Raw genomic sequence first — 139,354 nt, forward strand, 5'->3', positions numbered from 1 at the left:
GCGGTCTTCATCATGCAAACTCAAGTCTTATCTCCGATAAAAATACACAAAAGTCAAACAATCTAGCTTGCGAGAGCAAGGATCGAGCGAGGAAGCCATTTTTAATAAATAAGCAGGAGAAACACGCAGATTTCTACATACATTTGTACAAACATACACGGCGAGCAGTTATCGTGAATGGGAAATTGCCGCCGTGCGAGATAAATATGGAAAATTGCCGCGGTGAAATAAATAACGTGTTCGGGGTTTGGGGCCGCGCGCGCGTTAGTTTTTTTTTCGGTCAGAATCGGCTTGGCGCTCAATTTGCATAGTAATTTGCCGCTGAAAAGCTTTTGTACGAAACACGCCTGATGGCGACCCCGACATAACGTGTGTATATTCGGAATATTTATTGCGCCGACCATTATGAGCATTTCACTTCAGAGTATCCATCGCCGCGAGTCCATTTTTTGTTTCTGGACGGGACGATCGCACCGCGGCGTGTATAGAAAAAATCATCCCGCAGTCGTTTGAGCCCAAAGGATTAGTTTTGTTAATGAACTAGCGCTAATTGCATTTGACAGGCCGCATGTATATTCGGTGTTTAGTAAGAAACATTAATTATAGCGGATGAATTTGCCGCAGTAAACAGCTTTCATTTTCCCAGAACCTATATAGAACGTATGGAGAGCGAGAAGATACTTTAACCTGGGTCGCTTTAAACGAAAGCATCGTAGATTTTCAATCCTATCTCCACTGATTTGATTTTTTTTATTTGGTAAATCGAAGAAAATAATGTATGAAGAATATTGTAAGTACATGCCAGAATTTCAAGTTTTTGTCACCTGCTGTTTGATGATTTTACTCTCCGCGTAACCTGCAATCAAATCTTATCCTAGCCATTCAAATTATACGACATTAAAATAGAATCATTTTGTAAAATGAAAAATCCGATAAAATGTTCAAACACAATTTAACTAGAAAGGATTTTGTAAATCTGAACTTATCTCTTTGAAATAGCTTACAATTTAAGAAGGAATTTCTGGCTTGCAACTTTTCGCAAAGAAGGAGTTGTTGTTTATCGAAGAGGGGTTAAGTGGTGCGGTTCACGAGTTCTCGTCACTTATACTTAGGATATAATTATTTATTATAATGTATTTGATCGTTTTCAATGACCAGTGGTTTGAACTGTCTTGCAGCTAAACCCTGCTGCGTAAATTTTTTATTTTAGGTAATAAGTATACTGCTGATTAGGTCGGAGGGGTCATATTAGTCAGTGGCTCTTCGTTATGAGAACGTAACGTGAGATAATTTTTTTCCTAATAAAGTTCCATGCATAGCAACCTATCCTGATAATCTCTTTTTTACAAAAAAAAAAAAATAAATATACACGCGCGCGCAGGCATATATTAGCTATCCATCCTGAATTAATCTGCGCAGAGCTGAGAGCCATTCCATAATTTTCAATCACTTTTTCACGTAATTTTTATTTCACTTGCGAACATTCAAATGCGCATTAAATTTCATTGAATCTTGAGAGATACAAATGCAAAAGTATGATTAGACAAAGCAGCAAATATTGTTATAACTCATATTAATAAGACAAATTAATTGCATAAATTGCATTTAAGTGAGTATTTTATAAATAAAGGCCTCATGCGAGCAAGTTAACGCTCATGTGCGCTCTTGATTCTTTGAGTTTCAGAATTGATTTTCTTGTTACATAAATTATGTGTGGATAATTCAATTTTAATCTGCTGTTATATGAAATGCTATATAACTATAAATAATTTAAATTTAATATAAAGAAATATTAAAAGTTGTGGAGTTATCTTTGGGGTTAGGAGGTGAAAATGAAACCCGCGGAATCTTCAACAATTCTTCTCTTGTTGAAACAGCTAGTCTCTTGGCGACTTAGTCTAACAGTTTACAAGGACCTTTAAACAAAATTGATAAACGACTTAGAATTGACAATTTTAAGAGATTTGTCTTGAAGAACAATTTAAAATTAGAAAAGAATTTACCCGATTGAGCCGGGTCCTTCACAATTAAACGCTCGGAACTCTTAAGATGCGACTTGTTGGCTCGTGTGTCCGGCGAAAACTAATTTAAATTAAAAATCTCTCTCTCTCTCTCTGTTGCATTAACGAATTTCTAACAATCATGAATAACAATACCCTAGACTAAAAATGAAAACAAAAGAGTGGGAGCTCGGCTCCGCAACCACTACATATACAATGCCATATAAATTTATTGTTAAAATGATGTATTACACAATTGTTAAAGTGATACATTTTTAAAATGTCTTACTAATTCACCATGTTATATTTTGTCATTGCACAAATGTGCCATTCCGGCAAATTTTTCGATGACGGCGATACGCATCAAAATTCCGGAGGAGTCGACGGCAAAAGCAAACAAACGAGGATGGTTTTTCTGGGAGGCTATAGTGTGGACAGCGCGTGATTTCCAGGAATAAGTGTGTCGGCTAATAAAAGGAGCAACCTACCGCTTTTTGCCCCGGCACACCATAAATGCCTCTCGACGGCCATAAATCCTGCACGTTCCTAATATAGACGGCTGTCAGTCAAAGGTGCGCTTTATTTCGTGCCCTGAGGACTCGCCACCCTGACAGGGTACACGCGCCTTGTGGCAGCCCGCGGTCGCGGCCGCCCAGCCGTCGGCCGCGTCGGCTTGATTGGCCGCCAATCTGACCTGCCGGGGCCTCGGAGAGTCGGTTCGCGCCGCGCGACGTCTTTTCATCGCCGCGGCTGAATTAATTCGCTGCCGTGATTTACAGCCCCTTGTTTATTGCCGGGCAATTTGAATTTAATGATGGTGATTTTGGTGCATTATGATAATGCCAAGCAAAAAAGGTGTCTGCGGCAGCTCCCTTTGTGTAACGTGCAGAGCTGTAATTTTATATATCAACATCGTAAAACAACTTGTAACAAGACAATTTCATCTGACGGGCCCTTAAATTTCGATTTCAGCCGCTCAAAGAACTCTGTTTTTTTAATGGTATAACAATATATTTTGTATGTCTTTGCTGCCGTTTTTATGTCCTGACAAATAAGTGGCATTATGTCTTGCTGGCAAAAGAATGTTTAAAAAACGAGTATTGATGAAACGAAATATGAGGCTGCAACAAATAGCCGTAAAGCGTCGTACTTTTTTAAGATGAAAGAATCATTTGCGCATTTGAAACACATTTTCATAAGTCACGAATACATTAATATAATTTTCAATCAGTTAACAACATCCAATATCACGTGTGGGAAGCTGACTGAGAATAAACAAAATAAAACGAACGCTGATTGTGTGTGGTGGGTTTCAAATTTCTGGCTCAGCTTGGTGTTCGCAGAATGCCGAGAGTCAAAGTTAGTTATTGGCCTGAAACGCGAACCTTTTTGCAGTGACGAGGCCAAAATAGAATATTTAAATTCGTTGCGTAAGAGATCTGGTAGAAAGGAGGCGTAATCAAACTGTCAGCCGGGAAATTTGTGAATAGAACGCGCGCTCGCGCAAATACAAAAGCAATTGAAGACAGCTCATCATAAAGAAAGAGTCTGAGCGAGCAAAACAGCATTTTTCACTCGATTCTTGCCCTTATCAGCCGGCAATTTATGTACGCGACGTGAATATTTCGTAACCAAAAAGTTGCCTTTTCAGAGCCGGCCAAGACACATGAGAGAAAAAGAGCAGACCGTGCGACAATGTGTGTTTGTCTCGATGTAATAAAGCGAGATTGCTATCGCCCTGATGATTTAACTTGTTGAAAAACATTTTTCCTGCGCCAACAAACAAGTTGCAGCGAAATAGATCTCCTCTCTTATTTCCACTGGAATAGCCCTATATACTGCTTTCATACATATTGCATTTTTTCTGCGTTGGTCTTCAGCTAAACTGCAGACTCCCAGTCGCCCTTTAATTATATGGACCCTAATAAAACTGGAGCTTTTTTGCCTCGAATGAAAATGAGATTGCTCCACTATACCACTATTTAGAGCACAGTTTTATTGGCGAATAGATTCAATTGCTAACTAAAAGGCGTAAATTATTTCTGGAGTTGCAGTAAAACTTTAATTAAATTATCAGAAAGTTTAATTCGGTCTGGAAGAAGTATTAGTATTGTTTTTATTTCAGTTCTCTACTGTAACCAATAAGACTTTTAAATAAATTAAACCCAAATTTTCTCAACGCGTTAAATTTTTCCAAGCTAAAGAATTTTGTATCTACGTTTGATTTTATAATTTAGCTTCAAATAATTAAATCGCGAAGTTGGTGTGTTGCTCTCACCATATAGCTATGCACGTTGACCCAGTGTGCTTCACTAGGCAATCAAGTTAACAAATTTATTGACGCATAAAAATGTAATAGGGGAGATAAACGGCGTAGCTCCTAGAAGAGGCCACACGGTTTCCGTGAACTGCTGCGAAGTATCCCTCATCGCGAGCCTTTTCTACTATTCTCTGGGTCGTTTTCAACTTTTGACACGTCCAACCGTTTTGAAAATAACATGTTATTATAAAAATATTAAATTTGTAAGCTGTTGCAACTCGTGCGCTAATTACACAGCGCGAGCCAAAAGAACACATCTGCCCAGGGCGCAATATTTCCCCAAATGCCACGAATTCCGGCTCGTCCCTAAACGCTGGCTGAGAACAAAAACTTTAACGCCTGCGAATGAATTGGACTGCTGAAAAATTGCCAGGGATTTGATGGATTTGACGAGTAAATATCATAAACACGCAAAACGCTCTGCCTGATGAACTAGGTAGATTCTACAATCTTTTGATTTCAAGGCTTTCTTTTAATGTGATTATTTTTTTTTCCGCTTATACTTATTTTAATATCATACAAAAATAACGGTTTAATTATTATTACTGTTAAAAATAGGCAAACGTAATAAGCCGGCGTGTAGTCCCCAGCACAACAGAATCGATTTGTATTCTAGACTTTACGATTTAACATTTATTTTAATGATGGGTCAAAGTGAGATATTCGTATTTGAATGCAAGCTTTGAGTTGCAGCGTTTCATTAGATCAAAAATATGAGCAATTTTTCGCCAAACGTTTCAGACCTCCTTCGATTTGTGTGAATTTTTTCTGAATTCTTAATTATTTTAAGGCAGATTCCAATGAAGGGAGAGAATCTCAGGAGCATTTCATAATTTTTCAATAATTAAATTTAAATGCAGCTTCCTGGGTGTGTTTGTGAGCTGTTTATTTTTCCGTTGCAGTCACCGACAGAGCGCAAAGAGCTATTCAAGGGAACCACTACACTGTATTCATACAGAAATTTCCTGCTCTACTAGTTATTCCTTTTCAATTATTATAATATATTCACGAAAAATCATTTAATTTTACAAATATTCAAGAATTACGGTTGAAATAATTTTCTGCGAAAAAAACCAATTTCCCTGGCCAAGTGAAGTAAACATAAAGAGATCGAATTAATTCACTCGGAGAAAATTCATTTTGAATATTTAAAAGGCAGCTGCGGTTCACATGGCGAAACTACACATTAAGTGTTTGCTTTTTGAAATGGTGGCACAACAAGCAGGCCGATAATGAGCGGCGGCACAAATGAAATTGTGCGCGCAGGTTGTTGGCCAACATCATCATCAGTGCCTAGTTCGTTTTGAAAAATTATCTTGCCCGCTCGTCGCGGCGGCCGACATCGTGTGCCGGGTGTGCTGGCTGCATAATGCACAGTCATGGGTGTTTTGAAAATGCCTGCCGCTGTCAGTCAGCCAGGCTGTATTGACAGCTCTTTTTCTCGCAATAACTGATTCCCACTATCGATAACTGTCCGCGCTCATAATTTTCAGCCTCCTTTATCGCATCTCGCACTCACAATCAGCGGCTGACAACAATGCAAACGCGACACGCCACTTTTCCCCTGATGCGTCTTCTTCTTGTATTATATAAAAAGAAAAAGCACCATGCCAGACATGAGAAAATTTTAACCAATGTCCTAAGCAGAGTTGAACGACTTGGAATGAGAAATGATGTTTAATATTTTGGAAAAAATGCCCGTTGGTTTATTGCAGGTGGTGCTTACTTAGTTATATTTTCAAGAGACAGTTCAGAATTATTGCATTGATGGTTCTCGGTCGCACACACGCCAGCTTGCTTGGAAATTATTTCTTAACGCCTTTATCCTCCAATGAGTAGCTGCGGTAAATTATTGGCACTATCATTGTACTCGCCGCACCTGCCAATGCTGTTGGGCGCTCCAATGACAGTGTAAGACTCAACGATGATGTTTTTAGCAGTTAGGGTTGTGCACCTTGCTGCCGAAAATACTTGCTGAACAATACATTCAATGGAATAACTTTACCAACAGCAGGGAAGCTTTGGCATCCTCAATAAAAGTGAATTTCAAAGGTGCAATTGGCAGAGCGGATATCCGGTTAAAACGTGCAATGTATCATTTTACTGTGATTCAAATACATGAATAAAATTCGATAGGACATTATTAGAATTGCCTGAATTAGACCCAATAACTCTTTTTACGTATATTGTGGCATCATCTAAAACGTGGGTCGAAAATTAAATAGATGCCATGAGTATACAACTGGTCAGACATTGCCGTTTCACCGGTTGCATACCCTTTGATATTTACATGTCGCAACGATGAGAAAACTTAGCGCTGATTATTTCTCATTGTTAATTTCGTAATTGCCACGAATTTTTAAACTTTCGAACTTAAAATTCAACAAGATTTTTTTCAATTTTGAATTCTGGAATTAATTTGAGTTAAACTAGTAATTGATAATTTTAATTTTCAATTTAAAGTAGATGCAAATTTTAGAAACTGTCTGAGTGTACATGTTGTGCAAAAAGAAGGTAATCATTTTAAAAATTAAATGTTTTCAATTGAAATAAAGTACTTTTTTAAAATTTGCAACACATTTTAATGATTATTTAATGTAATTCTTGTATAATGGTCCAGACATTAAATCTTTTGATAGTTAAATGTTCAAAATATAAATAAATAAATAAATAATATTGCAACAATAAGGAAATGTTAAAACGATGCGCTATAAATATTAAAAAATTATTGATCCAAAAAAGCTAACAATTTAAGTAGAAAAAAACAGATAATGATACCGCACAAAAATCTCCCTGGCAGACTAACCTGGTTTTGCGTTAAATGCAAGCGTGAATTCGAAGATGCAGATAATGTCAGAATTGGACGTAAAATGCGTGTTTTCTGTAAAACTACACGCATTTTCCACATCATAAAACCTTGGTATCTACAATCACACTCTGCATTCCTTTGCGGTCGCAGTCGTAAAACGAAATTAGGCGATATGCACTCGGAACAAAAGGAGAATGCTAAATAAAAAGAGCGCCTCGCTTTCCTTGTCGTATCTCTTGTAGCTAATCAAAAGGTGTTTTGCGTTGTTAACTCATTTGCTGGTCATCTTGAAGCAAATGCCTTAGATGGCAGCTCGAAAATGCCTTTTATTAATTCGAGTGATAAGGAGGCAGGGTGAAGGTGGAGCCAGGGCCCATTAAGGTCTTATCGCTGACACGGATCGCACAATGGCACGGTGTCAAGACCATTTTTTTGTCAATGCCCATTTACACTTCTCATTTGAGACTCGACAGGTGCGTTTTTATTACATACACAAAGGATAGGGTTTTCTTAATGAGGGTTCCGTTGTAAGCGGTGAGATTCAGGTTGATTGAAAAATATATGGTTGTTTTTAAGTATATAAAGTAATAACAAAAGTAGAGCTTGTAGTGGAAAATATTCATTGCTTCATAAATTAGTGAATTGATGCAATAGGACATAGAGGATGCCGCTTTTTAATTACTTTAGTAAAAAAATATAATCATTTTCTATGTTAATCCCGATGTGTATGTACCACAATATAATTTTTTCTTAAGCTCTCGTTTCGTTTCAAATCAAAGTTGTCAATCAGAAATATCAATTTTGTTCTTAACGCATGCCATAAACTACTCCAAAATATACCATGTGAAAGGAAAGAAGTAACAATCTCAACCCCTGCAGGCACACTTTTTTAAGGAAGGTCTTCTGCAGACATTTACACTAACAAACTCGCAACCAGCAATTAATACCTTCAGTTCTTGATTCCGCTTAAAAGCGCTTAGGGATGGGTGACCGATATCCTTGGAAAGGTGGCTTACTGGTCATGATTTCCTCATCAAAACTATAGTACTGGTTATTATGTGTAAGAAACTTCTTCATGGCCATCTTATATAATTTATTTTGAACTGTCCTTTTCAAATTTTTGTAGTGATTCATAAACAATTAAAATACAGTAACAATAAAATTCAGGTAATCACAGCTTTGATATCCAGAATAAAATGTGTTTTCAGTGAGATTTTTAAAATAACACAACAAGACAGTCTTATGTCATTATTTGTCTATCCATAAAATAAGCATCTTGAATAAGCACAGCACTGAGATTCACATTTAGAATTTTTTTAAGAACAAGTTGATTTGTGGTTTGGCACGCTGCAATCACATTGCAAATATTTTAAGTGTTTATTCTTAATAAAAATTATTACCTTGCGTTTTGGAAGTTTGTCCAGGTTGAAAACAGAAACAATTGAGTTGCGTCCATGGGCACACTGGAAGGGCAACTGACACAACGAAAGCTCCTTTACCAGGTCTGCACATGCGTTTCGGGACAGACATGTATTGAATTTGGTGGCACCTGCAAATTAAAAGAATTTATTGTGATTTAAGTATTTTTCAATGAAAGGTTTGCAAACCTGAGCAAGCTTCACTGTTAAGCACGTCTCTAATTTCCTGTGGAATTGATATGCAGGCACCACGGGTTTCGATCAGAGATTGAGCTAGCTCTTGGACTAATCTCTCAACAGCATCAACTAGATTCCATCCAGGAAACGTCTGCACAATGACAATATTAATAAGATCATTCATAAATTTAGTAAATGTTAACCTGTCGCTCTTGCTTTTTGGAGAAGCATAGTGGAACGGAGAAGATCCGGATTTCAGTTTCGCTCATTGCTTCGCATTCTAAACCATATTTGGCAAAAGAGCACTGGAATTCTTGGACAGCAAGAGTTTCCCTTTTGCCAAGGGCTAAGTTTAGAGGTGGATGCAAAGGACTTGTTAGGAAAAAGCCATCACTTTGGTAATCTGTGAATTACAATTTTGAAATTGACAAATCACAACTTATGAACTGATTTAACCTTTGGTGAGCATTTCCAGCCGAACTCTCTCATGTGCAGCATGTTGATCAATCAGTACAACCATATTTTGAACGTTATCTTTATTTTTGTCAATCAAAGCAACCAGAAACTTTCTGTCAAACTGGCCGAATATCTAGATGTAACATTTTCAACAGATCACAATTAAAAGGACAGTTTAAAATAAAAAAAAACACTATTATGAAAAATTAATAAATAAAAACAGACTTAAGTGACAATGCATAAGTGGTTGTGTTTTATATGCTTAAATTTCAATTCAAATGACTTGAACTATAATATTGAGCAAGGTACCTTGCTTGACTGCAATGAGCCAGGCTGGAAACCATACTGGTCAATCGAGCGCCTCAATTTCGCAAAGTTTTCATCGTTGAACAGATCATTAGGTTCCAATTCTGGCATTGGCCGTGCTCCTGCATCAAATATGTGTGTCTGAATGAGACTGTCCAACCCTAGTGATACATTGAGAAAATATAGTTGTTAATCAGGTTTAAACAGCGTTAGAACATACTGTTTTTCTCCTCACTCCATTCCTCTCTACTATTCCATTTGGAGACCACAGCAGCTTCATCAGCTTCACAAAGGCTTTCACCCACGCGACTCAAAAGTCGCTGCTGATTTTCTGGGTCAAGGGTCAGATCACATTGAGGAGCAACATTTAATATGGGCAACAATTCAAGAGGAATAAATGGATGTCGTTCTTTGATAACGAATCGCTCGTCCTCCTTGGAGGAACCTTGAATGATGCAGCCATTGCTGTTCACAAAGACAGGATGTACAATTTTGCCTTCAAATGTATCCATTTCTAGATCAACTCTCTGCTTCTTTGGTACAGCGTTGGGAACTGGCGACTCTTTTTTGCGTTTCGTGCTGCTTTGAACGATGTCGTCTACAAAGAAAGATTTGCGAGCGTCCTCTGGATCTGCAAACAGGGCCAATGCATTGACACTCTCAAGTGGAGCATCCAGAATAGTCAAATCTTCGGCATTAATCTCCATGCCTACTGGATCTGTGTTCTCTCTGGAATTGATTGAGTAGCGCGGTGGTGGGTATTGAGGAGTGGGAAACGGTTCCATGTCTTCTTCGGCCTCTTCAAATGGCTGTGGATAGCCTTCCATAGTCGGAGTTGGGTATCTGTAGCCCACATCTACAACTCTTTTGGAACTGAAGGTTTCTTTCAGGTAGGCTTCACTGGTTGGAGATAAGTGCTTTAATATTTGCAATTGGTCCTCCTCTTCAGTGGCCCATTCCGTAGAAACCTGACTTGCAACTTTGACATGTGGTCGAGGGTGTTCTTCCACTGAATAACTGTGATTTATCATTCCAGACCTGTAAATAATACGACTAATATATTAGTGAGTTCAAATTTTCAGGCAAAACTCTCGAAAGTGTAATTCAACTACCGCGAAAAATAATTTTATACCCTGAAATTAAAAATTTCAAATGGCTCAGCTCTGTGTGGATTTAGAATGGTTAGCAATTAGTGAAATTTGGAGTAAAATTTAAATAAGGTATATAAGTAATTCAAAGCTGTTTCAGCCCCGTAGGTCTCATCAGCAGGACTTTACCCCCAAACTAAAATTCATAACAAAAAATTAGCTGCATAGAATTCTGAATCATCGATCGTTGAAAATTTCCAACTGTTATCATTGCTGATTTTGAGCAACAATCAGAGGAAACCAGTGACGAAATCTTATCAGCCTCGTCGCTTGCCCTACATGCGATTTAATCCTCCCTCACCAAAAAATTCACAAACTCAAAATACTATCCTTTGTAATAAATTAGCTATTTCAAAGAATGAAATTCTGCTTGCTATGCGAAACTAATGTTATATTTTCAAGATTAGACTGCAGGCTTAAGTGTTTTAGGGCCGCATGTTTACCTAAAATTTGATTAACAAAATGATAGCAACCTTTCGTGTTCGTGGCAGTCAGGAAAATCCGATGGACTTAATTCCCAATCAAGGATTTTAGATTGTGCTTGGTAGTAGGCTTCATCCTCATCTGTGTCATCAACTACACCAAAAGCTACTGCATCAGGTCCTTCCGAGATGACTGGTACAAATGTAAAGTCATTGTTTGGCCTGTGAAGTTGTTCAACTTCAACATCCAAACTCTTCAGTTGCTGAGTCAAACCAGTGTTTTGCGTCTTCTTTGCTTCCACTAGAGGAACTTCCTCGAGTTTTGCCAGCAACAGTTTGAGAGACTGTTCAACCATATCAGTGAATTTGTTGGAAATATATTCGATTTCTCTGTCATTAAACCAGTTTTCCGTGCTACCAAAAACCTGCGACTGACCTTGCCAAAATAATTTAAATTTACTTGGTCTCTAAGTTTTATGATATCTCACCTCTGATGTCTTGTTCCCTAATTCAAGATAAGACGTGGAAAACGTTTCTTGGCAAGAGGTACTTTCATTCTTCTCTTTGGCTTTGCTTCTTTGGGGAATGGGTCCGAATTTTTTTGGCATTGCAACATCCCACACAGCACTGAGAAGATTTTCAGAGCTGTAGAGCAAAAAATATTTTACTTGCCAACAGAAAATTCATGAAGATTGCGCTTCATTTATTACTTCAAATAGTTTTTAAAATATTGGATGTTAGAATAAGCAAATGTTAACCTTAAGTCATCTTCTTCCTCGTCATGGTATTGGGGCTTATTCAAAACTTGCTCAACAATTTCCCTAGTTGAAACCACCCTCCTGGATACTGCCCCCTTAGTTACTCTTCTCATCTTCAAATGACAGTCTATAATCTTGGAAGTCGGTTCTGCTACAGCCCTCTCAACTCTTTGCTCTTTTAGCTTGAACAAATCTTCGGGCAGATGGATATCTTGCTGCTGGACAAACAACATTACAGCACCTTGGAAGGTTTTCTCGACTGTCTCCCAGTCATCGAATTGGATGAGCGTTTTGCTTGGATCGAGAGTGATGTCATAAGAGGAGTAAGGACATGAGAAATTCAGCATGAAAATTGGTTGCTTAGGCTTCTTCTCCTGCTTCAGAAGTCCAGAGAGCCAATTGATCATGATTCTGTGCATTGGCGTCTTCAAAACAAGCCTATTGCAAACTATTAATAAAATTGAAGGTAATTTTAGTTTCAACCAACCTTTTATTGACATAGATGAACTGAAATGACTTGTTATGGTGACCATCCAGGCTGATGAGACCGTCAACTGATAGGTTGCTCCCATTTGAAAATTTCACTTCACGCAAGTGGTCAGCCAAAACAGGACCATGAATCTGCCTAAAAACTTCTCTCATGCTGCTGCACCTTCGACTTTCCATCAATACTTTTCCAGTGACATCATTCTTGAGAGAAAAGGAGATGTTGCAATGCACAATCGCAAGGTGCTCCATTTGGATTCGCATCTCCTCAGAATCAAAGCGCTCGTCCACTCTTTTCCTGCGCACTGGAATGTTGAACAGAAAGTCTGACACAGTGACTGTTGTGCCAGCAGAAGGTCTCTGCTCATCAGAAGGATTGATGGAAGAGGCTGCATCCTGCTCAAAGATTTTAGAGTATGTTGAACCACTGGCCAAAGCTTTGGAGACAATATCCAAACGTTTGCTGCATTTTATAATGCTGGCCAAAGCTTCTCCTCGAAAACCATACTTGTCCAATTTGTGCTTGAGGTCATTAAGGGAGTGGCATTTGCTCGTCATATACCTGGAAGGATTTGGCAATTAGATCATCTCAAAACATCACTTCAAAATTTGAAATAACTTGCCTCTCTCCCACAAATCGCAGGTTATTTTTGTCAATTCCATGGCCATTGTCAATAACTTGGATTTTGTACAAGCTAAAGTCAACCCTCACTGCAATACATGTTGCCCCAGCATCAATAGAGTTGCAAACCTGTAATAAAGCAACAGGTAATATTTGGTGCAAGAAACAGTGATAAAATAATGCAGATATGATAATTAATTTATTTAAGTGTACATATCTACATGTTGTACATTAATTTAGTAAAATAGTATCGATAAAAATTATGGATTTTAACTATCTATGTACGCCTTACAAGTTCAGAAACGCATGAAGCGAAGCTATTGACTGTTACGCTGGACCTGATCAGCGAAGTGACAGACTCAGAGAGCTTCCTAATCTCGCCAGAACACTTTCCATCAGCTCTGGATGAGGACGTCATCGTAACAACTTTACAGACTCCGTCATTGAAATCTCCGGTGTCATTCTGCAGAAATTGTGAAAGTATGTGATACATTATATACATTATTTAAATTATATTTTGTACAAAGCGTTCGAAGTAAGAAGTGAATGTGAATCGGAAATAAAAAAAACTATCTCCTACAAGCAAAAACGATTGAACGGCAGGAAATCGTGTATGAATATTCTAATTAATTCTTCTCGTCAGCAGGTCGAAGAATTCTTTAATCTTACCTACAGGAAGCGAGGGAAATCGAGCGTATCGGATGCAATTTAAGTTTTATGGAGGCTAGAGAGTTTGAAGAGAGCGAATGTTGTCCCTTTGATTGGCATTCGAGCTGATATGTTTACATTTTACTCTACCCCCACTCATGTGTCTCGAGTTCAGCTGACCAATGGGTGGTGGTTGCAACACTTGCCCGCCAAACACGATGCGCGCGAAAGGAAAGGAGAGCAAAAAATAATTCGCATCCGAGTGAGAGGTAAAATAAAAATGATCTAATGGTTCGTGTCCGCTGCACTCGCTGCAGTATCAAGTTGAAGGTCGTAATTGCAGCCTGTGTTCCGAGACACGATTATTATGTGCATTCGTAGCGTAAAAGCTCTACTTCTCTGATATCAAATAATACACACACCGTTTAACTGCTTTCAATTGAGTAAAAATAGCAGAGCTGCACTAGGCTCATTAGCAGTGTGTGAATGGCATATATGCGAGAGAAGAGAGAAAGTTAATATTAAATTCCTGTCTGCGCTCGTTGAGAATTTAGCTAGTGAAAATGGGAAATAACGATGTTGCATTCACAAAGCATAACTTACGATTAACCAGCCGAATACAATGAAACGACATAAAATTAACGAAGCTCTCTGCTTTCCTTTGAGTCTGATATGCACACAATCTAAACTTTAAATTGAAAGCTCCATGTATAGCTCCTGTGCTTCGCTCTGCATGAGCTGCACAAAAGTTAAATTGAGCATTTAAAAGGGTGCGAAATATTATATGCGATTTATAAGCTTATTATCTGAATGAGGATCACTGAATAATAAAATAATATATTCATAGCAATGTAGTGTACAATAAAATAATATTAATATCGTTATGCAGTAAGGGGTGCCTGCCGTTGTGTAGAGCTTTTAAATAAAAGAAACCAATAATGTAAATAAGCCGACTGTGCAAAAATACATATATTATATTGATATGGTAGAGTAAAACATAGCGTGTTAATGCATGAAATCCTTTTTCATGTCAGCAAAAATATTGTATGAAGAGCAATGATGTAGTTTTGTTGGTACAATTCTCAACGACAACCTACTGTTATTTAGAAATCGCTATCAATAAATGGAACAAATTACGAAAAAATACTTTATCAAATTATAATTTACAATAGTTTATTAAACACAGAATTTGTATACAACTAATTTGAAAATATAAAATAAATTATAATTCAACAAATTATTTTTTCTACACTTTACAAATTGCACAAAAAGTGCAATTGAATCAAAATTAAAAAGGTACAATTTTCCCTCTATTGGTCCCACCAGCGGCGTATCATAAATATAAATTCCAGAATTAGTCGATTAATTACAGTGAGTAATTTTAATGGATTCTGGTTCAATGGATCTTGTATTTTAGTTTAAGAACCACTTACGTAGTTCGTTTGGGTATTTGTTGCATCTTGCTGCGGTTGTTTATTAGTTTAATTACATTCATGTTCCCAAACGACATTTTTGCATAATTTGCTTTACTGATGGCAGAGCATTGCCCTTACCGTGACACCCGTAAGCATTGATATGTGTGTTTTAAGATGATTTCTGGTTGCGCAATTAAAGTTAAGTGCTGTAAACGAGGCAATAGTTTATAAAATTACCATAAAATGTTTTCGAATAAAAAGTAAAAATGTAACAGGTTGGGGTAAAAGGCGAGTAAAAGTTGAATTTCGCCAAGAGGAGGAAATAGAAACTGTAAAAACTGGTTCGAGTATTTTAACCACAAAAAGCGCTCTTGTTCCAAAGAGAGACCAGCCCGTTGAAATATAAAACTAAATAATCAAATTAATCTCGGCGCGCGCTAGACAAAATCGTCAAAAGAAAAAGCGCAGATTAGAACGAGACTGACAGCCCTGGAGGGCCTAAGCATAAAATCGTCTCACGCACTCGAATCGCCTTTTACGAGGCTCGTTGAACTGAACAAACGCGAGAATCTGCTCGCACACGTCCCTAACAAATTTCTCTTTCTACGAGCTATATCAGTAATTAAGCGATCAATCTCTCATCGGGTGCTATTAGCCGCTTGACTCCTTTTTTACCTGCGATGACTCGATCGCTCTTGGTCATATAATAAAATTGGTCTGGTCTTCTGGAAAAAAACTGGATATTTGTATAAGAAGCCGTCTAAATGAACGGGTTTTCACTCTGGACATAATTTGACGGTGCTCCCAAAGGTCCTCTCTTGTCACTATACATACCTACTGTATCTCTTGAGCTAGAGCGTTGCTCTTGGAGGGAATGTGACCCAGATCAAGCGCAGGAAGGAAGGAAGCTCGCGTCGCTCTGCTCCATCCCCGGTATAAAAAGAGCCGGGCCCTCCCGGTTGTCGTTCACTCTCGCTATGACTTCGCTTAAAGTACGTACTCGCTCTCATTGCGGTTCTTTCGCCTCAGAGCTCTATACGCTCTGAAAAAAGCTTCCAGTCTTTAAGAAGTGTAAATCCCAACTAATTTTTCGAAATCTTCGCAGATATCAGCCGCAGTCCTGTTGCTGGCAACAGCAGCCTGTGCTCAGTTAGGAGGCGGCAAAGGCGGTGTCGGAGAACAACAAGGATATGGACATGGAGGATACTATCATGTAAGTAAAAAATATTTTAGTTTAAGAGAAGTTTGTTTTCAAATAATTTTTAAACTATCATAATTTTTAAACTATAGTTTTCATACTGAATCCATGGTTTTTATTATGACGAAAAATCCAAAAATGATTTAAATCTCTATTTAAATAAAATTTAACTTTGGCTCAACCTGTTCTTCATACACAAAGAGGAAAGCCGTTGCATTATTTTCCTATTTTAATTAAACAGCCTGTGAGTAATTTTTTATTTAAAAAAATATATTTTATGTTGAAACTCTTGACCAAATAGAAAATATTGATTTAGCTAAATCGCACTCAATTAATTATGTAATTTTTCCATTTTACGACTTCCCCATAGTAATTATTATGAAGTGGTGGACCGATATTTTATTTTGCCTCGCAGCAATCACTTTTGATGGAAACAAAAACTGGTTTATCTGCTCTTCCACTAATTATCTTGTATGCTTCTGGGAAATTTCACCTTCGTTCTTTTACGAGACCACATTTTTATACAAAGGTCTCTCTGTGTATCGAAAAATATCAAGCCACTTTCGTCAACTTTCCAATCCAGAATATTTTCACCTCTTCATCTGATCTCCTCTAAATAAATATCTGAAATTTACAGACTCCTCACTACAACTACGAGTACGGTGTTACTGATACTAAGACCGGTGACAGCAAGAGGCATAAGGAGACTCGTGAGGGTGACAGCACCCACGGCGAGTACAGCTTCACTGAGTCCGACGGCACTGTGCGCACTGTGAAGTACCAAGTGAACGGCAAGAGCGGCTTCGTCGCAACTGTCTCGCACTCTGGTCACAGCAAGCACCCTGCCCAGTACACCCAATACTATAACGCGCCAGCCGTGAAACAGGAGGAGCAGCCCGCTAAGCCCATTGTCCTCCAGGACAATGAGGACAATGTTGTCCCTGTGGCCGTAGCACCCGCTCCAGCCCATTTCACTCAGGCTTGGGCCGCGCAGCAGCAGCAAGAGCATGTCCCGCAGCAACAACATGTCCCGCAGCAACCACAAATCCCTCTGCAGCAGTACGTCCCTCAGTACCAATACGTTCCTCAGCAACAGCAGCAGCATTACGTCCCTGAGGTCGCCGCGCCTGCCCCTGCTAACGCTGGCAACCGAGAGATTTACGGAGTCCCGCTGAGGTACCTTCCTCCTCCATCTGCTGCCCCCGCTCCTGTCCATGACGGAAGCAGCCAGCAGGTCCCGAGTGGAGTGCCCGCCCAGCAACATGGACAGTATGCCCTGCAGGGTGCTGGATACTACAATGTCGGCGATAACAAGAATAACGGTCAGCTTTCCTTGAACGGCCCTGATGTCGCTTCTCTTTTTGCTGCTTATGAACAGGCTGGGTTTGGATATGGAAAGGGTGTCGTAGCTCAGGGTGGTTTGGGAGGCGCTCAGGGTGGTTTGGCTGGTGTTCAGGGTGGTCTCCATAACAGTTACGGGTTGGGAGGTAGCTCTTACGAAATCGCTGAAAATGACGCTTCCGGGGAGAAGGACAAGGAGGAGACCCCAGTGAGAGCTCCTGTCAAGGGGCAAACCGTTCAGGGAGGCCAAGAAGTTGCTCAGGGTCTGGGAGCTTTGAATGGATACGGAAAAGGAGGATTGACCCTAGCGACCTTTGGCAACGCTCAGAAGGAGTTTGGGCAGGGCGCTATTGCTGCGCAAAGCGCAGATTTTGGAAATATCAAGGGAGCGGGGTTGGAAGGATTTGGAGGAAATTATGGAGGCTATCAATTTTCGCAGGCAGAACTTGCTAAGGCTCTAGAGGGATACGAAGGACTCAAGGGAGCAGGACAGTTTTCATTTGACGGTGCTAAAGATGGGTATGCGGGCTTCAGCAAGAGCCTCAATGGTTTCAGACCTATTTTGAATGGCAAGGGTTCCTATGGTGGTTTGGACGAATACGCAGGGTTCCAAGCTGACGCCCCCAAGGCTGAAGTGGTCAAGAGTAGACCCGTCCCTATTGTTAAAAGTGTGAGGTATATACCTGCAGTCAAAATACCAAAGGTTCTTAGACCAGTCACTCTCATCCACCATTAAATCATTATTTTCCATCACTCCCAATTCCTCTTCGCGAATTCACAAAATTTGCATAGCTGCAGATGTCTTCCAACACTTGAATCCTGTGGATTTCCTTCCTGTCGTTCACTTGTTAATGCAAGGGATTCCAGGGTGCGTTAACTTAGAGAGCTCATCAGGGTCTGGTAGAAACGATCGGTGGGTTAATTTTTCTTGAAAAAATTTAGCTGCACCAGAACTGTCATAAGCGCGCCAGTTGTGAAATTTCCAGCCTGTAAAAAGCTCAACCAGTTTTCATCTTTTGTAAATAGTTTCATCATCAATAAAAATCATTTTTTATGAATTATGATTTTAATTCCCTTCACCATTTTTGTGGGATCATTTATGATAATGATATACATATTCATTTAAAGAAAGTCATTCGCAGTAGATTTTGTTTCTAAATATTTTTCTGATAGAAATTCCTAATCTTTATATCAGTATTAGAATAATTATTATAATTTGAATTCAAATGATTTTTATTCATTTAAATTTAGTATTTTTATCATTATTTGCTTTTAGTACTTAAAATAGAGATATTTTCAATTTAACAAATTAAAATAGAATCATCAAATGCCATATCGTAGAGCAGCGAGCAGCAACGCTTCTTTTTCGTTTTTATCTTAAACTGTCCCTTTAATTACCTTCGTGATCACTGTCATTAATTTTCACATCGATTAACAAGTGCGATTAACAAATACACATTGGAAAATATTGTTTGCCAAACCATACAAATCCCGTATATGCATGTGTTTCCTTGGGAACAGTGTTATGTCCAGTATGAGGACGTGCGAAATTATTGTTCTCTTCAAAATTCACTTATAGCAACCCATCTCCTAATTTTGAGGCTCTCATGATTTATTAATATTGTAATTCAAAAACGCTAGGACCCAAAATTAAAATTAAAAATAGGAAATTTGAAAATATTACGGATATAAAACATAATAACCTATCTCAATACCTAAACACATTAACAAATGCCTAAAAACAACTATCATGTTTCTATTTTGCTGCCGTTAAAAATTTACCTTCAAAATTTATTTTTTTAAGATTTAAGAGTATGGGATTATATTCCTGTAATATTATTGGAACATAATTGCTTTTATATTCGATCATTTAGACTAGCAATGGTCCATTCCAAGAAGTCTGAGAAAACAATAAATTTTGATTTGAATTTTTAACATTAATCTTATGCATACTTTTAAATAAATTTAGAGTAAAGCAACTTTTTGTTCAACGATTCAGTGAAAGATATTTTGTTTAGTGAAAAGTGGTCATTTATTGAGGTAAAAAGGTTTAAGCTCTAACAGTCTCAAAGGGGTGCTAACAACAAGTGATCAACGAGAATTTAGTAGGCACCAGCACCGTAGCCTCCAGTATAACCATTGTCTTGGTGTCCAGAGTGGTGGTGGGTCTGGGGGTGAGTGGCGTGTCCCGAGTGGTGCACAGTGGCGATGAAGCCGCTCTTGCCCTTGACGTAGTACTTGACGGTACGGGTAGTTCCGTCAGCCTCCTTGAACGAGTATTCGCCCTCGGTGTGGTCGCCGTCGCGCTTCTCTGTGTGCTTCTTGATGTCGTGCGTGTGGTCATCGTGGACGCCGTAATTGTAGACGTACTTGGGATGCTGAAATAGTGGTACATTCGTTAATTAAGAACAGAGAGGACGCCTGCAGATTGGAAAGTATGCAACCTGCGTTGCACCATTAAATTTTCTTGTCTCATACATGATCCCATCAACAATAATTTCAACGCGCGTGTTTTTACTACTGAATTCCGGTGACTTGTTATAACGGAGTTAAATAGCGGTGAGAGGTTCGTTTTGAATCGGAAACAAGATTTTTTAGAGTAATGCCGCGGTGCAAGCGCGAGGTAAAAGTTTTGTGATAGTGCGCGGCATCAAAATACACACGGAGAAAGTAAAATGCCTCAATTTGACAAGAGAATGTAGTGCAAACACTTACGTGAAGATAGAGAAATCTAATTATGATTTGACTCACGTGGTAGTATTCAGGGTAGTGATGGTCACCACCACCATGTCCAGCAGCCTCCTGTCCTCCGTAGCCGTAACCGTTGGAGTCGAACTGTGCAGAAACAGCAACGACCACCAGGGCCAAGCAAACGATGACCTAAAATAATTTTGAATTCAGTTTGCTATGGTCAACTAATTCAGTAGCTTTCAGAATTAAACATTTTTGTATATACTTTCAAGTTCATATTTAAAAAGGATCTAGTTATAAAAAGAAATTAATCCTGAAAGATGGAATTACAGTAAAATTTGGTTTTAAATTTACTCCAATTGATAATATTAGAGCGCAAAATTATTTTCAGTTGCAAAATACTGGTGAAATTATTTTCACCAATCTTACCAGACGAGATGAAGCCATGGTAAATGTAATTGGATCACAGGTGTACTGAGACTGACTTGATTGAGTCGTACGGCTCTTTTTATACGAAAAAGTGGAAGCGTAAAAGTGGAAGTAGAGCTGCTGGTCCACAGTCCCCACACTCGGTGATCGGTGCCCAATGATGCATTTTTTTCTTCCGTTCGGACGCGCTCGCACGTTCACACGCGCGCGCCGAAAATGAGTTATTAATTCCCTCCATGCAATCCACTTATTCACTTCGTTACTCGCTCTGCTGGATACCCACAGATAATGCACACTGCACTTAATCGAGCCAATCGATATGCACGCGCACTGCTGAGTAAGAAAATCGGCCGAGCGAGTGAGTTTCTAAATTTGCGTCCAATAATCATGATAATCACATTAACGAATCGGTTTGTGCACCTGTCACTTTTTCACCAGCGAGTGCGTTTCTACTATAACAGCCGCTCGTATTATGAAAAATGAGATGCAGAAAAGTGCGGAGGATTAATAGCGAGAGAGTTTTTATTACCTCGCAATTATGATTAAATTTACTAACGAAGCGTTAAACTATTTGGATTTCACCTGATATAAGCTGCAGCTGAAATTCGCACAATTCTGTGTACCGAACATGTGAGGCGCGAGTTTAATCGGCCGGTGCAAAAATGAAAGTTTGCTTTCAGAAAAATGAAATGCTAAATTATCTGGTGTGATACGATATCTGGGTGATTTCCCTCCTTCTTCTCTCTCACACTTATCAGCAAGTCATCAATTTTTCTGTCGTGCCGGGTGGCCGAAAAGGGAAGTCCAAGTTTCTCACTCAGCAGGTGTTGAATATTACGCATTCGGTCTGTTCACTTCCTGTTTGATTTTGATTCAAAGGAGAGCAAGTTCTCGTGCCGTGCACAGTTTTTGTCATTCATGACGAATTGCGTAACTGGTTTGCAATTACGAGTTTGCGTCTTAATTTTAGCACTGCTGCGACAAATTCTGCAACATCCGTAACAGGTAACAGGTTCTTGGAGAAGTGGGACTGGATTAATTGAAACTACAGGTCAGATATTTTTCTTTTAAATTTTATTATTACATCCTGTTAGTTCATAAATACATATTATAGTAAAGAGTAAATGAATGTCAAATGAAAGCACTCTTAGGTTTTACAAACAATAATCCTCCGAAAGGGTTAATAATTTAATATTAGGAACTCAATAGTTGAAGATAATCCAAACTTATCCTTCTTCAAAGTGGCGTGGCTGTTTGATAAGGAGAATAAATTTAAAAAACACCTTTTTTGAAATTGTGTCATAAATGAAGTGTTTATAATTGACAGTAAACAGCTTGAATAGTGTGAAGACACAAAAATCTTTTGAATACACTATTAAGAAAGTGCCAAATGCCTGAACCACCTGCATTTGGTATTTAAATTGCAATCAGAAATGTCTTTGTAATAGTAATTGTCAAGATAATTGAGAGATTATGGTGTAAAAATGAGTGAATGGTTTCGATCAGTGTTGAAATTCGACCAAAAACATAAAGACACAGAAACAAAAAATCCTTAGTAGTTGTTTCTTAAATTTATCTAGAAAATTTTCTAAATCGTGAAAATAAATCATCTTTGTATGTTTATGCTAAATTTTCAAATCATTCTTAACTTTAGAGAGCGCAAAGGGTATTATTAAATGATCAAATAGTATAAGCCTACAGTCAGTCATATACCACATACCAACTAAAAGATTTTTTTAAAAAAAAAGTTATGTTTGGAATTTCCGTTACTTCACTTTTTGTCTTAAACATTGAATTTTTTTAAAATGCTGTATTTCATTGGAAATGATCATTTATATTAGTTCGCTTTAGTTATCCCTCATTAAATTATGGTTTTTAAAATTTCATTGCTCTTGCACTCTGAATGAATCAGAAATCACATTGGAAATATGTTAGTAAAAATACTTTCTATTCTTGTTAGAAGCTCCATTCCATTGTTAAAAAGACTCATAATTTATTTTACATTTTGCTCCCAATCAATGAAATAAAGTAATTAAATTTTGTTTTAAGATCAAGAAACTATTTTAATCTACCAATGCGTAAACCTTCATATCAGTTTCATCAATGATTTTCTCGGCATTTCTCTCATCAGTATAAAAATATTGGAATCTTAAGACGGCAGCCACAGGGGGGACAAGAGCAGCTTATTTGCGGCCTTTGGGAGCCTGCTTGTTGGACTTGATGTTGGCGCAACGGGGAATGTGGCGTTCGGCGGCGCCTTCGCTGAAACGGCGCGAACAGTGCGGACACTGGATGTAGTCTGAGGTGTCCATCGGCTTGGGCGGAGGCAGATCAGACAGTTTGCCACCAGCATCCATGATTTGCTTAACCATGCGCGCTTGACGAATAGTCTCAATGAACTCCTCATGCTTCTTACGCCAGTTACCCTTGCTAGTGCTCTGCTGTTGTTTCTGCTGCTGCTGCTGCTGCTGCTGCTATTGATGGTGAGAAATAGAATCTACTTTAGTATGATTTTTATGATATGCATCAAAATTAATTGAAGAAAAAAAAATACTTATTGCCTTTGAATTATAAAATTTGTTTTAGTTGAAATTCATTTACTTTTGCGTGTAATATTTAATTTTTAATGCATAAAAATTGCTTAACAAGCACGATGTTAATAAACAAAATCTGCCATAATATTTGGAATAGATGAATCGCTATCATGCAAAAATACATAATATATAAAACATTCGTCATGTACAGTGAAAGCAATGCAGAACAAATCTGCTGAAAAATCCAAGTAATTTATGTTTTTTACGGATCACACTGTGAACAGAACTAACCACATAAAAATAAAGAATGTGGCATTTATTTTTTTAAAGCGTAATTTGCATGCTGTGGAAAAGCTTAATAATTTCAGTGTTGAATAGAGAGCAGTTTGCTTTGATATTTTATTAATTATTTTTAATAAATTTCTTTGTTTCTCACCCTTTTCACTGGCTCTGCTCCCCTTCTGCCAGCACTTTTGACAAAGGATTCGGCCTCTGTGCCCTGGGTCCGCATCTTGACCGGGTCAAAGGCCTTGCGCTTCTTCTGCTTGGTTTTACGGCAGACGTCCTCGTGCTTTCCAATCCTATCTTCAGCAAAGCGCCGGCCGCACATACCGCACTCGGCCATGCCAGGAGGACATGGCTCTGTGTGCTTCACGGGGGGTGCGGCGGAACCAGCTCCCGAAGACGGCGAAGACTTTGGCTTTGGTGCCTAAGAATTTCACAATTATTTAATTAATTCATCTCATAGTGAATTGAAAAGTGTTACCTTGTAATCTGTAGAGTAAGGAGGACTGACTGACTTTGTTGGAGAGGTCACTGGCGACACGGCAGCGGGCGCAGGGCGCGGCCTTGGAGCAACCTGCCGAGAGAAAAAATTCGCTGACCTTCTCATGACTTTTTCAAACAACACACAACATGCACTTAAAAGCAACAATGGTCCATTCCGTTTAAATTTGTGATCCAAAAGCAAGACCAATAATTGTTTTACAACAAAATATCAAAATAGATTTGATATTTTCAGTTAAAGAGTGTATTTATTTTTAAGAACAAAAGGGTAATTGTTGCAAGCTGATTAATTAAAATAAAATGTGGAATATTTTTTTAATTTTGGCAAAATTAAATTTTATTATTGATGATTTTACTAATACTGCAAACTTGAAAAATCTTCAAAATTATAATTAGTGCAGCAATATTTAAGGAATCTAGTTTCTGAATAATTGATTATTGTTTAGCCCAAAGATGGAAGTAATTAATTAAGAAGATTCAAAACTGCGCTTGATTTATACTAACCGGCTCTCGTTTCAAAGGAGCCACTTTAATTTTCGGCTCAGCCAGGGCTTTAACCAAAGGCTTCTTCGACACAACAGGCTGACTAAGACTGTTTTCCGCATCGTTTGCAAGTCCGTTCCGAGCACCCACGTTGGACAGTCTTCCAAAAGGTGACGAACCATTGCTCGAGTCCTGCAAGGGACCCCGATTGGTCCTGGTGGTGGGTCTCATGGAGACGGGTGCTTGCAGAGTTGACGAGCGTTGGGTAGTAGGCTTGACGGGAGCCCTGGTGGTGTTAGTTTTGGGCTTCAGGGGGTCAAGGGGGTAGCTACGGTCCCAGCCGGTGGGCATCGACTTAGACTCGGACAACTGCGAACGTGAGCTGCTCATGGAGGACACTGATGAGGACAATGATTGCATAGACCGCCGCTCCTCAAGTAACTGCCTAACTCTGCCTGGAAAAAATAAACACATCTTTTCAAATTTCGCATCAAAACAATGTTGATAAAGTCTTATTTTTTTACGAAATGTTATTTAAAAAATCAATTTGTTGTTGATTTAAATATATTGCTATTTGCTATAATAGCGATTAATAGGTGAGAAATGATTTACCTGTAGAATTAGTGGAAGACCCTGAGCCTGAAGAAGTGTTTGAACCCGCACTTCCACGGCCACTTACTCTCTGTATGGTTCGCTGTTGTTGATCCTCTAGCATCTGAAGCAACTTCTGCTCTTTTTCTATCAACTGCCTTTGCTGGAACCTAGCCTGGAAATGTTAAGAAAATACAATGTAATCAATAGGAAGCAAAATACATACAAGGATTAATATAACATGAGCATTATGAAAACTGTAAAAGTTATTAACACTGCCAAGAACAATTTTCTCATAATATAAAATTCAGTGTCTTTTCAAATAATAAAATGTATAGTTTTACAATGAACAGTTAAAGCAATTTAAGAGAAAACCTGTGGTTTAGCAGCTAATTGGCATGATTTCGATGTGTGCACTATAATAAACGAGCAAACGATCTGCGTGCGTCAGCAATAAACAAAGTTACACGCCGCGTTGTCATGGTGACAAGTGCGATTGAAATCTGTCTCTTTTCTTTAAGCTTTTTGGTCTTCAAAATATATAGAAATATAATAAAAAGTAAGAACAAGATAATCAAGCTAATATTTTGCTCTATGCTAATAGTTTCTTTCCACCTTATATGAAATTTTACATAACATAAAGAAATGAAAAGATCAAACAGCTTGATAGAAAAATTCATTTTATCACATTTATGCTCTTTGATTATTCTTTCTTTTTAAAGGTCGAAAATATTACCTAATGTTCTATGCCAAATTGGTGCGATCAATGGGCTATTTCAGCTTTTGATAATTTAGTCAGAAAAGCTAGAGAATAAACCAAACACGCATATAGATTTTGTGCATTGCTGTTGGATATGCAATGACAATAATTTCCCCTTACATAATTGTATGTATAAGTGAGAGTAAATTCAAATTCATTTTTATTTGAAAAATAGCATTCCTATTTTACAAATTTATGGATCTTCGTTTAACTAAGATCCCTGATATTAAAAAAAAAGAATTACATAGATGATTAATATCCTTATATTAAAGTCTTATTATTTATCCTACTTCTTTCCTTAAAATCTGTGGTCGAATTTATTTAATTATAAGTTATATGGAAAAATGTTTTGCAGTTGCACATTTTGAAAAATATATTGATGCGTGAAATAAAACAACTCACTGTTGCTTCTGGGAAATTGTAAAAATACAGACAGAAACCAATTTCCTCATTTAGTAGGCCTTAACTATTAAGCCTTAATATACTAATTTAAATTGACTTGTTCTCCCAAAAAAGTTGTTGAAAAATACTATTGTTAGTAAAACTAACTTTAGGGTGATCCACCATGTGTGGAGACGGTGAGCAGGGTAAGGATATAGACGCCCTTCTCGCATATTCAGGCTGAAAGGAAACCACTTCTGGAGTGTACCCGAGAGCGCCGTCACTGGACGACAAGTCCCACGAACTGTTGAAGAAGGTGGGACGGTCCACCGCCTCCACTGGGCCACTTGGCGTTATCACAATTTCCGTTCCTCGCATTGTTGCGCCTCGATTTCTGTTTAGCAGCGTTCGTCTTAAACTAGGGCGCTTCCGGAGGCGAGCTTTTCGCATGCACCGCCAATTCCAATTCGCCAGTCAAGCACATCTTATCACGGATAAGTGAAAATTTGCGAGAAATTAGAATCGCGCCCTGCACTACTCAACATCCTGCATTGAACACTCTTGTTTGCACAGAGGATTGTCACAAACTGACAACACATCCGTTTCGAAAATACGCTGTGGGTTACCATCATATTGGGTAGTTAAATCTACATGCGCCACGCATTATTTCCACTACAATAACAGCATTTTTAATGGCGATCTGAGCAAAGATAAAGTGCGAAGTGCTACCACTTTGTGTCTGTCAATGTCATGGGAGTTGTTAATTTCCCACCCCGCGGATCGATAACAGGAAACACGCACCGTGTCTAGGGTGCAGCGAGAGAGACAATTTCATAATAATAATTATCGTCCATTGCGTGCATGACTGGACATGCTATTTTCAACGGCTCTCGCGCGCTGCAGCAGCATTTCCACAAAAAACATAACCGCACCTAGTTCGTAATGCACGCAACCCTCTAAATTATCATGTTATCGAGATTATGACAAAAGCTGTGCAAATATGTTCGACTTTATTTTGTGAAAGGTCATTACTCTTCCTTTCCTAAGAGGAATTTAAAATCTTATACAAAATATGTACCTTTTTTCATTTGACTTTATAAGGTCATGTTATTTTTTTCACTTTTTGGACTTTTTGCTTAAAGACTTAGTCTAACTTAACCCGATTCTTGCACGCTTGAATGGACAATTCTGTAACTAATCTATTATGTGGGGTCCAAAGTGTATGCACTTTCGGAAGTTCAAACCGACCACTTTGTTAACCGCTTGCAGTATATATACGCGTTTACCAGCGCTGCCTCGCTGCTTGATTGGTTTTTTTGAGAGTTGTTTTAACTCACCTCGTTTCGGGGTTGTCCCAGGGCAGGACTCCCACACAGTAAATCCTAAATACAATATTTTCTTAAAGTGAATTTATATCCAATAGCTAAAATGTGTTTAAATCTAATAGGAGAGTTTTGAAATTGATAAAAAATGTGTGTGGAGTTTAAGAAAGATATTGTTCAAAATGAAGATTGGAGGACTCAAACGAATTAAAATTACTGCATTCTAAAAAAATTTAAATCCATCATAATACAATTTATATGGCACTATAATAATTTAAATCTTGAAACAATGAATATCACGTCATCCATTCTACTTAATGGTTATATAGATCGATCCTTGCAACGCAGTTCACAGAAACCAATAGAGTCTGATTTGAAGGACAAACAAAGTGGCGACACGACGGAAAACTGACGGAAAATCAATCAACACAACACACAACACGGTGCTGTGCAAAGTAAGGAAGGAAATATCGCACCAAATGAACGTAGTTTCTGCTGCTGGCCTCGTCCCAGCTCTTCGCCGCCCAGGACATCCCGAGGGCCATGGATACGACCTCGGCCATGCCAGGGTCCGAGCGGCGGCCGCCATGCTCGGACAGGCTGTCCAAGACGCGTTTCCAGCCGGCCATTCAACCACTGACCACGACTGGAAGAACGCCACGTGTGGCGTCACGAAAATCGAGAAAGCGGCACAGAGGCGAATGGGGTGGTCAAAAGTGACGTCACAGTGGTCACGCCAACCCTTCCACAATATTGACCGACCACCGGCCAGATTGAGAGTGATAAGACCGGCTTATGACTCAAGATCGAGGCCACGCCGGCAAAAAGAGCTTGCGAAGTTCTGGCGCACATGCAAATTTCAAATTGCGTGTGTTGTTGAGCCACATTCAGTAATTATTCTCGCTAGGGTTTAATCGATGGATTTGTCTTCATTTGTGCTCGTTCTTGCTTTAGATCGGAAGAGCATTAACTTTTGAGAATAACTGTTATTTTACAATCTCTTACTCCTTGTCAGATCAGTACCGCTGCTCTGATGAAAGCAAAGGTGCTCTTATCTGCAATAAAATGTATTATACTTTATAACAATACTTAAATTGCGTGGGTAATTATTTATAATCCTCCAATGTATTTATTTGACTTCCAACTGGGATTGAAGCTGAAAGTATTTTTGCAGTACACATACCACTCAAAAAGGATATTAAAAATACCATAACAGCTAATTAAATCTAACACGACAACACATCCTGCGTTATTTGATATTTGGATGTATTTTGAGAAGAGCTTGATTTTTGGGACACGCGACACATCAAAGGATGAACAGCGTGAATGCCACTGCGTCAAAATTGTGGGAAAAATATTAAGGAAAACATCCGTCCTCTTGTAAAAATTTCGATGAAAAATGGCACCTGTCTCGTCCTATTATGAATCGAGCATTTCCTCCAGAAACATCTCGAGCGCGGCGAAATCAAGGCCCCGCCGTTCGTTTCAAAGGTGAATGTTGTCTTTTTCAATATCACGGTCCTCGCACTCTCTCCAGCAATAAAGTCATCAAAATGCAGGCCTGTTTGGATAGCTTTCGTTCTCTTAATACCACAGAAACCGACGCGCATCACTGACGACGAAATTTTCACTAATATTATGACGCATCTCGCTGTAAAAATGACCACAGCAAAAACACCTCCGACATGAGTTAGTCCTATTTTTTGTCGATTTAAATTACTGATGATTTGAATAGTTTGAATCAATTTTACCAAACTTACTTAATCTTATTTGAGAGCTTAAAGTAAATTAGTAATTCTAATCTAGAAATTCAAACATACCAAAGCCTTTCTTCCCTACAAAATAACGTGATCAGGACGAAATAGATTAAAAATATAAGCAAATACTGTATAAGAAATTTATACTAAAAACCGCAGTTATGTCTGTTAATTTAATTTAGTTTTAAATAGTCAATGACCCGTTTTCCCTTGTCGCCTGATCATTGTGGTTCCGAGAATTATGAATTCGTTTTCCTTCTTCGTCTTTTCAAAGGCCCGGAGTTCCCAGCCGTTAAAACGATGCTGGCGACGTGAAACGCATTGTGCTCGAAATTGAATCGATCCTCGGGCTAAATTATAACGGCGCGTCGAGAAATGCAAACTGCTGACGAGAGCTAATAAATGGTTGCCGATCCTTTGTGGCGCGCGCTACCATTTCCCACTTGGTACCTTTATGTGCAAAAATTTATTCCAAAAAGGGCATTAATATCCAAGCCAGGGTGAAGAACCGAGTGGTGTCAAGAACCGAGATGCGTCATAATATTAGTGCAATGAAACGAGCTCAAAGTAAGAGGGAAACTGATCTAGCCAAAGGCTAAGCCTCTCGAGCCACGCTGGTCGCCCAGGTCGCATGCCCTTATATGTGCAAACCCTGAGTGACTCATTCCCCTGACGGTGTGGAAGGTGAAAACTCTGTAGCAGCAGCGGCACCACCAAGGCCGTGACTCGTAGAGTGGGACCAAAGACGACGTTGGAGATAATCCACGCGTTCAGTACACACTCACTGACTCACATCGATTTCGCGAATAAAAGTCACTTGCGAGCCAAAGTTGTGTCGGCTGCTAATTTCTTCTGCTTTATTTCTTGGTATCTATTTGGTATCTATTATTATTTAATTGAAGAGGCCCTCGATATTTTCGTGTAAATTGTATATTTTATAATCAGTGTAAACAAAATATATTTATGCTCTTTAGTCAGTCTTCAAAATAATGATAATAATACTTATTTGTATAACTATACTCAAGTTTCATTAATCATTAACATAAATTTTAGATAATAGCAACTTACTTGTAATGATTGAACATAATAATTTTCTTGTTAAATGGCGACGAGCTTGAGGATTTTAGAACATATATTTTTATAAAATTAAAGAATATATCATATTTGCTTTATTTATTTTTATTTTTAGGTGAATTCGAGCACAATTTCTACTGCTCCTAATGAGCGCTCATTGATAATTATAACGCAAAGTGCGAAAGCAAGAAAAGAGTGACCGCACACAAAGGTGGTTTCAAACGACCTGAAGAAGCACCTCACCTAGTTTAGCCGCGTTTCGCGCTCCGCGGCTCACCCACTTTTACGCTATTAATTTAATTAAGACCATTGTTCATCATCTCTCTACAGCGGCGGCCAATTAAGAATGCCATACGCTGTTTGTTCGTGATAAAAAATAGTTATGGCTCGAGTCAATTGAAGGAGAGATTAATAGTGCAGAAATTGAGAGCCTCGCGGCTCAGCAAAAGTAAATAATACGCCACTTGACTTGACAAAAACAGAGAAGCAAACTGCTAGAAGGCACACTGCAAATATGGCAGTGATGACCGTGTAGGCTACTAGGGATTTTGCTTTATGCAAATAAATAATTAACGCCGAGAGTAATAACAGCACTAATAAACTTGTTGCACGTTACGACATAACAGTGAAGCAATTTTATCTAAATTAAAAGAAGATGCTTTTTACATAAGATAGGGGCAAGGAAAATAAACAAGAAATCTTGTATGAAAAGAGCGATTAGCCATTAATTATATAACCTTCAGCTCTAGAGTGCTTAACAGGGCGTTTATTGCACAGCACGAAATCGAAAATAACCTAGGCGATTCGCTGCACTGGCTTTGTTACCCAATGCGTGCATCTCATGCACTCTGCCATAATGGAATATCACATTGCGAGGAAAGGCGTTTCCTGTTGTTTTATGCTTGATGCTCATCCGCTACCCGCATCGCAACAAATCCGAAATTGTTTGTACTATTGATGCATATAAACAAGAATTTTAGGTAGCGAAGGTATACCATCCATTTAATCCATAACATTTCAAATAATGAAAACAAATACAAAATTTTGTTGAATAAACAAATTATTTTTAAAAATACGAAGGAAAAGGTAAAATATAATAAAATTGTGCGTATTATGCTTTTCAGAGCATTTTATTTTTATTCACTACTGAAGTGCAATTTGATTGCTTTCCCACAAAATAGACGTAATTTAAGAGTTAAAGTTGTAGTTGTATTATTTTTTGACTGACCTGCATTTGGGCGAGGCGCGAGACTGGCGGGTGTGTCGGCGGCGAGGGTTCCATGAGGACGGTGAAGGGAGGCGGATGATGCATAAGTGAGGCCATCGCTGCTGCCTGAAAACAAGCCGCATTAAAAAATGAGCCAGACGTCATGCAAATCCGGCTAATTTGGCCCGCACACATGGTGTACAATTACAAAGAGAGGATGCGCAACAGGCCGCCCAGCCCTCCAAGTGTAGGAAAAATAAGATCGCTCGAATTCCATTACGATGAAACACCGGCAGCGTCGGTGAATTCATGGTTGCATTTTGCGCTGAACTGCTCGCGGTAATTTGTTTACGAAAGGGCGTGGCGCCAAATATCTGATGGATCGTGAAAAATCGCCGCTTTTAGTAGCTCACAGGCGACAAATACGGTGGTTAATTGGTGCCGGCATGATTTTCACCAGACCGCTATAGCAGGCGAAGTCGACCACACACAAGTCGACTATTCAATTAATTAGCCAATTTATAGGCGCTGCCACTTCAGACAGTGAATTGATAATTATGCATGCCAAAAAGTCATTATGTCACTGAGTAGCGGAAATAAACCACAGTAATGTTGCATTTTTCACAAAGATAGGTTTGATATTTTTATTGTGGATATATTTCAAGTAAATTGATTTATTTTCAACTCTGGGCTATGAATAAGATGCACACTAGAGATTAATAATAACCTGTTTTTCATATTATTTTAGAAAATTTTAATTTCTAAAATAGCTGTCGCACGGTAAAGCAAGAAAAAATGCTGCACAGAAAGAAGATATATCCACTAAAGGAATTTTGTGTTTGTGTTGGATCTTCTGTAAAGCTAACTAGCCGTCTAAAATAAACGCCCTAGATAAGCTAGACATGAAGTTGCGCAGCGCGTTTGTTTTCAAAACGAAAATTGCACACCGTATTATATTTCCTGTACTTATATAATTTGATTCACACTGAACTGCACAGCACAAAATTGTCCATTGGTTATATTCTCAGCTTTGCTGACCGCAGCAGAAAACGAAATAAAGCCGAATCGCCGGCACTGTGGCGCTGATAGCCCGTCTGGTTGAGTTTCCTGAATGATATTAACCTACATCAGATAAATATAAAAAGCCGCGGCACCAACTAAGAGTGTAGAAACCCCTGTGCTGCTTTTCCCTTTTTTCTTTTTTGAAACATCAAAGGCCGTGCTAAATGTTTGTGTCACGTTAATTCCAAATGTAAATTGATTTCTGCTTCCTGTTTTTGAGGTAAAAGGTGACTCCTCAAAAACACTATGTAGTCCAATATGCTGTGTGTTGACCAAATTCTGAAGAACAACGATTATTACGACAATCAGCGGCACGCAAGGTGGGCTGTTTGATTTGCATATGCATCAACACCCTCTTAACATACATTCTGATAAATAATGGCGAACTAAATCGCTGTTTGCCGTTTCGTACGCAAAAATACAAACACAATTTTCGACCCGAATATAACGCGCTGTTCTAATATCTGGGTCACTTCTGCGCATTTCCCGATCTCAGAAAGCCGATACGAAATAAACACAGATCGTTCCCTGATAAATCCGATTGAACTTGAACCGATATTTGATACAATTACGTGGGAATATTATTATATAGGTGCCACCGAGTCGTAAAAAGTCAGGTTTTTGTTTACCTTGAACTGCAAAAGAAAATTGCACACCTAGTTGATTGGCGTGTGTAGGTTTTGTATAAGCTGCAAATAATCGGAACCCGTATCATTTTTTCTAGACTCTAATTTATCAGTCAACCTGAAAATTTATTGGGTGCGCCTCATTGTCAGTGTGGTACATGGCAGCAAATACGCGTAAAATGATGTCAGTGTGTAGAAGCGGAGTGACGCATCCTCTAGAGGAAGTAATGTAATTTCGCGGCACTTGCAATGCCTGTCATAATTTGATTTAACACCTCTTTCAAGCACATCCTCTCTGTGTTTAATTGTTTCGGATACCGTAAATGACTTCCATGCCAGTGATGGTTAAAAGAATACCTATAGACGCGACAAATTGTGCAGCAAAATATTTATATTTTTAAATTTTATTTTAAAGTGCAGCACTTTTTTCTTTTGTTTAAAATATTCAAAAATTGGTGAAAAGTGTCCAAAGCAATTTCATTATCTACTAATTTGATATGGCATTCATTTCATAAAAAAGATAAGCAGTGTCTTCTGAACTGCCAAAAGGATACAGACCAACAAGACATCATCTAGGTCCTAGGTCTGACCAAAATATTAAAATTTGATAACGTTAAAATTAAATTTTTTCATAAAGTCACTGAAAGAATTAAATTATTTCAGTGTTGCTGTGAAGTGATTTAAAAATGCACGAATAATATATATTATAGTTCCAGCTTATAAATGGCTTGAAGTAAAATCTTGAATTCATGAATAACGACCAATTTTCTTTAGGATATTTAAAACCAGATTTTCAACGTACCTGTTTGAGTGGGCCCGCAGACAGACAGAACGGCAGACGAGTCGATCTGCTCGTGAGGCGTCTGTGTGATCTTCTTTGCTAGCCGGGATGCGTCTGGCAGTCAGTCACTGTTACTTTTATGCACTGGTGCACACGCGAGAGGGCCGTGTGTGCTTCTGGCGAACAGCACGCCAAGCAAACGCCAGCAATAGTGCAGCGAGCAGGAAGGAGGCCGAGGAAGAATAAAATAAACGACGACGACGCGACGCTCGGCAGGCGCACACGTTCAAAGTGTTTTCGCTTGCGCCGCGCCCCGCCTACGCAAGGCGCGATCACACCGCATTTTCATATGAATACAGCGCAGACACTTGCATTACGAATTACCAAAATTGGTTTGTGTGTCAGTCACACTCCCCTATGTAGGCCTTTCATTCCTATCAAATCGATACCTAGTGTTTGCGCGTCAGGCGCCAGCTTGCAGTGTCCTGCGAGTTTTTTTATTAGGACAAATTGCGATTCAATTCAAATACATCAACACCAACGCAACACAAAACACAATGTTGTGTGTGCTGAGTGAATTTAATAGAGCAATGTCTATTTTCAACCCTTTTCACTTAATTAAATTAATTTTTTGACTTCATTGCCAATTCTAAGCTAATGTAAATTGTTTGACGTTTATATAAAACAATTAAATTTGTGTTCCTGCTTTTTTCAAATATATTTTTTAGGCTGAATATTGTTTTAACAAGCGCTCCTTACCTTCTCTGCTTACGTTTGTTTGTGACACGTTTAGTGCTGAAATATCAATCCCCATCACAAATAAGATAACAGCTTAATATTATTAGAATTTAATTTGCAAAACACGTCTATTTATTATGGCGGAAAAGTAATAGCTAATATAGCTAAAATATAATATAAATCTTTTAAAATGTTATCCTTTTTTATTTTTGGAAGAATAATTATGATTTATTCCAATAATAAAATCTTTGTTTTGTTTTCTACGTTGGGCTTCTTTTAGCCCAAACCTCTCGCAGGGGCCTATGAAATTAAATCATCAATAAAGCTTCTTCAAACACCATTATCTCCTTACTGGTGCGAAGGCCACGAAATTGAAAGGAAGGAAAATCAATTTCTAGTCGATTTCAGACCTATTTTATTTTAATTCAGCCGGAAAGCAGGTCACCCGATTCTTACCATATTAGGAGGTGCGAGTTTTGCGATAAAGCGTGTAAGGAACGCGCGCGAAGAGAGTCATTAGCGATCAGGTTGATTATACTTTGTACATAAGTATTTATTTGCAGTGAAGTGGTCTTTGCGTTCTCCAACTTTTGAACAATAGCTTATTGAGTCGCAAATGACGCAATGGCTTACCTATTGCATGACTGGAATTATTTAATTACCCTTTACTTACCTGCATTTGCTTTTCCACCTAAAGTTTATACAGACTATTCAACAAAGCGAACCAGGTCGCTGTGGTATAATATTGGTGACACCGATTTCCTCTCAGCTTAATAAATTACAACGTCTATTGATCTGTCTACAAGACGCCCCAAAAATCTGTATTCTAGTTTGGCTCATCTTTAAATGACGAGTCTATTTTTAACAATTTTAAACGTCGATTTAGCATTACAAATTTTCACCTCAAAATATAAGTAATTTGCGTAATTTGCTTATATATTGTTAGCAGATAACTTCTCTCTAATAACTATTCAGCATGTTATACGCAGCGCATTTGTCTTGCTATCAATATAAATTGATTCTTGGCAGTTAGTTCAATATAAACGAGTCGACGATTAAATTATTATTTGCGCAACAACAGTACCGCAGTGTTGTATTTTCCAATGAATTGATAGTGGTCTAGATCTACATTAATATATTTATAAAATACTCAGGACGGTACCGTAAAAGAGACCAAAATAACAATCTAAAAGCAACCATATATATAGCGTCTTTTAATTATATGATTATATTTAGCGCTGTTATACCTGAAATCCGCGATCGCTGTGTGCAAGAAATGGCTAGTGATGGCTGTGCCGCTGAAAGTGAACTGCCGTGTTGTGGAACTCAAAGACAGACACCGAGGTAGTTTGCCCACGCACCGACGTCCCACATTGAACCACCTTGCAGCAACCCATTTACCGCCCTTTCTTTCCATTGTGACCAGACTAATATGGCAATAATCAAAACGTCAGCTGCAATAACGTGCATTATAGCCAACTGACTGAAAATTTGTTTCCAATTAATAGGATGAACTGATAACTTTTAATTCCGTCTCATAATTTTAAAGGGGCGGTTAATAGCCCGCGTGAGATTTTATGTGTGAGCCCGTTTTCCCAAGTCAACAAGCTAGGTGTAATTTTAATTTATCCTAATGTTTAATCTCCATAGTTTTTTATCAGTTCATCTTTTTCGAGATCGGCGACCCCTAAATATATTAAGCAACTCGATCGAGTCCCAATAACATCGCGTACGAGTGACATATGGGCTTGTGAGCCTTATTACAATAAACCCAGTCCAGAAAAAAGACCACCTTCCAAGAGCTATTATCAGACTTAAATATTTTAACGTTATAGCTCATATCCATCGGGTTATTTTTTTGTCCCGAGTTTACCTTTTCCCGAAAATGATTTCCTGAGTTTGGCCCAGTCCCGGGAAAATGTTCTAGTTATTTTCGGGAAAACCCGATACCTGAACACAACTTCCTGGGAAATCCCGGCTTGCTCGTCAATCCATGCAAAAATGTCGCCAAATTTTTGATTTGGTGTCAAATTTTAATTTTAAAATTATCATCTTTTTCTTCTTCCCTGGTGCATTTGATCAAATTTTATTATCAAAGCAGATTTAGGCGCATTTTGATATTTGGAGTACGATTGGACATTAGACGGGATTTTTGACGTTGAAATTTTGCATAATTAGAAGTGTTTTCACCCATCCTTCTTTTAAATTTAATTCGTGTTATTTGAAGGTACTTTGCTAATTTTATATAATGATGTTTTAATGAAAATGCTTCATCCTCTTAGAATAATTTATTTGTTATTTGTTTCTTTGGAATGAATAACCACGTCTTATTGGTACATTATTATTATTGCACCTAAAATACTTTTATATTTTCTTGGAGAAAATTCTTTCTGCGATTGGTAATGAAGCTTGAAAAAGGCAAATTTCACTACACACCCCTGCAGTTTATTGTGATGTGAAAAATTTAGACCTTAACTTTTGTGGCAGAAGGTGATTTAAAATAATTTAAAACCACAAACACTACTTATATCACTATCAAGTTAAAAATAAAGAGACTCACGAGACTTGTTACACTTAATAAAAGAATTCTTCTACCAGTTCCAAAATTTACGTAAAACGCAATGTCACATTGAATGAGTAACTTCAAAAGGCCTTGGTATTATGACAATTAAGAAAGCAGTTTATATTGATTAAAAAAATAGAATTTGCTTATATAGCTGTCTCTAAAAGCTCCTGTGCTAAAGCACAGATTGTCAGACAAATTATGTTTACATTTGGATTACACCCACAATTTCTCTATGGGCTTATCTGTGACTTCATTTACAGTTTTGACCGCTTCTTCCAGCAATATCTGGTGAAGATCATCCACGGTTTTATCAGCATTGATTTCCTACAGCAAAATAATTGTATTAAGATTCCATGAAGTGCATTGCAATAAAATGAATTACCTTAAATGTTTGGTCTTTCAGTGCTTGGTAGTTTTCCCACACTTTGCTCAAGAAAGCGTGGTTCTCATATCTTTCTTCCCCAAACCCTGGTCTTTGGTTCAAGCTGTCGCGGCCCATGTGGAGTAAAAAGACAACGTCTGGCTTCGGCAAACCAACGTCAGCTTGTCGGCACCAGTCTAAACTCATTCCCTAGATGAGAAATATGTTATCTTACATTTAGGTTATTTGTATTTATAGCTATTAATATTACATCTTTGGCAGCAGAGTAAGCTACTCCCGAGAAGGCGTATCTGTCTACAATGAGCGTGGTACCATAGTTCAGCAATTTTCGCATCCTCGACCTGAGAAATCATCAAAATGAATTAGTTCAATTAGAAATTCCTGGAGGTGTGTTGGTTTCATACTCGAGTTCCCATCGATTTCCAGAAAAGAGCAGGTGAACGGCTTTGTCATTTACATCTTCCTTGTTGGCAAGATAGTCGTTTAACACGCTGCCGATTCTTGTGCTCCTCTCTAGAAAATGATACAAACATTATTAATTACCCTCACAACTGATATCAAGACAATATGGCAATAATAAAAACCTGGAAAAGGTAAGTGCTGGGCTGGGATGTTGAGTTCAGTCAATGCTTTGACCAGCAATTTGCTTTGCGTCGTTTTGCCAACGCGATCGCATCCTTCAAACACGATTAGAGCACCTCTTTTGATCGAATTCACTTGCATTTTAGAGCAAATTTTATGAAATTCGAAAGATATCTAACAAAATTGGATCAGGTGACGTCAGGTCGAAGCAGATTCAATACGACTTTGCTGCTGTTTTTAAGCCACGACGATTTGACTGCAATTAATGTGCCTTTGCCTTTGACGACTTGCTGTTGCCGCGCGATGAAAATCATCAGCTGACTGGTGACTGCGGCAAGGGGCTGGGCTAGTGAAAGTGGGCTGGACCAGGCTGGACTGCGTCTTGCTTTAAAATAACATCTCTGGTCCCCTGCCATCTGCCTTGCTATCAGAGTATCAGAGTCACAGAGTCAGCGTCAGCGTGGCCGGACTGCTTGACAGGTGCCTATAATAATTGCCCTTCTTGACATCATATTTTGCAAATTTAAAACACTTAACATAGCTGTGTTAGTCTTTCGTTTAAAGGTATAATGTCAATCGTTTAGATTGTGAAGGGAAGGTCTGAAAGCACAACATTGTCAAGGTTGGTATGAATGGAAAGCGCCACAGGTTGCTTCTGTTGGTGAAGTACCAGTTTTTGGTATACATACCATACATAACACTTCTTTTAATAATAATAAATACATATTTTCCCCCGTCAAACTAGCAAGCGAAGAGATGCGACGCTAAGAAAAATAATTAATTTAAAGATTCTGGGTCACTTATTTATGCCTATATTATGCGAGAGTTAGATTTTTTTCTTTTGGAATTATCCTAGGCCTAAATTATCTAATCGGTTTTGGCTGTATGTACATAACTGACATCAAAGAATATTGTAATATAATATGTATTTTTGTTATTTATAAGAATAATTATTATTACACAACTTTGCAAGGTATCTACATATTGAGGCTTTTGTTCTAATGAAAGCTTTGTACATTTTCGCCAAGTATAAAAATCAAGAAGTACATATACAATATATCATACAATACAACATATTAAAGTACTCTCCCAAGTTAGCTTGTGATAAAAGTATTATATAAAGTCTTTCGTTATTTTTTGGCTTTTTGAATTCAGATATTAATGAGAAGCGGGAAAATTTTAGCTGTTCAATTAAGAGTTAATTTAACGTTGAGCGTTAAAAGGGATATATTATTGAGAGATGAAATACTTTGAATGTTCTTGATAAATATAAATATGTACATAAATGGTTGCCATTGGCAATTATCTTATTTTGCTTTTATTTCTTTGACGTGTCATTAATACATAAATAACTGTTGCAATCTTCTGAGCCGTAACAGATAAAAATCAATCACACTTTAGTTTTTGCCAATAGCTGATAACTTTCGTCGTGCTTTTGCAAACGAGCTAATTTTCCCGAAAGTTTGTGTCCATGTCTGGCAGCTTTATGGGCCGTTCGACCTCCGCAGGCTGCAAAAAGCTGTTCATCTGTTAGGGGAGTTTTCAGTACGTCATCTTTGCTTTCTTCGACAGGATTATTAATCCTCTTATCTGTTGACTCGACTTCTTTGTTGTCTTCCAAGACTGCAGATTTCACAAAATTGCCATACACCTTTTTCGTTGACTTCACAGGCTCCACCTTTTTCTCCTTTTTCTTCTTCTTCTTTATTGTCTTTACCTGTGGATTGGAGGGATGTAATTTTTTGTTTGGCTTCATAAATTAGTGTACTGACCACAACTGTATCCTCCTTAACACTGATTTTAACCTTTTTAGCTGCTTCATCGAAGGCCTGGTTCCACCACGTATTTGTAAACTCTTTTCCCGGGTCTGCTCCCAAACCCATCCGATCGCGTTTCAGCGACGGCTTTATAGCTTGCGAAATTCCAGTCTTCTGCGCGCCTAAACCTTCACCTTCCTTCCAGCCATATTTTTCCAATTGTGCTCTCGCAAAGTCCATCTTCGCTTGTCTGTTACAAGAAAATAAATTAATAAATGAAACTCCGTTAACAGATTAGAAGTCGTGCAGCGAACCTGCTCTTAATTTTGGAGGCCGCATGTGGTGTGTGGGTGTGTTTGTTGATTTGACGAGATATGTACAATGTTGCCAACAAAACTCTCCGTTAGATTAAATTATCATACTACTGCTTTCAGTCAAACACACCTGAAGTTCAAAGCTCTCGCACGAAAAAATAATTTAAAATTACGTTAGTTAAAATTTGTACAAATTTTAAAATCCATATTGGTACAAGTAAAGCAGTCCTGTTTTTAAATTTAATTTTCAATAATTGTTGGTTATTATTTTAATGGCAAAACATTTAACTTTATCTATATATTGCATTATATGAGACATTCAAACACCATTTTAATTATTATGTATTTTATTTATCTATAATCTATAAGGAGATGTACATTACACCTTCCCACATTTTTAAAACGTGGAAATAAATACATTTTCAAGGCGGACCCTACGATATTACAATTTGAAGTTCCGTGAGCGGGAGCTCAAGTAGAAGAATACTATAACATCAACTAACCTCAATATTCGATTTTAAAACTACCCGCTTTTTAATCATTTTGATGCTTTGGAGCGAGGATATGGGAAAATAGTGTACAATGATTCAAGAGCACTTTACAATCACAACAATCTTAAAAAATCATTGGAGATCTTTTATAAATTTTATTTAATTATTGAGATTTAGAATTTAATCACATGATGTTGTTAATTCAATGCAAAAAAATGGTATTTCGCCAAAGAGCGGGAGTCGACAAAAGTTATTTTTAATACAAGTATGTAAGGTAATAGTGTAATCATATATCGACAATGTGATTACTGGCGTTGTTGTTGTTGCAAAATACTTAATGATACATAAATATTTACATAAATTTTAATCTAAAACTTACTTAAAACTTTCACAAAATTTTAAGTTATTTTCGGAGGTTTACAGAGTAAATTTAGTTTTTTTTTCATATTATGACGGGATTAGATTTAATAGATCCTCTGTGCTTTCTGAATGATTTGTTCTCTTAGAACGAACGTTAATTTCACTGAAAAGATTAGCCAACTCTCGTGCTTGCTCCTGGTTCCTTGCATCCACAACTAATGCAGGGTTAGTTGATGCCTTTACTCCTTGAATCTCTTCATTCCTGGAAACCGTATAAAGGGGAAGTTAAAAAATTTGGCCGCTGCAGTAAAAGTGTCTTAAATTTCAATGCAAGCTACGAGATTATATACCTTTTTTCCTTGCCATCAGCGACAAACATATCTATCAATATCAGATTTGCAGTCTCACGCGGAGGCTCATTTCTCTCAGGGTGGAGTAATTTTGATAGCAAATTTAATTCCTGGTAACCGACGCTCTTTTCTACATTTCCGCTTGCTATCAGGTTTTCTGGAGTTTTGCTCATCAAAAGGGATTCTGGATTAAATATTTGGTTATCGTCTTGTACAAAAGCAGTGGCTTCCTCCCCTTGTCTTTCAGCGTGGTAACTAATTAATTACTTATTAAATGAATATCTATCTCATATTGTTATGAAATACTAATACGTACATATTCAAACCCAATTTGGTTATGTGTGGTTTAAAAAGTCCTAGGGAACCAGACTCCTGACAGGGTACAAACTGGTAGGGTGTGTTTACGACTTTTTGTCCTTCTAATGTGCCATCCTCTGAGTATGTTCTAATTATTATTGGAACTTCACAACCTTTGACCAATAGAAACTTAAATTATTTTTCAAAAACACCTTCCGCTCAAAATACGAGGAATTATGGTTAAAAAACATGTGGTACCTGTTGCCACTGGACCACTTGTCGGAATGAAAAATCGCCCGTCAGGGTTCTGAGACTTATCCCTGAGCAAAACAGACACCCTTACTGTGTCGTCCTGAAGATAGTTTAGGATGAAGTTCCTTAATAGCTGTAATTCTCCGCTTTGCATCGTGGCGTACGTCTTGAAAGAAAAAATTAATTTCACAAAAATTGTCCAATATAATTTTCAGTTCGATACTTGAATGAACTTGGTATGGTAGTTTGCTATTAATTTTGTAATAAGATTAGTAGGTTCTTTCCCTGCTAAAGCCTCCAGGTGGTTCATGGTCACCAATAGAAGATCTTGAGGCCTCGAAATAGTGTAAATCTGGTACTTAACAACGCTGACCATCAAATCATAGAGCTGCTCAAATTTTTTCAAATCAATCCATAATTCAAAGTTAAAAAATGAACAGTTACCTTGTCCATACTCGTTCTATTGAGCCGCATTATTGATACATGGGCTAGATTGTCGAAAAGAGTCCTGAGGGCATGTCTGTTTGATAGTTTTTGCGGTTTAAATAGCTCTTCCACAAATCGCTCATTTAGCATCGTAGCCACAATATCGTGAAGAACTGAAATCAAAGTAAATATGAAGTCGCCATTTAAATCCCTAATCAAAATAAGCTCTGCTAGTTTCGTAATCAAATTGCAATATTGATAGTTTCAGCAGAATAAATAATCCATAAATATCATGCAACCCGCTGCACAAACGTGTGCAGCGAAATGCCTATTTTTCTATTTAAGGGTTTAAAGAGAGCGAGAAGCCTCGAATAATATCATTCCTAATACAGCTACTAAATTGGCACTTAACCCTGTGGAAAAGGTAAATGCATTATCGTGGAATTGCTTAACACACTTGTATTTATCTAGTTACGTTTTGCTGGGTTTTGAATTGGCCAATCTTTAACGTTACCTTTTTTCGTTTTATCCTCCGTGATTTGCTGTGTTGTAAGTCTATCCTCAATTATGTACAACATTTCTCCTCCAAGGTTAATAAAAAGTATTGGTAAAGTTCTGTCAGTCATTTCTGAACTTCGTTTGGATTGCCAGATTTAGTGTTAACTGATTGTCGTATTAGAGCAACGACGGCAAAATTATTTAGTCTGCGACACTCTACTGCTCACATTCCCCGTTCAAATACTTGGCGCTAATTCCTTGTTACTCTAAAAACACATTCAGCGGTTTGCGTGACGAGGGTGCTCCACGATGGGGAGAGCGGACAGAGTGCGTCGACCTTTGAGCTCTGGAAACCTAAATATTATAGCAAATTGGTTCCATTTTGTAATATTTATATCTTCTTTTTATCATACTGTAACACGGATCGTCTTTATTTAACGCATTAGTAATTAGAAAAATACAAATAATTCCTTTTGAGTGACTAAAAATCTTTGGTGCATGTAAATGACGCACGTGTTTAATCATGAGTGGAGGGTCTGAGAGCCTTATTGAAACGTACCATTTCTAATGGTTATCGCCAATCTCTATGTATGAATTTTTGCAATAAATAGTGAGGGGTAAGGGACTTCTACTTGATGAACAAAAGTGTCAGATAAAAATGCACCAGACACCTCAGCCAACCGCGTTGCGCCAGCGCTAATTGTGAGGTATGTGGTCAGTCGCCGTGAATTTTGTGCCAATCTGCTCCAGCCACGCCAGCCGCTGGTTTAAGAAGAAGTCAAAAAATCTAAATGATATTAGCCAAAAAAATAGCCTCCGAGCCTTTGGGCCGATAAGCACTTTTAAAATTTCGTCCGCCGCGCCAACCACCGGCTAAAATGCTCAGCCGCCGCTGCCTGCCAAAAATTCGGCTGCAGCCAGTTCAGCCAGCCGCCGAATAAATTACGCGGCTAAGATCTTTAAAAATGCATCATTTATCAACAATAAATGAAATGACGAATGAATAAATTTTTGTTGCAGGTTGAGACTTAACATAGAGATGGGGTTTTTGTCCAAGTTAGCTGGTGGAATCGCTGCTGGAGCAGGTATTTTGTGTTAAATGGATTGAAAGCAACGATATTAAATTTCGATTTTCTTTTTAGTGGGCTTCTACTTGAACGGTTACCTGAACGACGACTGGTAAGTATAAAAATGATTGAAAACTAAACTAAATTTTCAGCTGTCCTGAAAAGGTAAAATATTGTGTTTAAAATGTTTAATCATGTTTTCCAGGCAAAACCTAGCTATTGTGCCTGTCGGGATTCTCATCGGTGAGTTTGCTTCTAGAATCACCCTTTTTGTGAAATCAAAATCTGGCAACTCTTCTTTGAAGGAAAATCATGCCTTCCTGGAATTCTTCACACAAATTGAAAAGCATGCTTCTCTGACTGCTTTTGCTTATTTAGTGGTGAGTAATTTCAATAGAATCAATACATTTTATAAATGATTCGTATGTAATCAATCTAAAGGCGACCTGGAGCCAATCTGGACCCCAAGTACTGGTTGTTGCACTCTCTTCTTTCTTGGTCAGAAGAGCTCTTCTTGTAACATCGAAATTTTACTTTATTTTCTTCGGAACACAAATATACTTATATTTCTAGAAACCACCTCCAATTGCAGTGAAGCAATTGTACGGAAGGGAATTGAATGGGATTTACTATGGCCCAGGCATGGCTTACAGCTACTTCTATGGGTATCTGAACATTCTCTTGCCACCATCAGATGGAAAAAGTTAGTAGTGCTGGTTAATCATCGATGCTAAAACTATTAAAAACTTGTTTCTTTCTGTAGCTTACTTGAACAGGATTGATGCATACATTGATAAAAATGTAAGCTCCTCTGGAAACAGGATCCGTTTTCCTGATAGACGATTGCAAATTTTGATCCCCTTGTCAGGCGACTTGACTGGTAACACTAATTTAGTGGACCACTCCTACGATTGGCTCAATAAATCCAAGGTTTGTCATGAAAAATGCTTAACTTTGACATACAATCTTTTTCTTATTTTTACAGGAACCATTCTCTGTGGAAATTGACCGTGGTGGTATCACAAATCGAAAGTATCACAACTCCGTGTGCTACATCAAAGATCCAGAGACTGCAGGGAAGCCTGTATACACAGTTGCAGAGTTCGCTACTCCCATTATTACTTATATGGAAGCATGCAGGCTGTCTGGTGAAACAGGTGCGGCTTATTTAACAGTCCTGATTTGCATTTATCTTATACCATTGACGTGTTGACAGATTTGTTCAGCTATAAGAGAGAGACAGTCCTAAATTTCTATGATACACTGAAGCGACTCATTTCCAACGACAGCTCAATCAACGAGTGCGTGAACCTGATTCTTTATGGTAGGATTTTCATATCATGATATATAGTCACGTTGCTGAACTCACCAATTTTATTTCAGATGGCTTGGATGAGAAGGGAGAGCCAGTTAATGTAGCAAAAGTATTGCTTGAGAATGTTATGAAAGGCAGCAATTAACAGCATGGTTTACAAAACCATCTCCAGCTTGATGTATTTCTAAGTAACGTATAATGCATTGCATAAATAAATATTCTTGTACATGAGGAGCATTTTTGATTGCGGTTATCACGTAAAATGAAGCATCTTTATTTTTATTTTTTGCTAAATCCATTGTTATTTTGTTAAAACTATAAAACAAGCCTTTCAGCACAACAGACAACAACAGTTTGCCAACCCCAATGCAAAATGTGTGAAAATTAAAATGAAAACGAACCGATTTTTGGAATCATTAGGCTCAGCCTAGCACAAATCACTTTAAGAGTATCACATTCTGTGCTAACTGTGATCTCGTACTAGAAAACATTTCAAATGTTATATTTACGACCCAATCAAAACCACAATAACCACCAATTCAGGGGAATAGACTATACGAGCGGAGACTCGCTAACAATAACCTGTATGACAAGTGCAACTAACAATTGTGTACTAGAAAATTATTCTCAAGCTATTAACTTATGAAATCGACTGAAGAAAACGCTTAAAAATCTGTATGACTGAAAGTGTTCAAATAGCAAAACCCATGGTACAATTTTTGGCTGTAATAACCTCCATGGCGTGTGTTCATTGTGATGTGTTAAGACTTGAGTCAGACCATTCAACTTCTTGAATAGAGAGCAGTTCTGCATTTTCTTATAAGCTGCTCTTTCCGCTGAAGTCCCCTAGCACCATTTCCTTGTACAATGTGTTCATCTGCTCAAGAATGATGAAGGTGAGCACTGTGTGGGGGCCCAACCTGGCGTAGTATGGAGTGAAGCCCTTCCACAGTGCGAAGAAACCTTCGTTTCGCACAACCTTCATTAAAACGTCTCCAGCTCCTCGGTACTCTGGCTTGCCGTCAATCATTTTCATGTTTTGAATTCTTTACAGAATTATTAGTTAATTGGCATTAATATCAAGATTTAAAATAAAACCAACCTGGTTTTGGCAATGTCCACGGGCATGGATGCTGCTGTGGTGACCAGACCAGAAATCATGCTGCTCACAAAGTGGCATAAAATGTTGTCATGGAAGTAACCTGTCGATGAGTAAACAAATCAGGATTAAAGTGCCTTCTAATTTAATATATAAAGTCTTATATTGCTACTGAGAACCAAACAAGAATATAGAATATAACCTATTGTGATACTAAGCAATAATAATCTCTATCTCACCTGTGTCCAGAAGGATTTGTTTTGCTTGAGAGTATGATGCAAGCTGTGCAGCATTCACAACCATAGCCCTGCCCATGGTTGGAATGGCACCCCTCCAAAGAGTGAGGACACCTTCTTCTTTGGTTATCCTGAAGAGAGCATCAAACACACTCTTGTAATTTCTCCTCTCAGCCAGTGGGAGGCGACCATCGGCAGTCATGCGGATCAAAGCGACTTCGGCAGGAGTGCCGACGAAGGCTCCAGCAACGCCAGCTGCCATGCCCAAGCCAGCTTTGACAAAGAATCCAGGTGGTTTTCCATCAGCCCTGTCGTTGATAAAAAATTGATATATCTCAACTTTTCTATTTTAATAATTTCAAGTGTTACCAATAACAGAAGCACTATTTTAATTTTAAAATTTAGGAGAGCTAAAATGTTAAAATAGTGACCTTGTTAAGACTGGTAATACAAATAAAAGTGCTCAAGTTGTCTTAGCCAAATTACCTCATGATGTCATTGCTACATAAAGACTTGGAAAACTTCCATAGATCTGACATATTTATATAGCTATGGCCCATCATTGATAAATATTTTCTTAAGTAATATTTATTGGTGTCCAATTTTGAAATAACTCAAATCTACGTACCCTGAGAACTTTTCGAAAAGCCAGGTGTAAATACCCAGCCTAGTGGTGGTGTAAGTGGCTTGTCGAAGAAGGCCTGCTGACAGTCCCGAGTACATGCCTACGATTCCCTCATTTTTCAATATGCCTCGGAATGCGTGAAAACTTGTCTTGTACTCTTTGGCTTTTCCTCCAGCCCCGCTGAGTTGCATCCTGTTTTTGACCAAGTCCAAGGGCTGCACAAAACACGTAGCCCCCATGCTGCAATTAATACATAAAAATAAAACAATGTATATGGGATGACATTGCGCGGTGAAGTGTCACTTTGACAGGACTCTTTTGACAGTGAAAGTATCGAATTAAACTTACCCGGCCAAGCCTCCAAAAGCAAATTTTACGTATTTAGGCATCACTTTACGTGGTTCTTCTTGGGCTGCCATGATGAAGCACCGAGGCTGGAGCTGGAGGCTGGTCAGCGAAAGAGAGAACCGATATCACTGCTTCTCCGGCAAAGTGAGGTTGGAGTAAGGTCACGGGGGCGTGGTCCTGCTGGCCGACCTTGGTTGTACGACGTGATTCATATTCAGTAGTTCGGATACTCTGACACCCCTCAAATTTGAGATGGAAAATAATTTTTCGATTTTTACAATTGTCTGTATAAATCAACAATTGCCTCCTAAACTTAAATTCAAATTTGGGGTTGCTCCAGGCAGCTACCAATTTGACTCGCGAACTTTTCGATCCCGATCATCTTTGGGTTGACCTTCACCAAGGTGAGAATTGAAGTATTTTCCTCTCTTGATATAATGTTTATTTTTCTGCAAATGCTGAACCCCGTGATCTTAAATGCTGACTAGACACATCTTTTGACTTCTGCGCGTCGAATAATGTCAAAATCTCAGTCATTGATTAATTTTTTGTCTCACAATTCACGCTCAAATTTTAGCAACCATAGGGGGTACCGCGTACAAGCCGGCCGCATAATTGCACTAGACATCGACAATAGCACTAATTCGTGTGGGACACACGGTGACGCTAGAAAATGCTTGACAAGTTTCTTTTTAACTTTTATTTTGTCAGACTATTCGTCCTGATCCCGGTAAAATTGCGAAACCAAGAACAACCTAACGCGAATTTCCTTGTTATTGCTTATTGCAAGAAAAGGGCAACAATCAATTATTGACAACAATTTTACCGGGACAAGGATATTATTTACTAAAACTATGTATTTAAGTGACAGAAAGACTGACGTATGCACGTTTTTATTATGAGTTAAATTTTTAGGTCAATTATTGAGAAGTAATACCATAATGTAATTTTTTTTTCGTGCCAACAAGGAAAATTAATAATATAATGTTTCGTCATCGGCGTTTTAATATTTTTGGCTCTGTCAAGTCAAAGCATAATTAGTATTAATTTCATTGGAGAGTAAAATGGCCTCTACTGGTTGTTTCCGTTGTTTCGATTCTTTCATTTAATAATGGTTATCCCAATTCAGCGCCTTTTAGTTCTTTGAAACACAGGCATCTCTTGCATCAGGTACAATATGTGCAAAATCATGGATCTACAGTCAATAGGTCTCTTTAAATTTCGTCACTACTTTTTTTTGTCTCCTTTCCCCTTGGATTGAACTTTATCGTTTGACCTTGGCATGACCTAAGGGGGTGTGTAGCTGCGCGCCAGCACACTGCTCACCGGGGTCCCATTCGAGAACATCAGTTCTCCACAGACTTTGCTTGTCTTCGCACCGACTTTTGCCATTCCAATTAGAAGCTTACCCACCTATTATCAGTGTTTGGTGAGCTTTCCAGTCTCGTGATCAGCCAAGCGAAACCCGCTAATCACTCTCAATTCGTATATTTCATTCACACATTATTTTTTTTCGTTTACATATTTTAACTGCAGCAAGTTAAAGTTAACTCATCTCGACCAATATCACTAGAATCTTTATCTTATTCGTATCAGCTACAGTTACACAAACACTTAAACAAAAGGAATATTTAACGTGGGCAAGTTATCATTTCGTAGTTTTTGAAAACGTGGGAAACCACCCCATGGCCGGCGATTCGTGACCTTTATTTGACATTGTGTCATAAGTTAGTCTCGCTAGCGGCCACTTTATTACACTGCAGTTATTTTAAGGTTTCCTAATTATCAATATTTTTTCCATGAGCAAGCAAAAAGTAAGCTGGCCCTTGTAGAATTTATTTTTACAGTTCATACAAATAATACATTATATATAAGCATTCTCTTATTGGTTTGTTTGAACTCGTTGCAGCTCTCAATCACAAGCACCTAACTCACCATGTCTAAGATTGGAATCAATGGATTCGGCCGTATTGGCCGCCTGGTGCTGCGCGCCGCCCTGAACGCTGGCGCCCAGGTCGTTGCCGTCAACGACCCCTTCATCCCTCTGGACTACATGGTCTACATGTTCAAGTACGACTCCACTCACGGTCGTTTCAAGGGAGAGGTCGCCGCTGTTGATGGACAGCTTGTCATCAACGGACAGAAGATTACCGTTTTCCAGGTAACGTACCTGTTTAGATGTAAAAAAAATTGCAGCTTAAAACACTGCTTCAGATTTTGGTTCAATGTTAAAGTTAATAAAAAAATTGAATTTCCCTACTTGTAAGTAGAAATTTTCATACAAATATAAAACTTCTAACTTAAAGAAACTTTCATCAGTTTGTTTTAACGTCAATATTAATCAGTCCAAGCATAATTACAATTATTATCGCTTAAATGCGAAAAATTGGAATAATTATCTTCAATATAACGTCATAAAATAATGAAATATTAAAGAATCCATATTATTTGACCCAATTTTAGGAGCGTGACCCCAAGAACATCCCCTGGAGCAAGGCTGGTGCTGAGTATATTGTTGAGTCCACTGGTGTTTTCACCACCATCGAAAAGGCCTCTGCTCACTTTGAGGGTGGTGCCAAGAAGGTCATCATCTCCGCTCCCAGCGCTGATGCCCCCATGTTTGTGGTCGGCGTCAACTTGGATGCCTATGACCCCAGCATGAAGGTTGTCTCCAACGCCTCCTGCACCACCAACTGCCTCGCTCCTATTGCCAAGGTTATCAATGACAACTTCGAGATCGTTGAGGGTCTGATGACCACTGTCCACGCCATCACCGCTACCCAGAAGACCGTCGATGGACCTTCTGGAAAGGTGTGCATTTTTTCTACTCACTTTTCACAACATAATCATTCTCTTTGCACGTACTAATATTTATTGTGAAATTGCAGCTGTGGCGTGATGGCCGTGGTGCTGCCCAGAACATCATTCCCGCCTCCACCGGCGCCGCCAAGGCTGTTGGAAAAGTCATCCCCGCTCTGAATGGAAAGCTTACCGGCATGGCCTTCCGTGTGCCCACCCACGATGTGTCTGTTGTTGACTTGACTGTCAGGCTCGGCAAGGATGCTTCCTATGATGACATCAAGAAAGTTGTCAAGGCCGCTGCTGATGGCCCCATGAAGGGAATTCTCGAGTACACTGAGGATCAGGTTGTGTCTACCGATTTCATCAGCTCCACCTCATCATCTATCTTTGATGCTGAGGCTGGCATCCAGCTGAACCCCAAATTCGTCAAGCTCATTGCCTGGTAATTACTCTTTGGCTTTTTTTCCGTAAATGCACAGAAGGACCATCATATAAGAAAAAGCATGTATCTATTCTATTGGGATAGTCTATTTTTGGTGCCTGATAAATATTTTTGGAAATGTTCCAAAATATCAAGCAATTTAGATTTAGACCCCCTTGGTTCTATTAGGCTAAGCTGGTTTTTTCCTGATTGAACATATATATATATATATATATGAAATTCATATAATATGCATTTTTATTAAATTTGCATTTCTTGCTTTTCACAGGTACGACAACGAGTATGGCTACTCCAACCGCGTAGTTGACCTCATTAAGTTCATGCAGACCAAGGATGCATAAGTCACTCGCCCCTCATCATAACAACTATGATGTTAAAAGCAATTTTGTTGGCAAAATAACAACTACTATCATAGCTTCAAGCATTTATAGGGTGCGAAAAGAAGATACCCTCTTAAAAGTATTGGCGCTATTTTCAAGTCAACTATTATTTTAAAAAATTATCAGGAAAGTCCAGTGTTTTGATGTAGATGCAAAACAATAAAGAACCCGTTTGATTGAGATTTCTGGTGGAAGTAAATATTGCTGTTTCATTATCCTCTGGCGCATACTCGGAAAGAATGCATAAATCATAGTTTAAATGGTTCCAAAAATGTTAGATAGATATCCGGCAGCTCTATATATATGAGCAGTGAAACCAGCTCCAGTTGACAAACATTCAGTGTGTGCTAGCTGTATTGCCCGCAGTGCGCGGCGCTGAGACTGGATCAATACAGGCCCGCTTTTATTGCTGCTCAATGTGCAGCTGGATCTCAAGTCGGCAGCTTTATCTTGGCAAGCTCGTCGTGGAGCATGTTTATCTAAATTTTGGCTCGCGCCTCATTTCGAGAAGTCACTAGATACACGTTGTAAATAAGGTAATACTCTCTTGATTGATTGTCTTTGTTTTTGAAGCTAAAGAATGTGCTTTTAAGTTACAATTTTTAGTGCATAAATTTAGTAAAAACTTAAAAATTCACAAAACAAAAAACGAAAAATGAAAGGCTATTAATTCGTTTAATTGTAATAGTATTAATACCGCCCGAACATATTTTTTCTTTGATGCGGAAAAATTGAATTTAAATAGATGCCCCAGAAAATTTTCCACAATATCGACTAACAAACGGGCTCTCCAGTGGAAAGGATTTCTAGCTATGCCGGTCGCGTGCTTAATATTACTTTGACCTCCAAATGACTATGCCATGCCGCATGACATTATTTAATTTCATATATGCAACAACGGTGAGATTTTTAATCTCATAATTTTAAGTTAAAAATAAAATAAACACATACTAACACAATTCTTTCTGCAAGCTGGTTAAGTACTTAAATAAGGAAAAAGGATTTTATGAAAAATGGGAAATGTCTCAGAAGTATTGTAATTGTGTGCTTAACCTTAAATATTTTTTAATTTTGTCGACAGAAAATGCTCGCTCCTGTGAATAATACAAATAATATCTCCATGGAACCTGAACATGAACACCCATCCCACCACCCTGAGGATTTGTGGGTTTTTCAAGCGTCTGCCATCCTCCTAGCTATTCTATGCGTTGTAGGCAATGGTTTAATGGTGACTGCTTCCACAACTGCGCGGCGGTTGTCTAGACTGACGTCGAAAAACTGTCTCTTTTTCAGGCAACTTGCAATTCATACTTTATTTTATGAATGGCCTTGAATAATATTTAATATAATTTAGCCAATCTTGCGGGCTGCTACTCTTTTCGCCTCTGTCTCTGATCTACCCCACACGGCTGGCCGCCTTGAGGTACTCTTCAAGTCCAACTGCGGACACAGTCGACGCGCTGACGGGGCCAACGTTTTGCTTGGGAGCTGGTTCTCTGCCTGTGGTTGTAACCACAACTGCTCCAACTGTACACACACTTCTTCTATCCCTCGACCTCTACCTGCCGCTGGTCGATTGCCTCCTAGAATGGCAGCACTTGGCCACCGTGGCCGCTTTTTCTTGGTTTCTCATCTTCCTGGTAGCTTTATTGCCGTTAATGGGGTACAAAAATTAACGCGATTTTTATTGAACAAGCAAATAGCCATTATAAATTGTTTCAGTTGGAACTCTTGGAGCGGACTGTGCTATCTGCCGATGGTGTGGACAACAAAATATTCGGGCTTCCTTTCCATGTTGCACATACTGATGGCTATGGCTTGTGCGTACCTTTTGTTGGGAATGTTTATTCACAGCCGTTTGGGAAAGGAGTCAACGCCTCAAGATGAGAAACCGACCAAGGTGAGAAAAACCAAACCTGCTATACAGTCAACAATGAAATGCGATTGTCTTCCAGGATGCGACGATTCACGTTCTGCCACCTTGGGAATCAAAAGCCCGCCTCATGAGCATCCTACTGCTTGTTATTTGCACATTTCCCTTCTTGTTAACCGTCCTTGTGCACTCGAACGTAGTGCCAGAGCACCAACCAATTTTACTGCAAATTGCTTGGTTGGCAAGGCATGACTCTGTTTTGCCTTGGTCCCTACTCCTTGCGATTCTACCAGCTGCCCTACTGCCATTGTTTTGTATTGCTGCAGAGCCATACCTCTGTGCAGCCCTTAGAAGTTTAGGCCGCAGGTTCAGTTGCTACGGATTACCCTACGTTCGGCCTAGACGACATCCTCGCAGACAGAGAAATGTTGTCACCCCTGCATCTGAAGAGGACTAAATTTGCCTCCTTCTTCTGTCCAGACTGATTTTACCCCATCCCAAATTGAAATTTGATTTTTTGTAAATTAGAATAATTTTTTTTTGCGAAATAAACAATTTATTGAAAAATACAACTTTCATTGCTTAATTTATTGTCAGAGAAGCTAAAGAAAATTCGGTAAAAATTGCTTCCAAAAAATGTGTCTGATTATCTCTATCATCTCACTAAGAGTCATTGATTGAAAAGTAGTACGCAATTAGAAATTGATTCAATTTCTGAACAATGATAATCAATCTTGAATGATTATAAAACACAAACAAGGAGCCAGAATTCTGCTAAAATTTAAGTCAGTTCATCTTAACATATTTTCAGAAATAACAAAGCTATTGCTGAGATGACTTAAATTGAATACAAAACATACCTTGGCGCACTATGGCTTGTGGGTCTTACTGTTAGTCTCATCCTTGATAGGTTTGATGGCCGTAAGTTGCTTTTTGTAAGAGTTTGGCACAAGGACCCTGAGCATGATGTGTGTGATGAATGCGGTGAGGCCCCAAACAATCGGTTGTCCAGGAGCATGATAAACTGGCCAAGCTATAGGTCTGCTCCTGAACTGAGTGTGTCGGCAAACTTCTGGATCACAAAGCTGCCTCAAGGGCAAGGAAAACACAGTCTCGACTTCTTGGTCGTTCACCTTCAATTTTTGCAAATCCACAGAACCAGCATATCCTAGCACAGGCATTACCGCCACTTTTCCTGTTAAGTTAAAATTACAATGGTTAATTTTAGCTAAATTTCAATACGATTCAATAGAATTAAGGATTTTGAAGGATGGGTCCCAAAAGTGCGATACAAATTTTGCACCGAAATTAAGTGGAGGTCACGGCACGCATCTAAATTTGGGGATTTTCATAGAGCAATTTTGAATAACTTTCTTTTTAGTCTTCAGACCATAATCGTATCAGGTGCAAATATAGTTATTTCTTTAAATAGATAAATTGCCAAGATAATACCAATTACCCAAAAACTAATATGCCTAATCTACACTTATCTCTAGATCTGATATTGGTGACTTAACTTCATTGAGAATGAGAATATTAAAAGTAATACTTGCCTGAGTAAGTGGGGACAAAGTTTGCTGCAGACCAAATATCAATTGAGGAAGATTTTATGCCCAGCTCTTCTTCAGTTTCTCGCAGAGCGGTTTCAACCAGACTAGAATCAATGGAGTCTTGCATTCCACCAGGAAATGACACTTCTCCTCTGTAGAGAGAAAAAGGGAATGATCAACAAAATTATTAGTAAGTATGGCAGACTCACCATTTTCGCCCAACTCACACTTCTCGCTAGGATAGGGATTAACATTGAATCTTCCCATCAGAGCGAGAAGTGTGAGTGAGCGTAAAGTGTGAGTCCCCCATTATATACTTATACACGGTTAAGTCAGTTTGTGTTTTTTAACTAAATTGAAAACTAAAATTAATTTGATCATTTATGCGTGCATATAGGATTTAAATTATATAGGGCGTTGTGTAATTTGTACTTCAATTATGTGAAAATGTCAACATTGAAGTTATGAATTAAGTTCTCTTTGAATTTTTTCGTTTGTGAAAATCGTCGGACTTCTTGTAAATTGTGAGGTTGCTTCGAGGAAAATATCCAGCATTTCAAGATTTCAACTCAACAAGAATCAAAGGACTTCGTTTGGATTTCTGTATCAAATTCATCAAATTAAGATAAAATTATGTATGTACGTACAATCTATAATATCATACATTATCTACATAATTATATGTATGTAATGTATTATGTATTATAGCCTCACCTGTTGGTCCTAAGGTTAGCGGATCTAACAGTGTAGAGAAGGGAAAGGTTTCCATCAACGAGACAGAGTGGAACAAGTACTGCAGCCTTTTTCTCGGGCTCAACATCCTTCAGCAGTCTAAAAGGTTTCATCTGCCTCAGGGCCTGGACACATCGTTGCTTGTTGTCCTGGCCGAGGACAGAGGTTACGTCCAGATGCACAGAACGCACAGGGACAGCTCCCGCGAAGCGACCGAAAAGCAGAAGCTTCATCGCTTATGAACTAATTTTGTTTCATGCAAATTCGTTGGCCAACATCTTGAACACAACCATTGACGCAATGATCATCAGTGACAGGCGCGAAAAATAGCTTGCATGCTTGAACTTATTTTTGTTTTGAATGATCTGATCTTTCTACGGTCGTACTGTCGTACTGGATGTCTGTTTACGTTAATTCAGGTTTGGTAGTTTGGTACAGTTTGGTATGGCTCGCCTAGATGTCAGCTGTTAGCGATAATCATGCATATAGGATTGAACCGGTTTTGTAAAAAAACCAATAGGAATAATTTTTGCTTTCGCCGCAAACTTTAAAACCAAAATTTGTTCGGATTCTGATATTTTCCAAAACTATATAATATTTGTATCTTCTGCGTCTATTTCTGCTTAGAAAGGAAAATTTCTCCGTGTTTTCATTGGGTTTCTGTACACTTCAAATTAATACCGGCAAATTTGCACCGAACACTGGTCCAAAAATCGATTATTCACCGGGAGTGAAGTTAAAACGAAGCCCTGTGTCGAAGCAGTGATCCACTTCAATTTCCGCGCAGATTTTGCAAGAATTTCTCTCTTTCAGGACATCTTTACTACACTTTGCGTCGGAATAGCACTTTCCCAACTCAACTAAAACTGGATATGAAAATTTGGTGAGTTCTGTTTTCGATTTCGCCTGTAAATTATGAATTTAACGCAGGCCCATGTCGTTTTCATTTTTCTCTTATTGTGACACTCGGCTCCTCGCCATGTTGAACAGAAATTCAACTTGCATTATAATATCAGCGGATGTTTTGTCATTATTCTCGTTCGATTAATACATAATTGACACTTAAAATTTATGTATTAGCCTTTTATTCGTTCAATCCCTTTCAGCTCTACGATTCTTCCTCCAAAGATTGTTAATATTTACGTATCTCAACTACCGGTAACAGCTGTATCTACAACATGATGTTAAACTGTGTATTGAGTTTCGCAGGTTTTGCATTGCTAAGCGATGATAAACAGGTAGCGAATTTGGGCTTTCCAGGGTAGTTCATTAAATCATATTATATTACTACATAATTATGAATATTATGTGTATGTATGGAAAAGTCAGTTTTCGCCGCCGAGTTACAGTTTTCGCCACCCCTACTTTAACATGGGATTCTCATAAGAACTGGCAAGATGTGTAACCCGGCAGAAACTAACTTTAACATTACGTTAAATCTGCCCTTAACGTCGTTTGGAAATTTTATTGCACAAATAGGCTCGGTTATGTTTGTCTGAATATGAAGAGTGACAAAAATACGATCTTAAAATGTTCTTAATGCAAATTAAGACAAATATCTCTGCCTCAAGGTAAAAAATGTGCGAAATATGCACTTTTTACCTGGACCCTTTTAGCTGGCATCAACTACCGTAATGTAGCAAATAACAATGCTCCACTGATTTACTCTCAACGTAATTAAGTGATGATGTTAGAACCGGTTAGAACGGGGTCAGTACAAATACAAGTTATTAATTAGTGGAATCAACAAACAGCTTTAACGTAACACGTAACTTCAGTTTATTGTACATTAATTGTGGATTGACAGTGTAGGGTCTGTATTAATAATCCGAAGCAATTTGTTATGATAATTAAAACCATGAAGTTCCCTCAGGTAATCAATCGTTTGCGGTATGTATATTTATATAATTATTGCATTATTTACAAGTGAGAACAAGCTAATGAGACTTTTTATTATGTATTAAAATTTATTGATGACTTATACAAATGTGTTTTTATTCTTCGCTACGGTCTATTTTCAAATCATCGGTGTTAGTGTTCAAATGAAAAAAACGTGTACATTATATCTTTTGTAATGTCAAGTTTAGTGCTTTTAACAAGAATAAAATAACCCCATCTCAAATTATCGGATTTGGAAATAGCAGAATCTGATGCATTTTGCCCGCGGTTGAAGTGTCATTACACCTGTCATATACGGTCACCATAAAGTACGAGCCAAAATGCGCAGCACTGCTTAATTGGTGTCACATTGATGCTTCTAATAATCGATGACATCAAGTGAATTTTGACGTTCGATTGAATCGCTTTTCACGCGCAATACCCGATTGTGTTTTCGCTCATTATTCAATAAAATCTTCTGGAGGGTCAGCTTATGAAAAGTATTGGTAAGTAAGGGAAACCTTCAAAATTAAATGTTTTTGCAGGCTCAAAGATTGTGAAGTACACAGCTTGTACCTTGAGTGGTGCAAAAATCCTCTCTTACTCCAGGTGTTTTGCAGGTGAAGATGGAGGCGTACGCAGGAGGTCGGCAAAAGACCAGCAGTGACAATTTTGATGACTTGGACCTTGAGAGGCCAAGTACTAAACCCATAGACCCTGAAGAGCTGGACGACAATGACTTGAGGCACAAGCTTATCACACCTCTTGGGCAGCAGAAGAAGACGACAGCTATCAAGATCAATTTACACACAGACAGCAGGAAATTGGCTGAGACCAAGCCACCGATTCCGCCGCCACTGCCCAAATTACCCCCACACACTCCAAATTTCATACCGCTGGGGTTTTCACCCCTAGGGCATCCCCCACCTCCTCCCCTTAGATTGCCTCACATGAATCCTCTCGGAGGACACATGGGCAGCTCCTTAGGCCTTCCTTTTGGTGCTCCCATTGGCTTAAACCTAGCTCCGCCACTTGGTTTTTCATTGAATCCTTTGCCTCCACGTGGAGTCCTGCCAGGTTCGCACATCATTGCTCCTACCCCAGTGGAGATTGTGGAACAGCCTAAAAAGGAAGACAAGGTAATTTAACTTTCTCTAAGCAGACAAGTTCATGCCTCAATGCCCTCTTGATATTTATTTTGTGAATGATAAAGGCCTGTAATTTTCATAGCTACAGCCGGGAGCAGGGGAGAGGCAGCATTATTTGTGGGAGGGAGCATTCGATGGTCGATTTAATATCAATATCGTTCGTGCCGCGGAAATACGGCCCATCTCTTATCGTCGCATTTGTAAAGAATGGCCCAGGGCCATTTTTCCAACGGTAAAATTGGCCTACGGTGATTTCTGACAATTTTTTTCTTGTTGATACTCTTGCTCCTGACACCCATCTACCGATATCAATAAAAATAATTGTTGGAAATCCCCGACAGGCCAATTTCACCGTTGTCAAAAATGGCCCTAGTCCATTCTTCACAAATTAATGCGACAATATTCTGTTGTTTTTTCCTTTCCAATTCTTCATATCAGTCTTTCCTGCATTGTTGAATTTAAATTCTTATAAATGGAAGACATACATAAATGAAACATTAAATCATCTTTAGCTTACTGGCCAACTTGGCGATGAATGGATTCATTAGCCCTCCTGCGCAATGTCTTATCAGCCAAATAGCAAAGTATTACGCTCTCCAGCGGTTGAATGAACAGCTTTGACTGAATATTGCTATTTTTATCGGCATCAATCTGTGTAAATGCCTGATTCCAGAGTACACAATAAAATAAATCAAGCATAGCCTTTTTTGGTGTGGATGCTTTTCTAGCAGCGATAATCTTAAATAATAATTTGTAATGAACGAACCTTGTTCATTCACTATTAATTAATATTATGAAACGTGGATAATAGACTCAGCCACCGCTTAATTAATAATTTCAATGTTGAATCTTAATTAAATGATTATTTTTTACCATTTTCTATGCATTATAGTAAATATTTGACTGACAGTTGAATTTGAATTGAATTTGCTAGCTGCTATTATTAGAGTGCTAAACCTGAATCTAGATCACTCCTTCATTTCAAATCATTAATGCCAAATATTGTTTCAATTTTAGCCAAAATTGCCGGCAGCGGCCGTGGACAAGCAAGAGAAGCTTAAAGAATTGCGCCAAACGCTTGCAATTACTATTTACCAAGCCGCCGAGCTCGACAAACATTCATACAGAGGCCCGTTGTTCAAAAGAACCACCTCTAATCCAAACCTTTTCCTTTGCCACATTTGTAACATCAAGGTCCTCAACAATGATGTGGTGAACCACCATAAAGGCAAAAAGCATACTTCAAATTTGGCTTCAGTAGAAATCGTGAATCTTAAATCTGATAAAGGTTTGTTTACTTTAAATTGAATTTGCGTAAATAATTACTCATTTTACATAGAAGTGGACCCCAAAGAGCCTGAAATACCTGGTGTTGAATCAGTTATTCGTGAGGTGCCCTTGTGCCAAGCCATGTTGGACGCATTCATTGATTCACCATTGATAGGTATGATGGATGTTAATTATGTAAACTCTATGTCAGACCAAAGTTATTATGGTCGCTCATTTAGACTTACAATGATGTAAGAATTCATTAAAAAATCATCTAAATAAAACAAGCGCTATCAAATTTTGTTTAATTGTTGTTACGAATTTGGTGTGTTGCCTCCCAGGACTGGAGTATTTGGTTGAGTTGTTAGATAAAGAGGATGAAAATTGTCATGTGGTTTGCTTCTTATGTGACAAAAGAGGAGAAAGCCTCATGCAGAATGTTCGACAGAACATCATTTCGCATATGATTGGCACCACTCATCGCATGAACTATTTAGTAAGTGCAACCGAAACACAAGTCTTCTATTATTAAAGTATTTTATTTTTCAGAAACGGCATTTTCCAAGGGCACATGAAGCATTGATTGGCGTGCAAAACAGCAAGGACCTAAAATTAGAAACAGGTCGCTTTGTCCGGTTGGTTATTGAGGCGATTGAAAAGGAATATGGTCGCCTGAAACCAATACTGGCTGACAGTCGCACCTTTCGAGTCAGGTGCAATGAATATAAGGAATTGACTGAAAATGCCAAACACTTCAGGTAAAGTTTTGAAATTTATCACTTCTCTTAAAATTGTTAAAAAATTTAACTTTCTTGCAGAAAATCTTTAATTGTTTATTGGAAAGTAATACATATTTCCCGTTAGTGGTTTGCTAAATTATTATTTTGCTGATAAATTATTACATAATATTTCCTCAATGTTAGAAAGTTAATGTTAATATTTATTTTTTCTCGTCATGTTTAGGCTCTTAACTGACGCAATTTTGACAAAACTAAAATTGACCCATTGAAATATTGTTGGTTTTTATTATTTCAATATCTACTACTAACTTATAAACTCTTATTGTTCAGAGCTTCCAACAGATGGCGCCACCGTATACTACAAATATTAAAAAATTTAGTTTTAAGGCACTGATAAAAAAAATAGTTTTTCACGATTCTATGGCGATTGGCTGAAATGATTTCGGTTTTCAGCACGTCAAAAGAAAACATTTTAATTGAAGAACCCACCTAAAAAGGCTATACCTGACGTATTTTAAGAGCCACCCCTATAAATATTTGGCTTAACAAAATAAAAAGAGTATCTGAATCTGAAGTGGCAGGATTGAGTCTGAAACCACAGCGGAAGGGCCTTAAAACTAAATTTTTTGAGTATACGGTGGCGCCATCTGTCGGCGGCTTCAAACACTAAGGTTTTATACAACTGGTTAAATAATTGCAACTGAAAAGCTTGATATGGAAAATACAGAAATGGCAAAAGATAGTTAACTAAGAGACTTGAAAAGCTCAAATTGGCTCGGAGTAAAAATGCAATCTCAGGATTCTCGGAAGAGTAGAAACTATTCAAACAATAACATACATTGCTGACGGGGGTAATATGAAAAAAGAGTGTAGGAAGGTAAATGCTCAGTTAATTACCTGAAAGCCTATGTGACAAGAGTGATTAGGTAAGATCATTTTTCTTGTGCGTGTCTGGGACAATTCCTATTTGTAGTAAATATACTGTACTCTTTTATTAGAAGAAGGGATAATTTTAATATTATATGAAAATTGTTTAACAAGAAGATTCATAATTTAATAAAATATAGTGTCAGTTGGAACCAAAAACATTTTGAGAAAAACTCAACTTTCAAAATCCAAGGAAAAATAAATTATTTAATCAGCTCACCTCAAGTAAAATAGCGCCTTCAAGATTGTAATAATAATTGTTTCCGCAAAAGTTGAATTGCGTTTCTCTGTGAATTATTAAGTAGCTGACTTGTTTTTTTTTCAATTTAGTGAAACGCCGACCAAAACTTTCACGGAGTTGATTGGTCCAATTAAAAGATCGCCATCTGTGGAGTGTGTGGAACTCAGTCCAGTCCGAAGAGTAAGGAGGAGCAGAAGCCCAAACAGGAGAGCGCGAAGCCGCAGTCCAAGCATTCGATGGAATTCTAGCCCAGGTAGAAGTACAAGCCCTGGCAGATCTCGCAGTTCAGAGCAAAGAAGAAGCCCTGTACGTCGAAGGGGGCAATCATATAGATCTAACGTGCGCCGTGAGAAGAGTATTTCGCTATCTCCAGAGGGTATAACAATTTCAACTTGTGGACAGGATATATACTTAAGTTAATTTTTTCGTTTCAAAGGTGGCTCAAGCAGAATGTCTCCGTTTGATGAAAGGTTAGTTCTTGTCTGTTTGTCACAAATGAGATAAATTCCTAAAGAGGTGAATTAGGCGTAATAAAATTTTGCCATAGCCAATCTGAGGAAGGGTCATTTTGATTTTTAATCAATTATTGTAATATGCATAAAAATTCAAGTTTTTATGGTGTTTTAATGGTCTATTGCAGAATTCAATGTAGAAAAGAATCGGCAACATTTGATGAAGAGTCTGGCCAAGAAGTTGTTGAAATTCATCCAAATGGTAAATATATAATATGATATATTTATAATTAATGCCCTAAACTATTTAATCATAAGTGTTATATAGTTAAAATTACTGACTGTCGAGTATCTAATTTTAATATTATAATTTCACAAGCGATAATTATTTTGGCCATTTTTTAAAATCATTTTGGTACCTAGTAATTTTTGAATTATATATATATATATATATATATATATATATATATATATATATATATATATTCTGCTGCTATATTTTTTAAGGTGAAGGCGGAAGCGTTAAATATCAATAGGTTTTCTTGGTATTTACTTAAGTAACTTGCGTTATAAATATTCAAAATAAAATTTAATCTTAAAACAATCGTTTCCCCTGTTACAGGCATATTGATGCTTTTATTACCTGCATGGCTTATATGTCGATAATATTAGTCCAGAACGCACAATTGCATGATTTTACTTGAGATAAAAATAGATCTCGACCAGCCGCGCCAGCTGGTTAATTTTTTCTCAGCCGCAGTAGCATTTGCTGAGCTGTGCCAGCCATGCCAACCGAGGGTCAATAAGCCGTGAGGTTTAAAAAGCGGGAAAAATATTAGCTGCTCGCCCTTCTGGTGGGCATGCACTGCCGTGGCATACATAACTTATAAAACTTTGTCAGCCGCACGTCTGCCGGTTAAAAAGCCCAGCCGCCAGACTAAGCCTCTGCAGCCAGCCGTCGACTCAAAATTCCACGGTAGAGATAAAAAATGACCGTACTTAAGAATTTATAGCGCTAGAATGTTTTTGTATAAAGTAAATTTTTAGTAAATGGGGTACATGGTTATCAACATTACGATTGACATGAGTAACTGAATTTGCAATACTTGTTATCTCAAGCTAATGGTAGAGGTCTCAAGCCAGCCGCGCAATGCCAGCAGGCAAATTTTGGGTCTCATAGTTGGCCGCCACCTGTAATAAATTTAAGTAGCCACACCATCCGTTTGTCAAAAAGTCTGAACAATCAATAAAAGTGTCGAGGAAAAATTTTGCATCCGTGAAGCATTCTCAAACTTTGGTTAGCCGCGCCAGCCTCCGATAAAAATACTCAGCCGTCGCTGGGTCAAAATTCGGCCAAGCCAGTCGCCGCCTCAAATGTTCACAGTTTAGAGCTCCAGCTAAATGGCCATTAAAATAGCGTGCAAATATCCCATTTATACTAAATTTGATATTTTGTGTGCAACTGTATTTTATGACTTTTATTGTTTTTTAGGTAAAAAAACGACATTAGATGACGCTCTACGTGACACTATTCCTATTTCGCGCTCTGGATCTGACATGTCCATGTCCCCCGAGCCCATTTCTCCTAGAATAGCGCCAATAATCAGTACTTCAAGACGCCACTCTCCTCATTTTGGAAGGTCAAGATCTCCAAAACTAGATCAGTATGGTAGAGAAGTGAGCATGCGCCGTGATAAGCGCTCCCGCTCGCCTGATAGCAGGCGCGGTCACTATAGCAGAAGATCTCGCAGTCCTAAAAGAAGCCGCAAGTCGCTGTCCTGCAGTCCTATCTCTAGCAGAAGCGGGTCAGACTCTCCACGCCCCATGTCCAGAACTTCTGACGCTTGGAGTTCCAGTTCAAAGCCAGCTAGCTATGGAGAAAAATACAAGAGGGAGTGTGAACTGATTGAGAGGGAAATCAAAAAGAAAAGGCGTCACTATCAAACCCAACCTGAGAAGCATCCAGCTTATAACGATGAATGGAAGCTGTTCTGGAACAGAAAGCAGCAAGAAGTGAAGCAAAGTGGCAGGAATCCAGCGAAGTATGATTATACGCCTGAGTGGAAGGTGTTTTGGAATGAGAGAGTGGAAGATTTGTACATTAGAGAGTTGCAAGAACGCAAAAGTGAGCTGAAGAAACGCATGAGCTTTGCAGACGAGAGCAACATGCCACGATCATCCAGAGGATCCAAGTCTATGTCAAAAGGAGGTTCTGTGGCTGATGTCAAAGAAGTGTGGAAGAATCTAACAGGTGGTGACATCAAGGAAGATCACAAACCAGAGCCAAAGCTGGTGAAGCCTGAATATCGCACGGTTTTGGGTGTGCTCAGACACTTGACAGCTCTGGAACCTCAGCTTGGATCTCTTGGACCAACTGTCAACAAACTTCTTGGCAAATCTTTAGCAATGGAGAAAGTGAAAAAAGAGTCTTCTGAAGATATTCTACGTGACATTGAAAATGTTGTACTTTTGGAGACAATCAAAGAAAAATTTCGAGGTCAATTGATGGCTGGAATCGTTGAGCGCTTCAATGTCGCAGCCACAAAAAACGCAATCAACAACATCACTTGGGTGCTTGACAATGCCCCACCACCGACAGTCCAGGAGCGGATACTGAAAGCTGAGGAAGCGCCGAAGGTTGCTGCTGTTGAAAAAATTGTCAAATCTTCCATCCTCTCCGCTGCACCCACCGCCAAGCCTTCTGAACCCAAGAAAGAAGCGGAAAATATCGCAGTTCCTGGAGTAGGAAACATTGACAGGAACGCAATCGCCTTGCAAATAGCGAGCGCGCTCCTTGCTCAAGGTAAGACTGACATCACTAACGAAGAGCTGGAACAGTTAGTTGAAGCTGTGGTCGGCATGGCTCAGAAAAAGAACGCTGAGGCCAAAGAGGAAAAGAAAGTTGAAGTCAAAGAAGTAGAGCAAGAGATCAAAGAGGAGGAAGTTGCCACTATCCCTGAAGAGGAAGCTCCTGCAGACATGAGTGAAGATGATCTCATATCTTGCTTAAAGATCTTTGAGTTTCTTCCTGAACACGAGAAGCACTCAATAATACTGCAACTTCAACGTCTGGAAGAGACTGATCCGGAAAAAGTGAAGGAGCTTCGAAAGTTTGTTAACGCAGGCACTGAGATGAACTCGCCAAAAGAGCTGTTTGGGCAAGCAGCATCTGACGACGAAGACTATTTGGACTCGGACGTCCTGAACGCTGCTAAAAAAAATGTTGAGCAAGAGATAAAACCTAAAGCCGCAGACAGCAAGACTCTGCAAGAGGCTACTGACTCAATGATGGCTGGTTTGAAAGGAAAGCGGCTGAATAGACAGGCTGACGCCATCAAGACGGATTTGCCGTTACCACCAATAGGTAATGTGGTGCCAGCTGCACCATTAGCAGCAGCAGCAGCAGCTGTCCCTCAAAGTGCTGGACCTTACTACGAAACAAGCCAGAATGTTTATTTGAACGCATTCCAACATCAACAAATGCAGCTTCATGCACAGCAGCCGCAGCAGCACCCTCAACAGCATCAGAATAATCCCTATGAGCAACAACAGAATTATCCGTATGCTTCGTCACAATACCCGCAGTACGGTGGTCCTTCTTATGGTTATTATCATCAAAATTGGTAAAATGTATTAATCGCTTCAGTTTTTGTGGGTTTCTCTTATAACATTATTGACAAACAGGACCCCTTACTTTGAGAAACCGATTGATTTTCACCGAGATGTAGAACCCATTCCGAGGGCCTATGTAGTTGACAAAAAATAGCGCAGACCCACTTCCACCCTTGTGCGGTTGTTAGACATAAAGAAATAAAATGTTCAAGATTTTTTATTTTGATCTGAGTTGCGTGAACCGCGTGTTTTTTATGTATTCAAATTCTCCTTGTATTTGAAATAAAAATACGATCTAATTGAATTAAAATTATTTCATTCCAGGTAAAAAGGAACCATAAATAGTGAATGTCAGCAGGTTTAAAATTTGCAAAAGACCAGCAGGTCATGAAAATTTAGGTGCAAATGTGCAATTATTACTGGTGGGAAGGGAAATTTGCTTTATTTACCAACAGTTGGGTGTTTTGTTAAGTACTACCTGAGAGCGCTTGGAAATTACGCTCTGAAGTACTTTAACTTATCACTGGTGGTGCCACTAATTTTGTTTTATCTCTGGGGTTTACTGAACCGAAAGTTTGACACAAAACTATTTTGCTCAGATTATAGGTGGGAGTTATATCAAATCGCTGTACAAAATAAATGTTCTCTTAAAGCTGTGAAAATGTTTAAAGTTCATGCCATACATGAATTGTGTTCAAATGGCTACTGAAATAACCTAGTCATTAAAAATGCTCGTCACGGGGTTTAATTTAATTTTAATTTGCTGACGCACAACTATTATGCATCTGCGTAAGCAGCGTCTGTTCATTATCACGCGCTTTCCCATCTGATCCTCACTAAACTCATTTTATTTTATTCTTCAAATTAAACAATTTTACGTGAGACAAATAAAGGCGCATTGTTATAAAAAAATAATAATTGGAACTCTTGGTACTGAATATCACATAATAAAATTATTGGCTATTGTCTATTCGCAGTGTGATTTGAATGAAACCCTCGTGCCCTCGAAAGGTCATCCACTCAAAGGTTGTACGTGACGAGCTGTGGATTCTGTGGTGCGCAGGTCCGCTCCATCCAGAAGAGTGTGGCGTGCTCGCTAAATATACACCAGAGTGGTCGATCGATCGAGACGAGCCCCCTACTAGCTCGCATATCACGGTGCACTCGCTCTCCTCGCTTCGGCTGAGCAACAAACAAACGTGTCTCCATGTGAGGTGCTCATCGCAGACAAGATTGAAGCTTTCCTGTTGTCCCTGTTGCCGGCTGCTTTGGCCCAACGTCTCCGTAGAACGCCGACAATCATGGCACCCATCGTAAGCCCTTTGTCCTTTCGCCAGCCCCAGTCTACTGATGCAAAACAATCAGTCAGTGCAGGTAAATCCTATCGTTAAATTATGCTAATTTCCAATTTTTTATTTTTATTTCAGTCGCATTATTAATGCTGATTAATCGAGTTGGCGCACCCAGCCAATTTCCAATTTATTCTTGCCCTTGAAACTGTTGATAACGCTGCTATTATTATCCGCACGAGACTACGTGACCTTAGCCATGAGAGGGTGAAATGTGACGCGCGCTCTGGAAGTTGCAATCTGCTTCCGTGTTATTGTGCATTAATTTCGCCAGAATTTTAAAATTTTCTGCAAAACTGGTACTGTGTGTTTTGGTTTACCACACTGACTGAGCAGTTGGCTGCTCCTTTGAAATGATGGAGCTTTGCCAATGCCAGTGGCTAAATTTAATACCCGCGCCATTTGTTTAGCTTCGCAAATATTCACAAGCGACATAGTAAAACGTGTCTCTCTTGCTTTCGCGGGAAACGTATTTATGCCAATTATTGCCAAGGGGTTTTCCTTGAGAAATTGCAAACTTTCGTGTGAATATCTGCACTTAAGTATATTATGCACGCTATATATACTCAAGCTATAAAATTAAGCAACAAGACCTGAATTGAAAGAACTGCGTCAAATTGGTGTAGGACGTCTGTTTTCAGTTTCAGAATATTGTCGAAATGAGGATGCTAAATATTTACTTTTAAGGGCACTGAAAAGATTTCAATATTTTAATTTTCTTCCGTTGTTTCCAGTTGATTGCTTTTTTTATATTCAGCTTAATGAACCCTCGGAGACTAACCTACCAAGTGCGATATTTTCTTACGCCTAACTCGATTTTATTCTTCTAGAACATAGTGAAATGGATAGTGAAACCTATTTGAAAGCATGTTTTGCGAAAGTCTGAAAGCCATTTAAAAGTCACGATCATTGTTGCGTCATTTAATCGCTTATAATCTTTTTGCATTCAATTTTTCCAGGCGATTGCAAAACAGATTATGCGTAATGGTTGCTCCGCTCTTTTAACGCTCAGTTGGCGGGATTTCAATAAAAACGTTTCCACTGCGTAGTAAATTTTGGGCTATTATGTTTAAAAGCCGGTCCCTAGTGATTGTGCTATTTAATTATTTGACAGCCGAGAAGGCCAACAAGTTGCAGCACCGACCTTCTCAACTGCCATAGACACCGGTTAAACGAGCTGAATCGAAAGCAGAAGACTGCATATAATAAATAGTTCTTATGACGTGCCAACTTACCCAAGGAAACACGTCGGCGGAAGTAAACAAGGAAATAAACACACTTAAAGCTATTGGTACCATATTAATTGGGGTAAAATTACGATTGTATTTTTGTCTATAAAAGATCGATTCGATGGCGACCTTGTAACCAAGCCGTCGTCAGAGCGAATCTGCGCGCGAGATTAATTTGTTTATGCCTGGCGAGGAGCATTGTGTGTCTTTGTTTTACTTGTTTTTCTCGTAAGCTACGTACTTGTCTTTTGATGCCATTGCATTGTTGCTGTTGACAGGCTCCACTGGCCCGCAGTTCGGTCCGATGGCTGTTATCGTCGAGGACTATGGCCGCACACACCTGGCAAAAAAGCTCGGCCGGTTTCTCAACTGGACCGGCCACCAGGCTAAAGGTTAGTTTTTTATTGTTAATTCCACAACTACTTTGTTACGTCATTTTAATGGTCAAACAAACAATAACGTGACATTTGCGCTTTTTGGCCAAGCTTACTCGAGCCTCTCTCTCTCTCTCTCTCTCTCTCTCTGACCTCAAAAACCACAGGACTGTGTAGCACGACGAAATACTATGGGCTTCAATGCAAAAATTTAAAAGTTAACTAGCATATTAGTCTTTTTTTAATTTAAGATCGCTTAAAAATTGTTTAATGTTCCAAAACTACTCTCCGGGAGCTCATAAATAAAAAAGCTATGGAAGGATCTAAATCAAGTGACACCCCCCTTGGCAAGTGGTCTTCAGATTTTGATAAAATTCGGTGGAGATGTTGCCCTAGGGGACCTAAGTTGAACCCTAAAATATTAGGTGAAAATTCCAAAAATTGCCCATTTTACAGGGGTTCAAAATTTGAGATTTTTGAAAAAGTTGATGTTTTCCGCGATTTGTAACTTTGACTCTGTTTGTGGTAAACACAAAAATTTGGTATCCAAAATAATCTACGTTTAATGCCAAACAACTTCCCCACGACAACCAACTTCGTAGGTCAAAGGTCAAGGTCACTAAATTCGGGTCAAATTTTTCAAAAAAATCCCACATACCCTAGTACATAAAATTTTGAAAATTCAAAATAGCCAAAATGTGTCTCATATCCATGGTAACAACATATAAAAAATTGGCGAGACTTATTTTTTTCTTTTTCGAGATATTTTGAATTGAGTGTTAAAAACCGGTGTTTTCCGGGTCTTCTGATCATAAATAAAAACACGTTTTCCGCTTAATCTCAGCTTCTATGGGTCCGATTTAGAAAAACCGCACACCATTTGATGCGTAATGACCTCCCCTAGGTAATGCAAGGGATCATAAGGGTGCCCACCCCCTTCAAACCCTTAATCACCCCCTGGAAATCCGAAAAATATTTTTTTTCAAATATTTACTCTCTAACTCGATTAATTAAGCAAAATACTAATCAAACATGTTTCAAAATAATTAAAATATAAAATATTTTCATTTACTTTGTAGAAAAATAACTTTAAAAAAGTAAAATTGCTATTAATAAAATAATTTAAGTTTATTTTAAATATATAATTATTTTCGGTTTTTGTTTATTCAAAATAGCTAATTTTTTTATTTTTTTTTAAAGAACTTTAAAATATATTTCATATTTTACAGTGTTTCTTTATAAATATAAAGAAATGCAACCAATACCAATAATTTGTTAAACACACAATTTTCACCAAATGCTTATGGTTTAACAAATATTAATGGTTGCATTTATTTATAATAATAAAATAACACTCTAGAATATAAAATATATTTTAAGATTCTTTAAAAAAATAAAAAATCAGCTATTTTGAATAAACAAAAACCCAAAATAATTATATATTTAAAATAAACATGAATTATTCTATTATTAGCAATTTTACTTTTTTAAAGTTATTTTTCTACAAAGTAAATGAAAATATTTTATATTTTAATTATTTTGAAACATGTTTGATTAGTATTTTGCTTAATTAATCGAGTTAGAGAGTAAATATTTGAAAAAAAATATTTTTCGGATTTCCAGGGGGTGATTAAGGGTTTGAAGGGGGTGGGCACCCTTATGATCCCTTGCATTACCTAGGGGAGGTCATTACGCATCAAATGGTGTGCGGTTTTTCTAAATCGGACCCATAGAAGCTGAGATTAAGCGGAAAACGTGTTTTTATTTATGATCAGAAGACCCGGAAAACACCGGTTTTTAACACTCAATTCAAAATATCTCGAAAAAGAAAAAAATAAGTCTCGCCAATTTTTTATATGTTGTTACCATGGATATGAGACACATTTTGGCTATTTTGAATTTTCAAAATTTTATGTACTAGGGTATGTGGGATTTTTTTGAAAAATTTGACCCGAATTTAGTGACCTTGACCTTTGACCTACGAAGTTGGTTGTCGTGGGGAAGTTGTTTGGCATTAAACGTAGATTATTTTGGATACCAAATTTTTGTGTTTACCACAAACAGAGTCAAAGTTACAAATCGCGGAAAACATCAACTTTTTCAAAAATCTCAAATTTTGAACCCCTGTAAAATGGGCAATTTTTGGAATTTTCACCTAATATTTTAGGGTTCAACTTAGGTCCCCTAGGGCAACATCTCCACCGAATTTTATCAAAATCTGAAGACCACTTGCCAAGGGGGGTGTCACTTGATTTAGATCCTTCCCTATTAAATTTTATATATATGAAATTTAAGTTAAAGATTGAAATTTTATAAAATTACCGTTGCGTTTATATTTTATTATTTTTCTGTTTCATTTTCAAATACTTCAAATTGCCTGTAATTTTAAGATAAGTAGAGCTTATGCGCAGTTTTAAGAGCAAATCTAATTCTGGAATGGAATGAGAGCATGTATGTGAACAAACACAGTCAGTCTTCCACTGTCCATCTTTGCAATTAGTTTACATAGGAAATTAACCAAAGCATTTTAATGACATGTTATGATGTTCTCACAACTCCACTAACGACCGAATGCAAATATTTTGCTCTGACCTCATTTACACTTCCAAGATTAATGCAAACAAGTATTCTGTGTGCTTCTGGATACGCTATTAATAATTGACGTCAACTTGCAGGTTTCACCATGCAAGATGAAAACCTGAAGTGGTTTGAGAATAAGAGGTTGGCACAGAGCCCAGCTGAGTTTGAGGACATTTGCAATTGGCTGTCTAAAGGAGGACCTGCCATTGCTGTGAGTCAAAAATAATTCCCTACAATTTCCGGGATTGTAAACTCAAAGAGCGGTCTTCCATGCGATTCAGGTAATCGAGTGCTCTTCGACCACTGAAAGGCACCGCCCGGAACTGTGTGAAATGCTCACTAATTGTTCCAAAGAATGCAGAGTGCTATTCGTCGAATGCATTTGTGATGAAACCTGTGATAAAATGGTATCTTTTCTATTAGGCTACAAAAATAATCGCTTTAACATTTGTAATTTTTTGTTAAGAATTCTGCCGGAAAGCGTAAATCACCAACAACCCCAACTTCCGGCACCTCTGCCCAGTCTAAGACAACGAACGGACCCAATCCTCAAATCAGTTGCATCAGAGTGTGTGGTGCCGACATTCTGGCTCGGTACATCAATGGCCATCTCCAAAGTCACGTGCTTTCTTTTGTGTCATCTGTTGTGTCAGGAACAAGAACAATTTACTTCTCTAGAGTGAGTCATACATATTCGCTTTGCGATTTAAAGCCAATTAAACCATTGGATTTTGGCGCAGCACGGAGAAAGTGAAAACAACGTACTGGGCCGTATCGGAGGCGACACTGATCTTTCTCCCCGGGGCAAATGCTATGCTCGCATTCTTGCCAGGGAAATCAACGCAATGGAGATCCAAGATCTCAGGGTGTTAACAAGCCAGCTCAAGAGAACCCAACAGACTGCTGCATTTATCAAGGCGACAATGGAAAGCTTGGAAGCGCTCAACGAGCTTGAAGCTGTGAGTTAGCCTTGATCTAAATAGAAACACCATTATATAAAGTTAAGATGCAGTTTTAGGCCGTCTTAATTTAGTTCTAAATTTCTTCATCACAACCCACAATTTTTTTTTAGTGTGGCGCTCTAGTCTTTAGTCATTGATGTTATTTCAAAGTCTTCTGTTGAAAACGAAAATTATAAAATACCTTTACATGATTTAGGGCGTGTGTGAGGGGTTGACATATGAAGAAATGCAAGAAAAGCATCCCACCGAGTTTGCCTGGCGAGATCAAGATAAACTCCGCTATCGCTATCCTTGGGGCGAATCTTACGTGGACATTATGGCTCGAGTGACCCCAGTCATCATGGAACTGGAGAGAACCAGCAATGTCTTGATCGTCAGCCACCAGGCGGTGTTGCGTTGCCTCGTAGGTTACTTCTTGGGAAAGCAGCCAGGTATTTACCAAACTAATTACATCCCGTGCGACTTTTTACGGTGTCGTAAAATTTCATCATTGGATTTTTGTCTCCTCGAGAGATATACTGGGCCAAACCAGGAATGACACTTATGAATGGTTTTTACAGTTGTTTACTTTGGTGTTGCAGATGAGCTGCCTTATCTTGATGTTCCACTGCATACTATCATGAAGTTAACAACCGATGGGAATGCAAGTACTTTTGATTTGATTCGCCTACCCATTGAGTGTGTTGACACTTATCGGCAAAAACCGCAGGTGGGTGCTTGAGAAGAATTAGTTTGAGAACGAACCCTCCCAAATTAAACTCCGCATACCAGTAAATCTGACCTTAGAAGCTTTCTTATAAAAATTAGGAATTCCAAATTTCTTACGCCATTTTATTGTTTTGCCGTCGCAATTTCAGAATTGCTCTGTTCACCGGAAGCAAGAAGATGCGTTGAGAACCGTTCCCTCTCACTATGAAAGTAGTATTAACTTTGGTCTGCTTGAGCACTAACAGCTCTCTTGAAACTGAGGGTGTGCTGTAACTTAAATGTGGCTTTTTATCGATCCTATGTGTTAGTGAGATTTACAACAGATAAACTTGCTGTTACTATAATTGCTCTTAATAGATTTATATTTTTCTGATAAGCGTATAAGGAGACGCTACAAAATGAAATATTGGATGTGCGAAAATTGCTATACATGCTGGATTGCCTGATCTATTGGCCCCCTCAAAATAATGCAATGGTTGCTTATTTTAGCAAACGACTGAATTTCGGGTTATCCTGTACCTGTTGTAGGATTACTTTTTTTATTCCAAATTCCATAAAGCCCAAAAAGATGTCCAATCTCTCTGCAGTTAGTTGCATCTGTTGAACTTCAGCCTACCTTAAATGATACCTTCTCACTTTATGAAAATGAAATAATGGAAGTTAAAAAATTGTACACAAATAAAATATATTAGAAGTTTAGCTATTTTAAGGGCAGAAATTTTATTTAAAAACAACCCCCAAGGAGATTGATTATGTAGAGATGAAAACTAGTGATATGATTTTTTTTCAATAGAAGGTTTTTAGCGTGCATGACAAGTTAAAATGTGTTGGAAGTTAAAATTTTGAGAGGTGACACTAAAATGTAAATTAAATACTATTTTTTTTCTCAAATGCATTTTGTAAAAGTAAGTAGTAATAATAAGTAGCATTTCTCATTTTATATTTCGTAAACTAACTCTATATTATCACTCCATTCAAACGGCATCTTTTTCCCGCGTCAATCGCGATAGCGGCTCACCAAGATGTATTAAACAAAAGCACTGCATTTCATCGCTGAGGTGTCGTTGCTTGAGTGTAAAATCGTCACTGATTAATTGCCAGTTTATTCTTTCTATATACATAATACGAGCTGAGTATTGTAGCATGCAGTTTAATTTCAGGGGCTTGGATTTATCGAATGTGAATTTGGTGCATCGTAAATTTTAGTCATGGGTTACAGGGTAATAAATTTCACGTGGTGGTAATGAGATAATATATCAGCGGATTGACTTTATGAGCAACACGTGATACTATAAGCAAAAGAGGCCCAACTGAGTTGGCTTGAAATGCCAGTTCCAAATCGCGGACTATGCTTGAATTTGCGCATTTATATTAGTGTAATAATTCACCAAGCTAACAGATTGGTTGATTGCGGAAAACCATTTATTTTTATATATTTTTCCTCAATGTTTCCTCATATATTTAACAAATTAACACTCCCAATTGAATGTCATTACTCGTATAATTTGTAATATTTTGGTTTTCAATGTGGGCAAGTATGGGCAAAGTTGCTGGCCCATAACAATAAACAAAGTTGAACCTAAATTTGAGTTGCAAGACCTATGGATATTATGTGTGCTAAATGTATATGCGCATTATTTTAGCTGACTCTGTACGTGACAGATACAAAACATGCTTAATCGAACGCGCAGGCATAGAGGTTTTCTCCTTTTCTGACGGACGTGAATTATAACTTCCTGAGCCCGCAGGGAAGAAAGTCATAAGTCTGCGAACTTCATCATATACATTTTACGTGCAGATGATCAGTGGCAGAAAATTAATTAAAAGTTTTCCAAGCTCACCGATCCCAATGAAGAAAATTAAGGAAAACGGAATAGATACCAATCTGACAAGAAAGGTCAAACTTTTAGACTCTTTTAGATAGGAAAAGTTTAATCGAAATCATACATCTCTGGGGCTGACCTTTTTAGGAAACATTGAACAGGAGATAGTATATATATACACACGGAAAGTTAAAACAAGGAGTTTCAAAGCCTTTGATTAGACTATCCGTAATAAGACACTTTATCAAAAGGCTACCGGAACATAGCTTTAGTTCACTTCTTTACTTTTTAAATGCCCTTTATTTTTACTGTTTAATCAATTTTAGATTTTTTTTCCTTGACCTTGGCACCTTCTGGGCTAGCTCACTGGGTCCCGAGCTGATAACATGGGGCCAGAATGGCTTGTATAGACCCAATATGTTGCCTACTTGCTAGTTTAAAAAAACTGCTTAGTTCAATTTCACTACAAACTGTGCCTTAATTACTTTAATTGATATGAAAATCAGTTAAAACCAAACAGACAGAACGTTACCACCCGCTGCTAGTAAATTAATATTCAGTCTTGGTGCTGATATGCAAAAAAGCGATCCAGGTTTATGGAGTTTCCCCACAGCAACCCACGCTTTGCATACTCAAGGAGCCGCCAGGGGTAATTTGATTTGCACGTAGAGCTGGTTTTCTGGCTGCGTGATTTTGGGGCGCAGATTCAGCGATAATAGCCAAGGTGCAAGGAAGGCTTGGAATCAATGGAGAGAAAGCGCTGGCAAAAGTAAACCACCGCCTCAGAGTATCAGTTAAAGATTCATAGCAGGAACAAAGACGCGTTCGTTGTGGTGTGGCACAGAGCTCTGCCTCCGGCTGCAGCGAATATATAATTTTATTAAGTTTTCATGAATATGTGAGCGCGAGTTGCTGGCTGGAAGGCTGTTTGTTGAACGGCAGCCAGTGGCCCAATTTCCATATTTAGCGCAGAACTCCCCGGCGCAGATTTTGTGTGGGGATAGCAGACGCAATGTGTACGCACAAACAGTCCTTGTTTATCCTTCAGGCACTTCTACGAAAGGGCTTGACTGGCGATCCGACCGCGCTTTTTAACTTATTGCACGCCGCATGCAGAACTTTTATCGCTCGAAACACCAGGTCTGCACCAACGCTGCCGTGAATTATCTCGTGGCAAACAATGGGGAGTAAACCCGCCGACCGTTCTACCCCAATCTTTAGGTGTTCTCGCTTTCTCTCCTTCCTCCTGCGGTCCCACGCTGCACCCAAGCCCATTTATTACGGCCTCACGCAAAGGTTTCACATCCTGGTTGGCAAAATTAGGGAAGCGCTGAATGGCGTAGATTAATTGTGTTTGTTTGGGAGTGGCTCTGCTCTGAATTTCCTCATATATTCGAACAGACGATTATTAAATAATTTAGGCTTTGGACCATGGATGATCACATCCTAAGCGTTCACTATTACTTGCAGACTTTTATTTGATCAAAACTGTCGGGACTCACTCGAGTATGGTAATATGATTTAAACTGTAGCCGCGATTTATTTTTCCTCGCCCTGAATCACATACTAGAGAACAACTTCTCGATTCTCCTCCACCAGCTTTGAAGCACAACTTGGTTGAGATGGCGAAATTGCTTCTTGTATTCTGAGAACATGCATAAGAGAATATTGAATATTCATGAGGCAGCTATAGGCAGCGCGGCAGCGGAGCAATAAATACGAGCAATAACTTTATTCCTGAAGGCGCCTGCAGATTCCGAGGTTATGTTGTACCGGCTGACATGTCGATTGCAACGGTTGCATAGTCAGCAGCAGCCGAAACTGCCGCCATCGCCAACCTTCCTCCAATAATCTTAGCCGCCGTGCGTATATTGGGTAACGGAAGGAAACGCTTGATGGATCGACGCGAACATATGATATTTTAAGTGGTGTATCGCGTTCCAATAAAAACGAAACGGAATAAAGTCTGGGGGTATAATCTTAAAACTGTTGTGAGATGAGCCACCTGAACATTGGGGGTTTCAACTCTCTACTTTTCTGAGTATCTTAACTTGGGCAAAGGCAAACCGTCTAGGACACAAAAAAAATGATCAGCAAGTGATGGCTGAAGCATAATTACGGTGATCAACACTTTTGCAAATTTCCATATCATTCTACAGATGACTTTGAAATTATTTTATCCATAAGGGTGAGACATTTCTGGTCATGTCATATGAGGTATCATGCAGTTTATTTTTACTTTAACCAGCTCCAACTGGAGGACAAGGCAATTTAATATGGTTGGTCAGCACTTTTTTTAAATTGCATTTTACAATGTTTGCATTGGTGGTGAAAATAACTTGAGTGAACAAAGTTCCGCTGAGTATATGTAATACAATTCATCATTATGACCGGGCAGAAAGAACTCAACTTGCTGAAATAAGAAGATCTTAACAAACAATCGCTTTGCGCAAAAGAGATTATTCATTAAGTAGCTCCGCGAGCTCTTGTTTGTTCACCGCGACGGCAGACGACGATAGATAGATTGAAGTGTTCTTCGGCGGCCATTAATTTCGTTAGGGGGCTTGAGTGTTAAGTCTGGCGTGAAGAGGAAATTGAAAGAGAAGTCTGCCTCTAGATCACACGAAAAGGGAAAGAGCCAGCGGTCCATATCAGGGGAGCGAAAAATTCGCCGAATTAGGCACAATCAGCTCTATGATTATTTTTAAAGGAGGCCCGTATGCATCAACAGATATCCTTTGTTCTCCAGCTAATTCAATTAACACTCAACTTTCATGCAGAGTTCTCTCATGCAGGTTAGTCATCTAAAGGAGAAAATTTCACACAATATTTCAAATCTTAATGCAATAATTGCATTTCAATGGAATGAAACGTTGCTATGCAGTTGATAATTCAACCAAGCAACTAATCGCCAAACAATCGTCATTTCCCTGCTTTTAGAATTTCACAGCCGTATGAGAGAGGAACTTAGAAAAACATCTCCAGCAGCACGTAGCTTTTGCAATTTCCGCTCGTCCCTCAGCTTTTTAATCGTTTGGCGAAAATGCTTTGGTGTGTGCTACAGCATACATGCCAGAGAAAGAGTTCATTTGATGCAAGCAGCAGCTTTCTTGCTAAGCGAACGGTTGCCAGGCTCCGTCTTTTCTGCGTGGCCTGTTACTCGACGTGAACTCTGAACTATATAACATCTAGTATCGAGACAACTTTTCGCTGCCCATAGCACCAGGTCAAATCTTGACAAAAAATAAAACCCTCCCAGATTTGGATTGACCCTCGTAAAAAACTTGAGGTCACCTGGCATCCTTGCAAGCGAATAGAGTGTTTGTGCTGATGTCTGTTATTTTTCCACGGCAGCAGCCACCGCCTCTCGCATGCCAGTGTGTGCATGTGTGCGTAGGAGAGCAGAGGGCTGCGGCGGCGGTGGTGAAATATTTAGCTCAGGCTCTCCGCTTCTTCTCACTCTTGATGCCTCTTGTTGCGAGTAATCGTGCCGGTGCGCACCAAATTGTCTTTTCGCCTCTACTGCTGCTGTTGTTGTTGTTGTTGTTGTTCCGTCCCACCTCATTGGCGAACAAAATAAATTATCTAGGCGCTCGGAAGCCGTGCTAAGCTCGACTGCCCTGCAATTCCTGTTTTTTTCCCTTCTCGGCTGCCCCAGTTGATAAAAAGCGATGGCCAGCGCAGCACACCGCCGACTGACCGCGCCAGAGTGCAGAGTGACATATTTTAATTTGCACGGCAGCTGCAGCTCTCTCTCTCTCTCTCTCTCTCTCTCTCTCTCTCTCTCTCTCTCGCTCTCTCACACACCCCACACCATCCTGCGCCACCCCCTCTCGCTCAGCTCTCCAACACGCCCGCCTATCGCGTTCTTTTGAATTTGCTGGGTCTGACACATGCCGTGAATAACTGATTCACGCGGACGCCCACAAAAGGACTGAATTTATGAACTTTACTTTTAGTTTTCGTCAGCAGAGTCGAGATGTTTGCTAGAGAAATTATCGGGTAATAGTTAGCAGCTGTTTGTGAATTCAGAAGTCTTCTAAATAGCTTATCAAGCTCGTAGCTCTTCCTCCGCATTTTTAAGGATTAGTTTATTTCATCTAGCCATCAAAAAATTGTTCGCTGTTGCAGAGTTTCAGTAGTGATTTTACAAAAGAAATATTAAATTGCATACATATGGAGTTAATTATATTTTTTTAATTTAACGGTTGGCTGAAATCCATTTCACGAAATGAAAATAACTCGATGTCGCTGTTGACACATTCAGAGAGTGCTTTTTTACATTCTATCCGCTGCACAGCAACCATTTATCTACTTCGTTGCTTATTTACAATGGAGAGCAGTCGAACATTTGCGTAACGAATGTGGAACGGCGGATCACGACGTGAAAACTTTTGCAGTGCAGCGTGCAGATTAAAGGCTGTGTGGAGCAACAAAGCGATATAAATTGTGCCACGCGCTCGTAATCCCTTTAAAAGTAAGCTAGAAATATGGCAGCGACACGCAAAAAGACTCCCCCGGCATCAGCCAGAGTCGGTCCTCTGTTGTGTACGTTGCTGTGGGTGCAAGCAGCGTCAAGGCGCGCTCGTCGCGCACGTTTCAGCCTTCCGACTCTCTTTCAAATGCGCGTGTTGAATAATTAATGCACGCGCGGTTCTTTTTTTCGCAGTGATGGAAAAATTGCGCTCAAAAGTGGGTCGAGAGGATAAAGGACGACGTGAATTTCCGCCTACTTTCAGAGAAGATATAAATTTCATTACTTCGCGCATAAAAAGAGAGGAAGCTGGAGCGTCTTTACTCAAAGCCTCTTCCTTTCCCACTTCTTGGCCTGTTCTCCCCCAAGCAATTATTTAAAGTTTCTCGGTATTTCGAGGCTTGCTGTTTTCAGGCTGAGACAAAAAATGTATCTCGTCTGGAATCTGCAAACGGGTACATACACGCAAATGCTTAGCCCACAATGAATACTTTATCAGGGAACGATCCGAGAGCTCATCATGAGTTCTTACCTAATCAAACATTTGGCTTTGGCAGCTGTAGATATGTTCCCTGCGGTCCCCTCTCAGTTAGACTGTGTGTGCGTGCTAATTAAGTTGATGAACTGAGCTATGAATTTCGCAGTTTTGCAACATCATTTAATTTTAATGTATTCAATTACTCTAATGAATTACGTCAAATTTCCTTTCAGGGAATCCAACTGACTAACATTCAATCTTTAAATATTACATTATCCTGCAAATACAACCGCTGGTAAGGAGGTATTTATTAAAGCGAATAACCCTGACGCAGAGTGCTTTGCCGCCCTACTTGTTCTGGCTTGGTCAAACATAAATAAAGCCATACTCATTTTTGGGTATTACAATTATGAATGTGTTATTATTAAAATTTATCAATGGATCAATGGTTTGATATCATGGAGGTTAATTTGTTTCCTCATTTCATTGCATAATTTAAATGATTTATTTAGTCAAACCTCATTAAGGGAAATATATCAGCAATAAATCCAGCAGAGAAAGAAAAGGCTGGGCAGAGCAGTTGAAATTATCGCTGCATGTAATTACGTAATAAGTTGTTTTAGGAGATTAAATCGTGAGAAGCAACGCACATTTTGCAAAGCACTCCCCCTTGTTTCACTCAAAACGAGCAGAGAAGTGCTTAATAATTTCACTCTGCTTTTATGAAATATGGAGTCAATTACGCCGAGGCATCTTCTCTTTGCAAAGGTACCATGCTGTTTAGGAGATGTACGGCAGAGCAAATTATCTAATTCCACACAAAACAAGCTCTCGCGGGTCCCTAGAGAGGAAAACTAAAGTTCGCGGCAGCGTATTATTCTTTGCATGCTTACACGCTTCCTTCCTCTCGGCCAGCAGAGACACAGAAAGCACATCAGAGAACCTAACAAAGACGCCTGTGGCCGTAAAAATTCTGCACCCATTATTTATATTTATATTCAGCGACCCCTCCGGCACAAGCGCCGCGCGGCCTCAGCATCTCCCTGGCGGACTCGTTGCAGACAGATTTATAACAGGAGCGTCAATTTATTGCCCGCTTTCCTATTTCATTCGTCTTTCTCACTTGAATTTTGCACTGAAACAGTCTGCGGGTCTAGAGAAGCATAAATCACCTTACAACACACTTCCGTCATATTCCAAAAAAGCATTCAGTTCTGTTCTGCAAAAACGCTGGCGTGTGCGATTTGTCACACTCAGAAATCGGCTGTCCGGCCGGGCTTTGGCGCCCACAAATCAAAGTGACACTTAATTTGAGTGGAAGGGAGGGAAACCTCGGCCCGAATGAGGCATTAAAATTCGATTACGTCACACGCTCTCTGGCCAAATTGATTGTGAGCCGTTGCTGCCGGCGCTACTTGCTGATTAAATAACAATAATTAGCTCCCGCGCCGAGTCGGCAGTGATTAATTACCATCAAGAGCCTTTGTGGAAGCGAGAGTGACTTCTGAAATTAACACTTTCAACCCCCTTTGCTCAAGGAGGGAAATTTCTGTTCTACCGATGCTTTAATGAAAAGGAGTCAAATTGAAGTACAAAAGACTTCAGCAAAGGCCCGTGATAATTTGACTGCGAGCGAGTGCAAATTTTCCATTGATAGAATTTGCATCGGAAAAAGAAATGCGAAAACTTATGAAAAGCTAAAAGAGGAATGTAATCCACGGAATTTGAGTTGCGTGAAGCTATCCCCAAATTTAATTTAGAAGGGATCAAAGAAAAACGGTGGTGAACGAGAATAAGAGAGAAAATTTCGGGCGGATAGCGGATTTCCTTGTGGAAGCACCAGCTGGGGCAGAAAGTAAGAAAACTACTTTAGGTTTGACGGTTCGGGCTGGCTCCTGAAATTGTACGAGCAGCGTGTCGAGTTTTGGCAAAAAGAAAATCTATCGTCTTTACATGAGGCATCAGGAGGTTTTCTCTTTTTTGTCAGTTCCAGTCACCTCCTTCCGTTAGCTCGCAAAAAGCAGCCTGGTGAGTATTCCTTTTTTTTAAAAAAAAGAGAAAAAATTTCGCGACAACTACGTCGGCGGAGCAGACTCACTCAGTATCTTTCTCTCTCTTGGCAAAAAGCCGGCTAAAAGGCTGCCTCTTCTTGTTTACACCAGCAAAATAAATGCGTCTCATCTCTGCGAAAAAGCAGGCATTCTTCGCTGGCAAGAATTACGCGATGCGTGCGTGTATAATTTTCCAGAGAATCCCCGCGGGCGGCGGCGCAAATGGGCCCGGGGCCGAGTGCAAAAGGACCCTGCTCGGCGCTCCCTCCGTCTCAAAGACGGCGTGGCATTCGGAAATTATCGAGCCACCCGCCACCGCCTGCAATCCTCAGCCCTCTCATTGCTTTCTCCCTGAATAGCGGACACTGCACTTGACTGTGGGCAGCACACCTAGGATGGAGATTCGCATTTGAGCTGAAAAGATTGTATAGAAGAGTGAATCATGATATTTATGCCAAACGTGATCAATTATAAATTTGAAATAAACTGATACACACTGAAAATAATTTATATGTATCGCAATACAATCAATGGTTTTGAAATTTCATTTATAGAAATTCATATATATATATATTCAATGAACCAGATTTAATAAAAATAATTTAATCTTAAGTTACGCAATATTTGTGCAAGGTCTACTTAGAAAAAATTACCCTGCTCTGTAGCTGCTTTAGTGTGACGCCATGAATTCAAAATATATGGTTATGATGTTCGTTGTTATTTATCCTAGATACCAATATTAAACTTATAGAAATGTGGTGGAAGCAAGTCCAGCGCACTGCGTGTCTCCTTTCCCAGCCTCTCTATTTGCACAACAAACATGCTTCTGCTGCTTTCGTCTCCTGGTCGGAATCGAGTTTGTCAAAACTGCCAAACGCGCCAGTGGCTGACCCAATTGCAGCTGCCAATCTCCCAGCATCCACCGGTGCGTGTATTGAACCGTACCTGCCTCCACTTCTTGCTTTTGCCCGATTGACAAATGTTTGCGTTCGTCTACTGAACTAATGCTTTTCTTCCTTGGGCTGCCAAAAGGGCAGAGGCAACTGCTCTGATTTTCTAGTTAGAAAAGTTTTAATTCGGTCTCGGTCAAATTGCTCTTTTGGAACAACCCTCTGACCGCAGAGGCTACCTCTCGTCACTTCTTTTTTTTTGTGATTTACTCTTCGAGGCAACGGTCAATTTCGTGATTGAAACTCGTAAAGGAATAAAATTGCTAGAGGTTGCGAGAAAAAACGAATAACATAAATCAATAAAAATTTACGAAGAGAAGGCTGCCATACAAAATATCTGATTCCAGCTTCATTTTGAATGATCTTTGCTCAAAACAAGCTATTTTATATGCCCAAGAACTGCTGTCTCACCTTTGTTGACTGTTCAGCCATGACTTTCACTTTTTTTGAATTGTAGAAGCAAATATATGCATCAAATGGCTGCGTATATAAAAACTTGATATATACCAGTTGCATTGTATCAATTCCCAAACTTAGAAAAAACCTGTAAATTAATTTGAAGCCAACAATAAGACGTCGTGCTTTTATTTCCCTATGGACTCTAACAGATCTAAATAAAATTGAAGGTATTTTGATACATCTCCTATAAATCATGAAGTTTCGCTTGCTGTGTTGCATGTGTTCGTATCCAGTGATGTTTTGTTACATGTACATACGCTGTCGCGCTTGGTTTCGGTGGAAACTGAAAGGCTAGTCGTGTTTGTGACAGCAGGTGTCCATGCTCGTTCCGCTGCCATGTACTGTCTGTCGTGGACAGTTGACGACCTTTTCCCGTATCATTGATTCTCCGTGGGGAAATCGTGTTCGTCAACATTGACTTGCGATGAGCGCGCTTTATTAGATTACATAGGCGTGCAAAGTGCATCCCATACCCGTATGAACTGTTTGCCAGGAACAACACTCAACGAGCTACTTTTGCCAAGTGGAAAAGAGGCTTTTCCCGTATTTGTAGTAGCAGCCACCGATGGATATTGGTCTTGCCTGGGTAACAATAACCAAGCCAAAACCTATCAAGATAGTGGACACGGGATAAGGACTTCGCTCAGACCTTAAGTAATAAATGTTAAAATAGGTGCGAGAGAGGAATAAGATAATATTATTATTAGTAGAAACGAGTAGGTGGTTTTAAGCACGGTTTCAGAGTTTTTATTATTCTTGTTTATTCTTGCTCTAGTCATTACAATAAAATACAATAAATTATCAGGTCATACACAGCAAGAAAGGGCAAACAGTACTAAAACAATTGCTAAAAGTGTGTTTCAAGTAACAAAAATTTTCTGAGCACTTCCAGTGGCATTATAATATGTATAAATAAAAGACCTTGAGCGGGGGGTGGAAGGAAACTTGGTTATAATTACAATTTCAAATGTCTCAAAAATCAATCCAATCGCTCCCCAATCTCTCGTGGAATTGATTTTTTACTGTAATAGTCAAGTTTTGTTTAGGACTTGCTATTTTGAAACTGGACATATATATTCCGGAACACAATTGTTCTTATATGCATTAAAATAAATTAAACATATGTTCAAGCAACCATAAAATTGAACTCGTCTTTGCGCCAATGTTTTATTATTGCTACTTTACAACTTGCCATAGATTCCCAGCAAACAGGAAAAAGAAATAGTATTTTTTCCGAAAACACTCCAAGCTTTACACCCGGACATAACTTTTGCGTATTTCTTTGTTCCCTTCTCTATGGCCTATTGGGAAACTTTACTGCAACTTTCGCTATTTGACACCCGGGGTGCGAAAACTAGCTGATGCTGGTAAAAACAAGGCAAATTCGGCATTTGCAACCCTGAGCAAAAAAGACGATGACACAATTTCTTGACAATTTGTTTTTGAAGCAAGCCAAAGGGATTTGGTATTTATTTTATTTACGGATCATGAATGTTTTTTAAGTTGGGCTGGAAATCTCTCTCTCTCTCTCTCCCTCTCTTCTATTCTTTTTTCCTGTTGCTCAGAAACCAGTATAAGACTTTCATGAACCGATTTTTGGTCGTCCTGCGGCGGTGCACGTCCCTGCCCACGTCTTGAAAGGACAAGAGCCTAATTTTCACTCACTTTTAGAGCCGAGGGTCGATGAGAATTTCCCGCTGGGATTCGGCACTCTGTCTGGCACTCCCTGCGGAATTTGCGGCGCACTACAAGAGAAGTGAAGAGATTCCACTTCCTAGCGCGTGTGACCGGAATCTGCTGGCAAAAATTTGCTGCCGGCCAAATTTGAGCCGGGGACTGCAGGACGGGTGAGCAGGATGGAATTTATTGGATCCATCGGCTGTTTTTTTTGCCAGATATGCGCTCTTGTGATGAATACACGTTATTTACATCCCAACCGGGGAAACGTGCTCGAGCGATTGTGTGCGTTCAGATTGACCAGCGACGTCCATTATTAATTTCGCCAATTTATTGCCGCTCAGTGAGTGCGTGATAAATTATGCGCTGGGATTTGATTAAAAGGCCAACGTCAGTAGTAAAACAGACTCACTCGAATGGAATCCGATATTTTGCTTTCTGCGTGTGCATATATCATATTTTTGAAAGCCAAAGCGCACACACGACTGAGAGTTTTACTTTTTGCTCTCTGTGCACAGCTGCTGCTGTGTGTGTATGTGTTTTTAGACGTAAAAGCGACCTGCCTTTTCCAATATTTGCCGGAGAGGACGCTCTGATGCTCATTTTTGCTGGAACTGCTGGGATTGCTCAGTGAGCAAAGCAATGAGCAGCTTTTATCTCATCCCATTTCGTGAGGTTTCACCAATTTATATTTAGCCTTCTAAAGAGCAGCCTTTGTTCGCAATACTCTGTGTAATGAGAAACAGAGATGCTGGAATAAACATTGCTTAGTGAACATTCTCTGCGGAAAAACGTTTTGGACTCTCTGCAAACGAAATGTTTAGAATCTGAAAGAATACACTTTTGATAAAGATTTTTTGTATAGTAAGGTTTACATGCTTTTTAAAATGAATGAAAACACTATATTACTACCGGGGATAAAAGTTCAAATCCAGGCAACAATTTAATTTTTAAACTTGATTATCTAAACTGCCTTTCAATTTTAAAGTAGCAATAATTGTCTTCTTTAGTATATCTGGATGAATATAATAATATAATCATTTCCACCTGAACCAACTTTTCACAGAGGGCTAGAATGTCGAACCCGCTCAATAATAAATTAAAAGCTTTGCAAAGCCCTCTCTTTTATATACACGCTGAACATGGAATTGCGCGTCACTTTTGTCACAAAACAATTGAACTTTCGAGTGTTCGCCACATTTTGCCATTTGTGGCGGCCTTTGCTCTTTGCAAGTCGCAAAAACCGAAAATTAATCAAGCCAAAAAGGGCTCTCATACAGTTGCGGCTCTGCTGTTCTAATCAGCGGCTTGCCCTCAATCGTTGACCACTGCGGCCTGCTCCCCAGTAAAACCACGATGAGATACGATATCGCCAGGCTGAAAATTTGGAATCAAAGTGATCGTAGATAGCAAAATGATTGTTTTCGCTAAAGTGAGCATCACACAAATTTCAGTTAAATTAGAATAAAATCAAACTCAACTGAAAACTACGACGTTAGAGCAAACAACAGTCGCTTCCATATTCACATTGTTGAACCCAGAGCAAAAGGGTAATGTTTAAAGGGTCTTTGAGGCTGGACACATTTATGGAAATTGCCAACAAAAAGACTCATATACGTTTCTGAGTATGAATAAAACGCTGGGAGGAGGCGAGATTGTCTGTTCGCCCTCTATGCACCCTTCTCGTGGCTTACGTATGTACAAGAGTGTTCTACTGCTCGTTTAAATACACGCGGCCAACCACTTGAGAGCATTGTGGTGAGAGAGCAAAGCTGCGAAAAAAGGCCCTATATATGAAATTGATATTCTCTCTCTCTCTCTCTCTCTCGCTCGCTTGCGTGTTGTTCTCGCTAGGACATTTGGGTCTACAATACTCGCTCTCTTCTCTCTTGGTGTGTGTGGCACGTTCAGTACGTGCAAAATCGTTACTTTTAAGAGATATTCAGACTGACGTGTTCATCTCGCGGAAGGCATCGTCGTTGCCAAAGCTTTGTTAAATGGTTCCTTTGGACAGACAGGAATTGTTTCAATTTATATACTGATGATGCACTTGTCGTTTCGCATCTTGTTTCGGGGTCCAAGATAAATGAAATTTGCTGTGTCTTATATAGTAATGGAAAAATAATTTTCTCCCGTATAGTGCTGCAAAAAAGCTTCATGTCAGATTCACTTGGTGCTTTTTTACAAAGCTCGTACTCTCTCTCTCTCTCTCTTTTGATAAGATGGCAGCCGTACAAAATTGACCTTTCCAGAGATGAAAAAAGATAAATCATCTGAGGTCTACTCTCTGACAGAAGTCTGAGCCAAGAATAGAATAAATGAAAATCCCCCTTGCGTGGAAAGCTGATCTGCATTGGATGTTTGCAATATTTGTTCGCTGCACGAAATTCGCTAAATTATGGGACGTAGCGCAATCTTTAATTAAAAGTTAAATTCGCATGCGTGAAACCAAAAACGGTCTATGCAGATGTTGTTCGTGAAAAGGCCTGCCAGACGAGTTATGGCGCCGTTACGAAGGCTCCCCACGCTTATTGGCCGTTTTTCATTTAACACAAGAGCATCTCGCAGTGCGCTCTGGTAATTACAACACCAGATACTAGCTGTAATCTGACCCGATTCTTCGCTCGCGCACCACTTGCAGCCACCGGAATAATCAATGAGTGGAGTGACATACGCAACCTCGATTCCATTTCCTTTAATTGGGTAAACAGACGCTTCATTTGCATGGATTTGCTAATCCAACTCTTCGTGCACCTTTCTAATGAAAATTTATAATTTTAGAAGGGATGATTCACATTTAGAATACGTAGGGGAAAGAGTTTGTGCCATAAGTGAATAGCAAACAATAATTGAAGCAAAACATTTTAAAATCGTTGAATTACTAAGGTGAGTTTTGATGGTTGATTTTTCATGAAAATATAATGCGAGTTTAAAGATATAATACATTTTAACCCAAATTAAGACGAGTTAAGACAACATGCTGGTTGAATAGAAAAAAATAAGAATCAACAAAGTGGAATAAACACAAAATTTTCGAGTCTTCTGTGCATTAAAAGGACTTTTGTTTACAGAACTTCCAAATAAAGTGGCCCATTTCTATGCGTTGTGCGCCAGAGTTTTATAGGTCACCTGTACGTCAAAATAAAGATCTCTTTGAATGCATCTGCTCTCGGAAAATAGACTCCCTTTGCCCTTTTTAGCACACGCTTTTTATGACGATCCCGGCAGTTTTGCGCAGAGATTTGCGGCCTAGGTACAACAATCTGAAGCCCTTTCTGCCTGCGTTTTTTTCTCCGAGGGCTGAAATAAAAACGTTACCGCTGTGGTGCCAAAAAGCACACACATACACTTAACTTTCTCCCAAAACAATCATTCTTACACGCGTGCTCACAATAGCTCGGCAAATGATAACCCGCTTTTATCTCTGCAGCAGTTAATTCAATTCCAGCCAGGCCGCAGGAGTTTTTATTTTGCCCTCCGATTCTCTTTGCTGTATTGTTAATGGAGCGCGAGTGCAGCGTCGCTGGCTTTTATGCCCAACGTGTGACTGCTGCTGAGCCGCGATAAATTGCTCAAGCGCTTTATGGCTGAGCAAATTTGGATTACGGCTTCGTGGAAATCGCACACACCCACGCTACGTTTGATAATCAATCGTCATTCGTCACTATTGTGCAATTATTCCACTACTCTGAAACATACCGCAACTACCACTATACCGAAACTATTTTTCTTTTGCGGCTGATTGCATCGCACTCGATATTCTTTCTCATTGCTTGTCAGAGGCACGCTCTGTGTAGACGGTTCTCAGGTTGCAAACTTGTCCGTTTTGTCGGAGACAATGAAGTAGCGCGGGTAAAACCGACAACCCAATTAAAGGATCACACGCTTCCGCGGCGTTTATCAAGCGACTGATTGATTATACCCAGTGGAAATCCACCCGATGTTCCCAAGCGAAATCAGCCTGAAAATTTCTCCTATAGCGAAATCACAGTCGGCAAAGAAAACATAGCAAAGAAATCCGCGCGCAGAGAGGGAATAAAGCTGGAAACGGAGATTAGATCAAAGTGTGCTCTCGCAGACATCAAAGACGAGCGCAAACACACTACAATCGAGAGCGGGAATGGAAAAAGAGAAGAGAGCTCTCCATACCTTTGGCCTAGCGCACCTTGAACACTCCGACCGGAGTCATTTATTTTGTACAATCTGGTTGGCTTGGGTGTTCTGTTAACTCACGAGTAATAATTTCGATTTAAATATGCTGCCGGGGAGTGCTGGATGCCGGAAAAGCGTGTGACGAGTTATTGTGACTGCTGCCAGGAAGGATTCGTCGGCCGGATCTGGCGTGCCCGGAATCCGCAATGTCTGCGGGTGAGTGAGGAAAGCTGGGAAAGAGAACCACCGACTCGACGCCACGTCCTGTGCATCACACGAAAATCAATAGTCCAAAGAGTCGCTTCGACCCACTTTTTTGGCCCAAAATGCATCTCTCGTAGGACCATTCCGAGCCAAGTGCCGAATTGGAATTGCCTTTGGAGACAACACCTCTTTGGAGTTCGATGGCGTCTCGTGGGAAAAAGTTCGGAATTTATGATGAGGTATTTTTTTGCCTTTTTTCTGCAATAAAGGCGAAAACAGGAAAAAGCATTTGGTGAAGAGCTGCGAATGCGGAATACATATGTACACACAACGGTTTCGCCAATTTTCAGTGGCGGCTCATTTTGCTCAAAATATGCGTCTGTTCGTGAATGCATAAAGCGGCCGAGATATTTATGGTTCTCCAGGGGTTTCACGCCAGGCGCAAACTTTTTTGAGTAATCTGCCCACTGCGTTGTTCTGGCTGGATTCATTTTATTTTGAATTTTGCTAGCTGTAGATCCCTAAATCAGAATCACCGATTTGTCATTACGATGGTGGCGAGTTGCGTAGTACGTACCATTCTGTTCTTAAAGCAGTTCCTGTCGCATAATAAAACTAGTCCTTTACATTTACGACATTTACAAGAAGGTATAAACAAATACACAATCAATTTCATATGCAATGATTTATAAAGCGTTGGCCTTTTTCATTTTTCCACAAAACGCGTTGGTATATATGCACATTCTTTTTATATTATATATTTTTTCATTAAGTGTTAGTAAAATTGCAATTTGTTCCATAAATAGAGAGCCGTTGAAACCTTCAAACAAGATTTTCAATAAAAGGAGGGACAAGAAGTGTGATAGTCGTCCTTTCAGTCATTTGGAATGAAATTGCACACTCACGGTTCGGTTGAATGTTCAGTTTATAGCTAATCGCGAATGCCTGTTTGCACGTCACATTGATTGTTTCCAGGAAATGAGCACATATAATATAACGCGATTTATAATTTCACTCTGTGAACTTATTCTACCGTTTCAGTGCGGTTGCAGGTCACTTCGAACAAGGGCAATTCGCCACCAGGCTGCTCTACTTTTCACGCAAAACTCGCTATCTAGGCACACACTGCGGATAATAATAATGACGGTCTACTGAAATAGCTAATGTTCAAAAGCAACTTTGAAACTGCGAGCTGCAACTAAACACACATACACACGTCAAACTGTGTCTGCTCTGGAGGCAGCAACCCTTGCGCACAATGACAAGAAATACTTCATGGCCTTGTTCAAATGTTTAATAGTTTTGAATAAAGCCTGACCGCCACTCTCGCTCGCAGTGACAAAGATTTTGCGCCACGCGTTAATGCTCGGTTAACATTTTAATAAATGGCTGCAGCTCGCTTTTCGCTCAAGGGCCATTTATTTTCCTCAATGGCGGCGACGACGCGTTCTGATACAATGAAAAATGAAGCGCGCGACGGCAAAGCCGCCTGCCAGGCGGATCGGCATCGAATTTCGCATCCAGTTCACAAAACACATTCCGTCAGCAGCTAGCATGTCCCTGCGGCTTGCCGATATGTAAATTATTCGCAATTATAGGAAAATGAAACCATGCAAACTGTATAAAAGCGACAGCTGTTGCGACAGCACGTATACTCTTCAAAGAATTCGATTTGTTGTGCCAGGGGTTGTGAAAAATTGGCGATTTGTGGTCGTAAAGGTCATTTACCATCTGCTTAATCTATATGTGCTTCCGAAAAATATTAATTTTAGATTAATCTAAAAAAACTGGCCAATTTGTATATACTTAAAACAACAATTTTTTAATCAAATAGAATAGTGAGTAATATTGTATTCAAAATGAAACAACCTCTAAAATCTCAACAAACGCTCTTAATCCCTAACCATTTTTATCATATATGTGGTTGTATCCCAATTTGATTAATTTAAGGTGATAGTTAGCATTATTCATTTTTCATTTTTACATTTCTACATTAAGTTCGGCAGTCGTTAAATCTGTAGAATCCATTTTACACTTAAATGGGAAAGAGGTACCATTAAAAACGCAGAAAATGAAGCAGGCCTGCCAATCAAACACGCGAGTCAACTATTTTTCACATCCCCATGAAAGGGGGAAATTGGAGCGTTATTGGCTTTCCTGCATTCATCGCGCGATCCGCTTTTTCTACTCTCCAAGGAGGCGAACAAATTGCGAATTCCATCACCTTTTGTATGACTTCTGCCTCGTACATTTGAGATGAAAGCAAATTCAACGCCGTCTCGTGGTTCCCCCTTTTTTGCATTCATTTCGGCGGGTTTATTTTACCTCTCTTTCGGAGCTTATCAAAAATTTGATTTTGGCGGTCGCCTTCTTCATACGTACTCGAGTCGGCGTTTTTGCTCAAAGCTAAAAAGCACATAGAGTGTGATGGATTGTGCGGTTTCTCTTATATAGGAACGTGTGCGAGATACCAACAAAAAGGAGACCGTCAAGCTTGCGTTCATATTATGCATGACAGTTCGCAGCAAAACGGTTCAACTGAATATAGAGGTCTTGCACATAAAGGGCAGCATCAAGTCCAATTTGCAATTTCTCTCCTGTGTGAAGTGGCTCGCACTTTGAGGAGGGATTAGGCCGTGCTTAACCTGGATGGCTAATTGGAATATCATCGGTGCAATGAGCAAATCCTTTATCGCATGTTTGGTTTTTACTTGATAACTAAAAAGGGTCCTAAAATAGGATCAATGCTGTAGAATGTAGAATCCCTATTTCTATTTGATGAAGAATATCCCTTAAGGATTGCGTTGCAAAGTTGCGGACAAAATTAAAAATAACACCAAAGTTGGCGGACTCATAATTTCTGTCAAGAGGCATACACCAACGCGATTGATGAATATACTGTCCTATGAACTCTCCTTACTATGAACATAGCATTGCACATTTTCGAGAAAATTGACAAAACATTAAACCTTTGTTGTAGCCTTTTCGATCATTGCAAATGGTAAAGTTTGATCATTGATTCTTCAATGGACAACCGCTTGAAGCCTAAGGAAATTATAGCTATCAGGAATCGACATTCCCGCTATTGGCTGGGTCCAATTATTATTTCAAAAAAAATATTATGCTAGACAATATTTTTTTGTAAAATAATTATCTTCCACGACGAAGCAAAAACAAAACACTAAAAATTTTAAGCTGTATTAGGAATAATACTGGGTTTGCGATTTTCTGTTAATAAAAAACTATTTGCGACTTTTGCTTTGCGAGATTTAAAAAATGTAATTAAAAATAGCTTCAAGAGGAAGATTAATCACGCGGAGCCTCCTTTCACCGTCTTTGTTGTGACTTTGATGGCGAAAAACTCTGAGGAAGTATTTTGCTGAAGGGAGTCTGCGAAGCGGCAAATGAAGCAGAAGACCGTTTTTGTGTTGGTGCGAGCGAGGCAGACTGGGGTCCGGCGTGTCAAAAGCGCGCGCGGGCACAAGACGTGTGTGTGTGCGGAAACGGGGCATGCTGGCTGGCGGCTGTGAGCGAGCCTCGGAGCAAAAGCAAAAGTGCATGCACACACGGCGCCGGCCTCGGCAGACACCCTGACCGAGGGTGGAGCTGGTCACGTGGGGGGCGCCCACCCTGCGAGGCGAAGAAGCTCCTCCCGCCGCCGCCGACCGGGAGTTGCAGTCGCTCGGCAGCCGCAGTCGGAGGCCCCTCGCTCGGAGGCGGCCATGCTCTGCTCGCATTCGCTGCTGCTGCTGCTGATGCTCACAGCGGGCCCGTGGGGTCCGTGGGCCCCGCGGGGCCCCCTGGTCGGTGCCCAGCGCCGCGAGGGCGGCCTCCGCGTCGGCCAGTCGGACCGCAACACGACGCCGCGGCCGCCGTCCCCGCCCAGGCCGCCCCCGGCCCCCGTGGCCCCCACGCGCGAGCAGCTCTACGTGGGCCTGCTGGTGCCCCACACGGCCTTCGGCCAGCGCGAGTACTCAAAGGCCATCAAGTCGGCGCTGAGCGTGCTGCAGAGGTCGCGCGGGCCCAAGTTCGAGTTTGTCAACAAGTACCAGTTCAGCTTTGACAACATCAAGCAGGACATGCTGGGAATGACGCCCAGTCCTACAGGTAGGACGCAACTCATAATAATGCTCTTTCCGTGTTGTCGGCTGCTCTCGCGGCGGGACAACTTTTTAGCGGTTCGCAGGCTGTCTCACACTCTGCGTTTTGTGCCGCTGGCGTCTTCACATCATCTGCTAATTTTGATGGTTTTCACGCAGCGCGTTTTTGAAACATAAAAAAACTGAATAATCACACACTTTGGCTAGCTTAATATCTGCCGCAAGTTTTTTTTTTAACATTTTATTAAATCATTAATGCCAAGGATTCACCGCCACCTTTAAACTATAATAATGAATAACAATATGAGGTATAGAGAATAAAATATAAATAAATTAATTAATTAAAACATGCTGCCCAGAGAGAAATTTAAGCTCTCTTGATTGCCTTAACAGCTAATTATAGTAACACAAGTTTAATTTACAATCATCAGTGCTACGTAGACTGACCAAAAGACTAAGATTTAATGGCTTACTTTGTTGCACAATTTACGAAAATAATAGAATGTTAGCATCAAGGGCACGACAATTTTCACTTGATTCTCATTCTATAATTAAATCCTTTAAAATACTTAAAATTCCAGGTAAATAAAACTTATGAGAATCTAAATGTGTTTTTTTAATATAAGCATTTTAATAACTAACCCAGTCATCGGTTTTCTTTGAGATTTTTATTTATTGGGCACGCTGATACTTTAGGAAAGAATAATTACACTCCATCTGGCCGTCTTTCAGTTGATCGGATAATTTGAAGCAGCTATTTCCCACCAAACTGCAGTCAAACAAAAATAGCCTCCCTCGTTATTTTTCCTATCCGTCCTTTTTGCTAAAACATATCACAAAGCGTATTACAGCGGTTAATCGAAAGCTCCATTAATACCATAAAGTGAATAAAAATATGATTATTTTTCTCCCTCATTTATATTCCTTTTTACTCTTTTGCCCTTTCAACGCTATAATTGCAGATATGCTATTTTTGAAACTTTTTAAACTGAAGAGAAGTCATGGGGGAGTTCAAAGGTAGAGTGCGTTCATTTTGCCGTGAAATTGTGTGCAAACACATTTCTAAAATGTTTGTCTACCTTTCCCTGTGAAACATAAAATACCACTTTGTGAATTCGTTAACAAAGCCACCACAGTTTCAATGAAAAGCATTTTTAAAAGAGCACAAAAGTAAATTCCGTGCGTGCGACGGAAAAATTAGCGCGGCGCTAATGAATCCACTCCGCAATTTCCACGAAGAGGCGAGCAGACTCAGGAGAAAGAACTGCACCGCAAGAATCAAAAACTCGTTCTCAAGCTTTCACAAACGAGCGGCGTTTTTATTGTCTCAACCATCAAGACCGCGTTTCCTCATATCGGCCAAAAAACGGGGGAAATTGCGTCATACAAGGAAAGTGGCTCTTTGAGAAAATTATTGCTTGCCTGGACCTTCTGGAAATAGATACAGCGCGTCTTTGGCAAGATTTGGACCGAAATTTAGACGTCGTGCCTCTGTTATTTTCCTCTATCAGCTTCTATGATCGCCAAGGGAGTTTGAGGGTGTTGTTTGTGTGTGTGTGTGTGTGTGTGTGTGTGTGTGTGTGTGTGTGTGTGTGTGTGTGTGTGCGTGTTTTTTTCACGGACAGCAAAATTCGCTGTGTCCCGGCTGTTTGCAAGAAATTCTATTAACTCCTTGGGCAGGAGAACAAAAACAGAGTGGAAACCATAAATTTGATCGTTTCTCTGCGTTATTACTCCATTTATGAAGCTGTCTCGTATTCATAATTCGCATCATAAAAAATCATTGTACAGTGCTTTAAAAAAATGTAAAAATCCCTGTAATATTGTGTCCATATAGAGTGACAATTTAATATGATTTATTTTATGTCGAATACATTTTATTTTTGGACACATAAATAAGGAAACGGTAATGAATATAATAATTCAAATATATAATGGGTTTCCAAAAAAGTGGGCGAAGATAAAGGAAGAATTCGCAATAAAATATCGCTCAGATGAATATTCTCTTTCTAAATAACCTCTTTTTATTGCCACCCTCTAGCATTTGAATCAAGCAGTTGAGCATATTCAACCTCAGATGAAAAAATAATGAATCTGAGCCATTACCGTAAAGAAAATATTTTGCTGTCGAATGCTTTTTTAAGTGTCGCTCCTCATCTTCTTATTGTCAAACGTTCTTCCAAGCTGCAATACAACACTCGCGCAAGCAAAGTACACGTTAACTCATATATTTGTTTATTTAAGGAAAATAAACCCCGAGGCTTACTTTCCCTTTTCGTGCATGTATATATTGCTATTTTTGCCTACTGGGTTCATTTGAAATGCAAAGCCGGATTTGCGTCACATACTCATATCCGCCGCGCCGAGAATTGCTCAAACATTTCCCAGGCCAAAAATACATTCGATTCTCTGCTTTTTATGTTCATGAATTGTCTCGAGAACGGCATTTTCACGCTAAGTGCGGGTCGTCTCATAAATATTGATGCGCAGTTTTAGCAAGGCCGCGCGCGCGTGTGAACTTTTTGCACCCTTAGCAGAAAACATGATCCAACATATATATTTTTCGCCCTACAAGCCGAGTGACATAAAAATTGATGATCGCAAATTTAGCAAGGCTATCGGCCATTTTTTTGCGTGTAATCTGGCTAAACTTTTCCTCCAGCTCATGTTTTAGGCCGTATAATTAATAAAAGAAGAATGTACATGTCGAGCAGCTGCCACCGCAACTTTTGAAATTAAGGCTTCTCGAGAGGGGAGTCTGGTTAAAAAGCTTTGCAGATAAAAATGGAGGATAAAATTCTTGTTAATTCATATTCAAAAGCGGTCGTCCTGCGGCTTCGCTTGGAAATTCTGCATGCAGAGTTATTCTGAAGGCTAATCGTTAGGTCGGGTGTGCGTAATTAAGTTTGTTCAGCGAGTGGAATAGACGTGTGCAACAGAAATGTAGGACAAAGGTGTTGACAATGCTAATTTTGTGTAAATGCTGACATTAACTAAAGACAAAGGGATTGATTCGAGCTTTTTCGCTTGATTACGGAAACACTCATTTATAAGACAATGATGCCTGAGGAAAAAATTATCGGAAACATTTCGACAATCTACTTTTTTTACTTTTTACTTCGGAGCAGCTCTGCATTTGTAAAGATGTACGAGTTTTAACCCTATTAAACCTCCATTTCTTATTCTGATCGAGTCTACTCTCTCCTTGTTCGCGAGCGGAATGAAATTAGATAGCAATCACCGAGCGCTCCAATTTTGTTGAGATGATTTTGGAATAATCAGCGCCGCCTCCTTGTGAATGCTAATTGCGTCTGAATGGAGATTGCCACCTTCAGAGCTAGCAGCTTGAGTCTCATTAATCATTCCCGAAATCCGTTGGGAAATTAAAAATTAATCATCACCACGTTGCTCATTTGGTGGCAACGCCAAATCAAAACTATGTGTTCAACTGGTAGAGAGAATTCGAATTTCTCTTATTGTAAAATGTGATCACGAGGCCTCTCGGAAAATATAATTGGAAAAGCTGGTAGAGGGAAAACTATGCGTTTCTTCCCATCAAAACATGCCATATAGACAAGAAACGTTGATCGGATATATATATATATATATATATATATATATTAGTATTTGTTTGTGGAGATTCAACTTCATATCAGTTTCCATGTTTACTCCTTGAAAAAAGATAAAAAAATATGCATCGAATGCTCTCTACTTCCCCATAATAACTATGATCAGTTGAAATTGTATTCTGTTATAAAAAGCATGATTTGTTGTAGGGTTCTCCTGGATTTTTGGAGATTTGAAGCAAATTTAACATAAAAACAACGCTCTAGCTCAGATCCTAAACTTTTCAAAAGATGTAAACCCCTAGGAAGAAATTCAATAAAGAATTAAAAGTTTATTTTTGATTACTTCTGTATTAATAAACCAGTAAAATATTTAACCATCAAATAAAGCCGTCGAATAAAAAAATATTCTAGATATGTAATAATAAAAGCATTGCATTGAAAACGGAATAATTTTATTTGTGAAGAAAATCATTTTCCCCTCTTCAGCACTCTATGAAATTGTCTGGTCTTGGGCCACTTGGAATCCGTTCTTCTGACTTGACAGCAGAAGATTCCGAGCCGAGCGCATTGCATAACCACGTTCAAGCAGGCGTTCCGCTCCAGTTTTTTGTTCGATGCACATCGCGTTTCTCTCGCGCGGAATTTCCTCCTTTGCAAAGCAATATACTACAGAATGTTATGAAGATTGATCACCGCTCATCTAGTGCTTTATGAAAGTTATTTGAACTAGAGGATCGAGAGAACAGAGTGAATGTTGACAATAGACATGATTTATACGAATTTTATTAAGGACGATTGTGTCGACATCGACGTATTATCTCTTTTATTTAAAAACATCATTAATTTCCAACTCGATCGTCAACTCTAGACTAAGCCGAGAGGAAAACCAGAGAACGATTTTTCCGCATGTTAATTGAGATGCGCGAGAGTAGCGCTGCTTTTCATTTATGCAGCCAGCCGTAGCCATCAAAACGGATGAAAATTTCTATTCAGACGGGTTATATCAGATGCGAGGGATTTGCCAACGAGTGCGCGGCGAGAGGGAAAAAACGTGAGCGATAAATCGCAAAGGAGATAAACGGCAAAATAAAGAAAGTCAGCGCGCGCGGTTGGCCTCTCGGCATTATGAGCCTGCAGATAAGTCGGTGTGCTGGATTGAGCGAGGAACCGGCTCTCTCGCACTTGAAGCACCGGCCGGCAGACAAAAAGTCGACCGGGAGATTTATGGATTAAGTGTGGCGAGCGAAGGAAAAACAGAGTCGGCATTCCGTTTTCCAGAATCTGACTTTTCCTTCTGCGAGCGCAAACGTGCCAATCATTCTGCCGGACGATCCCTTTTCATTTTGGCAAATACAAAAAGTGACGTTTCAATCCCATACGCGTGCCCAGCGACGGGAAAACCGGTGCTCTCTTCCTAATTAGAGCGGAAAATCGCAGTCCAACAGTTACACACCACAAAATGAGAGTACCAGGGGTGTGAAAAAGATTGAGTTCTGTCAGCGTGACGCCAGCAAATGAGACTCTTATATTTCAAAATCTTTTTCCAGTGTTTTTTCCCTAACTAATTCAAAGCTCCTCTTAAGGTATCATTCAAACCTGCAGTCGTTTAGAAGTTTTAAATGTTTTTAGATTGGATTTATCACGTCCCCAGGAATTCCATTTAAATGATCAAAAAAATCCGTGCCGGTCGGGTTTTGCGTGTGTGAGCAAACTTACTGGCTGGCACAGGACTTTGATCTCGTTACACACTCTCTTTTCAGCAGAGAGTGATTAATTTTGCTGCCCAGAATATGTGCGCGCATTCACTATGCAACACACAACTTTCTTCTTTTGTGCCAACTTTTCAGCACTCATGTAATACCCGAGAGCGAGCAAGTTTGAGCGCTCGTCATGGTTGCCTGATCCAAAAATTGCGACGACAATGGACTTATCTATAAAAGGCAACTTTCGGCCGGTGGGTGAGTAAAAGTTGAATCCCGCATGCAGAACATTCAAACTTTTGACAGAGCAGGCTAATATAATTTCTTCTGTGAGTTGCAAAGTGGATGTAAATCGTGCAGTTGATCTTTGTAACACACAATTAATTTTTATGCCGCTCTTGCTTTTGGAAATTATGCTTTTTGACATGCTATACACTTTCACTGCAGTCTCCTGAGCAAACATTTAGTCTTGAGGGAAAATTAATCACTATGGCTCAAATGTTGGGAATTTAAAAGCGAAAATTGATACTCATTCCACTCTTTGATGTTAGATATTGATTAGCAATGAGGAGCAATATTGAATGAAAATGTTCAATAATGGTTAATCTAAAAAACGATTGTATCTGTTTCACTTTTAAAAAGGTTTAACCATTTTATCCAATCTTCTGGCTACCCTAAACAGGCCTGGATATTCATTTCTCTCTCGAAAGCCGTCCAAGCGGGCGTGTCTCTCATAAATCCACACTTCTTCAGTAAAACTTTTCTTTCCTCGCGCATATTTTCTCCAAGAGTCATCATTTTCATTTAAAGCAGAAGGCAAATAATGGTTCTTGGCTGGAAGTTGCAGAAATTACGCTATTTTTCATGTCGTACTCATTAGACGGAGTTTTCTTGCAACTGCAGGTAATTGGCAAAAAATCTTCATTCCGGCTCCGAGAGCGCATTTTTCCACGACGCTCTTGCGCCGCCGAATCGCTTTATGAGTCGTTCGCCTTTATAGGACACTGCTCGGAATTTTATGTGCTGTATGTTTATTTTACTGCCCAGCCCGAGAGCAGCATTCCTTTTCCCCTTCTATGCAGCCTCAAAAAAAGAACCCACGACGTACGGTCCGATATTTTAGCAAAAACGCTTCTCTCGTCACCCACCGAGCGCGCATATTGCTTCGAGTGTATGAAGTTGACCGATTCCTCTCCACGAGAAATCCTGCACCACTTTTCCAGACGGCTAAATCGGTGCCATTATTCAAGCGTGGCTCTACGTTTGCGTATGCCCCAGAAAAATGGTGATGCATTCGTTTTTATTTGGGCCACGTCACTATTCTCGTCGGCGAACGTTTCACGCCGTGACAGTTATTACACTTACTCCAGCTGCCTGAATAGTGGCCGATTTAATTTCCTTGGCTGCCTGTATCAAGATAAATGGCGATGCGGATGCAAACTCGCAGCTATAAAGGGGTCTAACTCCGCTCTCCGGCAGTGTACAACTCTTTCGCAGCAGCTGAGTCAATTTCCAGGCCAATTGTCGCCAAGTTTCGCCATGAAACGTGCGCATGAAGCTGTTGCGCTGGAAATTTGGCTGGCACTTAAATTTTGTGTTCGTTTTCACGCCGACCCAAAAGTTGTGACTGGATTTATTTAACTGCAGAAGCCCGTGTATAAAAGACATGAGGTTTTTATGAACTCAAATCTGTAATTAACGTCGCCCGCGGAACCGTCCGTCCAACTTTTTGACTTGTTGATAAAAGTTGCTCGAGTTGAATGTGTTATCTTTATTGTTCAAAGAAGAGCGCAAGGGAATTTGTATTTAAAATTTATCTGCCTTCCCTAAATCTTTCCAGCGAAATTGGTTGTTAACCTCTTCTCAAACTTCTCATCTTCATGCATATCTGCCACAGGAAATATGCCATAAACTTTAATAAATATACGCTGCGAAGAAGTTATTTTTTGTCCAGAAAATGACCTAAAGAGTAAATAAAAAGCAAAATATCGCTCTTTGAAATAGCTTTTCATTACAAAGGATGGCATATTGAGCTTATGAATTTTTGTAGGAGTGGGTTAAATCACAGGGAGGGTGACAAGATTTTGTCACTCATTTTCTATTTTCGATTGGTCCTCAGCAATGAGTTAAGTCAGACTTTTTCAACGATCGCTGATTCAGAATTATTTGCAGGTTACACACAAAAGAATTTGAAGTGAATCCCGTCCGTAGAGCACTGCTCATTTGATATTCAAACTTGCTGCCGATATTAACCAGAGGATGGAGTTTGCGATTGACAGCTCAAACAGAATAATCGGAACAAACTGCAGCTGCTTAACTCTAAATTCTGCTCCTGTTCCCAGCAGCCGTCTGCTGAGCGAAACTGCTGCGAGATAACTTTTTTACGTCCCTTTGGCTTCAGAACAAACTTTAAGCTTCTTAAAACTAATTTACTTCTTTCTCGCCGTCTCATTCTCGTTTTTTTCCAACAGATGCAAACTCAATTGCCAGGCAAGCGTCTGACGGTAAAAGAAAGGGGGACATTTAAGAATACCCCGAGGTCCGTTCTAATATAAGCAATGCAGTCTCTTTAAGCGCGCGCGCGCTGAGAAATTGAAAACGAATTGCATCCATTTGTGCATTGCACCGTCCATATGATCGGACACAAGCTTCTCTTTTCTTTTGATATTACTTGGCCAGCTGCCACCGGCTGCGATGGGAGAATATTTTACAGCACTTTGCTGCTGGTGCAACTTTCCAGAAGACTGAATTTGTTGCAGCAAGGGAAAAATCAACCGTTGGGTCGTTGGCCGGCTAATATGGGGCCGTACGTGATTTTCCGCTGCTCACCTACGTGACGTTTGGAAGCCACCCCTTCTAAAATCAGGCCGCGCTGCTAAATTCGCGGAAGCTTAATTGAAAAAAACCGTACGTAGCTGCGGAGAGAGCTGGCTCGACGTCGGTGGAGTGGGGGCGTAATGGAGTTAATGCCCAAAACGAACGTAAATTGGGACTGCCGCAGTGGCTATGTAAGGATTAAATTAGACCGAATTTAATCCCACCTTGAAGCAGCCTGCTTTATGCTCTGGTTAATATTCTTGGATAATATTTTCTAAACGAAAAGTCGAGTAAATACTGCACTGAAAGCATGTTTTGAGCTTGGCTTGACTCGCTGCCTGAATAGCGGCAAGCAAAATTCAAATTTCCACCAGCTAAACGGTGTTAAAAGCCTCGATCGAATGTCACGTCTTATTCCGCCAAGAACAAAACTGTTCACCTTGAAGTCGGAGCCGAGACTTGCTAAACCAGGTTGATGCTAATTTCTACAAAGTTCAACAGAGTTGCTCAGACGTCAAGTTGGTGTCAAACTTTTTGGGATCGCTTTCTCTTCTCTTGTTTGCAACCACTGGTGCCATGGTACGCCTGCTGTCTCATGTGGCCATGGCTCTAGTTTCCTGTTTCAGCAATCACTCCTCGACCTTTAATCCGATCTGTTGCTCGAATTTTGTCTCTTAATAAAATAGATAACAAATTGATGCATAACAGGATAAATTTGGAATTAATATGCGGCCTAAAATTGACCTTTCTACTTATATTAAATTTGTAAATTTTGTGTGTGGAGTGAGTGCTGAAAATCATTGCTTAAATTATTAGCATGTGTAGAAATTAGATCGCACAGAAAGAAAAATAAGTCTGCCTACATTTGGCAAAAGCCGTGTGAATAAATCAGTACGGTTTGTGTCCCAATTGTGGCGTAATGATTTTATTAAAACTTTCTTTGATCTGCCAGAAAATGAAAACCACGCAATGCTAACAAGCTAAGTAGTCTTTGCAGAAATGAAATTGATTGCTGTTGATATATGTTTTGCTTTGCTTAATTAAAATCGAAGAAACATCTCTAGGAACTTAGAGTTGTTCCGTTGCTATCAAGCATAGCATATACAAATAACGAACTCTCGTTCTGTTTATGCTTTAACTTTTGTAGCCTATGACATCCCGCTTTTACTATTCTTGTCAAGTCATCTTTAGTTAAGTTGAGACTGCACCGAGAGGAGCAAGAAGACATCTAATCCATCGCTTTGTGCACGCTCCTTACTTTAATTAACAACTCCTGTTTTACAAGGCGAGAGAGAGAGAGAGAGCGCTGCGAGTCACAGAGTGGAAAATTAGTTGGAAAGTAATTATCTTTATTTCAAACAAAAAAGATCCCGACACTTCCTCTTCATTTGACGACCCAGTATGGAGCTGGAAAGTAATTTTCGTACGTGAATTTAAACTTGATCAGTCGCATCAAGGGCATTTATTCGTGAAGAAAAGGGTGGACATCGTTTGTAAGACGAATTCCGTATCTATAGTGTGTAAACGGCGATTAATGCTCGGGTCCTTGCACCCAGAAGTGCCATCAAAGTTAATTCTTCTGAAAGAAAATTCACGCCAGCAGCTCACTTTGTGAGCAAACAGCCTGCTGAGCCGGATATCCACGCCAATCCAGATAATGAGAGGACCCTCATTCCAGATGCGAGCGTTCCGACTCGCTGATTAAGTTGCAAATTGACTTTTATCTACAGCCAGAATTCGGTTCTAAAAGGACCGGATGTAATTCATTGCAAATAGTTTGCTTGTGCCGAAAAACAAGGGGCGGAGGAAAGGCCAGTAGTCGCACTACATAGATGATATCTCGCGGTTGCTGCAGAAGTAATCGCCTAATGGCAACGACGAACGCAGATGGGTCCTCATATCGCGTAGAGATCCATCGCCGACGAGGCGCCCGGGGAGCTTTCTGCTGTCTTTGGCCACGCCGCCGCCACTGGAATCCAATCTAGCAGGCAATCTAGAAGAGCAGCAATTTGATTATCGTCCAGCAGAGCTGTTGCTTTGGCCGGCTAGATGTGCACTGACGATAACTGGTCGCACAGATTTGTGCTACTGTCCAACCTCCAGCGGGTCTCGTTTTTTTAATGTTTGACTGTTCTTAATTCAATTTGGCACACATATCTAGCGATTTTTCGAGATAATACTCACTAGAAAAATGTTGGGTTGACCTCTCACTGAGATTAACTCAAACCTTTAAACCAATTGGACAATTCGTGGGTACTCTATGCCCTTTATTTTTCTTCGTATAAATTATGGATCTTAAAATGCCCATATATCCATAAAGCATATTGTAAGAAGTTTTCTTTTACACACGGATTGAAAAAATTAGCTAGGTCGTGAAAAATATATTTTCCTTCAAGTATGATGAACTTAAATTCAGCCTTTCCCCACTGCATTAGAACAAAATACAAGTTTCGAATTTTGCTATGCATTTTAAGGAAATTCGACTGCTATTTATAAGGACGGCATGGACGTTTTAAATGAAGAATTATGTATCTATATACAGAAAACTTGTAGAGTCAATCGGGCTAATTGCTCGAACTATATGAACAACGTAATATATGAAATTATGTTAGAATTGATCAGTAAGTTGAATCAGATTAATTAATCTGAAACCAAATGTTTCCCTTTCAATCGTGGTGGTGAGAGGAATATGTCGTCACAAATCGTTCTATCGCCCTTATTACCTCCGTAATTTCCTCTCCGCGTGGAGAATTCCGATCTTCATACCTCCGTTTTCCGATAATATCTGCAACGTAAAATGTGGCTCCAATGTAAATTAATCAGATGCGTCTGGGGACCATTGTAACTTGCCTTGTTTCGCACGGTGGTAAATAAAAAAAATACCAATAAAACTTTGGCATATCTCTTTCATCCCTGCGGCGTCGTATGAGTAAACTTTTCCAGCCAAAATCCCAATTGCGTAGAAAATGGAGTCGTCTTCTCTCCTTGCAGAATCCAGAAGGGGCCGCAAAACATCATCATCTCCGAGCCGTAAATGTGGGGCAAAAAGCGCGCTTGGGCGGCCGCCAAGGCGCATATTTTCCCAGCGGCGCTGCAACGAGAGATTCGCGTTGCGTGGTGCTCTGCTCGGCAGCAGCCAAACATAATGACCGCTTTGTTTCCAGCAATTTGCCCATTCAGGTGCCGCTGAAAAATGATCCCTCCACCGCCAGGGATTAATTACAGATGTTTGCGCCCATAATTAATCATCCTTCCTGGCGCCTGCAGCCTAAACGCAATTGTTTCGCTGTTATCTGCGAGCGGCACCCGGCCTGATGCTCAATTTGCTATTCCTTCACAAAGTTGTCTGTGAGAAGGACTGATACTTATAAATTGTACCTAACTAGCTTTAATCCGGGCATGGAAATAAATTTTTAAACTGTAACAGCTTATTCAGAAAAAAATAAAAAATAAATCAATCACGAAATTTTAATAAAGCTATATTTTCAACGCAGAACGAAATGATTTCATCAAGTGAATCTCATACCTTAATACTTTATAGACTAATCTAAAGTTTGGAATGTTAAATAACTAAGAAAGATTTCAAGGTATTTTTAACATTCAGAAAAGCGAGGGTATAATTATTCTTGAGAGGTAAATGAATAACAAGACTCAGGTTTCAGAGTTATTTTTAATCAAACTAGACCAATATCGGTGAATCCGGTCCACTCTATTTCATGATTATGCCACAGTCGGCTCCACAAGACGAAATAAACCAAACCTCGAGTGAAATTTGCTCTCAAGAGTACAATTATTGATTGAAGTTAAGATGTCCAAACCCGAGGTTGAATCTTTTTTGGGACAAAAATGGGCTTCATCCTCATTGCTTATCAACTTCATTTTATCCTTTCCCGCAAAAGTAGAGCCCTAATTATTGTTGCTCGTTTTCGTTGTAATTATTTAAAAAAAATCATGTTTGTTCTCAAATCCCAGTCAAATTATCAATGTATCAATGGTAAATAATCAAATCGTGTAAAAAAAGGTGAAACTGCGGGTGAATAAATTTGCTAAGACTTTTTGCCTGAGGAAAAGCCGAAGTGAGTCCAGACTAGGACAAAAACAAAGTTATCACAAAAATCTAACTTCAAAATATTGCTGTCACGTACGCCTTGCAGCGGGAGGGAAACTGTGCCGCCGAACAGTCTTGCAGAGCGGGTGGCACATCGTTCCACATTTTCCCAACGCGAAAGTCAAACACTTTTTTGCCGAGCTCATTGCGGGCCGGCGGCTGCTGCAGCCAAGCGGGTCGTCGCCTCGGTGCACGCGCTGTGATTCGTGCCATCGAATCACAGTCTGTCACTCCTGCGAGGCACTTTTTGAAGAGCTGTTTACACGAGTTGGGCCTGCACCGAGGAGGTTTTGCTGATTCGTCGATGGGTAGCATTATATCACTCTGAATGTATATTTCTCTTCCAAGATTCTGATGCCTTGAAATGAAATTGTAAATTTCATTCATAATGAAACACATTTTTCATTCCAGTGATTTTCGTAAAACATTTTGAGAAGAGTTCACGCATTAATGAGATAAAACTGGAAGAGATTTTAATTATCCTCTGCTCTATTTAATGCTGCATTTGCTCCTCGTTTCCGTATTCCATTGTCGCACTCCTGGCAGCTCCAGACTACCGAGTTTGCATGCAAATGGGAAATGAAAAATCGCGTGTAATGCGGAGGAAACATTACGAAACAAATGAAAACAAACACACACCGAGTTTTGTTGTGCTGAGCGCGTCGTTATTACTTACACTGCAAGAGAATAGCTCGCCTATTCCGCGTCGAGAGCTGCAGGAAAGTGTAATGCGTATGCTTTCTCATTAACGTTGACTCCCTTATTAAAAGGCTAATAATAAAGCGTGGCGCCAACTTAAAATGAAAGACAGCGTGTATTCATCGCACGCACAGGCAAACATTCATAAACTGCTGTATTTTAAGTATTTGAGCTCTCAAATGGCAAAAAAATGTTGGAGGAAAAGTGCTCAATTGGAGAGGTTCGCACGTGGTTGGAGACGAGTGGACCTGCGAAAAAGTTAGAGCGCTGCGGTGTGCATTATTTAAACGAGAAGAGTTCCGAGAGCACGAAATGGTCGGACTTAAAAAGGAAGCATTAAGAAGGAAAATGGAGTGGAACGAGTGGCATTGTTGAAAAGGACACACAAGACGAGGGTGGAAAGTGCTCGAAAATTAAACACAGACTGCAGTCCTGCTCCTCTTCTCGCCTGGTCATATATATCTCTCTCTCTATATTTTCCGAGCACTTTCGCGGCTCTTGATTTTTATGCAGGCGGATCCTTTTCATTTTCCTCGTCTCTCAGTGAGTGAGAGGACTCAATTCTCGGAACGGCGACAGATAAAAGGCAATTATTGTGAAAGGAGCCCTCAAAATGCTTCCTCCCCAGCTCTTGCCAAACTTCCTCCTCCAGCTCCTGTCGTGAGATGGTGCGTGTAGGGCTTTGTTGGGCTATTTTTGTTTTTCTGTATGGACCACTTAAACACGTGTATCAACAATTTTAGTTGGAGAATTTTTCAGCCAATTTACTCAATGAAAAAGGTAGTTCAAAGTATATTTAATGTTTATCCATATTAACCAATAAAAAGGCTCACGTCAAATAGTATGAAACCACAATTAGTTTACGTGCCTAATCGGATCTGATCTTAATAATTCAAGGTGGATATAGCTTATGGAAAATACTGCAAAATCACTAACAAAATGAGTGAACAACTTGAGCGTAATGTTTGCATCAGCACTACTCGAAACCTGTTCCTTACTTAAATATTTATTCAATCTAACTTTTCCGACGTCTCCGTTCCATGAAGGCAGTGATGGCCTTCCCGCTATGGTTAAATCTCCTGCTCGTTTGGCCATCACATTTCTGAAGTTATGTGCCAACCGAGTTAATTATCCTAAGTGGTTATAAGGCAGGGAATTGAAGCAAGAGACTGATGCTTGGACCAAATTGATTTTCATGCTCGAAAGTTTGCCCAAGCCAAAATTGAGAAAGTTCGCGTGAGTTTTTCGTTCTTATTCTCTTTGCTGAAGGCTGCTGGTTGCATTCGAAAGTGAGCAGAGAGAGAGAGAGAGAGAGAGAGAGAGAGAGAGAGAGCTCTTCTCTTTTTGTTGGTTCGTTCGTGCCGAGTTTGCATAGTAAATTATTGTACAGTTTGTTTGGCCCTCGCTGTTTTGCCTCTGAGTGCGAGCATGCGTGTGACTCGAACGGAAAATAAAAGAAGCCGCTGCGCTCGCTCAGTCTACTCGAATTTGCTTTGTTTTCTCTGAATTCATTAGGCGAATTCACAGTGGCTTCCTCCCTTTTTTCCTGCTAATTTGCTTGCTTTTAGTTTATCATATCAAACAGAGCGCGGAGTTTGCCCTTCCAATTAAAAAATCCTGGCATCTGGTGAAAATTTTGCCTGTTGAAAAGCTATAATACTAATTCTCAACAAACAAACTTTGTGCTTCCCATAGAATCCAACCAAAAATAAAAATAAATTTTCTCTTTATTAACATGACCATTTTGGAAATGACTTTTTGTTACTCAAAGCTTAAAAACATACCATAACAAACCCTATTAATTGGATTGTACAGAATTTTTGTAAATTGTATGTGATGTCAAATGTGATGTAGATTTAATGTAGCATAGGCTGTAGTGTGGCGAGTGTTTAAAGTAGTGGTAAATTTTGCTACTATTTTATTCACGAGTTTCAGCGGGTTGTTCGCTAGCACTACAAATGCCTTATTTCTCCTTTCGTGATTTTCATGACTTTAAATGTTTGTAAAATAATATGACTTGTTTGGAGAAATAAAAACGAATTGAATTGAATTGAATTTTAAAATGTATATATAACGCTACGATTTTCCTGCCTCCAGCACCGACGTCACAAACGTACCAAATTTATTACTTAAATCTACTTAAAACACTAGACGGTTCGTTTTGTATATTTAACATGCTATGTGAATATGCATATGGTAATTATGATAACCCCAATCCTGGAACTTGTGCTTGGCGGGACACGTAGCGCTTGGTTGAAACAATCTCGCAAATGGGTCGCGCCTTGAGGCATCGCACATGTTGCCCTCTCGCCGAGTGAGAAAAGCAGCTTCATTTGCTATGTTATTAGAAAGGCGTGCGCGAGGCGCACTGCTGCAGCCGCGCTTTGTTTTCGCTCTGACGCTTTTTCCGCGGATACATTGTAATACGCCTTTGGCGAGTGCAAAAAATGCATTGTTCACTCTTTCCCCTGACTCCGTCTTTCCGGGCACCGAGCGGCCTGTTGCTCTCTCATTTTTAATTAAAATCATTAGTTCCACCTTAGCGGCCTCTCCAACACTCTCTGCATGCTAATGCTGTTGCCGGCTAGACTACAGTGAAACACTCTGCTTATTTTTGTGCCAGACGAGTGACCGCTTTTGATCTTCCCTCGCTGACCACACTAATTAGAATTCGCCTTTCATTGACGCTTCTGCGCGCGCTGGGGGTTTGGATTGGTTTTGCTGCAGCATACACACATGAGTTGTTTCAAACTTTCATATCAGCGTTCTAATCAAAAATGATCAAAAGCCAAAATAAAACAAGACAAGTCTAGAAATGATTTCCGGTTAATTATAAATCAGAATTGAAAAAGAAAAATCTGAAAACATTTTAATCTGACTTTAAAAATGAGAACAGTATGGAAACGGTATGGATAAAGGTTGAAAAATGAAACGGATCATGCATTCTGAACTAACCTAAAATTATCACAATAAGAGATCATATTTAATTATTTTACATACTGTCTCTCTCTATTAATAAATTTTGGTTGTTTTATTGCGATCGCAGAATTGTCATTTATTTTACGATGACAAGATCCCTTCATTAAAAATAAAAGTATACAAACAGCAATGTCAATTTTAAAACATTTGTAGAATAATTTGGACATGCTTAAATTATTTATCATAATTTATGCTTAAATAATTTATCACTAAATAATTCATTGTTATCTTCTAGTCAACGCTTAACGCCTGTTATCAAATTTTGTCCATAGGGAAATGAATGTATCCAATCAGTTTTGCAAATTGTATCGGAAATTATTAACATATCAAACAATTTATCTTTCATTAAAAATCTGACAAGACTTCTAGAAAAATATATGCGTTTAATTTGGTGATTCAACTATTGAAAATCGAAATACTTTTCTTTGAATTTCAAGTGCCCTTCGTAACATTTAAAGTTTGTGGCAATAGCTAAAATAGTAGTTTAGCCACGTCTCTATCTATTCGCAAGGTTTAAAAAATGTAGAAATACTGAATGCAATTATGTCCGTCCTCATTTCCCCTAAAAAGCGCTCCTGAAATATGATAGCAGGCTTTCTGCACCCTTTTGGCTCTCCTTAAAAACAAAGTAAGAACGGTGCATTATATTTCCTTCGCGTAAGTGACGCCTAACCTCTGCACCAGATATTGCATTTCAGCATAATAAAGCTTTTGCAAAAGAGCTGTTTCAGCTTTTTCACAGCGTGGAACATTAAAAAGATAAAACGAACAGAAAACGCTTTGATCATGCATTTTTCACTTCATCAGAGGTGCCTCTGTAGACCGATAAAGTCGCACACAATTTAGTTTGTGGATTTAATAAAATGAAATCGTGCCTAATGAGTCGTAAATGAGGCGATAAAAACGAGGTCCACTGCGGCATTTGAATTTAGCACAAACAATCGCGTTCATTAAATGCCTGAAGCTACACAGTGGGGCCGGGTTGCGGAATTAAGGCAGAATTGCTCGAGTGTAGTGTGACCTAGTCAGAGGTATTCAACCCGCGCGCCGCCGGGGACGTGAGTGCTGCATAAATTGGAGTTGAGGCTTCTGGGCAGCGATTGCCGGTGAAATATTGTTACCATCAGTACTCGCAATGTTTTTTCCTCTCTTTTCCTACGTTCTCATGAATACTGATGAGGCATGATTGTGACGAAAGATCGTTTACTCGGCCGCTGGAAGACGTTTCTATCGCTACCCTGCAGAGTGGGTGCAAGTGAAAATGAGCAGTAAAAATTCGACGCCTCTACTGCAAAATGAAATTGAATCACAACAAGCACACTCGCTTATGAAAGTTGCTTTTAGAATTTTCAGTTTTTATATAAAAGAAAGAAGAGAGTGGCAGTTTTACCGTAAAGATCTCTCTGGAATAATAAATTGGTAAGCATGCAAAACCTTTTACAATTAGAAAATTCTAAGAGTTCGTCATCTCTTCTCTTCTCTCATCTTCCTTGACTTGTGCATATCAGGAGATTTACTGTCTATCCCTGACTAGAGCAAACATTTTTGAGCCAAGATGACATTATTTGATTTGTTTCCTTCTTGTTGTTGGTATGATGGTTAAATTTGAAGAAGATTAAAAAAATAATAGACTATTATTTGTGAAGTAACAGCGAAATCTTTTCTCAGTCTTAACTAAAGATTGCGGATTTATCTTATACCACCAGCATACAATGAACTATGATAAATTTTTGTGCATTTTTCAATGTTGCATTGAAGGTTTCTCAAATTTTTGGAAATTATAATTTTAAGTTTAGTTTAAAAATTTTAAATGATTCTCCGTGTATCGGACGCCTATCATTTCAGATAAACAAAAGAAACATATATATTGCAATAAATTTCATTGCTCTAACAGCGCACGAGACAAGCAATTTATATTCTTCAAAAGTCATTGAAAGATTGCACCTGCTAATATGATGGGATGATTCTGAATCGTTCGAAACAATTATAACTCAATTTGCTATACAGATGCTGTAATTTAATAATCTATCACATTGTTTGTGAACTAGGCCAGATGGTTTCTCAATTAACTGTGCAAACTCAGCTAGAACAAAAGACCCCGGTTCTGATCGATTTACGCTGCTGACACAAGTGGACTGGGCGCTCGTCCTAAAATCAGATCACGGCGCGGCGGTCAGCAATTGAAACTGAACCGCAAATGAGGCGAATCGAAGCGGGACGACCCGCAGATGCACACGAAGCAATTATCAGCAGCAATTGCCGGCCGCCGAGTGTAGGTATACACTCTAAATGTGTGCGGTTTGCAGGCAAACGTTCCGACAGCGGGCGTTGGCACAGTTGAGATACGGGACTGGCTGCACGTGCGGATAAAAGTGAGCGTGTAGGGCCGTTTGACCGGCATCCGAAGCAGACCTCCAACCTTCCGCCAGCGAAACTTGATCTTTTGCTTTCCGTTTCTGTTTGTTGTGACGTGTGTGTATTTGTGCTTGCTGTTCGGGAATGACGCAGGCAGTGGCACTAGGGGCAGAGCGCAATAGGTATTATTTGTGGTTTCGCACATGTCACGTTTTCCTCAATTGTTTGCACCACTTGGATTAGCTTTGAGCAGTAAACACTTGACTGGATAGAAGTTGATTAATTTTTCACAGAAAATTGGAAAGCAAACTTCATCTTCGTAAACATCTAAAAATGTTTTTTTACCTTTACTATAGTTTCAGCTATTGCATTAGTCATTTCAATGGAATATGCCAATTTTTTAGATAAGGTAAGGTCTTGTTTTAAATTTATTGTAAGTGTGTTTCTTTCTCAAATCTTCGAACTGCGCAGAATAGTGCCATTACGGAATTTCTGTTTTTAAACTTTTTAGCTACTTCAAAAAAAGTCATTAGAATTGAATTTCACGAATAGTATTGGAATCCTCTTTATTTTTCTAAATGAGCAAAATAAAATATCAAATTGAAATGAGTATGTGTTCAAAACAACAAAATAATTCGAATTATATAAAAACAAAAAAATCCTAAAAAAAGTTCCTTGCGATCTTGCCGATTTTTGCGGTCTTTGAGAAAACACCATAGCATATTATTGAATTGCCATGCTATATAACTTCACCCAGGAATTCTTGAATATTTCGAATTTAATTCTAATAGCTACAGTTTATAAATAACACACTTTTTTCTCACTTAGTCAATACACAAAAAATTATTCCAAAGAAAATACTGGCAAGAAAGGGGTGAACAACGTAATCAAATTAAATGCAAAATCGGTAAATGACAAGGACAATTTCTCGCCGCACTGAGCTGAAAATTACAAGCATTTGCAAGTTAAATTTAACTCTTAATGACAAAGGATATTGATTATATCAGTCTCTTCTCCAAATAACCAATGAACGTATCAGAAAATGACATCCACGCGTAGAGAGGACGTGAGCTTCCTTGCCGATAAACCGTGTCGACTCTCCACCCTGGCTAAAACCGACTTTTGGAGCATCCTCGAACGCAATATATATTATTTAGGCCACGTAGGTGACGTTCCTCTGTGCTGCTGAAATTCCCTGTGAAGCGCCAACTAGCGAGCGTCACAAAGCTGCGAAAGGCAAAGCCGTTTTGGCGGTGGCGGCTGCGTGTTTGATCTGATGCCGATCAGGTTGCATAGCTGTGCTGAAACAGTGCCCCTCGAAAGCGATTCGCGGAATGTTCACCTCACCGCATCTGTTGGAGGAAAGCACAAATGTTTGTCATATCGATCAGAGACATATGTGTACATGGATGCACGCGGAGACTAGTCGCAGAGCAGGCCTCCATGCCATTAAGGGTGCACTTGATGCAAAATGCCTCTCGCCGAGTGCTTTTCTATCCTGCCATATTTATTTTGCTCAGCGACTATTGTACTGCCGCGCCGCGTGCAATTCCAATGCGCACTTGTGTATGGATGTAGACATTCAGAGCCGTGTGCTTCATTCGTCCCTCGAGGCAATCGAATTATATTGTTCGCTCTCCGCGCGTGCCTAATAATGTCATTATTTGCACAGCAATTAAAAAGCCTCACGAGCCTTGGCACTACGGTTGTAATCCGACTTTGCCTGCTAATTAGATTTTAGCTTAGGGCCGTACTTGTGCCTCTCACACTCGCCTTTCCCAATCCCAAGTCGATGCCTACCTTTACCTTGGGATTTAATTAGTCTGCTTAAGGGTTTTCAGCGGCCTTGTCAATATTGGAAATTGTCGGATTGGTTCGTTCCCCCCCCCCCCCCAAGACTAACGGATTTCATTGAATCGAACGAAATCAGTTGAATTTATTTGTAATAAATATTTTCGGTTATTTTATAGTTGTTGTTATTTCACATCAAATAAATCAAATGCAAGGAAATGCAGACTCAATGATGGGAATATTGTAAAAGATTTGTTACATTTGAAGACAGAAATAGCGCCTGTGCTAGATAATCTATTATGCAAAACGTTTTTATGCTACCAGTGGCCTGATGCGCGTTGAAATTGGTTCCCGCCAGTCAGATCCAAGAGGGCGTCGAAATGTCGAGAGCTTCAAGCTCTCTTTTGCTTTTTGTGCAAGTGTCTGATCGGCGTAATTAATTCATGTAATGAAATTACATCATAATATTGTTGAAAACTCGCTTCTCTACCACTTTTTCATTAAATTTGCTGTTTCAAAGCGCCATACCTGCACGTCGCGCCAATCTGCCCCCCGGTGGTTTTCACTATTATTTTCTAAATCATGATCTTAAACAATGATTATTGGTATATAAAACTAATCTCAAGCAACTTTCGCAAAATTTTTTCATATTTGCACGCGGAATATTAAAATTTAAACACGCAAGGCTGCGCAAGAAAGATCCATATTATAAATTTTGCTCCATTATCTTTTACTACCTTACCGTGTCAATAAAAATATGCGATTTACGACTTTCATCTCCATGATGTAATATTGAAACGAAGAATTTCGCACTCTGATGAAAAAAGTGTATTTGAACTAGTTTTGCGGAAATTTTACGACGCCTCTGCCAATGTTTGCATTATTCATTGGCGCGCGCTGCAATCGAATCCACCCTCAAGGATCGAGCTCACATGAAATATGGACTCGTTGCAAGTCAGTAGTGCAGTCCACGCAATTTTCCTTAAGCCGAGCAACGACACGGCGAGCCATTCCCATCAGACCAATTTATCCGCTCATTGCACCAAGCGGCGACACCTTTTTAATTATTAAACAAGCCCCTCGTTGGCCCAAACATCGAATCGTGTTTGCTCAACAGGTTATCTAAAATCTGCTCTCAAGCGCAAACAATTTAGCGATGGTCAAAAAGCAGCGCGATATAGTGGCTTAATCGAGCCAATTTTGCATGTGTAATCAACTCTGCATAAACACTGAGTTGGCCTGAAAACAAAAACGCCATTTTCGGCTTATCTGAAATTTGCCACCCAGCCAGTAATGATTTATACAAGCTTTATTTTTCGACCAATAAACTCGGGGAGCGTCGAACAAACGCAATATCCGTAAATGCGATATTTTCCTCCGCAGCTTGTATTGTGAAATCTCATTTTTCCATTTCATCTGTTGGAGCTTTGCACAGCATTCTCCGCGGCTTTTTCTCCATCGTATAGCATTACTCTGGCTGCAGCTCCTGCCAATGATAGTCCGCCATTCTTTATTTCCAAGTCAAAAGACCAAGTTTTATGCCCTTTTAATTTAATAATAAAAATCCTCGCTTAAAGGAACAGGAAAGTTGGCACCGGCGGAATTCATCGTCTTTCCTCGCACACAAACGCGAGTGAGTGAGTGAGCGGGCGTTTAAATTGAAAAATACCTCTGGCCGCTTCTCAAAAGACAAAGAGAGAGAATGTAGTGCCAAAGCTGCGAGAAAGATGGATAGAACAAAGGCCGTCTTGCGCGTCGGCCACAGAGGCATAGAAAATGATTAAAAAACCAATGCCGAAGAGTGCGGTATTCATGTCAACTCTTTTATATCATTCTAAAACATTCATTTCATAAGCCAAAGTTAAGGTTAAAAAAGTTAGGCAAAATCTTAACTGATATGTCAAACAGGTTGCATGCCTTAGGCTGGAGACAAAGACCTTCTCATTTCTGGTTAGCAACATGATTTAAGACAAGGCATGAGCAATCTCGATAAACAGCAATGATCTTATTGTTATAAAGGAAAAATACATCAAAAGAGAAAAAATGTACTATAATATGCTCGGCAAAATAATCTGAAAATTAGAGCGCCATTGAAATCTACAGACAAGCGGTGGACAAAGGAAGTGATTACGGCTAAGGATAGCAGAGATTAGGATCTGACGATAGGTTAGAAATTCTGTTACCCTGCCATAAGAATTGCATTGCGGAGTAACAGGATTTTCTGATCCAAATCTCTACTATACTCATTGTCAGGAGTGGCCGGCAGACTATGACGTCGTCACTGCTCAAGGAGAGAAAGATAAGAAAATGCGTCAAATTTAACTTGATTGTTGGACTATTTGTTGCAATTTCTTTTGTTGTTTGTGTTATAGTTTTCATGAAAAAAATCAGCAAAAGACCTACCATCAGGGCAACAAAAAAGGTGTCTAAACTCAATTCTAACTAGCTTTTGTGCCTCCCGCTAATATGTCCAGTAGTTGTCATCAAATGCGATAGCTGATTTAAAAATAGTTTTTGTTTTTACCAACTTATATTTTTTCGATGTCCGTTGAAGCCTAAAACTCACACTTCATTATTGATAAATAATTATTGCAAAATGAGTTTAATCTAACTTTCATTATATAATATCAATAAATGTCAAGAAATTAAATAAATATATACTTCAGGCGGCGCGTATTTTGCAAATTACTTCTTTGAAGGTCTTAACTAAATTTATCTGTTTTAAAAATTTACTTATTTTCAGCGTAGTCTTAAGTTTTCGAGGTAAATTTAATGACACAAGGCTACGTGCATGCCGATAGGATGATCGATCATCCGTCCCAGTCTCGAAATGCGCAACGGAAACAAAGCGGCAAGCAAGGAAAGTCGCTTTGCGCTCATTTCCTGCGGTTATCATCAGCACAAAAGTTTGAGGCCGCAATTGAGGAGGTTCCTGCGCCCGCGACGGAGGCAGGGGCCAAGATTGGGCTTGACGCGCGCCAGCCAGCAGCATCCTCCAGCGGCGGCTGGGAAACGATTCTCGGCGGGCGTTGTTTGCGCCGTTCTGGAGAGATGCCGCAGTGCTGGCTGCCTGCCTGGCCTGATTGCGAGCCGAGCTGCTGCTGCTGCCCCCGTGCTCGCCTCCCTGTCCCTGCCTCTCGCTCCCTCACCGCCTGCAGCGCCGCTTGCATAATTGCGCATTATGTCTTTTGTCTGTCTCTCGTTATCGCTAATGGCCAATTATGCTTGCGTGGCCCGCCGATGCAGGTGTCGTTTGCATATTTCGTCGCCAGGCCAGCGTAATGCAAGTAGGCCGCCGTCCGCAAACAACGGCGGCGGCGAGATGTGAGGTGTTATGCACATGGCATGCTTCCAGCAGCACTAAATTACATAACAATGGCTGATGAAATGAATTTATGTAATCCCTTGCAGCGCTCCGTGAATGGCTATCGAGTAAATTTTGCCCGCAGAGGTCAATGGGGTGAAATGGGTTGACAAAAGCGTGCGCAGAATTCATTGAGAGTCTCCCACTTCATCGATGATTTGCAGAAAGAATGTAGCGGAAGAGAGCTTGTACGAATAGTAAAAAAAATTTCAAACTTGAATTACTGGCCGAGTATGACAGCGCCTAAATTAATTGCAAAATTTTCTCTAGTTCTCTTCTCCGTGGTTAATCATTTTAATAACTTTAATCTCATTAGTTCAACAAGTGCAGTGCTCGTTTGTAATCCAGAAGCTATTGCACATAGCAAAGCATAAATAAAGGGGGCAAGCTTCTTTTGTTATTAGCATTATTTGCATAACTGGCAGCTCGAATAAAGAAGAAATTTGCATTTAAAAGCGTCATCTCTTGCGAAATTTTTGGCACGAAGAGTCTTTCTTGGGCCAAGAAAGACCGCCACCCCCGGAGTTTATGGTCGCACGTGCATTACTTCACGCGGCGGCAAAGCTAGATTTCAAGTCAAATTACTCGCGGCTGCGAAAGCAAAACATGAAATTTGCATATTCGCCGAGATGAAAGACCGAGCCTGTGTTTGCTCGACGCGCTCGACTGCAGATCGTCATTAGGCGCCGGCGAGAACAAGAAAATAATGCGTCTGTTCGCACGTTGGCAAGAACCTTGTTGGTGTTGGTGCGACTTTTTATCTCGCCCGGCAGTAGCAAACGTGCAGATGAGTGAGGCTGCAGACTGCTTTACAGACTCACGCGAGTGAAACGTCGTTTCCAGCACTTGGCCCTCGCTAGTTCTCTGCTGCTTGAGCTCGGAAACACCCAGCAGCTTATTTGTTTTTGTACCGGTTTATTTGCTCAATGCGAGATATGCGTGCGCACGACTCGACTTTAGGATATGATTGTTAGCAAAATCAAATCTCACAACATTGTCTCCCTAGACAGTGTGCTTGCGGGAGCAGAAAACTCACATTATCGAGTCTCTCTGTAGGATGCCAGAAATAGAGTTGAGTAAGGTTTCCCAGCCCTCAAAGAAAATTTGTTCAAATGATTTTAAAATTTTTTGAATTTTTGAAACTGACGAGTTAGTCTTCACATCTCTTTTCAACTTTTTTTTTTTTTTGCTCATTTTATCCCTGTCCAAGGACCGGAGGACCGGGAAGGGCGCGCACTGCACTAGCACGAATGCTGAAACCCGGGTCCCAATAACACCGCGAACGGATAACATGGGCGCACCAGGCCGCACAGGGACCCCGCCCACTCAAGGGCCACTACTTGCCTCCGCACCGAGGACTTTTTTTTGAAACGCTAGACATTCGTCCCGTGAAGCCAAATCACGCATGCTGGAAAGGTGCAAACCAGCAAGTAGCGAGTCGGCGCCGGTGCGCCTCCCAGCCCGTTAACCAATTTGAGCAATTCGAGTCACTAAACTAACCACTTTTTGCCATCTCTGACATTGGGTAGCCAGTATTAGATCTCCGAACTGCTCAAATACCTCACATTGCTTTGACACTCCTGAGAGTGCCTTAACAATGCGAGCCACTTCGAAGTGTTTTGTTTTATATAAATCTTTCAAATGCTCTTGACACTGCAAGCGTAGTAATTTTGTCTTGTGAATAATGGCTCGATTTGACAATGGTGAAAATTGAATATGACTTCTTTGGTTCTGGTCCAGTAACAGTTATGGGAACCTGAATGATTTGATTTGACGTGAGTGTTGATTAATTATCAGTTACATAGCGCATAAGCATTGCGCATTGGTTGCCAGATATGTTTGCTTGTTACACTAAATATTAATAATTAAAAGTTATGCTTTTACCCTGACGCCTGGATTTGCTGAGGTCGTAATTAAAACCCGGTTTTTGTAGATCCCCTGTTAGCATAATTTATCGTTAAAGCTAATGCTTGTACATGTTGTTTTTTCTAAATCCCAATAATGGGGGCATAACTCAATATTGCACTATTATTAAACCTCGCGAACATATTAATTGTGCTGCAATCGCTATTTACAACTTTCCAGCTAAAATAATCAAAACCCCGATGACTGCTTTCGTTGTGTAATAATTAATAAAAGTGAAAGAAAAATATCGAACTCTCATACTTTAAAGATTTAAAATTATATTTCATCAAATGTATAACTCACTATTTTTAAGTAATCGCAATGGTGGAAGCGAATTGATCGTTTTAAAGAGCAAAAGTTATAAATCTACGCTCGAGCTTGATCATTTTCCACATCAAGGATCACTTTGGGCAATTATCTAAATGTTAGGTAATGCTTGTTGGAACTTCCCCGAAATCAAGTTTAATTAATTCGTTAATTAGCACAGATTGATTGTTGGCTCTTCCGCACCAAAAACAGCGCTGAATTTCCTGCAATTAACTTAAAAGCCGGTTGTGGCGTCGCCTTTTAAGATCCTCGTATGTGTCGTCATCGCAGGCTTTGTGGCTTGAAATACCGGCTCTCCTTCCCAGCGGTTGTCTTGAAATAGATGCATCAAAGCAGAGCAGCTAACTCCTTTTCCTGATTCACCTGGAGGGCGGATATGTGGATGTTGGCGGTTTTCTGACTTGGCCGCACAAAGCTAGTCTCTCGACGTATTGAGTAGGTAAGAGCCAAGAGCAATCGAAGGCGAGGGATTTGACAAGCGGCTTGTCTAGTAGTTATTCGCGCGTCTGCCGGCCCAATCGATATAGATAGGCCTTGGGGACCGTTCGCGCGAACTCTGAACTTTGCAGGCGACACGCCCGACCGGAGACAAAGAGAAATAAAGGGACCGACCGACCAGAATCCGGCGGGTGCCGTTCCATTCAATTCGTGCGCAGCCTAATTGCCGCCTGATGAATTGCCGACTATCGCACACACACGACTGTTCATTTGTGTGGTCGGTTCATTCGAGTCGACGCCCCCGAACACGCGCAACGCGCTTCTTTTCCGAGCCAATTACCACTAATAGGCGCTTATTTGTGCAGTGATAGGAGAGACAATGGCGAAGCACTAATTTGCTATCTTTTTAATGAAGGAAATCTTAGCTCTGGATTATTACGAAAAACGTCAAGGAAAGATTATTTTACATGACCATAAATAATGCAATATCACAGCGGACAGAGTTTGCTGGCATGCTCGTGCGTTTCAATAATGACACACATGGAGATCTGCATGTATTAAAAATTCCTTATTATGATTGCAAAAGCAGCAAGGATAACTGAACAATTTCGAATTAAATTTAATTTAAAGATCAAACAATCAAGCAAGCCAGTTTAAGACTATAACTGGAAACAGTCAAATCAAATTAGGTTTCCCCTGAAAATTGTAAAAGATTATAAATCGGGCCCTTGATGCAAGAAAAGTCAGGAAAAATTACAGAGAATCATATAAAATTACTAAAATAAATAGATATAACCTATTTTTATCAAAAACTGCATACAATAAATAATTATAGGCATAAAAATTACTGCTTTGATTGGGTTGAAATGAATTTTTAGTTAATGCATTTCACTGTAGCCCCCTCCCCTAAGTAATGGTGAACTTTTTTGCCTTATAACTATACCAGAAATTGTTAGAATATATTGTAGAGTAAAAACTGCTTGTTATGGAATTTAATTATTTGGTGATAACCGACAGTTGAATGCCAAAAAACAATTTCAAACTTGCTGGAAAGTGCTGGAAAGGTTCAACAATAGAGGGCTTTAACAAGACGTTCTAATTTGGAAATAAATAGTTGTATTTCAGAAAGAAAACTTCTCATTTATTTATGCAGTATTTATTTATTCTTCATTGCAACAGACATATTACAGTATTTTAACCAAAAAGCACCGACTTCAAGAAAAACAACTCTTGAAAACTAATAATGTGAGCCACATAATTTCAAAAGAAAGTAAATCGAGTTTGGTAAAAACCACTTCACATAGATTGGCAACATTTTTACGAATCAGGAAACATTAACTTTTCTAAAGCTGTTCTCTGTACAATATTAAATGTGCTTGTTCAGTTGAAATTTTGAGATATTCTGAAAATGGCTCTATTATGTGAGCTTTATTTAAAAAAATAAGTAAATGCAAGTGCGTTTCAAAATTTATATTTTTACAGGGCTGCATCGTTATATGTGCATATCGCAACAGGTATCTCATTCAAAATGAGAAGGGGCCCGTTTGTAAAGCCGTCTTTGTCTTCTGAAATCATTATTGAACCGGGAACTTCAAAAGAACCGTTAGTGTTGTTTCTCACTTGTCAACTGGAAACACGTGTGATAATTAAAACGCGCGCGGCGGCTCCGCAATCGATACGCGCACCATAAATCACAGAAGCATCGTCACCCTATAGCCTCGCGCGCGAAAGAGAGAGCGTCTGAAAATTGATGCCCGAGATTCATATTAATGAGTGCCGAGGACCATTTATCATCCGCAAAGATCGCTTTAGCCAGTCAGGCTCTGTTGCTCCTCCAATCTCCGTGTAACTTTCTTCCAGCTCATCATATGACGAGACAAAATGAGCGCTACGCTCCACAAACAATCTCGTTTCCATTCAACTGTTGCGACGCTGATGAGGACAATAACAAAGGAGCATGTCAGTGAGAGATAATTTGCATCGATTTTCTAACTCGCTCCCATTTCCGAAAATTTACCTCTCAATTAAAAAAGATACTCGTACTATACTAAGGGATGCTACTCAATGCAACGCAGACCATTTAAGCACCTGCAAGAGTACATATAATAACAGTATGCTGCTGTGCCAGATTTTGAGTACTCTTACTTTCAATTGAACAAATTTTGCATGGTTTTAATTTATTTAAGATTATTTGTTTATTAGTAACCGGCATGTAAATTAGCAAACCGCAGTAAGAACAATTGGAGAATGAACTACACTAAAATTTGAAAGGATTTTGAAATGCCACCCCATACGCGTCTATTCAGTTTACAGGCTAATTAAACGTCAAAGAGCTCTGGGATATAATATAGCACAAATTGTTGTGAGCCTTATTACCTACTCTACCGCATGCGGTTAATAAATTTTCATAATCACTATATATATGTACGAGTAGATTTGCTGGCTGTTGGTAATCATTTCGCTTTTCAATTTAAATCAGTATATATTTATATATACTGATTTATTTATAATTTATTTATAAATTATGTTCACGAACCTTGTTCAAATTCATTTAATCGTTCTAAAAAATATTGACTGTCTATAAGGTTGAGGTGCAACCGAGATTACCTCACTTCTGCCGCACGCCGGGGAAGCCGAGAACTGCTGCGCGTGGCCGACTTGAGATTGGCACGAGCTAATTTACGCCAACATGTGCGGGAACCGCTACAAGGTCTATGATATTTTATGGTTTGGAAACTTTTCATATCAGTTTTGATTAAAATGAGCAATAATTCCATTGCAGTTCTGTGGTACTGTGTTAGCATCGATTCAGTTGATATGGCGTTTCAACATTGCAATCAAAAGTTTTGCAGCACAGGGAAAACATTAAATCCCCAGTATACCTGCCCCAATTCCATACAAACACACACTAAATCATTCAATACCAGGAAACAAATTGTACCGTGTTCTCCGGACTTCCTGCTTGTAATCACTCCGGGATTTCAATTGGCAAAAAGCAGGGAATAAAAGTGCCACAAAACTGTAGGCGTGTTAATAAAAGAGGAAGGAAGCATTGGCACAGGGAGGCAGCTGAGAAGGGCACCCAACGGTAAATGGTTGGACGGAAACAAGGTCGATGGGCAGCTACCGCCATTCTGACACACAATCCGCTGCCACCGTCTTTCTAGGTCTCGCGCAATCACTATGATTGCAAGCTCAATAATTTATGACGGTCAATTAAAAGTTGCGCGAGCTGGCTGCAAGATAAGAAGGTAGAATGACCAGGGTGTGATGTCGATGCCGCGCACAGCGACATTCATCGCGATTCTGAGGCTGCTGCGGCCTGATTTACCCAAGCAGACGAGCGTCCGACGGGGGTTTGCGGTGATGCGAATGGGCAATCAAATTAACGTTGGCGTCGAATTAGATTTTAGGGCTGAAAGGGTGGCTCATGGACGAGAACTTGCACAGACTGAGTTTGCAAAGAGCACTCACTCGGAGGTCGTAACTGTTGATATCTGGCTCGGGAAACGAGTGGGAGAAAGTCGTAGATTAGTTAAGACTGCTTTTTATTCTAGCCGTGCAAGCAAAGTGCTTCGAACGAGACAAAGTTTGGTGATTTCTTTGTTTCCTCAGCTCGGGGGAGATAATGTGCAAATGTTTGAGTTGCCAAATCACGCTCCTATATTAATTGAGATCCGAGTCGTGCGTATGAACACACTGTTTACTTTTGTCGAATTGGAACTTTTGTTTATCAAACGGTTGCGTTGAGAGAAAGAGAGGAAATTTCGCGTTCATTAGACAATTGCACAAATTTGAACAGCAGTTTCCAATTAAGCAAACTGGTGGGTACCAGTTTTGATGGATTTGTTCCGTTCTGGAATGCTCAATGTGAGGATGCTCTGATCAAAAAAGTGCGTACCAAATACAAATTAAAAAATAGGGCAAAACCTAAAAAATGTTCTGACAAGGGAACTCTTCGCAATGTTTTAGTTAGTAGGGAATTTTATTTAAGTCGCGATTACCTTTCTACGATCACTAGGTGTTGGAAAACTATGGTGCTCAAAAGTGCAAAGGTGCTCAATTCCTACTGAGATTTAACTTGGAAACTATTTTGAAGCCAGTTTTCCTTCAATTGTGATGATTTTGACAGACTAGGCACTATTTAACAAGTCATATCAGTCGATGTTGTCATTTCTAATATCTAGCAAAGTTAAGATTTGGGCCTGGAAAATCTTGAATGGCTCGAATAGCTTATGAATATTTATAAGCCTCTGCTCGCATCACTTCCCGTGGGATATATCAGCTCACCGAATCCCAATGACACAGCCAAGCGGATATAGCATAGTGTCCGATTGGGCGCAGAGGAGCCCAATGTCACCAATGTGGCCATCTTTCGCCTCTCCGCACCAAGGTCTTTTATAGAAACGCCATACATTTGACCCTAAAGCCGCTGGAAAGGTGCGAAAACCAGCTAGCGGCAAGTTTATGCTGGTGCTAAAAAGGAAAAAAATTGCGTAATTTTGGTTTTGTAAAAAAAGTAATAAAAAGAATTCCAAAAAAATGTACAGATTTCGCTCTGCGATATATTATACAAGATGTCGAGATGTTGAGCCTGGAATTTTAAATTTTTTAAATGCCATTATGGCCCATCGATCAATAATTCGTCTCGTCAGATATTGGAAGACTTCAGCTGTATTTAAAATATTTTTTACATATTATCTGAGGTCAATTTTTTCAAAGCTTCATACATCGCTGAAATCATCGAATCGAAAAGTATTCACTGAAATTGGTTTACATCACGTCACACAGGCTGCTCGAATTTAATCCCAACTGTTTCCTTGTGAGAAGAATTTCATCTAGAAGCAATTTCACTCGAGTTTAAAAGCTAATTTTTACTCATAGAATATGCAACAAAAGCTGTTTGATAGTAACATATGCTCGTTAAATTACGCAAAGGACCCATTAAGGCGAGCGCATTAAATATTAATTTCCAGTTTAACTGATTATTTAATATATCCTTGCCCGCGGCTGTCGCAAAGCGTTTAATTGAATTCGTCTGCTCTCGTTTTACAAGCTCGTTCCGAATCTCATTACACCGGCTCTCGCCTGGCTTTTCACGGGCCATTATGCACTCTCTTGATTGACGTTAACTTGCCGCTCTCGCCTAATAAAACTAGCAGCCGAGTATCGAAATATTAACCTTCCGCGGAGGGTGCTTGTCCCCGATCTCGCCCGCGGTGCCCGACTGACACACCCGCGTTCGGATCACCGATCTGCAAATCTAATAAAAAGCACAAATGCGTGCAAAATGATGAGCCGAGATCGATTTTTGTCATCGGTGCTGCTGCTATCAACGCGTGCAGCCGACGATTCCGATCCATCCGTGGCGGTGTGTACGGCTGGCTGCGTCGTCAGCTGCCGCCGCACGCGTCCGCCTCAGACACTAACGTGGTCCTGCGCACCGACGCCTGGTGGTGCGCACGAGCCTGCAAAATCAAATTATTTTTGCAATTTATCTTGCCTGGGGATTTCACTCTCATCGGAATGTAGACAAAGGCTTTGATTTTCTTGGCAGTAGTCACTCTCAATCCTGAAAAAATTTAGCTAAGGTTAAAAAAGTTATTTTTCCTATAATAAACGCGAACATTCGTCTAGTTTGCGAAACGATAGTATCTATGTTAAAGGAGTTATGATATTTTTAATGCCCATAAAAGAGGGAAATTTTATAATATATAGTAACCTTTTCTAAAACTTTTTGATGGAAGAAAAATATGACTATCAATAAGCAAAAATATCATAGTGCTTATGCTGTGCTGAAATTAAAAAAGCCCAATAACAGATAACACCTTTAGTGCAGCGAATTTCTAGATATAATCTTAAAATGTGTTGCTTTTTACTCAAGCTGCATAAGAGAGCAGGTGCAAGCTCTTCAAACAAAAAATTGTTCGTAAATTCGAAACTTCAAAAATTCGGATTGTATTTGCTTCCATATTTCAATTTTATCAATCATTCAAACTCTAATTACATTTTTATTTAACTTTAGAACATTCAAAAATAAATACAGAGTTATGTTTAAATATCAGAGAAATTCGGCTCCAAAGATTGCAAGCTGATTAAGCGGATGCATTGTTTCCTATCGCAAATCATGATTCATTTTTCCAGAGAGAAAATTTAACACAAAAACCGTTCACCGTTGAACTGGAAGAATTAATATCTAGAAGAAACCGAGCAAAACATTTTTTTAATTTTGGAAAATTTCGGAATTTAGTTGTTATTGAATCCCATAAGTCGATTATTGCACATTGTAAGGGAAAATTGTTGCTTGATTCCACAAATAATTATTCAATCAACCTCAAACTAGCGTAAGGGTAGAAGATACGTGGACCCAACATTAGGCCAGATATTCTACCCCGTCATAGGAATTAACTTTGTGGGCAACAGGATTGTTGAATCCTTAGGCTGGAGGGATAAAAATGCAAAATGTTGTTTGCTGCTGCCCTTTCAAGGTCCTCTTGAAATTCAATCATGTTGATTTTCATCAAAAGTCTAAAATTTCGCGACAAAAACCAATTGGAATTCCTGGACCTCCAATTTTCATACAAGCTGGATGTTTCCCGAAAACGCTAAAGAGCGGAATGCTCCCAGCCCGATATTTGTAGCGATGAAGCGTCGCCTTCCTCAAAGCATCGTTACGACGACGGCATCCTAACAAAAAAAATAATATTCACAGCCTCTCGATCAGCCCAAATGGACGGCACGTGTAGTAAGTAGCCCACTCTCAGCCAGCAGCGCAGTTGCGAATTTCGCGAGCGCAACACCACTCAGCGGGACAACACGACGCTTTTCACTTAGTTAATCGAATTGGTTCCCCTCCGGTGACCATTGACCGAAATGAGTGCGAGGCTGCCTTGTTTTCAAAAGGAAGTCGAAGCCGCAGTTTCGCACTATTTCAATTTGCCCAAAGGCAGTCACTTGAGGTTGGCGGAAATATTCAAGTTATTTCGTCACTCGGCGCGTGCCAAACGTAATTTAGTTGTACTGTACACAAGAAAGTGGGTGCGCACAACGTATGCGCGCGTCTGCTTACAATAAATTTACGCCGCACGATAGAGGTTTCCTTCTTTGTAAGTTGAGGTTCGAGATATTTTTTGGCTATTGATGAATTTCATTTCATATGAGAAGTTGGCAAGAGAAGTTGAGAGTGTATAAAATGTCAAAGACCACAAAGACCAAATTTGTGAGAAATTAGTTTACTTTTTAGTGTAAAATTACACTCGGACCTCGTCCTTGTTTCATATTTCAGTGGTCTCGACTCTTTTTTATTTCGACTCCTATCGTGAGGGGTTCCGTCACTTAGCAACCAGAACCAAAAAGTACGGGTATCATTTTACACAGCAACTGTCCCTCCCTTCAGTTTGAACACCCTCTATAGCTAAGTTCTATCCAATCCTATCAAATATTACAAACCCAAAAGCTATTAAAAAATGTACGAAGGATTGACAAGGCGTTACTGCAAAGACGTGCAAAAAGATACACGAAATTAATGTGGTCATGTGCCGCACTAAAATTAATGTAATCTCATCAAAATTATACCACAAGAACTGCTCGCATATATAGAAGAACTTAATAATGCTCAAGTTGAATAATATATGTGAATTAAATTGTTCATTTACTCGAAGCCTTTTCGCTCCTCTCCCATTCACCTGGACAAACTATCTATAAATTTGACCTTATCGAACTCGAAGGCCCATAAAAAGGATTTGCGCTAGCCAAACCTCTCACCTCGTCGATTAGCCGACTCACCACCAAATCAACCGACAAAACCCCTCGAGCCGATCAAAGGAATGCCGGGTAAAAAGTTTGATCGGGCCCGTTTGTCGCGTCACTTGCGCCGCATCAATCACGCCCCTCAACAGGCCTCTCGAGCAATTTTTGCCCAGTATGTGCCTGCGTGTATATTTTGGCGCCGAAAGAAGTCCAAGTCGGCTAATCGGGCATGACTGCGGGAGCGTATAGGGCCGCTTGGCGTCGCCATGGAAACAGCTGGGGCCTGTCGGTTGGGCTTGTGCTGCTGTGGCACACATTCGCATCGGGCCCGCGAGGGGCGCATGCCTACGATCGGGACCGGGGGTGCCGAGCGCAAGGGTTGGGTCTTTCGTCTCTTTCGGGCTGGCTGCCAAAGTGCCGCTGTCTCTCTTTCTCTCTCTGTCCTTCCTCCTCCTTTCTCTGTTGGCCGAGCATGCCGACCTCATGAGTTCGCCAGCAGTCGTCCTTCTTCTCTTCGGCCGCCGCCGCAGGTCATTCACTCTTTTCGCTGTGTCCTCCCTTGCGTTCTGGCCTAAATGTGTGCCCGTCCACCACCTGCGCCCGACACTCTCGTTGTTGTTGTCCTCTGTTTGTTCATACTGTGTTACCCCCTTCAATTTAGATGTTGTGCGAATGCGTCTTTTCCAAGACCCAGTGCGACCGAGTGCATGCGTTCCGCAGCTTCACTGCAGTGGTTCATGATGGTTGTTTGGTGTTATTGTTGTTGTTCTAATTACTGTTAGAGTTTTAGCTTGAGGAAAGAAGCTGTTACTTCTAAATAAATTCAATCGTATTTTTTTAATAAACAAATAGTCCCATATAGTTACCTTGGATTTCTGTGGTTTGATTTAGGTCAACTGACATTTAGGTGTTGTTTGCTCTGATCGATTGGTAGATGTGTGTTTGAATGGTTAACAGATGGTTACTCATAAGAACAATGGAGAGACTGTGTGAAAGGCAGGATATCCGAAACTAATCGTACTCGCGACGACAGAGACATTTTTTACGTGGAGGAATTAAAAAAAAAACAAGATAAAAATCAACAAAGCAAATTTAATATTTTGTTGAAGTAAGGTTAAGTCCCAAATATTTACTGCTTAGTATTCGAAAATTTCGCTGATAGACAGAGGAGAAAAGTCAAAATGCGCGATTCCCTTTTTCACGCGATATTTTAGCGTATAGAGCGTTCAAACAGGCACTCATGCAAAATGTAAATGTGTATCGAAGCGTTTGCCGCACACGCCGCTTTTTCACTTCCTTGTACAAACACATTACATGAAATCATCGGGAAAGGCGGGGACAAATTCGTCCTAGAAAGTCGGCGAGTGAAACTGTGCCGCCGAGCAGCTCTATCGCGCGGGTTGCAGCTCATTCCATTTCAATGCATCAAAGACAGAGAAGTAATATTATGCAAAAAAAGAACTTAGAGTCCGCAAAGAGTCTAGTAAAATTAAAATAGAAATAAAATGCGTGCTATTTTAGTGATACTTTAGATTAAATCTCAAGTTGGTATTTTTCCAACACTGGAAATTAATATTTTCTTTAGAATTCAGTAAGGAAAAGCCTGATTTAATACTGCTGCTTTCCGCGAGGAGTGATGAAGGAAAATTTTCATGTTTATATTTGTAATCAGCGATTTGATTTGAATATTGTTATAGCACTGTCCAGAGTATTTGATTATATAGTATGTGAAAATCAGGAGACCTCAACGAGCTATGCGTGATTCCACTCGATAAACAAGGTTCTGCAAGCATAATTTGTTTAGAAATTCGCAGAAAGCATTTTGCACAACAATCGGCACGAGAGCCGTATTGGATTTTCCGGCGCAAATGGAATGCAAATCGAGTTCCTCGCGATCGAATTTATTTCAATGGAAGTAGGCAAGCGGAGAGCAGACGGAGCAGGTATAATTAATATTCAGCTCGCAAACCGAGAGACCAAATCCACCTACACATTACTTGCGCGGCTGCGTGTGTATTTATTTTGCTCACACCGGAGGCACCGGCTGCTCTTGATGTTGTTGCTAGCTGCACGTTGGACCGGCCGGAGAGAGAGAGAGAAAGCGATGTCTGTGAACCGGGAGATAGCGCGGCGTATCAGTTGTCGAGCAGCTTGCAGGTTGCTGTGCTGCCCCAGTCAGCACACTTGCCGAATTCGGCACGTGTAATTAATTCAATCATTTCGGTGGCTTAAGTATTTCGGCGTAATTGAATCGAAAGTCAGCGAGCGGAACGCTTTTAAATTTGCATCTAAACTGCCAACGGGCTGAGAAGCAACTCGCGTTTCCTCCCGAGTGTGGAGAAAGTTTTGATGGTGTTTCATCGCGGATATCTTAATGTTGCCAGCATTTACCACGAGTGAGAGAATTTGCCAATCGATCTGGAATGCTTGTGCAAACAGTTCATGTAGTCTGCCGTGTAGTAATTATTCTTCGTTGTAATACGCTCAAGCAAAAAGCGCCATCTTTGTTTACCTGGATGTTAATTACTTCAATTAAAATTTAATTTAAAACGCGCTGGCACAGGGACTGTGTTTGTAAACCAGTAATTAACACTGCTAAAACTGATATGATAATTCACAAAACTCCTAAATGACTAAAAACTTAAAAGTTTTCGCATGTCTGCAAGCGTGAAAAGTGTTTTGAAACCATTAACATCACTTTCTCTAGAACACTCCGGCACTGAAATTGAGCCTTCGTCAGCTATAGTCTCAGTGGGATGCACAGCATTGTATGTTTAGAAACAAATTGTTGTTTTCACAAGGCGACATCTTCAAAATATAAAACCAAGGTTGTATAAATGTTTTGCTTTTCTAGGAGCGTCAATATCCAAGAATAGCTCGACTGGAGCCGGCAACTTGCATTATTGACTCAAAATGCTTGGCTGGCTATTCCTGCTACTATTCCAATGACAAAATAATAAAAAATCTTGCAGTTTCTTTCAAAATTCGAAGAGTATTAAATTCAATCAAGTATGGAAGTGAATTTTCTTGAAATTTATTGAATGGATCGAGTCACACCGATGGCATTTGATTAAACTTAGAAGAAAGAGCTGCTATTTAGTTACTTCACTTAGTTCAATAAGTTGCGAAGGGGAATAGAGTCAACAAAATGGGCCGAAACGGAGCTGTTTGCCATTGGGTTCGATTCCGAGAATCATTACTTTCCTGTTTTTTAGTCAAATGTAAAAAACCTTCACTTTCAGGATGCCATTCAAAGTGAGCACCAAAAATACGCTAAATATAAGAAAAATATTTATGAGAATAAATTTTAAAATCTAAGTCTCACATTATAAACATGCCTGAAAATAACAATAATCATTCGGAACACAGTTTTCCATCAACCGTCTCTGATTCCGTGCATATCATGTGAATCAGTGGAACGCCCTGAATCTATTGTAGGGTTTTTTTTAAATATCTATTGACTATGCAACAGCATCCTGCACGTGAATTTTCAACTGTCCCATTTTAGTGTTTCATTGCGCTTTGTTTTCCTCATCAGCTGTGCACTGCCACAGAATTATCAGATTGGCCGCGGTTGCAGAGACAAACTGGCGTCAGTCCTTGTGCACGTGTACGCTGGATGTAAATGCGCACTGGGGCTTATGGGCAAACACACGTTGACCTGGGCGGGTGGGACGATCGCCGAGTGCGCACGCGATAAACAGCGAGTGCAGGGCCAGCCTGCCCGAGCGGGCAGTCAACAAGGGATTGTCCAGCCGGCCGTAAATAAGCTGGATCGGCCGTAAACGAGTGAGCCCGTTTTATTGCCCATTTTTCCGCCATATCGTGTGTTTAACCTACTTATGACACGTTCGCATCCCCAAACAAAAGCACCTGCGGGCTGCTCCTTCTGTTTTAGGCACCTCTAATTTTAATTTTTATGGAATACCAATTAAAAATTAATATACACAAGGCTGTGAAGTTTCATATAAAACTATGGAATTGGTATGTTTGAGTGGGTAAAGACAGTATATGTATTTTTATCAAATTTTTTTAAAATGCCGCAAGTGGCAATCAACATAAAACTAAAAAAAAACTTCAATAAACTTTTCATTTGACCCGAGGATATTCGTTGGAAACCACTTAACTACCCAAAATATTTTCCGAACCGAGTTTTTATAAACGCATGTTATGCTTATTCGCATACGCAAACAAGGAAAATACGCGTGGCACCCTCGTCAGCCTCGAAATATCAATTCAGTCATTGAGTTGAACATGTATCACTATCTGCGACTCTTTTTTGATCAAGGCTGTTGATTGTATGAACGGTGCGCGAGGGTAGGTTGAAATGAAATGATGCCTGGCGCCAGATAAAAGGCGAGAAGCAAAAGTCAGCTATTCTTTCGATTCTACTGCTGCTGCTATTAGCGAAAGGGAAGTGAAATTGACTGTCGTGCACTACTGGCGGCCGGTATAGTAGTTGCTTTCATTGTTTGTTAAATGGCGTTGGACGCATTAACGTAAAAGCCTGCTTTTTCAGTAATCGAACCATCAGTGGAGAGTTACGTCTGTAATTTGAACAACAGGGAGCAATTCAAGAAAAATGCCGATCAAATTGGCAAGCAATCGATTATGTATTATCCACCGCCCGCTGTTTGTTTGGTCGTTTTCATGCGGCAGATGAAATTCATTTTTCATCTGAATGAAAACATAAATTGGCATACATTCAATTCGCAGACGCGAATGTCAAATTTAATCCAATTTTACGCGTTGGCATTATTTTGGAGAGCGATAATTATGCTCATTATTTTTCAGAGATTTGCATCGAAAATATTTGCATGCGTTGCCGTAATTTTTTTTGCCTTCAAACGTGCGAAAAAACTTTTTTTAAATTTAAATTTCTCCACTTAAGGAACTGGTTTGGAGACACTTCTTCTGCCAACCATAAATTTAAAACTGCACTTTCAGCAGAATGATAATATTTTCGTCGCGTCCATTACACGGTGCGAAAATTCTTCTTTTGACGCTAATGCATTATTCAAGTTTGCTGCCGCTAACGACGAAAATTTCTGTGACAGTGCGCGTTGCTATGGTGGAATATCTTAAAATGTTTTCTGACGCAAGAGAAGCACTAATCAGCGCCAAGACGGCGCTTGGCGCGTGGATTCATGACCATTTTTACTATCTCGCTGGCAGGTTTCCGTGCACTTTCATTTTCTGTTTAACTGCCTTCTGCGCACGAGGAAATATGAAAAACGGCTGCAAAAATAATTCAACACTTAGGGCGGGCTGCGCAGAGACAAGAGCTGCTCGTGCGTTTCCTTTTATTGCTCAACCATAAACACTCACACGCTCTCACAGCCGTCCCAGGGGAAAAGTTGCAAAGGGCTAATCGAATCTTCTTAAGGGAGCAGATTAATCACTCTTTTGTCCATGTTGCACGCAAGAATATGTGTCAATTCGATATTCCGCCTGCTGTTCAGCCGCAAATTTATGCGCGTCGTCGATTGACAAACGCTGGGCGAAGGCGTCGGGCGACAACTTAATTTCAATGGGTGCGGCGGCGGCTGTTGATTACGATCGAGCCGAATTTAATCGACTCCGCCGTGTCGGCTGCATACATTACCAGCCGAGTGCTTGGGCAATTTCCTTCGTACTCTGACTTTGCCGGTGAAATCGCCTTAAAACCCGTCTGTTCGTTGTTTATTCGCCCCAGTCATTAAGTGTAATTGGCCTTTACTCAAGGCTTTGTCTGTTTGTTTTGTCCGGCTCCTTTTTGCCCTTGCTGGAATCAAGCACGTCTGCTGGAGACCTAGGGAATGAGAGCAGCCTGCTCTTTTTTCAGGGCAATTGGCAGTTTCTAAAACTTTTTAAATAAGTAGGTTAATAAGCTATAAACCTTTGAAAACATTTAATTTAAAAATTATTTTTAGCACGTTATTTTAACTGCAGCATAATTGCAACTAAAACCATTTTTAATAAAAATTTAAATAAGTTCATAAAAATAATAAATGGTTAGAAAGGTTTTTTCTGTAGTTCCAAATCAAATTAAGTTTGGGAAAATGTATAAGCATTAACAAATAGTACAAAAGGCGAAAAAAACAATTAATATCTTTATGTAGTTTTGCAAGCTAAACTGACAGTTAGACAGCCTAGAAAATGCTCCACAGTAAAACTAAAACGTAAAATTAAAAGATAATCCATGTTTTTTCCCTTGGAACTTGTAACATACATAGCACACAGCATTCTTTATCTTCTGACGTGTCGGTCGTGACATTAACAAATCTAATTCCCTTCCTGCACAGGGAGACTTGAAAAAAACACTTTATTCTAGAGAGGAATTGAAAGGGCGAAAGCGACAAACGGAAGTGCCTGCCGCCTTGGAAAAGAAGGCAATTGATTTATTCTTCAATTTATCGCGCATACCACCTGCCTGTCATAAAACGGAGTTAACGAAACACGAGTTTGAGCCCGACGATTGACAGAATAAACTCCGTGTGTTCTCTACCGTGTGCCACCCTTTTCACCAGTCGTCTGTATCTCTTTATTCATTCACTTTTCCAGCAATATTGTTGTGTTGTCGCGCTTGACGTCATCTGATATTTTAGCTGCATGCATTGCGTTGTTTCTGTCTGTCTGCGTGCGTGCGTGCGTGCGATCTCTGCGTCGGTATGCGATGCGGACCTTTTAAATGAAAACTGTTTTTCGCGAGTCTTTTGGGAAGGCAGCGACGCGATATTCCCAACCGAGCGGCTCTCGCACTCGTTTTTTGATCATCCGCAGCTGGATTTAGTTTCAAAAGGCACCATGTATACTTCCACTCACGGTCGTCGCTTCAAAGCCTCTACCATACTTTTTGGCAATGTACCTTTTTACTATTTAAAATCCAAACAATGCTAAAAGCTCTTTTAATTTAGTTACCCACCAAGTAACCACTCAGGAGTAAATTAATCTCTTCATCCTTCGTCAATATGCAACGTGCTCTTTTATTAATTGATTATCGCTGATACCTGCAAAATTCCATTTATCGGGTTGCCTTGTTTATTTTTCTCAACCGCTTATCTCCTATATTTCAAACCAATCATCGTAACATCCCTATCCTGGTCAATTCTTTATGATTCCGATGATTCCATTTATTATAAATCAATCCAAACGATCAGCATTTTGCTTCAACCGTTTGTGTCACTTTCTAATTGTAATTACGAATTTGATCCTGCTACAAATTTGACCCAGCAACTTAGTTCAACCGATTTCGAAAAAAACTGCATTTTTTCGGAACAAAAAAGTCGTGGATCCATAAATCTTAAACGAGCAATAACTTAAAAATTGTTGACTCCCAAATTTAATTAATTATAACAAACTGTGATATTTTCCTCTGCAAAGATTTCAATATAATGAAATTTTTTTAAAAAGAGACAAAAAAATTATAGTTTTGTGATTAAATGCACGCTCTAATTTGCTGATTTTCATCAATTATAAATGATTATAATTTGGTGAAAAGAGTTTAATTACTCGAATCTATGATCATAAAAAATGACCTCTTTGCCAGGAAACCACACGAGAAAGTTTTAAACAACGTTTATTAAAAAAACGGCTACTTTGTGCAAAGAGAAATCTCGATTATCCGTGAATCAGGGCGAAAAACAGTTTTCAGTATGAGTGTCCAGAAGAGCCAAAACCCAAGTAGTCCATCGGTGCTTCATGTCGGTCGTTTGGTCCTGAAACAGGTGGTGATGGGGCTGCGGGCGGCCTTTGCGTTGCTGGCCCTGGGCTTGCTGGCCGCCGGAGAGCGCGGCACCACGTTCCGCACCAGGGAGCGCCAGGGCGGCATCACCCTGGGCCAGAGCAAGCCCAAGGAGACGACCCAGCGCGAGACGTACATCAGGCAGCATGAGTGGACCAGAGACGAACTCAACGTCGGCCTCGTCGTGCCGCAGACGTCGTTCGGCCGACGCGAGTACACCAAAGCGGTCAATTCGGTGTTCAACTCATTCCAGAAAACGCGTGGGCCCAAACTCGAATTCATCAAGATGTTCAACTTTGGGCCGCAGCAAGTACGACAGATCAACATGACCCTCACTCCTAGTCCGACAGGTCTGTCTATTTAGAACACGGCGTTTGAAATCTTAAACTTCTAGTAATATAATAACTAATAATAATAAAGAGTCGAAAGTGGAAAATTCTCATTAGAGGGTTTCAATGTTTTTAATAAAAGTGGCTCTCGGAGGTGTGGAATTGAATTGACACGAGCAGAAACAGTGAGTTTTTGGATAGCGTTATTAATGATTCAAACAAATTTGCATACTTTTTCGCGTGTAGTTTTCAGAATATTTGAATGCTAACTGAAAAATTTAGGCAAAATATTTTGGGGTCCATGGTTGTATCAGTGAAGTCACAAGAACCCCCTTCAAAAGCTTGCTTTGATCAAAATTTAAAAAATATATGAATTGGGATATTGTGGAAGTCGAATTTCAGCTCTTAAAAGGTTTTAACGATCGTCTTCACCTAACTGTGATATTTTTTTTTGATGTATTGTTTTCTTCCTTGTCATATTCGTCTTACTATAACCAAAGCTTCATTAGGCTCGCAAATGCTTTCTTGACAAAAGACTCAGGTAAAGTTTTATTAATCGCATCAGTTACACTGCTTTGTAACAATACACATGATATCACCATCGTTACATTTCAATCTTCAGAAGCGGTGGAAAAATGTGATATTTTAAATAATCCTGCGTGGGTAAAAATTTTTTGAACTAATAAATGTCGGCTGCAGCTTTATTCGAACGTGAAAATTGCAGGGTTGGAAATGAACGCTATGGAAACCCAACAAACAAAAAATAATATAAAATGAGAGTTTGACATTTGTAGGGCGCTGGAACCGTTGGGAATAATGAGAAATGCGAGGTGATCATTCAGCGGCTAATAGTAGCGAGCGACTTTCTCTTAGCAGCGCCAAAAATAAAGAATAAGGACTACTCCCTTATTCACCTCGAGTCGGAAGAGACGTGCCCGGTGGACCAAAAAGAGTCCACAATGTGACACAAAAAAGAAATTGACAGCGCGCGCGGGTCTGACGATGGAAAATATGAGGAGCGCGTGCCAAATTACTCAAGCGACGTGGTTTTTGTTTATTGAAGACAAAGCGGGAAGTCTGCTCGCAGAGAAAATGGAGCGTCGGATGTCAACAAGCAAATAAGGTTCGATTTTTCAACTAGATGAGTGCCGCCTCGATAAAGAGCAAGTGCCGCCTAAAAGATGTGCCAAACTTTTTCTCCTTTCTTCTGCAACGCCACACTGAATTTGCGATCTTATAAATAACATTTTTTGCTCCTGATTGAGTGGGATGTGCGTCATTGCTGCGGTGTTTTTCTAGAAAATTGGCACAACATGTCAAACACAATTTACTACACCAAAAAATCCCATTTTTCATTATCAGATGTTTTTTTTATCTATCATGCAATGGAGCAATTAATAAGTGAGAAAAACAATTGAGCTGAAAAGAGATAAATTTAATTCTATGTATACGTTTGAAAAACGAAAAAATAAGCTATATGATATAACATAACCGTTTCAGACATTCAAAATAAAATAACGAAAGAATAGGGTATGGGAATTATAAACATCAAGAAAAACCTGTTTTAAAGGAGTAAACTGTGTTTTACATTTAAAAACAGCTGAAATTCACTCCCGCATTTTTAATTGTATGGTAGGGCAGTGACAAATTTAAAAAATCTAAATTTCAAGAAATGCGAGGTCTTTTTTAATTTTTAATTGCTCTATCAAAATTTTTCTATAGTTATTTTCATAAAACATGAAAACTTCAAGTTTTAAAATCATAAAAATGCTCCTTGGTTGGCTTCTGTTGCTCAACTTCACCTGAGGGTGGACACTACGCTGCGTTTCCATCTTCGTGACGGGGTGTTCATTAACATTTATAAACTGGAGCTCATTTGAATTGGCGCCCTGCTGGTCCGATCTAAGTGGAATAAATTACGGGCGGAATGCGCAAAGCGGCATGAGCAGCTTATTAGTCAATTAACCCAGTTGAACCGGGCCAGCCCTGGCCTGAACGAGTGGCCTTTGCGAGCTGCCGGCCCCTGCGGCTAGCTCTGCAATCCTGCGCAGCATGGCTCTGTCCGGTACTTACTGCGGTGTGACGCGCGGGCTGCCTAACTGCCGTACTAATTTTCGGTTCGCTGCTAAAACAAACACGGCGTGCCTCGCTCTCGTCTGCGAAATTGCAAAATTGGGTTGTTGCTTTCGCCTCGCGAGTACGTTCGTGTCTGTGTGCTGACAACTGTATTCAAAGAGCAAACTTGCGTGGCGTACGGTTGTGTCGTCGGCGCAAAAGCTCAATGATTGCTCCGAAAGCGAGTCTCACGAGAAAATTATTTCCTCGTGTCACTTAATCGAGAGCCAACTTGCACGATGAAACCTCGGTTTTGATTGCGTGGAGACGAGTTTAAATTTTAATCCGACCTTTGACAAACATAATTTCTCCTTTGGCATAGAGGCGTTTCTCTTTTGCGTTGTTATATTTGAATTTTTCAGGGCAATCATTTTGATTAATAATCGATATTGATCTCGACAATTCCCCATGCACTGAAATGGTTCGGTCAGGATGGAACGCTGGCTCGCATATTTTGGCATGCTTATGGCTTGGGTTGGCTGAGTAATGCGCCGCTATTCCGCACGTGGAGTCATTAGACAACAACACTGCAGGGATTTGCGTTGATTGACGCCGCCGGGTTTTCGATTGGCAGTGGAAGCCTCTGCAGCTTGTTATTCTCATGGTCGCAATCGAATGCGCATAAGCCGCGGAATCGGAATCACACCCTGCAGTGCTTTCCACTGGGCCTTATTAGAACGTGCTTTCACGCAAATTAACCCTTCAGCTACTGAGGAATGATATACGCCGAGCAATAACAGAATTAATGACGGGGAAGGGGAGGTCACTCCCGGAAAATTATGGAGCTCGATGGCAGTTTGGACAAACAGAGCAGTGTGTGGTCAACTTTTTATAGCGAAAGCCCACAGATGTTGCAATTTCGCACTGACGCGCCTTATTGTTAGTTGCAATACAATGCCGTCTGTCTAGACAAATTGATTTTCTATTTTCATGCGAGGACCGTGTTTGATGTACTGAAATTAATTTTTAGACATAAGCACTACAGTTGATTCTGCAACTGCTTTCCATGTGGGATTTTTAATTTTCATAAAATTTATTTTTCCCGTGAAATAATTCCATCATTTAATCAAAGCAGACCTCCATTCCGTACCTTAAAAAATGAAATAGGGTGCTACTATGACGCAAACTTGTATAAATAAGAAATTAAAGGAGACATTTTTGAAGCAGTGAGAAATTAGTTCCGTTTAAATATAAGGAATTTTTTTCCATTTGCTTTTACGGCCATGAAGAAAATATTTAACATCATATTGTTTTAAAATTATATATATATTACTTACTTTGTATGGGAGTTTAAACATTGAGACAATATCTCTAAAAACACAAAAATTCCAGAAGAAAATATATGCCGCGTCTGTGTTGGAAGATGTTCCGTATTTCTACAGATATATCCTGATCTGAACAAATTCGGGAAAAAACATCTCGTTACACACTGTGGAAGCTGCATTTAATTTCTTCTGACACTCATGACAACCTTGCGTGCTTCTGCCTTCATTAGCATCTATCAAGGATTAAAATCTGTCTTTGGGCATTAATTTCGTCATTATTCATTTTTCAAATATTTTCTCACTTGAATTTGCATTTAAAAAATACTGTATCTGGCTCCTCTTGCCATCACTTTTCACACCCCTCTCCATAGAGCTCCCGGCGCGAGGGTGAAGACCGAAAACGTCCAAAGCAAATGCAAAATGGCCGCGCCTTAATTGCCGCAACGCAGCAGCTTTAAATTGCAAAAGCGGCTGTCAGCGCACGTTTGAACTCGGATGCCGATGCATGGGAGCTTAATTCGACGCCCGCCAAACTCTCGCCCCTGACGCTTATGCTGGCGGCCGATTTGCATATATGCGCGAATAAAGCGGTGGCTGGGGATTCGTTCGTTCCGCGATTGCTTGCTGTTTGTTGCTCATCAAGAGGCAGCGAGCGAACGTAGGCAGGCGCTGAGCACAAATGAGCTGGAAATGATTTGCGCGCACGATTGTGCTCTTATCCGCGAGCGGTGAAAATGAGCGAAATCTGGGCAACGATCATTCGAGGAAGGTTCGTTGGGTTGGAATGCGTTGCG

At 39.7% G+C, this 139,354-nt stretch overlaps 14 protein-coding genes across 24 annotated transcripts in view; 6 read left to right on the top strand and 8 right to left on the bottom strand.

Moving 5' to 3' along the window:
* Positions 1-8,207: 8,207 nt before the first annotated feature.
* Positions 8,208-13,734, bottom strand: LOC135939820 (DNA mismatch repair protein Mlh3-like). Of its 3 annotated transcripts, none has more exons than XM_065484393.1 (14): positions 13,592-13,734; positions 13,215-13,385; positions 12,924-13,051; positions 12,302-12,862; positions 11,815-12,252; positions 11,545-11,701; positions 11,108-11,487; positions 9,707-10,524; positions 9,490-9,647; positions 9,181-9,313; positions 8,928-9,127; positions 8,737-8,875; positions 8,530-8,678; positions 8,208-8,476 (listed from the first exon to the last, which is right to left on the bottom strand). In XM_065484393.1, exons 2-14 carry the CDS (start codon positions 13,338-13,340, stop codon positions 8,435-8,437), a joined length of 3,429 nt encoding a protein of 1,142 aa, XP_065340465.1. In that variant the 5' UTR covers positions 13,341-13,385; positions 13,592-13,734; the 3' UTR covers positions 8,208-8,434. The 3 variants fall into 3 exon arrangements, with proteins under 3 accessions (XP_065340465.1, XP_065340466.1, XP_065340467.1); XM_065484394.1 differs by lacking the exon at positions 13,592-13,734 and adding an exon at positions 13,503-13,555; XM_065484395.1 differs by lacking the exon at positions 13,592-13,734 and having other exon boundaries at positions 13,261-13,387.
* Positions 13,735-15,931: 2,197 nt separating this feature from the next.
* Positions 15,932-18,582, top strand: LOC135938911 (AT-rich interactive domain-containing protein 1B-like). The gene is made up of 3 exons (XM_065482945.1): positions 15,932-15,977; positions 16,091-16,198; positions 16,821-18,582. The coding sequence occupies exons 1-3, from the start codon at positions 15,963-15,965 to the stop codon at positions 18,258-18,260; spliced, it is 1,563 nt and encodes a 520-aa protein (XP_065339017.1). The 5' UTR covers positions 15,932-15,962; the 3' UTR covers positions 18,261-18,582.
* Positions 18,583-19,532: 950 nt separating this feature from the next.
* Positions 19,533-20,793, bottom strand: LOC135938920 (cuticle protein 19-like). The gene is made up of 3 exons (XM_065482967.1): positions 20,645-20,793; positions 20,276-20,404; positions 19,533-19,902 (listed from the first exon to the last, which is right to left on the bottom strand). The coding sequence occupies exons 1-3, from the start codon at positions 20,660-20,662 to the stop codon at positions 19,627-19,629; spliced, it is 423 nt and encodes a 140-aa protein (XP_065339039.1). The 5' UTR covers positions 20,663-20,793; the 3' UTR covers positions 19,533-19,626.
* Positions 20,794-21,701: 908 nt separating this feature from the next.
* Positions 21,702-36,084, bottom strand: LOC135938917 (zinc finger C2HC domain-containing protein 1C). Of its 5 annotated transcripts, none has more exons than XM_065482960.1 (7): positions 34,030-34,260; positions 31,561-31,665; positions 25,060-25,213; positions 24,469-24,902; positions 23,945-24,037; positions 23,615-23,887; positions 21,702-23,118 (listed from the first exon to the last, which is right to left on the bottom strand). In XM_065482960.1, the coding sequence occupies exons 2-7, from the start codon at positions 31,654-31,656 to the stop codon at positions 22,828-22,830; spliced, it is 1,341 nt and encodes a 446-aa protein (XP_065339032.1). In that variant the 5' UTR covers positions 31,657-31,665; positions 34,030-34,260; the 3' UTR covers positions 21,702-22,827. The 5 variants fall into 5 exon arrangements, with proteins under 5 accessions (XP_065339032.1, XP_065339033.1, XP_065339034.1 ...); XM_065482961.1 differs by having other exon boundaries at positions 21,702-23,115; positions 34,030-34,258; XM_065482962.1 differs by having other exon boundaries at positions 21,702-23,112; positions 34,030-34,255.
* A 973-nt stretch (positions 36,085-37,057) lies between these two features.
* LOC135941448 (thymidylate kinase) lies at positions 37,058-38,559 on the bottom strand. The gene is made up of 5 exons (XM_065486974.1): positions 38,279-38,559; positions 38,099-38,207; positions 37,945-38,035; positions 37,695-37,883; positions 37,058-37,636 (listed from the first exon to the last, which is right to left on the bottom strand). Exons 1-5 carry the CDS (start codon positions 38,415-38,417, stop codon positions 37,526-37,528), a joined length of 639 nt encoding a protein of 212 aa, XP_065343046.1. The 5' UTR covers positions 38,418-38,559; the 3' UTR covers positions 37,058-37,525.
* A 163-nt stretch (positions 38,560-38,722) lies between these two features.
* Positions 38,723-45,634, top strand: LOC135941445 (stimulator of interferon genes protein 1-like). Its single transcript, XM_065486970.1, has 10 exons — positions 38,723-38,756; positions 44,042-44,106; positions 44,164-44,200; positions 44,294-44,468; positions 44,530-44,604; positions 44,662-44,791; positions 44,852-45,018; positions 45,074-45,245; positions 45,305-45,412; positions 45,472-45,634. The coding sequence occupies exons 2-10, from the start codon at positions 44,061-44,063 to the stop codon at positions 45,546-45,548; spliced, it is 987 nt and encodes a 328-aa protein (XP_065343042.1). The 5' UTR covers positions 38,723-38,756; positions 44,042-44,060; the 3' UTR covers positions 45,549-45,634.
* LOC135941449 (G patch domain-containing protein 4) lies at positions 39,559-40,427 on the bottom strand. The gene is made up of 3 exons (XM_065486975.1): positions 40,348-40,427; positions 40,049-40,283; positions 39,559-39,993 (listed from the first exon to the last, which is right to left on the bottom strand). Exons 2-3 carry the CDS (start codon positions 40,271-40,273, stop codon positions 39,667-39,669), a joined length of 552 nt encoding a protein of 183 aa, XP_065343047.1. The 5' UTR covers positions 40,274-40,283; positions 40,348-40,427; the 3' UTR covers positions 39,559-39,666.
* OSCP1 (Organic solute carrier partner 1) lies at positions 40,689-43,290 on the bottom strand. Its single transcript, XM_065486966.1, has 7 exons — positions 43,038-43,290; positions 42,542-42,696; positions 42,321-42,485; positions 42,104-42,263; positions 41,865-42,018; positions 41,549-41,803; positions 40,689-41,460 (listed from the first exon to the last, which is right to left on the bottom strand). Exons 1-7 carry the CDS (start codon positions 43,147-43,149, stop codon positions 41,286-41,288), a joined length of 1,176 nt encoding a protein of 391 aa, XP_065343038.1. The 5' UTR covers positions 43,150-43,290; the 3' UTR covers positions 40,689-41,285.
* Positions 45,635-45,638: 4 nt separating the features above from the next.
* Positions 45,639-47,879, bottom strand: LOC135941446 (mitochondrial 2-oxoglutarate/malate carrier protein). The gene is made up of 5 exons (XM_065486972.1): positions 47,712-47,879; positions 47,367-47,603; positions 46,742-47,046; positions 46,506-46,605; positions 45,639-46,449 (listed from the first exon to the last, which is right to left on the bottom strand). The coding sequence occupies exons 1-5, from the start codon at positions 47,780-47,782 to the stop codon at positions 46,221-46,223; spliced, it is 942 nt and encodes a 313-aa protein (XP_065343044.1). The 5' UTR covers positions 47,783-47,879; the 3' UTR covers positions 45,639-46,220.
* An 80-nt stretch (positions 47,880-47,959) lies between these two features.
* On the top strand, positions 47,960-51,534 carry LOC135941444 (glyceraldehyde-3-phosphate dehydrogenase 2-like). Of its 2 annotated transcripts, none has more exons than XM_065486968.1 (5): positions 47,960-48,115; positions 49,621-49,872; positions 50,175-50,522; positions 50,600-50,955; positions 51,224-51,534. In XM_065486968.1, exons 2-5 carry the CDS (start codon positions 49,648-49,650, stop codon positions 51,294-51,296), a joined length of 1,002 nt encoding a protein of 333 aa, XP_065343040.1. In that variant the 5' UTR covers positions 47,960-48,115; positions 49,621-49,647; the 3' UTR covers positions 51,297-51,534. The 2 variants fall into 2 exon arrangements, with proteins under 2 accessions (XP_065343040.1, XP_065343041.1); XM_065486969.1 differs by lacking the exon at positions 47,960-48,115 and adding an exon at positions 48,996-49,140.
* A 115-nt stretch (positions 51,535-51,649) lies between these two features.
* On the top strand, positions 51,650-53,772 carry LOC135941442 (uncharacterized). The gene is made up of 5 exons (XM_065486967.1): positions 51,650-51,871; positions 52,417-52,628; positions 52,690-52,998; positions 53,058-53,235; positions 53,291-53,772. Exons 2-5 carry the CDS (start codon positions 52,420-52,422, stop codon positions 53,663-53,665), a joined length of 1,071 nt encoding a protein of 356 aa, XP_065343039.1. The 5' UTR covers positions 51,650-51,871; positions 52,417-52,419; the 3' UTR covers positions 53,666-53,772.
* On the bottom strand, positions 53,748-55,894 carry LOC135941447 (mitochondrial coenzyme A diphosphatase NUDT8). The gene is made up of 3 exons (XM_065486973.1): positions 55,473-55,894; positions 54,762-54,910; positions 53,748-54,403 (listed from the first exon to the last, which is right to left on the bottom strand). The coding sequence occupies exons 1-3, from the start codon at positions 55,721-55,723 to the stop codon at positions 54,078-54,080; spliced, it is 726 nt and encodes a 241-aa protein (XP_065343045.1). The 5' UTR covers positions 55,724-55,894; the 3' UTR covers positions 53,748-54,077.
* A 321-nt stretch (positions 55,895-56,215) lies between these two features.
* LOC135940280 (uncharacterized protein CG7065-like) lies at positions 56,216-73,668 on the top strand. 3 transcript variants are annotated; one of them, XM_065485106.1, is made up of 17 exons: positions 56,218-56,373; positions 57,989-58,507; positions 59,534-59,804; positions 59,856-59,960; positions 60,127-60,281; positions 60,335-60,543; positions 61,783-62,069; positions 62,130-62,163; positions 62,334-62,407; positions 68,614-68,727; positions 71,385-71,500; positions 71,571-71,696; positions 71,756-71,968; positions 72,030-72,248; positions 72,448-72,682; positions 72,833-72,960; positions 73,109-73,668. In XM_065485106.1, exons 2-17 carry the CDS (start codon positions 57,995-57,997, stop codon positions 73,199-73,201), a joined length of 2,892 nt encoding a protein of 963 aa, XP_065341178.1. In that variant the 5' UTR covers positions 56,218-56,373; positions 57,989-57,994; the 3' UTR covers positions 73,202-73,668. The 3 variants fall into 3 exon arrangements, with proteins under 3 accessions (XP_065341177.1, XP_065341175.1, XP_065341178.1); XM_065485105.1 differs by lacking the exons at positions 68,614-68,727; positions 71,385-71,500; positions 71,571-71,696; ... (3 more) ...; positions 72,833-72,960; positions 73,109-73,668 and adding exons at positions 63,638-63,785; positions 63,867-65,768; positions 65,830-67,062 and having other exon boundaries at positions 56,216-56,373; XM_065485103.1 differs by lacking the exons at positions 68,614-68,727; positions 71,385-71,500; positions 71,571-71,696; ... (3 more) ...; positions 72,833-72,960; positions 73,109-73,668 and adding exons at positions 63,638-65,768; positions 65,830-67,062 and having other exon boundaries at positions 56,216-56,373.
* A 19,242-nt stretch (positions 73,669-92,910) lies between these two features.
* Nmdar2 (NMDA receptor 2) overlaps positions 92,911-139,354 on the top strand; it is a 78,473-nt gene continuing 32,029 nt past the window's right edge. Inside the window, exons 1-2 of one of the 2 annotated variants that reach the window (XM_065485107.1) lie at positions 127,502-127,658; positions 134,835-135,201. In XM_065485107.1, coding sequence (XP_065341179.1) covers positions 134,841-135,201 — 361 coding nt within the window. In that variant the 5' untranslated portion in view covers positions 127,502-127,658; positions 134,835-134,840. Of the gene's footprint in view, positions 93,335-127,501; positions 127,659-134,834; positions 135,202-139,354 lie in introns of those variants that run through there. The other variant, XM_065485108.1, reaches the window with a different exon arrangement.

The sequence above is a fragment of the Cloeon dipterum genome, chromosome 3, assembly GCF_949628265.1.
Source record: "Cloeon dipterum chromosome 3, ieCloDipt1.1, whole genome shotgun sequence".
In the NCBI taxonomy this organism is placed as follows: domain Eukaryota; kingdom Metazoa; phylum Arthropoda; class Insecta; order Ephemeroptera; family Baetidae; genus Cloeon; species Cloeon dipterum.

What these genes read in the sequence shown, in the direction of transcription:
- LOC135940280 (XM_065485103.1), top strand. Translation starts at nt 57,995, where the DNA reads ATGGAGGCGTACGCAGGAGGTCGGCAAAAGACCAGCAGTGACAATTTT. An exon ending in AGCCTAAAAAGGAAGACAAG is followed by an intron (nt 58,508 to 59,533) that starts GTAATTTAACTT and finishes TTTCAATTTTAG; the next exon opens with CCAAAATTGCCGGCAGCGGC. An exon ending in TGTTGAAATTCATCCAAATG is followed by an intron (nt 62,408 to 63,637) that starts GTAAATATATAA and finishes ATTGTTTTTTAG; the next exon opens with GTAAAAAAACGACATTAGAT.
- OSCP1 (XM_065486966.1), bottom strand. Translation starts at nt 43,149, where the DNA reads ATGACTGACAGAACTTTACCAATACTTTTTATTAACCTTGGAGGAGAA. An exon ending in AAGTGGTCCAGTGGCAACAG is followed by an intron (nt 42,019 to 42,103) that starts GTACCACATGTT and finishes TATTGGTCAAAG; the next exon opens with GTTGTGAAGTTCCAATAATA. An exon ending in GCTGATGGCAAGGAAAAAAG is followed by an intron (nt 41,461 to 41,548) that starts GTATATAATCTC and finishes TACGGTTTCCAG; the next exon opens with GAATGAAGAGATTCAAGGAG.
- LOC135941445 (XM_065486970.1), top strand. Translation starts at nt 44,061, where the DNA reads ATGGGGTTTTTGTCCAAGTTAGCTGGTGGAATCGCTGCTGGAGCAG. An exon ending in ATTGGCTCAATAAATCCAAG is followed by an intron (nt 45,019 to 45,073) that starts GTTTGTCATGAA and finishes TTATTTTTACAG; the next exon opens with GAACCATTCTCTGTGGAAAT. An exon ending in CGTGAACCTGATTCTTTATG is followed by an intron (nt 45,413 to 45,471) that starts GTAGGATTTTCA and finishes ATTTTATTTCAG; the next exon opens with ATGGCTTGGATGAGAAGGGA.
- LOC135941442 (XM_065486967.1), top strand. Translation starts at nt 52,420, where the DNA reads ATGCTCGCTCCTGTGAATAATACAAATAATATCTCCATGGAACCTGAA. An exon ending in AAAAACTGTCTCTTTTTCAG is followed by an intron (nt 52,629 to 52,689) that starts GCAACTTGCAAT and finishes AATATAATTTAG; the next exon opens with CCAATCTTGCGGGCTGCTAC. An exon ending in AAGATGAGAAACCGACCAAG is followed by an intron (nt 53,236 to 53,290) that starts GTGAGAAAAACC and finishes ATTGTCTTCCAG; the next exon opens with GATGCGACGATTCACGTTCT.
- LOC135941446 (XM_065486972.1), bottom strand. Translation starts at nt 47,782, where the DNA reads ATGGCAGCCCAAGAAGAACCACGTAAAGTGATGCCTAAATACGTAAAA. An exon ending in GCTTTTGGAGGCTTGGCCGG is followed by an intron (nt 47,604 to 47,711) that starts GTAAGTTTAATT and finishes TATTAATTGCAG; the next exon opens with CATGGGGGCTACGTGTTTTG. An exon ending in CTTTTCGAAAAGTTCTCAGG is followed by an intron (nt 47,047 to 47,366) that starts GTACGTAGATTT and finishes TATCAACGACAG; the next exon opens with GGCTGATGGAAAACCACCTG.
- LOC135941449 (XM_065486975.1), bottom strand. Translation starts at nt 40,273, where the DNA reads ATGGACTTTGCGAGAGCACAATTGGAAAAATATGGCTGGAAGGAAGGT. An exon ending in TTAAGGAGGATACAGTTGTG is followed by an intron (nt 39,994 to 40,048) that starts GTCAGTACACTA and finishes TCCAATCCACAG; the next exon opens with GTAAAGACAATAAAGAAGAA.
- LOC135941448 (XM_065486974.1), bottom strand. Translation starts at nt 38,417, where the DNA reads ATGCAAGTGAATTCGATCAAAAGAGGTGCTCTAATCGTGTTTGAAGGA. An exon ending in GGAAATCGATGGGAACTCGA is followed by an intron (nt 38,036 to 38,098) that starts GTATGAAACCAA and finishes ATGATTTCTCAG; the next exon opens with GTCGAGGATGCGAAAATTGC. An exon ending in CTTACTCTGCTGCCAAAGAT is followed by an intron (nt 37,884 to 37,944) that starts GTAATATTAATA and finishes TTTCTCATCTAG; the next exon opens with GGAATGAGTTTAGACTGGTG.
- LOC135938911 (XM_065482945.1), top strand. An exon ending in GACATGGAGGATACTATCAT is followed by an intron (nt 16,199 to 16,820) that starts GTAAGTAAAAAA and finishes TGAAATTTACAG; the next exon opens with ACTCCTCACTACAACTACGA.
- LOC135939820 (XM_065484393.1), bottom strand. Translation starts at nt 13,340, where the DNA reads ATGACGTCCTCATCCAGAGCTGATGGAAAGTGTTCTGGCGAGATTAGG. An exon ending in CTGCGATTTGTGGGAGAGAG is followed by an intron (nt 12,863 to 12,923) that starts GCAAGTTATTTC and finishes AAATCCTTCCAG; the next exon opens with GTATATGACGAGCAAATGCC. An exon ending in GCTCATTGCAGTCAAGCAAG is followed by an intron (nt 9,314 to 9,489) that starts GTACCTTGCTCA and finishes TGTTACATCTAG; the next exon opens with ATATTCGGCCAGTTTGACAG.
- LOC135938920 (XM_065482967.1), bottom strand. An exon ending in ACTACCCTGAATACTACCAC is followed by an intron (nt 19,903 to 20,275) that starts GTGAGTCAAATC and finishes CCACTATTTCAG; the next exon opens with CATCCCAAGTACGTCTACAA.
- LOC135938917 (XM_065482964.1), bottom strand. Translation starts at nt 28,130, where the DNA reads ATGGCCGGCTGGAAACGCGTCTTGGACAGCCTGTCCGAGCATGGCGGC. An exon ending in GTCTTCCACTAATTCTACAG is followed by an intron (nt 24,903 to 25,059) that starts GTAAATCATTTC and finishes TATTTTTTCCAG; the next exon opens with GCAGAGTTAGGCAGTTACTT. An exon ending in GAGCAGAGCCAGTGAAAAGG is followed by an intron (nt 23,119 to 23,614) that starts GTGAGAAACAAA and finishes CACCATCAATAG; the next exon opens with CAGCAGCAGCAGCAGCAGCA.
- LOC135941447 (XM_065486973.1), bottom strand. Translation starts at nt 55,723, where the DNA reads ATGAAGCTTCTGCTTTTCGGTCGCTTCGCGGGAGCTGTCCCTGTGCGT. An exon ending in GCTAACCTTAGGACCAACAG is followed by an intron (nt 54,911 to 55,472) that starts GTGAGGCTATAA and finishes TTCTCTCTACAG; the next exon opens with AGGAGAAGTGTCATTTCCTG. An exon ending in CTTTGTCCCCACTTACTCAG is followed by an intron (nt 54,404 to 54,761) that starts GCAAGTATTACT and finishes TTAACTTAACAG; the next exon opens with GAAAAGTGGCGGTAATGCCT.
- LOC135941444 (XM_065486968.1), top strand. Translation starts at nt 49,648, where the DNA reads ATGTCTAAGATTGGAATCAATGGATTCGGCCGTATTGGCCGCCTGGTG. An exon ending in AGAAGATTACCGTTTTCCAG is followed by an intron (nt 49,873 to 50,174) that starts GTAACGTACCTG and finishes ACCCAATTTTAG; the next exon opens with GAGCGTGACCCCAAGAACAT. An exon ending in TTCGTCAAGCTCATTGCCTG is followed by an intron (nt 50,956 to 51,223) that starts GTAATTACTCTT and finishes TGCTTTTCACAG; the next exon opens with GTACGACAACGAGTATGGCT.